Source organism: Salvelinus fontinalis, chromosome 32, assembly GCF_029448725.1.
Source record: "Salvelinus fontinalis isolate EN_2023a chromosome 32, ASM2944872v1, whole genome shotgun sequence".
NCBI lineage: Eukaryota > Metazoa > Chordata > Actinopteri > Salmoniformes > Salmonidae > Salvelinus > Salvelinus fontinalis.
The window spans coordinates 45,180,118-45,324,296 of NC_074696.1; the positions used below are offsets into that span (position 1 = coordinate 45,180,118).

Below are 144,179 nucleotides of genomic sequence, written 5' to 3' on the forward strand. Positions count from 1 at the left end.
GCGAAGTACGTCGACATTGGCTTCTGAAAAGCGTTCGGTATACACGGCGGATATCTCCGGCTCTGATTTTATTTGATACATGTGATAATAACATCATAAAGTAGTTTTTTTCAATCGAGTTTTATCAGTTTATTCAACGTTTATTGGGACTTTTGGAATTTTCCGTTCTTTGCGTCAAGAGAAGATGGGCATGTTCGCGCCACATGGCTAGCTAAGGTTGCTAATTCGACAGGAGAAAAGGACATTCTAAAACCAAACAACGATCTATTCTGGACCAAGGACTCCTTGTACACGATTCTGATGGAAGTTCAGCAAAAGTAAGAACAATTTAGAATGTTATTTCGTATTTCTGTGGAAAATGTTATTTCTATTCTCCGCCGTTTTGGCGGGCGCTGTCTCGCAATAACGCAAGCTGTTTGTTATGGTAAAGTTATTTTTAAAAATCTAACACGGCGGTTGCATTAAGAACCAGTGTATCTTTCATTTGCTGTACAACATGTATTTTTTAGTAAAGTTTATGATGAGTTCTTTGGTCAGATTAGGTGAGTGTCCAAAATAGCTCCTGACATTCTGGGGAAATGTTGCTACATTTTCACAATGTATAACCACGGTTTGCAGCTCTAAATATGCACATTTTCGAACAAAACATAAGTGTATTGTATAACCTGATGTTATAAGACTGTCATCTGATGAAGTTGTTCAAGGTTAGTGATTAATTTGATATCTTTTGCTGGTTTTTGCGAATGCTATCTATGCGGTGAATAAATGCGGTTGTGTGTTTGGATATTGTGTTTTCGCTATAAAACACTTAAAAAATCGGAAATATTGGCTGGATTCACAAGATGTTTATCTTTCATTTGCTGTACACCATGTATTTTTCATAAATGTTTTATGATGAGTATTTAGGTATTTCACGTTGCTCTCTGTAATTATTCTGGCTGCTTTGGTGATATTTTTGATGGTAGCTGCAATGTAAAACTATGATTTATACCTCAAATATGCACATTTTCGAACAAAACATAAATTTATTGTATAACATGTTATAAGACTGTCATCTGATGAAGTTGTTTCTTGGTTAGTGACTAATTATATCTCTATTTGGTCGGTTTTGTGATAGCTACCTATGCGGTAGAAACATGGTGAAAATATGCGGTTGAGTCTTTGGCTATTGTGGTTAGCTAATAGAAATACATATTGTGTTTTCGCTGTAAAACATTTAAAAAATCGGAAATGATGGCCTGATTCACAAGATGTTTATCTTTCATTTGCTGTATTGGACTTGTGATTTCATGATATTTATATGCTATTATTTACTTGTGGCGCTATGCTAGGCTATGCTAGTCAGCTTTTACTGATGAGGATGCTCCCGGATCCGGGATGGGTGTTAAGTAAAGGTTAAACTCCGTTTGACAATTCCTGACATTTTAATCCTAGTAAAAATCCCTGTTTTAGGTCAGTTAGGATCCCCACTTTATTTTAAGAATGTGAAATGTCCAAATAATAGCAGGGAGAAATCTTTATTTCCGCTTTTATTTCTTTAATCACATTCCCAGTGGGTCAGAAGTTTACATACACTCAATTAGTATTTGGTAGCATTGCCTTTAAATTGTTTAACTTGGGTCAAACGTTTCGAGTAGCCTCCCACAGGCTTCCCACAATAAGTTGTATGAATTTTGGCCCATTCCTCCTGACAGAGCTGGTGTAACTGAGTCAGGTTTGTAAGCCTCCTTGCTCGCACACGCTTTTTCAGTTCTGCACACAATTTTTTATATAGGATTGAGGTCAGGGTTTTGATGGCCACTCCAATACCTTGACTTTGTTGTCCTTATACAATACATTGTCCATTTGGAAGACCCATTTGCGACCAAGCTTTAACTTCCTGACTGATGTCTTGCTTCAATATATCCACATCATTTTCCTCCCTCATGATGTAATCTATTTTGTGAAGTGCACCAGTCCCTCCTGCAGCAAAGCACCCCCACAACATGATGCTGCCACCCCCGTGCTTCACGGTTGGGATGGTGTTCTTCGGCTAGCAAGCCTCCCCCTTTTTCCTCCAAACATAACAATGTTCATTATGGCCAAACAGCTCTATTTTTGTTTCATCAGACCAGAGGACATTTCTCCAAAAAGTACGATCTTTGTCCCCATGTGCAGTTGCAAACCGTAGTCTGGCTTTTTTATGGCGGATTTGGAGCAGTGGCTTCTGCCTTGCTGAGCGGCCTTTCAGCTTATGTTGATATAGGACTCGTTTTACTGTGAATATAGATATTTTTGTACTTGTTTCCTCCATCATATTCACAAGGTCCTTTGCTGTTGTTCTGGGATTGATTTGCACATTTCGCACCAAAGAATGTTCATCTCTAGGACACAGAACGCGTCTCCTTCCTGAGCGGTATGACGGCTGCGTGGTCCCATGGTGTTTATACTTGCGTATTATTATTTGTACAGATGAACGTGGTACCATCAGGCATTTGGAAATTGCTCCCAAGGATGAACCAGACTTGCGGAGGTCTACAATTTTTTGGGGGAGGTCTTGGCTGATTTCTTTTGATTAAATAAAAATATTTATTTTGATGAAATCACAAGTGAAATATACCAAAATACAGCTTAGCTTGTTGTTAATCCACCTATCGTGTCAGATTTTGAAAATATGCTTTACAGTGAAAGCAATCCAAGCGTTTGTGAGTTTATCGATCACTATACAAAACATTACGAACAGCTAGCAGCAATGTAGACTGGTCACGAAAGCCAGAAAAGCAATAAAATTAATCGCTTTCCTTTGATGATCTTCGGATGTTTGCACTCACGAGACTCCCAGTTACACAATAAATGTTCCTTTTGTTCGATAAATATTATTTTTATATCCAAAAACCTCCATTTGGTTGGTGCGTTATGTTCAGAAATCAACATGCTCGAGCAGTCATGAAGGGCAGACGAAAATTCCAAATAGTATCTGTAAAGTTCGTAGAAACATGTCAAACGATTTTTATAATCAATCCTCAGGTAGTTTTTAACGAAAATAATCAATAATATTTCAACCGAACGGTAAACTATTCAATAACAGAGATAAAGAAAATGTTGAGCTACAACTTTCACGCGCATGAACTAATGGAAGGACATCCATCTATCCACTGATGCGTTTTGATAAATCTCGCTCATTTTTCAGAATAAAAGCTTGAAACTATGTCTAAAGACTGTTCACACCCTGGGGAAGCCATGGAATCTGGTTGATATCCCTTTAAATGGAGGAAAGGCAGGCAATGGAACAGGGATTTTTCAAAATAAGACACTTCCGGGTTGGATTTCCTCAGGTTTTCGCCTGCAAAATCAGTTCTGTTATACTCACAGACAATATTGTGACATTTTTTTAAACTTTAGTGTTTTCTATCCTAATCTGTCAATTATATGCATATTCTAGCATCTGGGTCTGAGAAATAGGCAGCTTACATTGGGAACGTTATTTTTTCCAAACATAAAAATTCTGCCCCCTAGCTTCAAGAGGTTAACCCACTGCTCCTAGGCCGTCATTGTAAATAAGAATTTGTTCTTAACTGACTTACCTACTTAAATAAAATAAAAAACACTTCCTCAAATACTTTAATTGTGCTTATGTACTCCTTGTAAAAATGTCAGCGCCTAGCAATGTATTTGAGATGTGAGACAGGATTTGTGTTTTACTTTTCTTTATGCACCTCTATAGAACAACTTGTCAGATGCAGGTGCATTATAGACTGATGTATTTTTGTCTGACATTACATGTCATGATGAACCTTAAACTCAGACCTCAGAGCCCAACCCCCCCCCCCACCCCCCCCCCCCCCACCCCAGAAAACTATTTTCAAATGTGTATTATGTACTTGTTATTCTCTGAAAATAATCTAATGTTCTAACACTTCACACGGATTTTTCGCGCATTTCTGTGCAAATTATTTTTTGGGGGGCCCTCACCAGTTTGTATCCCTGAACAATGCAGAATTCACTTGAGATTGTTAGTTCATTTCTATTTTATTTGTTTTACATTTGTTTTTTCTCTGACTCTTTTAGAACAAATGAGTGTCGTTTCCAATTACCAAACCTTATCCTGACCTCTGTTAGCACGATGGCAGACATTTTAAGATTAAGATGGCCATAAGAAACATTATTTCTATTTGGAAGGATATTATTTCATTTAGAAAGATCTGAGAATAGTTAATAAGCATTAAGTGCCACAATTCAGAATACTGTTCCCTTTGTCTGTTTTAGCTAAGTGAGGTGAGCCCCCCCCCCCCCCCCATAAACTCTGCCACCGATGCGGAAAGAGATCATAGGGTTAACACTGAGCCATAATGCATGCATGACCACCTAAAAAAATGACTCAATGTGTCACGGCCGTGAAATGAAGAGGACCAAGGTGCAGCGTGGTGAGCGTACATTTTCTTTTATTAATAAAAATGACGCCGAACAAAACAATAAACACTACAAAAACAAACCGTGAAGCTAAAGGCTAAGTGCCCTAAACAAAGTCAACTTCCCACCAACACAGGTGGGGAAAAAGGGCAGCCTAAGTATGGTTCTCAATCAGAGACAACGATAGACAGCTGTCCCTGATTGAGAACCCTACCCGGCCAAAACATAGAACATAGAATACCCACCCCAACTCACGCCCTGACCAAACCAAAATAGAGACATAAAAAGGATCTCTAAGGTCAGGGTGTGACACAATGAGCACAAGTATGTGATTTATGTGCTGGTATAGAGGCTCTCACTCATTAACCGGTTGTTTGCCTCTAATACAAATCTCACTTCATTCTGCATTGTGAATTGATGGAACTCTAACACAGAACGAGATGATCTTCAAGCGGCTGCACCTGGGGACAGTGTCCTATGGGACGGACACCATGGACGAGATCCAGAGCCATATAGTGCAGTCATATGCACAGGTGATCATACTCGACTAGGGTCACATTCTTAGTATTGTCCTAAATGGTTCACTGAATTTGAGTAGCCTCAGTAAACATGTGCAAACATCACTTGTCAATTATATGAATTAGCAGGAGAAAGATTAGCTATTGATCTCTTTGCTTCATTAACTTTCCAAGATCAGGAGAGATCATGGCTCACGACTTCTCATAAAGAGTCATTGAGTTAAACCTCTCTCTCCGCTACTTCTCCTCTTGGCCTTTTTCATTGTTCATTCATGCTCAGTACTTAAGCGTTACACCGACATACTTTCAAAGCCAGCATTTCCTCTAGGTGGTTGAGGTTGATCTGTAGCTGAAGTCGTGAAAGAATTGTATTGTTCACATTCAGGCAGGCCCCCTAACAGCTGTGCTGAGGATGGAACCATCTGCCTGTACTCTGTTTTAGCCCGGCTAATGAAAGATGAATATTTTTAGCACACTACTCAACAGCAGCTAACGCTTCAGCCCCAATGATTTGTAGTGCTGGTGTGTTTCATGCTCCTTTTATTACAGAGATGACGGAGCGTGACAGAGATCGATTGTAAACGCTACATTAAAATCTATCATAACCTCATTATAGGTCCCTGTATGACATGGTTTGAGAGGAACAAAGGGCATATAGATGGATATCAATGTGTGAAATTGTAGGCATCTGTAAACATGATGTAATTCATAGGAATACATACATTTCAATATCACGTGCAGAGCTATGGTGATGCCATTGTTACGTTGAATGTACAGTATAGAGCGCACGTGTGTACAGATCTGCCAACTCAGGGGAAGTAATCTATTAAATGCAGAATTCAAGGTAGACATATAAGAATATATATAGAGGTTTAAACCTCAAAGGAGACCAAGCATTTACCCACCTCGGTGTAAGGGATTAAAACGGAGACATTGAGATAACGTAGCAGTGAAGGGTCGTCTGAAAGGAGGGTGAGATGAAGCATGAAGTTAAGGGCAGCTGGCAATAGGAGGAGCTCTCATAACTTGCCTGGCTACCACTCCCATTTTTCATAGTGAAGTGAGCGCTCTGTTGTAGGCTTGCTGAAGGGTTGTCATTTAGAATTTTTATAGGAGTCTCTCTCTCTTCAGCGCCAACAATGGTTAATAAGGCGATATCACCCGCTCCAGTGGAGCACATCAACCCTGTCAAACCTAGCTGGCACAGTGGACTGTCCGTGCGACGCCACTGAGCTGAATCAATGGGCGTTGTCAGGGCGGAGAAGATGCAAAAGCCCCCAAACCAGATATGACACAGTAAAGATGATGATACAGCGGTTCCCTGCCGCTCTGTCATTTAGTTTACAACCGTGTCAAGTGAATTGTGCAATGAGCCGAGTGAGGGTTTAATCACCTGGTAGCTACTTCACTGCTTAGTGGGGGAGGGAGACGGAGTGCTGGTGTTGTACTGTAACACCTCAGTTATGCCATTGTCAGGATTTTCTCAGGCTAGTGAGAGTTGGCAGGGTGATTGCAGCCTATGAAAGTCGCTGCAATACCTGTCCACTGTATCAATGGTCTTATTTCAAACATAGTCAGCAGGACACAACATTTTGGAACGTTCAGATGGGCATGTTTGTTCAACATAGCATATTTCGCTCGTCCGACGTAGAACAAGGACTCATGTCAACTCTAGTCATGGCATTTCCATCTACAATGTTCGAGAATGTTTGGCAACTGAATGTGGTCCAGTGCTATGTGGCATTCCCTACAGGGAATATCTGTTTTTCGTTTCATCATAGTCCACTCCCTGTATGCAGAATCATAAAGGCGGTTTACTTTTCTCCACACAGAGCACCCAGACCCAGCAGTCCAACGGCAGCAACAGTAGCACCAGCTCCACCCCGTCCAGGAAGTGAGCCGCAGCCCCCGCCCCCAAGGTCCGCAAGAGCGGCAGCAGCCATATCCACGGGGCAGTGAAGGCCGTCGCGCTGTGCCACAACGTCACACACGTCTATGAGTCCTGCGCCAGAGATTGAGTCCACTGCCGCCGAGGCCGACCAGGACTTCAGTGATGACAAGGTCAGCTCTGAACTCCACAGAGATGTATTCATAAGGCACACTGTAGCGAAAGGCTTTGCAAGTTCAGGTAGTCCCTCCCTGTTTCAGTCTGTTTTATTCAGTTTTGTGACTACTGAATTACGACCCTGGCTTCTCTCTGATGTTTCCGCCTTCGACACTAAATTACCTTTGTAGTTTGTCATAACCTGGGCCTCATGGAATGGCCATTAACTCAGAGATCATAAAGTTGTCTGAGGTTAAGCTATTTTAATCAGTGGCGTTTGTGTCCTTTGGAGTTTATAGCTTTAATTGTAGGAAGAATCTGGACTGATAACAACCCCAACGGCAGTCCCGTGGCATTACCTTCCTCTGCCTGTCTGTGTAATCCTAAAGTAGGACCATTTATGACTGTCAGGTGTTGCGTACCCCATTATTTACTGCCCGTTCTGATGGGAATACGGCCGCTGTCATTAGAGAATTCCAAGAAAGTCCTAGATGAATATCGAATACACACAGGGAACAAGGAGAGGCTGCTGGATGAGGAGGAGTCTTCGTCATATAACGTTGTCATAAATATTCAATACATATCAAAGGACCGCTAATACCCCTCATATAGTACAGTGTTCAGGGCCATTGGAGTGTTTTTCACCCATGGCACAATGATTTTGTGAAGCCTTTGTGGAACTTACCTTGGCTTGCACTAGGCTCGAGCCCAGCCCAGACTAGAAGTCAAAATTAAGATAAAAAGGTAACAAAAGATGTCAATCTCGGTTTCCCTTTTTGTTTGCTCTGGAATTGCCTGCCTGCTCGTCCATCCTGTCCCACCTTGATGTGTATATTTATTTCCCTTTACACTTGGAGCTATCTCCCTCTATTGTCTGGCACTGCTTGGATTGATCAATATTACATTTCTCTGAGAGACGATAAGAGGGGTATGTGGTTGTTCAGTCCCCCCACCACCCCTATCTGTCTCCCTCTCTCGTTTCTGCTCCATCTCTCCCTCACATGTCTCTCTCACTCTCTCTCTCATTCACTATTTGTCCTCCCCACTGTCTTTTATATCGGATAGCAAAAGTGGACCACAATGGGAGTACCAGGCGAAGGAAGAATTTGTTTGGCTCGTTGAGGATTATCACTTGCGCAAATAAGTCCCTGATTGACCCTTTTCAATAGGTGACCAAATAAAACTGCAAAGATGGACGTTTATCTATGGAGTCAGTCAGCATGTATGAATGTTTTACATGCATGCGTAGTTTTAATGTGATAATTACAATTTACTGCTACACGTTATCTTGAATGTTGACCACCCTAAATCAACAAGTGCTTTTAAAATCCTAGTTTTGATTGGTAATGACATAGTGGGAAGAATTGACCTATTACAGATCCATTTTCATCATGAAATGCTTAGCTGCTGTTCATTTCATTTTGATGTACATGATCACTAGAACGTTGGGAATGGTATTCAAATGATTGATTGGGTAGTTTACGTCTGCCATTGTCGTTGTTGGGATCGGCTAAACTTTCAACATTGAGATATTAAATAAATGATGAAGACAAAGCCTTGAATAGAAAGAGTTTGTAAAAAAGCCAGAGGGCTTTGGAATGTGTTTGATGGAGGAGAGGAGAGCGATGTGTTGATATAGGGAAGACGGATGGATATCTGTGGGTCAGGAGGTGAGGGGTGAGGTCAGTTCCCTTTAAGGGAGTAATCAAGGCTGTTATCTGGTTACCTTCTTTCCTGTGGAGCCATAAACTGTAAGGAAGAGGAGTGTCTTAAGTAGGATGCATATCAACTATTTTTAAATAAATTTACATTTGATGTCGTCTTATTCTGGAATGGGATTCTAGAATGGACGAAAGGGTAGAGGGGTCACGAGGAATTAGCGAGGAAGTAGCATTGTGGTACCAAACCTAAAATGAACTTTCATTTTTTATATATGGTATGATGTTATGGAGAATCATGGGGAAAAGGAGACCAGTGAATCGTTAGACTCGGTGGAGAGATACTATCGCCGTGTAGTGGGATTTATTGGAAGGAGTCTTTTCAATTCAGTTAAAATGGGTATGCAGGAGGATGAAATGTTTTGAAGAGGTATTTAAATGGTTTCCGAAGGACAGGGGAAAAAGGGCGAGGGAACATTTTAATCGTGACGATAGCCCTGAATATTAAAAATCCCTAATGAAGAATGATCAACTTCATTAGGAATTAAATAGAAGGGGGGTTTCAGCATAAAATTCATGAGAAACACCATTCTCTATCCAAATTGTACCATTACTTTAGGAGATTATTATTATTTCTGTAGGGAGTTATAAAGAGTTGTAATTCTAAATAGTTTATTTTTGATTTCACTTTCTTTCTTTTTTTTATCACGTGTTTGAAAGGGGTAAATTACCAGTTCCCTGAGGTACTGGTCGTTGGGGTACTTATACAGTGGTACTGTGTTCAGGCTGCATTTAGAATGGGAAATATGTTAATAACAGATAACAGTAACTTCAAATGGACTGTGAAATATGTATTGCTATCTTCATGATTTGGTAACCATCCTAGAGGTCATCAATAGAATAAGGGATGGACTCATTTAGAAAATTGTTTTTTTTAACAGTAACATTATGTTATGTTTTTTTGATATTTGTCTTAGAGTGTCACGATCGTGTGGAGGAGAGACAGACCAAGACGCAGCATGTGGAAAATAAGCCATCTTCTTTTATTATTGAAGAAGGCAAAACGAAACAAAACACTTACAAACTACCAAAACAATAAACGACCGTGAAGCTAATAAACGTAGTGCACACACACAGGCTACAAACGTTCAGACATAGACAATTCCCCACAACAAACTAAAGCCTATGGCTACCCTAAATATGGCTCCCAATCAGAGACAACAGAAACCAGCTGTCTCTAATTGGGAACCCATTCAGGCAACCATAGACTTTCCTAGACAACTACACACATAGATACTGCTAGACAACTATACTAAACATAAACCCAACTACTCTAAATAAACCCCCTAAACCTACAATCACCCTGGACACTACAAAACCCACATAAATACCCATGTCACACCCTGACCTAACTAAAATAATAAAGAAAACAAAGAATACTAAGGCCAGGGCGTGACATAGCCCCCCCCTTAAGGTGCGAACTCCGGGCGCACCAGCACAAAGTCTAGGGGAGGGTCTGGGTGGGCATCTGACCACGGTGGTGGCTCAGGCTCAGGGCGAGGTCCCCACCCCACCATAGTCAATCCCAGCTTATATCTCCCCCTACAAATGACCACCCTCATATTACCCCCACTTAATCTTTTGGGTAACATCGACACAAGGGGCAGCACCGGGATAGAGGAATAGCTCAGGATAGAGAGGTAGCTCAGGATAGAGGGGCAACTCCGGACTGAAAGGCAGCTCCGGACAGAGAGACAGCTCTGGACTGAGGGGCAGTTCTGAATAAATAGCCGCTCTGGGCTGAGGGACAGCTCATGACTGGCTGACGGCTCTGGACGCTCATGGCTGGCTGACGGCTCTGGACGCTCATGGCTGGCTGACGGCTCTGGACGCTCATGGCTGGCTGACGGCTCAGGACGCTCATGGCTGGCTGACGGCTCAGGACGCTCATGGCTGGCTGACGGCTCTGGCAGATCCTGGCTGGTTGGCGGCTCTGGCAGATCCTGTCTGGTTGGCGGCCCTGGCAGATCCTGTCTGGTTGGCGGCCCTGGCAGATCCTGTCTGGTTGGCGGCTCTGGCAGATCCTGTCTGGTTGGCGGCTCTGGCAGATCCTGACTGACAAATGGCTCTAGCGGCTCCTGACTGACTAACGGCTCTGACGGCTCGGGACAGACGGGCGGCTCTAATGGCTCGGGACAGACGGATGGCTCAGACGGCGCTGGGGAGACGGATGGCTCAGATGGCGCTGGGGAGACGGATGGCTCAGATGGCGCTGAGGAGACGGATGGCTCAGATGGCGCTGCGGAGACGGATGGCTCAGATGGCGCTGCGGAGACGGATGGCTCAGACTGATCCTGTCTGGCGGAAGGCTTTGGCTGCTCCTGTCTGGCGGAAGGCTCTGTAGGCTCATGGCAGACGGGCAGTTCATGCGGCGCTTGGCAGACGGACAGTTCAGGCGCCGTTGGGCAGATGGCAGACTCTGGCCGGCTGAGACGCACTGTAGGCCTGATGCGTGGTGCCGGAACTGGAGGTACCGGGCTAAGGACACGCACCTTCAGGCTAGTGCGGGGAACAACAACAGGGCACACTGAGTTCTCAAGGCGCACTATATGCCTGGTGCGTGGTACCGGACTGAGGGCACGCACCTCAGGACGAGTGCGGGGAGAAATAACAGTGTGTACAGGACTCAGGAGACGCACAGGTGGCTTAGTGCGTGGTGCCGGAACTGGAGGCACTGGGCTGGAGACACGCACCATAGGGAGAGTGCGTGGAGGAGGAACAGGGCTCTGAAAACGCACTGGAAGCCTGGTGCGTGGTGTAGGCACTGGTAGTACTAGGCTGGGGCGAGGAGGTGGCGCCGGAAATACCGGACCGTGCAGGCGTACTGGCTCTCTTGAGCACCGAGCCTGCCCAACCTTACCTGGTTGAATGCTCCCCGTCGCCCGACCAGTGCGGGGAGGTGGAATAACCCGCACCGGTCTATGTAGGCGAACCGGGGACACCATGCGTAAGGCTGGTGCCATGTAAGCCGGCCCAAGGAGACGTACTGGTGGCCAGATATGTAGGGCCGGCTTCATGACATTTGGCTCAATGCCCAATCTAGCCCTACCAGTGCGGGGAGGTGGAATAACCCGCACTGGGCTATGCACCCGTACAGGAGACACCGTGCGCTCTACTGCGTAACACGGCGTCTGCCCGTACTCCCGCTCTCCACGGTTAGCCTGGGAAGTGGGCGCAGGTCTCCTACCTGCCCTTGGCCCACTACCTCTTAGCCCCCCCAAGAAATTTTTGGGTAGTACTCACGGGCTTTTCAGGCTTCCAGCCACGTCTCCTTGCTGCCTCCTCATATCTCCGCCTCTCTGCCTTCGCTGCCTCCAGCTCAGCTTTAGGGCGGCGATATTCTCCTGGTTGAGCCCATGGTCCCTTTCCATCCAATATTTCCTCCCATGTCCATGAGTCCTGGTTACTTTGCCGCTGTTGTTGGTTCCGTTCATGCTGCTTGATCCAATGTTGGTGGGGAATACTGTCACGATCGTGTGGAGGAGAGACGGACCAAGACGCAGCATGTGGAAAATAAGCCATCTTCTTTTATTATTGAAGAAGGCAAAACGAAACAAAACACTTTCAAACTACCAAAACAATAAACGACCGTGAAGCTAATAAACGTAGTGCACACACACACAGGCTACAAACGTTCAGACATAGACAATTCCCCACAACAAACTAAAGCCTATGGCTACCCTAAATATGGCTCCCAATCAGAGACAACAGAAACCAGCTGTCTCTAATTGGGAACCCATTCAGGCAACCATAGACTTTCCTAGACAACTACACACAACATAGACACTGCTAGACAACTATACTAAACATAAACGAAACTACTCTAAATAAACCCCCTAAACCTACAATCACCCTGGACACTACAAAACCCACATAAATACCCATGTCACACCCTGACCTAACTAAAATAATAAAGAAAACAAAGAATACTAAGGCCAGGGCGTGACATAGAGATGGTATAAGAAAAGGTTAATGTCATAATTCGACATATAGTCAATGTTTGTCTAGTTTCCTGAAACAGAAATGTAATGAACTTAACTGTTGTTCTGATCTGTGTTTTTTTTTAGGTTATCATGGAAGGTGACGTCAGATCGTGTTTCAATGCATGGTAGAAATAATTTGACCATAGACCGTGTGTATCAACTTCAAAACCCTCTCTAACCGACTGAAGAAAAAGCGACAAAGGCGTGCTATGATAGACAATGACTTTTATCACTCCTATCTGAGTCCAAGCCATAAAACAGGGCCGGAGTGCTGAGTGAGCGTGGAGAGAGAGAGAGAACAAGTTCAGGTGAGAGAGTCGCGTACTTGGGGGAAACGGAAGTATCTAATTGGATATTCAAATCGGGACATTCTCAAGGGCCATGAAATGTGACAGGCAAAAGTTACATGAGCCGTTGGGAAAATAAACTGTAAACGATATCTGAAGAAAACACGCTAGAATGATAAGTGACGGGTGATGGAAGGGGGGGTGGGGGTGGAATACGCCCTGCTAACTATTTAAACCAAATGCTTTGAGATACTGATTTTTCTTTACCAGACCACTCATGGCAGGAAAACAGGGACAAAGGGGAGCTGTAATGAGAAGAGTTATGACTGGAGGATAGCTTGGGACTAATATGAACATTTTCTTTATTTTACCCTGTATTCAGAGTTTTTCTGTTAGATCGCAACAATGAGTGTTGCTGAGTTATTAAACATGTACTTTGTTTCTCTTTTCTTTTCAAGTCAATATATTTTTAGGTTTCGTGGAACATGAGGGTGTTCATTGTTCCAGAGGAGGGAATGATGTATATTGAATATTTGATTTCAGAAGGTGTTAATATGTTTGTAAATGTAGAAAATGCATTAGGGGTATCATTCCATTCCCAGAGACTGAATATTGTTGCAGGAGATGGCTCATAGGAGAGCAGCTAACTGTTCACAATATGGGGATTTAATTGTACGTTACACATATACAGATAATGGTGAAAGTAGAAGAAATAGCGTTGTCATTCCAGACACTATTGTCAACTTTCAGTAATGAGTTTGTCACAGAAGGCATAACACCTGAAAGAATAGCAACCGATCCCTGTATACAGGAGGCCACATCGCCAGAAGGGAAATTTTCTGTGATGATAGCATCACATCTCTGTAACGGGTGACGCTCTCCTCATCCTCAGATGAGGTGAGGAGAGAAGGATCCTCAGACCAAAACGCAGCTTCAGGGAAATAAGCCATCTTTATTTAACAACGATGAAGATGGCAACACGAAACGAAACAAACACTTGCAAAACTACAAAATAACAAAACGACGTTGACGAGACCTGAACATAAACTTACATAACTAAACATAAACTTACGTACAGGTAACAGACGACATCGAAACGAAAACGAAACAAACAAACGCTACAGTCCCATGTGGTACGAACATAACATACGGACACAGGAGACAATCACCCACAAACAAACAGTGAGAATGCCCTACCTAAATATGACTCTTAATTAGAGGCAAACGCAAACCACCTGCCTCTAATCAAGAGCCATACCAGGCAAACCAAAACCAACATAGAAACAGATAACATAGAATGCCCACCCAACCTCACGTCCTGACCAACTAACACACAAAAACTAACATAAATAGGTCAGGAACGTGACAGTACCCCCCCCACAAGGTGCGAACTCCGGACGCACCAGCGCAAAGTCTAGGGGAGGGTCTGGGTGGGCATCTAACCACGGTGGTGGTTCAGGCTCGGGGCGCGGTTCCCACCCCACCATAATCCATCCTAACTTCCTCCCTCCAAGAATGTCCACCCTCTTTTGACCCCCACAAAATTCCCTTAACAACATATCTAATAGGGACAACACCGGGACAGAGAGATAAATCAAGAAAGAGGGATAGATAAGAATATAGAGATAGATGAAGATAGAGAGGGAGATTAGGATAGAGGGGCAACTCCGGACTGAAAGGCAGCTCCGGACAGAGAGACAGCTCTGGACTGATGGGCAGTTCTGGGTATCCAGCCTTTTCAGGCTGAAGGACAGCTCATGGCTGACTGACGAATCTCGATGCTCATGGCTGGCTGACGGCTCTCGACGCTCATGGCAGGCTGACGGCTCTCGACGCTCATGGCAGGCTGACGGCTCTCGACGCTCATGGCAGACTGACGGCTCTCGACGCTCATGGCAGGCTGACGGCTCTCGACGCTCATGGCAGGCTGACGGCTCTCGACGCTCATGGCGCTCTGACGGCTCTGGCTGCTCATGGCGCTCTGACGGCTCTGGCTGCTCATGGCGCTCTGACGGCTCTGGCTGCTCATGGCGCTCTGACGGCTCTGGCTGCTCATGGCGCTCTGACGGCTCTGACTGCTCATGGCTCGCTGGCGGCTCTGGCAGATCCTGTCTGGTTGGCGGCTCTGGCAGATCCTGTCTGGTTGGCGGCTCTGGCAGATCCTGTCTGGTTGGCGGCTCTGGCAGATCCTGTCTGGTTGGCGGCTCTGGCAGATCCTGTCTGGTTGGCGGCTCTGGCAGATCCTGTCTGGTTGGCGGCTCTAGCGGCTCCTGTCTGGCTGATGGCTCTAGCGGCTCCTGTCTGGCTGACGGCTCTGTAGGCTCATGGCAGACGGGCGGCTTTGCAGGCTCATGGCAGACGGGCGGCTTTGCAGGCTCCTGGCAGACGGATGGCTCAGACGGCGCTGGGGAGACGGATGGCTCAGATGGCGCTGGGGAGACGGATGGCTCAGATGGCGCTGGGGAGACGGATGGCTCAGATGGCGCTGGGGAGACGGATGGCTCAGATGGCGCTGGGGAGACGGATGGCTCTGGCCGGATATGGCGCACTGTAGACCTGGTGCGTGGTGCCAGAACTGGAGGCACCGTGCTAATGACAAGCACCTTCCTACTAGTGCGGGGAGCAGGGACAGGGCACACTGTATTCTCAAAGCCTACTCTATCCCTGATGCGTGGTACCGGCACTGGTGACGCCGGGCTGAGGACAAGCACATCAGGATTAGTAGGGGGAGAATATACAGTGTGTACAGGGCTCTGGAGACGCACTGGTAGCTTAGTGCGTGGGGCCGGAACTGGAGGCACCGGGCTAGATACACGCACTACAGGGAGAGTGCGTGGAGGAGGAACAGGGCTCAGGATACGCACTGGTAGCCTAGTGCGTAGTGTAGACACTGTAGGTACTAGGCTGGGGCGGGGAGGTGGTGCCGGAAATACCGGACCGTGGAGGCGTACTGGCACTCTTGAGCATTGAGCTTGCCCAACCTTACCTGGTTGAATACTCCCGGTTGCCCGACCAGTGCGGGGAGGTGGAATAACCCGCACCGGGCTATGTAGGCGAACCGGGGAAACCATGCGTAAGGCAGGTGCCATGTATGCCGGCCCGAGGAGACGCACTGGAGACCAGACGCGTTGAGCCGGCCTCATGACACCTGGCTCAATACTCAATCTAGCCCTACCAGTGCGGGGAGGTGGAATAACCCGCACTGGGCTATGCACTCGTACAGGAGACACCGTGCGCTCTACTGCGTAACACGGCGCCTGCCCGTACTCCCGCTCTCCACGGTAAGCCTGGGAAGTGGGCGCAGGTCTCCTACCTGCCCTTGGCCCACTATCTCCTAGCCCCCCCCCAAGAAATTTTTGGGAATTACTTACGGGCTTTTTCGGCTTCCGTGCCAGACGCGTTCCCTCATAGCTCCGGTTCCTCTCCCCGGTAGCCTCTGCTCTCCTCAGTGCCTCCACCTGTTCCCATGGCTTTTCGGGCTTCCAGCCACGTCTCCTTGCTGCCTCCTCAAACCACCGTTCCTGGGCTTTAGCTGCCTCCCTCTCTTCCTGAGAACGGCGATTTTCTCCTGCCTTAGCCCAGGGACCTTCTCCATTCATTATCTGTTCCCATGTCCAGAAATCCTTGTTTTTCTCCTGTCCTTTTCTCCGTTTATTTTTCCCTTGCCGCTTGGTCTTAGCTTGGTGGGTGATTCTGTAACGGGTGACGCTCTCCTCATCCTCAGATGAGGTGAGGAGAGAAGGATCCTCAGACCAAAACGCAGCTTCAGGGAAATAAGCCATCTTTATTTAACAACGATGAAGATGGCAACACGAAACGAAACAAACACTTGCAAAACTACAAAATAACAAAACGACGTTGACGAGACCTGAACATAAACTTACATAACTAAACATAAACTTACGTACAGGTAACAGACGACATCGAAACGAAAACGAAACAAACAAACGCTACAGTCCCATGTGGTACGAACATAACATACGGACACAGGAGACAATCACCCACAAACAAACAGTGAGAATGCCCTACCTAAATATGACTCTTAATTAGAGGCAAACGCAAACCACCTGCCTCTAATCAAGAGCCATACCAGGCAAACCAGAACCAACATAGAAACAGATAACATAGAATGCCCACCCAACCTCACGTCCTGACCAACTAACACACAAAAACTAACATAAATAGGTCAGGAACGTGACAATCTCTTGCAGAGTGTGATTAAGAAACATGTGGCTCAGAGTTTTGGACGGTTGGATACTCTTCCAACGCCACTAATCTCTCCCCCATTTCTGACAGATAGTAAACACTTGACATACCTCCCAGTAGATTGGGACCAAACCACGGTAAATGGAAAGTGTCAGAAGGTGGCTGCTTGTCAACCTTTGGGGACCCAAAGTCTACACTGTAACAAAGGTGTTTACAAACGGGTGGGGGGGTAGATCGGCCTTGGGATGAGAGATGTGTACCTAACTTGAGCACAGGGATGTATGATCCTGACTCTAATGATCCTGACTGTGTGCGTGTGCACGTACACACGTTCTTGCCACACGTGCGCCAAATCGATTATGATTCACAGATGTGTATGAAGTAAATATAGCCAGCCTAGCACGGTCCTCAAAGCAATCCGTTCCTATTTGTAGGTCAGGAGTGTACAGTAATATCAACCTTTTGAGTGAGCAAATAAAAAATAAGGACGTGGAGAATTGAGTCGTGTAGCTGAACACTCACTTGGTGGGAGGGAAAAGACAAATAGAAATACACTCCTCTGTTTGTGTATGAACTGTGTCCAGACTCCAGAGATAAGGCACTTAGACCATTGTATACATAGTATTTGTAAGGCAACGAACTATCAATATTACGACAGTGGATGATGATTCAGGATTTTGGGTTATATCCAGTAAAGTGATGACAATAGTGTACTAAACACCCTTTTGAAGCTGCGGTTGAGTGTATGCCCTATTATTATTGGGGGGAAGGGACACGCACGGTAGCACACACACAGCCACAAAGATCCCCATTTCATTATGATAAACTTGTTAGTTCAGATATATGCAGAAATCGCTCCGCCATTTCCTAGTTGCAAAAATTATAATAGTTTGCCTAATTTCAGTTCATGTGACACAAAACAAGCAATGTATAGTGCAGAGAATCAATATACCATCTAAACTGCTGTGCAATATTGTTTCAATAACCAAAAATATTGTATTTTCAGCTGTTTTGAAGCTTGTGTACAAAACTGAAAGGGAAAAAAAAAACAAGATCGGGAAGCATAGAAATGGCACACATAGAACAGATCTACCACTTCTTAAACTAGCTTTCATTGAGAATGACCGATTCATAACGGGTCACTCAAAACATTACATATTGCAGCTTTAAGTAGAGGCCAGTTTTAGCGCATGCCTTTCTGTTTCAATTATTGACCATGCTTTTTGACCACAAGTGATACTTAGGGTCATTTTATATAGATTATTGGACAAACAAATCATCAAAATGTGCATATTTTTCTGCTTATCTAGCATCGTAATGATCCTGCATAACACATTTGACAAATTGCATTAGTGTACTTCCTGACATGAGTTTCGCCCTTGGAAACTGTCTATATATGTTATTGGTAGGTATATTATTTTAGATATATTACAGTAGGTATATTATATTGGTGTTGGTCCCTTCACCATATGTCGTAATCTAAAGCATAGCCTATGACTTCAGGATTATTCACCATTCTGCTCCTTCTATTGTGTAATAATTGGCCACTGAGTTATAGTTAGCCTCATAGTGACAGAAGGACTAACAACCTCTTTCTGTGTCTCATTGTATTCCCTCTCAGCTGTGAATGATACTTAACAATGAACCAGTTACTTTCATGTGTTTTGATTTGATTCAGGGCGATCAGGAAGTTGACCCTGTGAGCATACACAGAGCCCCTAACCTTGACCTGCGAATCCTCTATGTGGACCCATAGCCAGCCCCCAATGAGAGGAGCAGAGGGCTTGGGTCTGTGTAGTAGTGCGGGTGTGTTCCTGAGCTTACTGTGTGTGCGTTGCTCCTCTTTAGGTGGCACCGGTGCGGTGGACTGAGAGCGTAGGCCTGACTGTTGACTAGGGACCTGAACTCCCTGCTGCTGAAGACCCCAGCAGGACAGATCCTAACCTACTACATCCTGCAGACCTTCACCTCCGAGAGCAAGAGGATGGTCATCATCGTCAGGGTAGGGACTTAGTTTTGATGACCATGTGTTAGTCAGACCTGGGTTTAAATACTATTTGAAATATTAAAAAAATACTTAAGCTGTGCTTGATTGAGCTATCCTGTTGCAATGGAACCAATAAGTCAGAAAAGTGCAAACCCCATCTAGGCAAGTTAACACAAACATTCAACTCATTTGAAGGATTTAAAGTAGTATTTGAATTCAGGTCTGTTGTTAGCACTAAAAATGTTTTTTATATGGTTAAACATCTATAATTTTTTTCATACTTTGCTCTAGGAGGAGACCACAGGTGACATCACATTTTTATTAAGGGCACTGATGTTGCCATGACGAGTATCGTGCAGTACAATGAGTGGCTGGAGGAGGAGGTAAGGCTTCCATCCAGGCTGTATTATATGAAAAAATTAATCTAAAACATGCAGGCTGATTACCTCAATTGTTAACCAGGACATTCATTCAACACAAGATCAACAGGCACACCCATGACTGGGTGTACAGTTACTGTATGTTCATAATTGTATTGGCAGTATTGAGTCATTTATGACCAGAGGCTGTTTTCGATTTAATTAGTGACCTACATGAATTGCATTACAGTGTCTGCCTCCCAAATTGTGCCCTTTTTTTTAAATTTAATGTACTATTTCTGACCAAGGCTGTGGTTTAATATAAATCAGTTCACTATATAGGGAACAAGGTGCCATTTGGGACGCTTCCAGTATGTCATATTCCTAACAATAGTGTTAATGATGTTCCATTGACTGTAATATCCCGTAGACTGTCCAAGCAGTGGTGCTATATGGGTACCATGTCAATAAGCAATCAGCGTGTCAGTTTCAGCTCATTGGCGTTTCATATAAAAAAATAAACCGCCGTCTGTGGATTTTGTGTCCTCTGAATTTAGCCCCGCGGTGGCTTTATTCCCCATTGATTTCTGTTGGTCTTGGTCTTCTCACGAAACATGTCTGTAGCCTCCGAACGGTTTGGCCTATAAACTATCATGACCCCACTATGGAAAGGCGAGACTCATGTCGGTGGTTTTGCTCTACGACCCCCACAAGCGTCACGGGACTCGTATGAAGTCGTACTGCCGCTCTGCCAACTTCTGTCTGTTGCGTCCGAACTGTATGAGCTACGGACTAATATATTTTTGTATTTTTTATTTTACCAGGTAAGTTGTCTGAACATTCTCATTTACAGCAACAACCTGGGGAATAGTTACAGGGGAGATGATTAGGTGGCCATGATGGAATGAGGACCAGATTGGGAATTTAGCCAAGACACAGGAATAACACCCTCACTCGTCCAATAAGTGCCATGGCACCTTTAGTGACTACAGAGAGTCGGGACACCCGTTTAACGTCCCATCCGAAAGACGACACCCTACACAGGGAAATGTTCCCAAACACTGCCCTGGGGCATTGGGATATTGTTTTAGACCAGAAGAAAGAGTGCCTTCCATAGGGCGGCGCACAATTGGCCCAGCGTCGTCAGGGTTTGGCCGGGGTAGGCCGTCATTGTAAATAAGAATTTGTTCTTAACTGACTTGCCTAGTTAAATAAAGGTTCAATAAAATGTAAATAAATACTGTCCCTCCAAAACCACTTCCAGCAGCATCTGGTCACCCATCCAGGGACCGACCCTGCTTAGACAAGCCAGCAGTGGGATGCAGGGTGGTATGACTCCTTTATGTAAAGGTGAGTCTCTCACGAACATGCCGGTTGTTTTGCTCTAGGATGCCCACAAGCATCACAAGACTCGCCTGAAGGTAGCCCGGTACCCGTATTTGGTAGCATTGCCTTTAAATTGTTTAACTTGGGTCAAACGTTACCCAAGTTCCACAAGCTTCCCACAATACATTGGGTGAATTTTGGCATATTATTCCTGACAAAGCTGGTGTAACTGAGTCAGGTTTGTAGGCCTCCTTGCTCGCACACGCTTTTTCAGTTCTTCCCACACCATTTCTATAGGATTGAGATCAGGGCTTTGTGATGGCCACTCCAATGCCTTGACTTTGTGGGCAACAACCTAAAATGGCGGCGGAAGAAATGGCAGCAGTTTTACGGGCGCCCAACCAATTGTGCTATTATGTGTTTTTTTTGTACATAATGTTTCTGCAACAATATCTTACGGCAGGAAAGAGCTTCTGGATATCAGGACAGCGATCACTCACCTCGGATTAGACAAAGATTTTTTTCAACAACAAGCAAGACTCCCATGACATTCTCCAAACACCTGGCAGGGCAGACATCCCAGTTTTTTCGCAAGAGGAAGCGACGCAGGTACAGAGGACGAAGAGCCGGATGCCTCGCCAGGACCCGCAGAAGGCAAGTAGGAAAGCTGCCGTTACCGTCAATATTACTCGCCAACGTGCAATCATTGGACAATAAATTAGGTGAGGTACGATCATGAATATCCTACCAACGGGACATCAAACTGTAATATTTTATGTTTCACGGAATCGTGGCTGAATGACGACATGGATATTCAGCTAGCGGGATATACGCTGCACCGGCAGGATAGAACAGCACACTCCGGTAAGACGAGGGGAGGCGGTCTGTGCATATTTGTAAACAATAGCTGGCGCACGAAATCTAAGGAAGTCTCTAGATTTTGCTCGCCTGAAGTAGAGTATATTGTGATAAATTGTAGGCCACACTACTTGCCTAGAGAGTTCTCAGCTATACTTTTCGTGGCTGTTTATTTTACCACCACAAACAGATGCTGGCACTAAGACCGCACTCAGTCAGCTGTATAAGCAAACAGGAAACCACTCAACCAGAGGCAGCGCTACTAGTGGCCAGAGACTTTAATGCAGGGAAACTTAAGTCAGTTCTACCAAATCTCTATCAACATGTTAAATGTGCAACCAGAGGGGAAAAAAATATACATCACCTGTACTCCACACACAGAGACGCGTACCAAGCTCTCCCTCACCCTCCATTTGGTAAATCCGACTACAACTCTATCCTCCTGATTCCTGCTTACAAGCTCAAATTAAAGCAGGGAGCATCAGTGACTCGGTCAATAAAAAAGTGGTCAGATGAAGCAGATGCTAAACTACAGGACTGTTTTGCTATCACAGACTGGAACACGTTCCGGGATTCTTCCGATGACATTGAAGAATACACCACATCAGTCACTGGCTTTATCAATAAGTGCATCGAGGACGTCGTCCCCAAAGTGACTGTACGTACATGCCCCAACCAGAAGCCATGGATTACAGGCAACATTCGCACTGAGCTAAAGGGTAGAGCTGCCGCTTTCAAGGTGCGGGACTCGGAAGCTAACAAGAACTTCCGCTATGCCCTGCGACGAACCATCACAGGCATAGCGTCAGTACAGGGCTAAGATTGAAACATACTACACCGGCTCCGACGCTCGTCGGATGTGGCAGGTCTTGCAAACTATTACAGACTACAAAGGGAAGCACAGCCACGAGCTGCCCAGTGAGAGCCTACCAGACGAGCTAAATCACTTCTATGCTCGCTTTGAGGCAAGTAACACTGAGGCATGTATGAGAGTATTAGCTGTTCCGGACGACTGTGTGATCACGCTCTCCGTAGCCGACGTGAGCAAGACATTTAAACAGGTCAACATGCACAAGGCTGCGGGGCCAGACGGATTACCAGGACGTGTGCTCCGGGCATGTGAATACCAGCTGGCAGGTGTCTTCACTGACATTTTCAACCTCTCCCTGTCTGAGTCTGTAATACCAACATGTTTCAAGCTGACCTCCATAGTCCCTGTGCCCAAGAAAACAAAGGCAACCTGCCTAAATGACTACAGACCCGTAGCACTCACGTCCGTAGCCATGAAGTGCTTTGAAACGCTGGTAATGGCTCACATCAACACCATTATCCCATAAACCCTAGACCCATTCCAATTTGCATACCGCCCAAACAGATCCACAGATGATGCAATCTCTATTGCACTCCACACTGCCCTTTCCCACCTGGACAAAAGGAACACCTATGTGAGAATGCTATTCATTGACTACAGCTCAGCGTTCAACACCATAGTACCCTCAAAGCTCATCACTAAGCTAAGGACCCTGGGACTAAACACCTCCCTGCAACTGGATCCTGGACTTCCTGACGGGCCGCCCCCAGGTGGTGAGGGTCGGTAGCAACACATCTCCCACGCTGATCCTCAACACTGGAGCTCCCCAGGGGTGCGTGCTCAGTCCCCTGCTGTACTCCCTGTTCACCCACGACTGCATGGCCAGGCACGACTCCAACACCATTACGTTTGCAGAAGACACAACAGTGGTAGGCCTGATCACCGACAACGACGAGACAGCCTATAGGGAGGAGGTCAGAGACCTGGCCGGGTGGTGCCAGAATAACAACCTATCCCTCAACGTAACCAAGACTAAGGAGATGATTGTGGACTACAGGAAAAGGAGCACCGAGCATGCCCCCATTCTCATCGACGGGGCTGTAGTGGAACAGATTGAGAGCTTCAAGTTCCTTGGTGTTCAAATCAACAACAAACTAGAATGGTCCAAACACACCAAGACAGTCGTATAGAGGGCACGACAAAACCTATTCCCCCTCAGGAAACTAAAAAGATGTGGCATGGTTCCTGAGATCCTCAAAAGGTTCTACAGCTGCAACATCGAAAGCATCCTGGCCCGTTGCATCACTGCCTGGTATGGCAATTGCTTGGCCTCTGACCGCAAGGCACTTCAGAGGGTAGTGTGTACGGCCCAGTACATCACTGGGGCAAAGCTATCTGCCATCCAGGACCTCTACACCAGGCGGTGTCAGAGGAAGGCCCTAAAAATGTTCAAAGACCCCAGCCACCCCAGTCATAGACTGTTCTCTCAACTACCGCATGGCAAGCGGTACCGGAGGGCCAAGTCTAGGACAAAAAGGCTTCTCAACAGTTTTTACCCCCAAGCCATAAGACTCCTGAATAGGTAATCAAATGATTACCTGGACTATTTGCGTTGTGTGCTCCCCCAACCCCTCTTTTACGCTGCTGCTACTCTCTGTCTTATATGCATAGTCACTTTAACTATACATTCATGTACATACTTCCTCAATTGCCCTGACCAACCAGTGCTCCCGCACATTGGCTAACCGGGCTATCTGCATTGTGTCCCACCACCTGCCGACCCCTCTTTTTACGCTACTGCTATTCTATGTTCATCAAATATATATTAAGATGGTTTGGAATGAGTTGGACTGCAGAGTGAAGGAAAAGCAGCCAACAAGTGTTCAGCATATGTGGGAACTCCTAGACTGTTGGAAAAGCATTCCTCATAAAGCTGGTTGAGAGAATGCCAAGAGTGTGCAAAGCTGTTATCAAGGCAAAGGGTGGCTACTTTGAAGAATCTAAAATATATTTTGATTAGTTTAACCCTATTTTGGTTACTACATGATTCCATGTGTGTTTTTTCATAGTTTTAATGTAAGGTGAAAGAAAAAACATTGAATGAATAGGTCCAAACCTTTGACTGGTACTGTATATTATTTTGATGCCTAAAGGGCTCTTAAAATGCAAAGTCAAATATCTAAATGATCCTTTGTATGACCATCTTAAAACAATTCAATATGTTAGCGTAATAGAATCCCCACCCAGGCTTAGACTAGAGGATTAATGTCCTGCTGATTTCAAAATAACCTACAAACCCAATGCGCTGCCTACTTTCCCTCGTTCCACTTATTTCCTCTCCTCTCCTGCACTATACTCTCTCTTCCCATGGCTATTTATTTATCTCAGATTTCTTCCTTTGACTATCTATTTGTACCTCCCTACCTCTCTTGAATTATCACTTCCTTTCTCGTCTCTCCTCCCTCACTGATGGTCTCTCTTTCGCTCTCTGTGTTGGTGTAGAACGGGTACAACCAGGCCAAGCTGAGTATGCATGACCGGGCTCTGAAGGTGTCAGCGGTGGTAGAAAGTCTGGAGAGAGAGATGGAGCTTCTGCGTTTGACTGGGGTTGAGGACCAACTACAGGCCAATGTCCGGACAATCCTGGAGCTCCTCAGCAATGCTGGAATCAAGGTGTGAGACCACACTATCCTTCTGTGTTTTACTACAACCGTGAACGTACTGTTCATGTTGGCTGCATTTATATTGTGCTGTTGTTTCCATGTACAGTATAATGTTAGCTGTGAAAAAGAGGCACTCCATAGAATTTGACTGGTCCTTGTATAATATGAAATACTGCAAGATGGTCCTGTTAATGCCATTGCGGATACTCTGTCACTGATTCCATGTCATGGTTTTGTTTTCTGTTCAGATATGGATGCTTACTGGGGACAAGCTGGAGACAGCTACTTGTATCGCTAAAAGCTCCCATTTGGTGTCCAGAAGTGAAGATTGGTACGCTTCTCTTTCTTTTTAATGTTAAAATAATAATCTGTCACTTTATGAGTGTTTTAAAGGAATGAGGAAATGGTCTTGTATCTGTCCCATCCACTAATTGTGTTGCCGGGCTCTCGAGCAGGTCTCCAACGGTGGAGAGGCCCATCTGGAGCTCAATGCCTTCAGAAGGAAACACGACTGTGCTCTGGTCATCTCTAGAGACCCCTTGGCGGTACTACAACACAACACACTTCTCTCAAGATGGTACTGTAGATGCAGCCAAAAATATTCTGGTGTCAAAACTAAAACCTGTTGAGTCCAAAACCACAAAAAGAGCAACAAAGCACATCATCAATTATGATTTTATAAGCAAAACAAACTCCATTTTATCACCATTGATCTGAAGAGATGGTACAGTAAGTTATATGTGAATGTGCTTGTGGGTCCGGATGTGTTTGCTTTTTCCAAATCCATATGTTTCTCTTCCCACAGGTGTGTCTGCGGGACTATGAGCATGAGTTTGTGGAGCTGGCGTGTCAGTGTCCAGCGGAAGTCTGCTGTCGCTGCTCCAATTACTCAGAAAGCCCAGATCGTCCACCTGCTCAAGCAGCACACAGCCAACAGAACCTGTTCCATAGGTGAGCCCCTGTGCCATAGGTGGAAAGGGGCTCACCTATGGCCGAGGTTCTGTAACAACTAACCACTCTCATCCTTTGTATGAGATACGGAACTGCTACAATGATCTGTGTACAGTGAATGCCAAATTATAAAATAGATTGTAGAAAATGCCTACCAGTAATATACCTGTATCTCACTATTGACTACTTTGTTTTGAAAATGAAGAAACTAGAACCGGTAATAAGAAGGTACACCCCTATTATGTCCACAATCAAAGAGCGTCAAACCCTGTGTCTTCAGACTTACTGTAATCCTAATAGGTGGACTCTGTCTGGTGTGTCAATGAACATGCATTGAATAACAGACTTTCAGTGAGCATTGAAGGGGCAGCCGCCTGGCGGGTAGGGACGTTTGGCCAGTAACTGAAAGGTTGCTTGATCGAATCCCTGTGCTGACAATGTAAAAATATGTTGTTGTGCCCTAGAGCAAGGTAGTTAACCCACTGTTCCCTGGGCGCTGATGACGTGGATGTCGATTAAGGCAGCCTCCCGCACCTCTCTGATTCAGAGGGGTTGGGTTAAATGCGGATGGCACATTTCAGTTGAATGCATTCAGTTGTACAACTGACTAGGTATCCCTGTCACGCCCTGACCTTAGAGATCCTTTTTATGTCTGTATTTTGGGTTGGTCAGGGCGTGAGTTGGGATGGGTGTTCTATGTTGTGTATTTCTTTGTGTTTGGCCCAGGTGTGGTTCTCAATCAGAGGCAGCTGTCTATCGTTGTCTCTGATTGAGAACCATACTTAGGTATCCCTTTTTTCCACCTGTGTTGGTGGGAAGGTGACTTTGTTTAGGGCACATAGCCTTTGAGCTTCACGGTTTGCTTTTTTGTAGTGTTTATTGTTTTGTTCGGCGTCATTTTGATTAAAATAAAGAAAATGTACGCTCACCACGCTGCACCTTTGTCCTCATCTTTCAACAGCCGTGACAATCCCTCTTTCCCCATTGAGGATCAGAGTAACTTAAAATAAGTAAACCAAAACAAAGGCCTAATGTACATATTTCGTCCCCTAAAAGAATAAACCAATTCATTGTATTTTTAGGTCTTGTCATTATTAACTAGAAACAAATTGATTCTAGTTGATTACTAGAATACATTCTAGTTGATCAATTCTCTAGTTTCTTTCTCAAGCTGATTTAAACAGTTACTCAACCGCTACTATGTCACTGACACTTCTTTGAGGCGTCCCCAGGTGGCATCCTGATGTACGGTGCACTGCTGTTGTTTTGAGTCGGAGTTTGTGCACGTGGTGGCCATCTCCTTCACTGCGCTGATCCTCACCGAGCTGCTCATGGTGGCGCACAACATCTGTACCTGGCTCATGGTGCTAGCAGAGTTCCTCAGTCTGGGCTGCTACATAGCCTCACTCGCCTTCCTCAACGAGTACTTTGGTAAGCAAATATTCTTTACCTGAGGAGTAAAACAACTCAAATCAACTTTATTTATCCCCCCTTATTTTTTTTATTATGCTGTTTGCTATTGTGCTCAGAAGTATTGAGGGGAAATAATCATTTTTTCTTAAGTTGCTTTTTGTTATGTCGAAGGCTGGTTTTCCAAACACTTTACTCTTGTAGTAACAATATCACCCTTTGCACTACACTACACTACAGCTTTTGTGTTTTTTTAGTTTGATGCACTTATGTTTATGAGTTAACCCAATTAAACCTTGGAGGTCTGTGCTTTGCTTTGCTTGTGTCTGCCGTCTTCTGTCTCTCTCCCTCGCTCTCTTTTGTATCTCTCGCTCCCTGTTATTTTCTCTCTCTCATGCTGGCACTTCACCTTGTCTCTTTCTCTCTCGCTTTCTCTCTGCTACTTGTCCTCTCTTTTCCCATTGTATGTGGCCTTGGGACAGGCATAGGCAGGGTGTCCTTTGGAGCTTTTCTGGGTAGCTGTACAGCACTGTGGAAACGCTACCTGTCTTCTGTTCCACCTCCTTTTCAATCTTTCCTCTAATCACTGTTTTTGACCGTGCTGTGACTGCTCAGCCCTGTTCATGTTCCTTCTGTGACCAGACTCTGACCATGTCTTTTGCAGCCCTATTTGATGTGACACATCCACTACATGACCAAAAGTATGTGGACACCTGCTTGTCTAACATCTCATTCCAAAATCATTGGCATTAATATGGAGATGGTCCACCATTTGCTGCTATAACTGCCTCAACTCTTCTGGAAAGGCTTTCTACTAGATGTTGGAACATTGCTGCGGAGACTTCCATTCAGCCACATGAGCATTCGGGCAGGTAGTGTTCTCCTGGCTTCCGCCAAACCCAGATTCGTCCTTCGGCCTGCCAGATGGTGAAGTGTTATTCATCACTCCAGAGAACACATTTCCACTGCTCCAGAGTCCAATGGTGGTGAGCTTTACACCACTCCAGCCAACGCTTGGCATTGCACATTGTGATCTTAGGCTTGTGTGTGGCTGCTCGGTCATGGAAACCCATTTCATGAAGCTCCCGACGAACAGTTATTGTGCTAACATTGCTTCCAGAGGCAGTTTGGAACTCCGTAGTGAGTGTTGCAATTGAGGACAGACTATTTTTATGCGCTTCAGCACTTGGCGGTCCCGTTCTGTGAGCTTGTGTGGCCTACCACTTCACGGCTGAGCTGTTGTTTCTCCTAGACGTTTCCACTTCACAATAACAGCACAATAATAGCAGAAATTGTATGAACCTATTTGTTGGAAATGTGGCATCCTATGATGGTGCCACATTGAAAGTCGCTGAGCTCTTCAGTATTAAGGCCATTCTACCAGTGGTGTGAAGTACTTAAGTAAAAATACTTTAAACCACTACTTAAGTCGTTTTTTTGGGGGGTATCTTTACTATTTATATTTTTTTTACAACTTTCACTTTACTACATTCCTAAAGAAAATAATGTACTTTTTACTTCATACATTTTCCCTGACACACAAAAGTACTCGTTACATTTTTAAGGTAAAAAATGCTCCAATTCACTCACTTATCAAGAGAACATCCCTACTGCCTCTGATCTGGCGGACTCACTAAACACAAATGCTTAGTTTGTAAATGATGTCTGCGTGTTGAGACTGGAGTGCCCCTGGCTATCCGTAAACAATTTACAACAAGAAAATTGTGCCGTCTGGTTTGCTTAATACAAGCAATTTGAAATGACTTTTACTTTTGATACTTAAGTATATTTAAAACCAAATATTTTTAGATTTTTACTCAAGTAGTATTTTACTGTGTGACTTTTACTCAAGTATGACAATTGGCTACTTTTTCCACTTTGTTCTACTGCCAATGTTTGTCTATGGAGATTGCATGGCTGTGTGCTCGCTTTTATACACCTGTCAGCAACGGGTATGGCTGAAATAGCTGAGTCCGCTAATTTGAAGAGCACACCAGTCTCAACGTCAACAGTGAAGAGGCGACTCCGGGATGCTGGCCTTCTAGGCAGAGTTCCTCTGTCCAGTGTCTGTGTTCTTTTGCCCATCTTAATATTTTCTTTTTATTGGCCATTCTGAGATATGGTGCTTTCTTTGCAACTCTGCCTAGAAGGACAGCATCCCGGAGTCGCCTTTTCACGGTTGACGTTGAGACTGGTGTTTTGAGGGTACTATTTAATGAAGCTGCCAGTTGAAGACTTGTGAGGCGTCTGTTTCTCAAACTAGACACTCTAATGTACTTGTCCTCTTGCACAGTTGTGCACCGGGGCCTCCCACTCCTCTTTGTATTCTTGTTAGAGCCAGTTTGCTCTGTTCTGTGAAGGGAGTAGGTCACAGCGTTGTACGAGATCTTCAGTATCTTGACAATTTCTCGCATGGATAGCCTTAATTTCTCAGAATAAGAATAGACTGATGAGTTTTGTAAGAAAGTTCTTTGTTTCTGGCCATTTTGAGCTTGTAATCGAACCCACAAATGCTCATGCTCCAGATACTCAACTAGTCTAAAGAAGGCCAGTTTTATTGCTTCTTTAATCAGAACAACAATTTTCAGCTGTGCTAACATAATTGCAAAATGGTTTTCTAATGATCAATTAGCCTTTTAAATTGATAAACTTGGATTAGCTAACACAACATGCATTGGAACACAGGAGTGATTGTTGCTGATAATGGGCCTCTGTACGCCTATGTAGATATTCCATAAAGAACTCAGACGTTTCCAGCTACAACAGTCATTTACAACATTTAACAATGTCTACACTGTATTTCTGATCAATTTGCTGTTGTTTTAATGGACCCCAAAAATTTGCATTTCTTTCAATAACAAGGACATTTCTAAGTGACCCCAAACTTTTGAACGGTATTGTAGGTGATAGCAAAATAATGTATATCAACATGTTAGTGTCTGTCACATATTGAATGTGCTGATATCTGGACAGATTTCTAACCTGTGTAGTTTTTTCAGCCAGACCTGGCCTTCATCACAACGCCAGCCTTCCTGTGGAAGCTGTCAGTGATCCCCATCGTCAGCTGTCTTCCTCTCTATATCATCAAATATTTGAAGCGCAAGTTCTCACCACCCAGCTACTCCAAGCTGTCCTCATAGCCATTTTAACATTTTAAGCTCTCTCCTACTTACACGCTTCCTCAAATATTGTTCTTACTCTAAAGAGGTCAAGGAACCACTAGAAGCAAAAACATGATGAGAAAATGTTCTGAATTTGTCACTGGAATGTGGTAATACTTGAAAAGACTGTGTGAGCACAAAACCAAAAAGGGACTGAGGGAAGAGGTAAAAACTGAACACATTGCCCTTTGGTGCACTGGACAGGAACGTTTGGGTCAATTTGCCTTCTGTTTTAAAAATGTTTTAACTCTGACTATGCTTTCCGCATTTAACTTTTTTGTATGTTTTTTTTTTAAATTACTTTGAACGTTAATGAGTAGAGATACTAGTATGATGGTTTAATTTGGATTTTCTACTTTTGTGTTGTGATTCCCAAGCACTGTAAATACCAACTTAACATGTACAGCATTTTACTACTGTACCCTGACACTTAACTGTACTTACCTGGGGAAATGTACATGAACCAAAATTAGCTACGTTTCACAAATCATTTGTTCTGGGAACAACACCCAACTGGCTTAGGATGTTCTCTCTTTGTACAACAAGTCCTTTACATTAAGTAAAAGAAGTTGAATATCATATAAACTACCTCATAGTAGGAAACCAGCACTCCATAGTTACTTTGATTTCGGCAATTGTGTTCTGTGCATCCTGTTCTTAAGCGGTGTATTATGCCATAGGGCTTTTGTGCCTCATTGCTTTGATGGTTGCGTTTGGATATCGTCTCTCATAAATCCGGATGTCAATCAGAGGATTGACTGAGCCCCGTGTGGCTCAGTTGGTAGAGCATGGCGCTTGCAACGTCAGGGTTATGGGTTCGATTCCCACGGGGGGCCAGTACAAACCAAAAAAAAGTATGAATGTATGTACTTGTAAGTCGCTCTGGATAAGAGCGTCTGCTAAATGTAAATGTAAATGTAAAATGTAAATTAGCTAGACTAGCTAGTGTCTTCTGTCTCTTATTTGGAAGATCTCCTGGGCCAGCGGTTTGAGCACAGGGGATCTACCTTGCTGTAAGCACTCACTTCTGACAATGTTTTACAATGACAATACCGTTCTCTCTCAATCACACAAACAACCACAGAATATTAAGGCTGTAGTTTTGTAGTCCTCCTCTGACAATTACTAATATGACAGTTTCTTTATTAAGCTCTGATCATGTCTTCTGGGCTTGAGATGAAACTACCTATGGATGCAAAGACGAAACCTGACAGCGGTTTGTAGGAATAAGTTGTGTCATTCTTGCCATGTGAGTGTGTGCATTTAGATATAGGTTTCTAGTCCAAACACCAATTGAATAAATGTATCATGCTCACACATCTCTTTTCCTGATTGTTTTTGTCTGTACAGTAAGTTGAACTCGGGTAAATCATTCCTGAATAATCTGAATAGAAATGTGGCAACCATATGTACTGTACATGGCAATGCTGCATGAGGCAGACATGGCTGTTATGTTTATTTATGAAGGACGAATGGACATGGCTGTGTCACTTTAATAGAAGTTGGTAACTTGATCCCAATAGTCTGACAATGTGTTTTCTGTTGATATGTGTGCTCTGTTTGTATGGTGTTGTATGTGTTTCATCTGTCGAGGACTTGCTTTCCATGTCATAGACTGAATTTCTAAAAGTAAGACTATTTATGGTATTACCATTGATTCATGCAATAAACTGACATTTTAACAAATAATAGTCTCGTATGTTGTGATTGCTTGACAAGGATTCCCCAAAGGCATGCTCAAGGAACTAAGTAGGTGTTTCATAGCTCAGTAATCTCTTCTGGTTAAATTGTTTCTGATTTGAGTGGTAAATGTTATATCAGAGTTTAGAAAGTACAGTAGCTAGGTTGTCTTTGGTTATAATACTGGTAACCCTCAGTATTGTTTGTATTCATGCAGCGGGAGAATAATTTTTGACCACAAGATGGTGGCAAAGACCTGACACTGAATATTTTATTAAACCAGGTAATAGTTACAAGGGAGAGTAATGAGCCAATTGGAAGCTGGGGATGATGTGGACATCATGATCGGATTGTAAACTTCACCAGGACAGCGGGGTTAACAACCCTACTCTTACGATGAGTACCATGGGATCTTTAGTGACCACAGAGAGTTAGGACACCCGTTTAAAGACCCAGCTGAAGACTGCAACCTACACAGGGTAATCGCTGCCCTGGGGCATTGGGATATATACACTGCTCAAAAAAATAAAAGGAACACTAAAATAACACATCCTAGATCTGAATGAATGAACTATTCTTATTAAATACTTTTTTCTTTACATAGTTGAATGTGCTGTCAACAAAATCACACAAAAATGATCAATGGAAATCAAATTTATCAACCCATGGATGTCTGGATTTGGAGACACACTCAAAATTAAAGTGGAAAACCACACTACAGGCTGATCCAACTTTGATGTAATGTCCTTAAAACAAGTCAAAATGAGGCTCAGTAGTGTGTGTGGCCTCCACGTGCCTGTATGACCTCCCTACAATGCCTGAGCATGCTCCTGATGAGGTGGACGGATGGTCTCCTGAGGGATCTCCTCCCAGACCTGGACTAAAGCATCCGCCAACTCCTGGACAGTCTGTGGTGCAACGTGGCGTTGGTGGATGGAGCGAGACATGATGTCCCAGATGTGCTCAATTGGATTCAGGTCTGGGGAACGGGCGGGCCAGTCCATAGCATCAATGCCTTCCTCTTGCAGGAACTGCTGACACACTCCAGTCACTTGAGGTCTAGCATTGTCTTGCATTAGGAGGAACCCAGGGCCAACCGCACCAGCATATGGTCTCACAAGGGGTCTGAGGATCTCATCTCTGTACCTAATGGCAGTCAGGCTACCTCTGGCAAGCACATGGAGGGCTGTGCGGCCCCCCAAAGAAATGCCACCCCACACCATGACTGACCCACCGCCAAACCGGTCATGCTGGAGGATGTTGCAGGCAGCAGAACGTTCTCCACGGCGTCTCCAGACTCTGTCACGTCTGTCACATGTGCTCAGTGTGAACCTGCTTTCATCTATGAAGAGCACAGGGCGCCAGTGGCGAATTTGCCAATCTTGGTGTTCTCTGGCAAATGCCAAACGTCCTGCATGGTGTTGGGCTGTAAGCACAACCCCCACCTGTGGAGGTCGGGCCCTCATACCACCCTCATGGAGTCTGTTTCTGACCGTTTGAGCAGACACATGCACATTTGTGGCCTGCTGGAGGTCATTTTGCAGGGCTCTGGCAGTGCTCCTCCTGCTCCTCCTTGCACAAAGGCAGATGTAGCGGTCCTGCTGATGGGTTGTTGCCCTCCTACGGCCTCCTCCACGTCTCCTAATGTACTGGCCTGTCTCCTGGTAGCGCCTCCATGCCCTGGACACTACGCTGACAGACACAGCAAACCTTCTTGCCACAGCTCGCATTGATGTGCCATCCTGGATGAGCTGCACTACCTGAGCCACTTGTGTGGGTTGTAGACTCTGTCTCATGCTACCACTAGAGTGAAAGCACCGCCAGCATTCAAAAGAGACCAAAACATCAGCCAGGAAGCATAGGAACTGAGAAGTGGTCTGTGGTCACCACCTGCAAAACCACTCCTTTATTGGGGGTGTCTTGCTAATTGCCTATAATTTCCACCTGTTGTCTATTCCATTTGCACAACAGCATGTGAAATGTATTGTCAATCAGTGTTGCTTCCTAAGTGGACAGTTTGATTTCACAGAAGTGGGATTGACTTGGAGTTACATTGTGTTGTTTAAGTGTTCCCTTTATTTTTTTGAGCAGTGTATTTTTAGACCAGAGGAAAGAGTGCCTCCTACTGACCCTCCAAACCACATCCAGCAGCATTTGCTCTCCCATCCAGGGACCGAGCAGAATCCACCCTGCTTAGCTTCAGCCAGCAGTGGGATGCAGGGTGGTATGCTGAATCTAAGGTTGGTTAAGAATCAAGTCTTGTAGAGTATATTCGTTTGATTACACATTTGAAGTGTTTGCTTCATCCTGCAACGAGCCATTTTAAACAATGGCTTGTGGGATGAAGCAATTGAAAATGAAAATCAGTGGTGGAGGATAAGTTCTGCAACTATCTTTGTGGTATCCATCCCTCATGGGCCTATCAGGTTGCCTCATGCTAGTCTGTGGGCTCATCTATTCCTCCGTAGGCACCTCCAAATAATTGGACTAACCTAACCATTTAGTCAACTATTCCCAAGGCAGTAATTTATTCAGAATGTTAAGTAAATACAAAGGGATGACTTGATCAATACAAAACTCATCACTATGCTAAAGCAGTAGTAACACTGACTTCTGCTATTTTACCCTCAGAGAGGGGGATACTATATACTGTAAAATTGGTATTTGGGGTAACCTGAGCTGCTCAATAAGCAGAAGATAATGTGTTACCTCCCCTCCCAAGTGTACTAGGAAACACTTGATGGTGGCTGACCCAGTGATGAATGTGATAGTCCGACGGCTCAAACATGTGAGGAAAACTCCACTTTCATCTCCCCCTTGTTTTCACTCACAGCTTCACATTCACAAATAGGGAAATGGTACTATAAGTACAAAGAATAGATTTTTCTATGTGGTTATTTGCAAAATTACAATACTGCTGGTGTACTTGACAATGTATACTAAAGAGAGGATGCTGATAAAGGGTTTCAGACACTGATTCCACTTGTTTTTTTCTGTGCCTTTTTTGCTTAATTACAGAACTAGGAGATGTGTTCTCTGACTCCCTGGTTTTTATATTTTCTTTGTCAGTTTTCAGGTTTGACAGTCAAATCAGTCAAAAGCAGAACAATATGCAGTTGGCTGGGTTTTCCGTGCAGCTGCAGGACAGAACAGCTGTCTGGTAAAACGAGGGGTGGGGGTGTGTCTATTTGTCAATTTGCATAGCTGGTGCGCGATGTCTAATATTAAGGAGGTCTTGAGGTATTGCTCGCCTGAGGTAGAGTACCTCATGATAAACTGTAGACCACACTATTTACCACCACAAACCTATGCTGGCACTAAGACCGCACTCAACGCGTTGTATAAGGCCATAAGCAAACAAGAAAATGCTCATCCAGAAGCGGCGCTCCTAGTAGCCGGGGTCTTTAATGCAGGCAAACTTAAATCCATTTTACCTCATTTCTACCAGATGGTCACATGTGCAACCAGAGGGGGGGAAAAAACTCTAGACCACCTTTAGTCCACACACAGAGACACATTAAAAGCTCTCCCTCGTCCTCCATTTGGTAAATCTGACCATAATTATATCCTCCTGACTCCTGCTTACAAGCAAAAACTAAAGCAGAAAGCACCAGTGAGACGCTGAATATGGAAATGGTCAGATGACGCAGATGCTACGCTACAGGACTGTTTTGCTAGTAAAGACTAGAATATGTTCCGGGATTCATCCAATGGCATTGAAGAGTATACCACCTTAGTCACCGACTTCATCAATAAGTGCATCGATGATGCCGTCCATACAGTGACCGTATGTACATATCCCAACCAGCAGCCATGGATTACAGGCAACACTCGCACCGAGCTAAAGCCTAGAGCTGCCATTTTCAAGGAGCGGGACACGCATAGTCCCTTTAACCATACCTACATGTACATACTACCTCAATAAGCCTGACTAACCGGTGTCTGTATATAGCCTTGCTACTCTTATTTTCAAATGTCTTTTTACTGTTGTTTTATTTCTTTACTTACCTAAACACACACACACACCTTTTTTTCGCACTATTGGTTAGAGCCTGTAAGTAAGCATTTCACTGCAAGGTCTACACCTATTGTATTCGTTACACGTGACAAATAAACTTTGACTTGATTAACCTGGACGCTTATAAGAAATCCCGCTATGCCCTCACAATCCATCAAACAGTCAAAGCATCAATACAGGACTAAGATTGAGTCCTACTACACCGGTTCAGACGCTTGTCGGATGTGGCAGGGCTTGGAAACTATTACAGACCACAAAGGGAAACCCAGCCGCGAGCTTCCCAGTGACACGAGCATACCATACCAAACGAGCTAAATGCCATTTATGCTCGCTTCGAGGCAAGCAACACTGAAGCATGCATGAGAGCACCAGCTGTTCCGGACGACTGTGTGATCACGCTCTCCATAGCCAGACGATGTGAGCAAGACCTTAAAACAGGTCAACATTCACAAGGCCGCGGGACCAGACGGATTACCAGGATGTGTACTGGTCAACCTCTCCCTGACAAAGTCTGTAATACCTACATGTTTCAAGCAGACCACAGTAGTCCCTGTGCTCAATAAAGTGAAAGTAGACTGCCTAAATGACTACCTCCCCGTAGCACTCACGTCAGTAGCTATGAAGTGCTTTGAAAGGCTGGTCATCGCTCATTATCCTGGAAACCTTAGACCCACTCCAATTCGCATACCGCCCCAACAGATCCACTGATGACTCAAACTCAATCACACTCCACACTGACCTTTCCCGCCTGGACAAAAGGAACACGTATGTGAGAATGCTGCTCATTGATTACAGCTCAGCATTCAACACCATAGTGCCCACGAAGGTCACCACTATTTTTATTTGGGGATTTTTTATTTCACCTTTATTTTACCAGGTAAGCCAGTTGAGTACAAGTTCTCATTTACAACTGCTACCTGGCCAAGATAAAGCAAAGCAGTGCGACACAAACAACAACACAGAGTTACACATGGAAAAAAAAACATTCAGTCAATAACACAATAGGAAAAAATGTATATACAGTGTGTGCAAATGAGGTAAGATTAGGGAGGTAAGGCAATAAATAGACCGTACTGGCGAAGTAATTATAATTTTGCAATTAAACACAGGAGTGATAGATGTGCAGAAGATGAATGTGCAAGTATAGATACTGGGGAGCAAAGAAGCAAAAATTAAATATATAACAGTATGGGGATGAGATAGTTGGATGGGCTATTTACAGATGAGCTATGTACAGGTGCTGTGATCTGTGAGCTGCTCTGACAGCTGATGATTAAAGTTAGTTCGGGAGATATGAGTCTCCAGCTTCAGTGATTTTTGCAATTCGTTCCAGTCATTGGCTGCAGAGAACTGGAAGGAAAGGCAGCCAACTGAGGAATTGGCTTTGGGGGTGACCAGTGAAATATACCTGCTGGAGCGCATGCTACGGGTGGGTGCTGCTATGGTGACCAGTGAGCTGAGATAAGGCGGGGCTTTACCTAGCAAAGACTTATAGGTGACCTGGAGCCAGTGGGTTTGGCAACGAATATGAAGCGAGGGCCAGCCAACGAGAGCATATAGGTCGCAGTGGTGGGTAGTATATGGGGCTTTGGTGACAAAACGGATGGCACGGTGATAGACTGCATCCAATTTGCTGAGTAGAGTGTTGGAGGCTATTTTATAAATGACATCGCCGAAGTCAAGGATCGGTATGATAGTCAGTTTTACGAGGGTATGTTTGGCAGCATGAGTGAAGGATGCTTTGTTGCGAAATAGGAAGCCAATTCTAGATTTAATTTTGGATTGGATATGCTTAATTTAAGTCTGGAAGAAGAGTTTACAGTCTAACCAAGCACCTAGGTATTTGTAATTGTCCACATATTCTAAGTCAGAACCGCCCAGAGTAGTGATGCTGGACAGGCGGGGTGCTGGCAGCAATCGGTTGAAGAGCATGCATTTAGTTTTACTTTACTTCAAGAGCAGTTGGAGGCCACGGAATCAGAGTTGTATGGCATTGAAGCTCGTCTGGAGGTTAGTTAACACAGTTTCAAAAGAAGGGCCATAAGTATACAGAATAGTGTCATCTGGTTTGAGGTGGATCAGAGAATCACCAGCAGCAAGAGCAACATCATTGATGTATACAGAGAAAAGAGTCGGCCCGAGAATTGAACACTGTGGCACCCTCTTAAAGACTGCCAGAGTTCCGGACAACAGGCCCTTCGATTTGACCTACTGAACTCTATCTGAGAAGTAGTTGTTGAACCAGACGAGGCAGTCATTCGAGAAACCAAGGCGGTTGAGTCTGCCGATAAGAATGTGGTGATTGACAGAGTCGAAAGCCTTGGCCAGGTCGATGAATACGGCTGCACAGTACTGTCTTTTATCGATGGCGGTTATGATATTATTTAGGACCTTGAGCGTGGCTGAGGTGCACCCATGACCATCTCGGAAACCAGATTGCATAGCGGAGAAGGTACGTTGGGATTCGAAATGATCGATGATCTGTTTGTTAACTTGGCTTTCGAAGACCTTAGAAAGGCAGGGTAGGACAGACATAGGTCTGTAACAGTTTGGGTCTAGAGTGTCTACCCCTTTTGAAGAGGGGGATGACCGCGGCAGCTTTCCAATCTTTAGGGATCTCAGACAATATGAGAGGTTGAACAGGCTAGTAATAGGGGTTGCAACAATTGCGAAGGATCATTTTAGAAAGAGCGTCCAGATTGTCTAGCCCAGCTGATTTATAGGGGTCCAGATTTTGCAACTCTTTCAGAACATCAGCTATCTGGATTTGGGTGAAGGAGAAATGGAGGAGTTTTGGCCAAGTTGCTGTGGGGGGTGCAGGGCTGTTGACCGGGGTAGGGGTAGCCAGGTGGAAAGCATGGCCTGCCGTAGAAAAATGCTTATTGAAATTCTCAATTATCGTGGATTTATAGGTGGTGACAGTGTTTCCAAGCCTCAGTGCAGTGGGCAGCTGGGAGGAGGTGCTCTTATTCTCTATGGACTTTACTGTTTGAAAAAGCTAGCCTTTGCTTTCCTAACTGCCTGTGTATATTGGTTCCTAACTTTCCTGAAAAGTTTCATATCGCGGGGGCTATTCGATGCTAATGCAGTACGCCACAGGATGTTTTTGTGCTTGTCAAAGGCAATCAGGTCTGGAGTGAACCAAGGGCTATATCTGTTCCTGGTTCTAAAACTAATCTAAGGACCCTGGGACTAAACACCTCCCTCTGCAACTGGATCCTGGACTTCCTGATGGCCGCCCCAGGTGGTAAGGGTAGGCAACAACACATCTGCCACTCTGATCCTCAACACGGGGGCCCCTCAGGGGTGTGTGCTTAGTCCACTCCAGTACTCCCTTTTCACCCACAACTGCGTGGCCAAGCACGAATCCAACACCATCATTAAGTTTGCTGACGACACAACGACAACGATGAGACAGCCTATAGGGAGGAGGTCAGAGACCTGGCAGTGTGGTGCCAGGACAACAACCTCTCCCTCAACGTGATCAAGACAAAGAAGATAACCGTGGACTACAGAAAAGGGGGGCCGAACATGCCCCCATTCACATCGACGGGAATGTAGTCGAGTGGGTTGAGCGTTTCAAGTTCCTTGGTGTCCACGTTACCAACAAACTATCATGGTCTAGTCACACTAAGACAGTCGTGAAGAAGGCACGACAACACCTTTTCCCCATCAGGAGACTGAAAAAATTTGGCATGTGACCCCAAATCCTCAAAATGTTATACAGCCTCACCATCGAGAGCATCCTGACCGGTTGCATCACCGCCTGGTATGGCAACTGCTCGTCATCCGACCGTACGGCACTACAAAGGTTAGTGCGTACGGCCCAGTACATCACTGGGGCCAAGCTTCCTGACAAAAATGGTCAAAGACTCCAGTCATCCAAGTCGTAGACTGTTCTCTCTGCTATGACACGGCAAGCGGTACCGGAATGCCAAGTCTAGGTCCAAAATGCTCCTTAACAGCTTCTACCCCCAAGCTATAAGACTGCTGAACAATTAATCAAATGGCCACGCTGACTATTTACACTGCTACTACTCGGTGTACCCCTACCTCGACTAATGTACAAATTACCTCGACTAACCTGTACCCCCGCACATTGACTCGGTACCAGTACCCCCTGTATATAGCCTCGGTATTGTTATTTTATTGTGTTACTTTTTATTTTGTTTTTTAATTTAGTTTATTTAGTAAATATTTTCCTAACTCTATTTATTGAACTGCATTGTTGGTTAAGGGCTTTTAAATATGCATTTGACGGTAAGGTCTACACCTGTTGTATTTGGCGCATGTGACAAATAAAATGATTTGTGTTGTGGAAAATCTACACAGGTGAGTGACCTATGTCAAAGCTACTGTAAGCCCATTACACTCAATAATAGAGTTACCTTCATTGGAATGAAATAGAAGATCCTGCGGAGCATCAGTAATTGGTCAGCACAGACTAAGGGAGCATTGGAGCAATTTATCAAAGAGCTGTAATAAGTGTCAAAATTAGACTTGACAGTAAATTCATGTAATCAATATGTCAGGTCTATTTTCTGTTTGATGGTTGTGAATGAGATAATTTTAAATGCTGCAGGATGATGTATCTATTTGACATTTCTTGACAAAATTATGTTAGCAATCCCCTGGGTGGAACACTAAAACATTTATATCGCAGAAATGTTAGCTGTGTGGAGGAACATTTTGTCATTTGTATTTTCTACGACATTTTCAGCTTTTTATGTGCTGGAAAGACCTACCATTATGCTATTATGCTACTGTATCTTGTTACTAAATGGCCAAACGGCTTATCTAGCCTAATTACATTTGACCCGGGTTTGTTCTGGAATTCCAGTGCACCCTGTTTAAGTAGGAGTGACCAATGCAAATAAAATGACCAGCTATAATGGCCGGGCTTCTGGTTTAAAGATGTCTCCACAGTATTTCCACTATACTCTGTGCTCAAGGAAGATCTGCAAATACATAATAAAATGCTCACGCATGCTCTGTGTTTAGTGGAGATTGTGTTTGGTGCCACGTTAGGGAACTGTTGGTCAGTGTTGTGTCTGGGCTTCATGCTGGCTTTGGGGCCCATTAACCCTATAAGCTGAGCCCCACTCACTATGAGTGCTCTCTCAGCCTTGGGGGAATCGCTGCTTCAGAAAACTCCATCTCCACTGAAGGCTTGCCATCGTTACCTGGCAACTGCCACACACAACAGGAAACAGACTGAGGGACACAACGCCAGAGAAAAAAGGAGCACATTGATGATGGGAGACAGGAAGGCTGAGTGGTAGGGACGATGGAGGGTGGGTGGTGCAGGGCTGGCCCTTAAATGTACACAAAGAGCTAACATAAATGACATGCATATCATTCTCTCCTGGGTCAAAGTAGAGGAGAGATTGACATCATCACTACTTGTCTTTGTGATAGGCATTGACATGTTGAAAGCGACAAGCTGTCTGTTTAAATGACTAGCACACAGCTCAGACACCCATGCACAAGGCATGCCACCAGGGGTCTCTTCACAGTCCCCAAGTCCAGAACACATTTTGGGAAACACAGTACTGCAGTCATGGCCAAAAGTTTTGAGAATGACACAAATATACATTTTCACAAAGTCTGCTGCCTCAGTTTGTATGATGGCAATTTGCATATACTCCAGAATGTGACGAAGAGTGATCAGATGAATTGCAATTAATTGCAAAGTCCCTCTTTGCCATGCAAATGAACTGAATCGCAAAAAAACATTTCCACTGCATTTCAGCCCTGCCACAAAAGGACCAGCTGACATCATGTCAGTGATTCTCTCGTTAACACAGGTGTGAGTGTTGACGAGGACAAGGCTGGAGATCACTCTGTCATGCTGATTGAGTTCGAATAACAGACTGGAAGCTTCAAAAGGAGGGTGGTGCTTGGAATCATTGTTCTTCCTCGGCAAACCATGGTTACCTGCAAGGAAACACGTGCCATCAACATTGCATTGCACTAAAAGGGCTTCACAGGCAAGGATATTGCTGCCAGCAAGACTGCACCTAAATCAACCATTTATCGGATCACCAAGAACTTCAAGGAGGGCGGATCAATTGCTGTGAAGAAGGCTTCAGGGCACCCAAGAAAGTCCAGCAAGCGCCAGGACCGTCTCCTAAAGTTGATTCAGCTGCGGGATCGGGGCAACACCAGTACAAAACTTGCTCAGGAATGGCAGCAGGCAGGTGTGAGTGCATCTGCACGCACAGTGAGGCAAAGACTTTGGAGGATGGCCTGGTGTCAAGAAGGGCAGCAAAGAAGCCACTTCTCTCCAGGAAAAACATCAGGGACAGACTGATATTCTACTAAAGGTACAGGGATTGGACTGCTGAGGACTGGGTTAAAGTCATTTTCTCTGATGAATCCCCTTTCCGATTGTTGGGGCATCCGGCAAAAAGCTTGTCTGGAGAAGACAAGGTGAGGGCTACCATCAGTTCTGTGTCATGCCAACAGTAAAGCATCCTGAGACCATTCATGTGTGGGGTTGCTTCTCAGCCAAGGGAGTGGGCTCACTCACAATTTTGCCTAAGAACACAGCCATGAATAAAGAATGGTACCAACACGTCCTCCGAGAGCAACTTCTCCCAACCATCCAGGAACAGTTTGGTGACGAACAATGCATTTTCCAGCATGATGGAGCACCTTGCCATAAGGCAAAAGTGATAACTAAGTGGCTCGGGGAACAAAACATTGATATTTTGGGTCCATGGATAGGAAACTCCCCAGACCTTAATCCCATTGAGAACTTGTGGTCAATCCTCAAGAGGCCGGTGGACAAACAAAAACCTACAAATTCTGACAAACTCCAAGCATTGATTAAGCAACAATGGGCTGCCATCAGTCAGGATGTGGCCCAGAAATTAATTGACTGCATGCCAGGGCTGATTGCAGAGGTCTTGAAAAAGAAGGGTCAACACTGCAAATTTTGACTCTTTCAACTTCATGTAATTGTCAATGAAAGCCTTTGACACTTACGAAATGCTTGTAATTATACTTCAGTATTCCATAGTAACATCTGACAAAAATATCTAAAGACACTGAAGCAGCAAACTTTGTGGAAATTAATATTTGTGTCATTCTCAAAACTTTTGGCCACGACTGTACACAGAGCCATTACTACATGGAACTCTATTCCACATTAAGTAACTCAGGAAAGCAGTAAAATTAGATTATAATAATACTATACCTCATGGAACAATGCGGACTGTAAAGAGACACACACAGGCAGATATGTAGTGGTGCAAAGATGTTATACACTCTAAAAATTAGGGGTTCAACAAGGGTTCTTCTTAGACCCTCAAAGTTCTTCAAAGAACCTTTAGGGTTCTTGGCACTGATAATTGCCCACAAAACATTTTTCCAAGAATCCATAGGAGGTGGAGTTCATCGAGGAACCTCGTTAGTTGGCGTGGGTACTTGCAGGAACTTAAATTCCCTACTGAAACATTTGAATTTGAATTTGAAAGGACAGCAGGGGCAGGCACTTAACTGAACAATGGAAAGATCTCCTCAATTTAAGGTAAGGTTTGTCCCTTGTATGATCTACAATTATATTGTTTTCTGATGACACCATCTATCTTTTCATATTTGTGCAAAACTTTCTAAAACAGAAAATGGACACAATTCAATGGATATCATTCAACAAAGAGGTAAGCCTCCCGGGTGGCGCAGTGGTCTAGGGCACTGCATCGCAGTGCTAGCTGCGCCACCAGAGTCTCTGGGTTCGCGACCAGGCTGGGCTGGGTTCGTGCCCAGGCTCTGTCGCAGCCGGCCGCGACCGGGAGGTCCGTGGGGCGACGCACAATTGGCATAGCGTCGTCCGGGTTAGGGAGGGTTTGGCCGGTAGGGATATCCTTGTCTCAGTATGTAAAATGTATGCACTCTACTGTAAGTCGCTCTGGATAAGAGCGTCTGCTAAATGACTAAAATGTAAATGTAAGTATATGTTGAAGGCTAGCTATATCGGTGCAGATGACTGAACTGCTCACTTTTGTGTATGTGTCTTTAGGTATAAGGAGACATACAAATTGGCATTGGTATGTAATGCAGATCAGATTTACCATCCTCCTCCCTTACCTCTTCAATGAATTTACCCTCAAAAGTTTTATAACACCTACTCATTCAAGGGTTTTTCTTTATTTTACGATTTTCTACATTGTAGAATAATAGTGAAGACATCAAAACTATGAAATAACACATATGGAATCATGTATTAACCAAAAAAGGGTTAAACAAATCAAAATATATTTTATATTTGACGTTCTTCAAATAGCCAACCTTTGCCTTGGTGATAGATTTGCACACTCTTGGCATTCTCTCAACCAGCTTCACCTGGAATGCTTTTCCAGCAGTCTTGAAAGAGTTCCCACATATGCTGAGCACTTGTTGGCTGCTTTTCCTTCACTATGCGGCCCGACTCATCCCAAACTATCTCAATTTGGATGAGGTGGATCTTCCAATCCTGTGGCAGTCCTCATGAGCTCCAGTTTCATCATAGCGCTTGATGGTTTTTGTGACTGCACTTGAAAAAACTTTCAGAGTTCTTGAAATGTTCCGTATTGACTGAACCTCATGTCTTAAACTAATGATGAACAGTAGTTTCTCTTTGCTTATTTGAGCTGTTATTGACATAATATGGACTTGGTCTTTTGCCAAAGAGGGCTATCTTCTGTAAACCCCTCCTACCTTGTCACAACACAACTGATTTGCTCAAACACATTAGAAAGGAAATAAATTCCACAAATGAACTTTTAAGAAGGCTCACCTGTTAATTGAAATGCATTCCAGGTGACTACCTCATGAAGCTGGTTGAGAGAATGCCAAGAGTGTGCAAAGCTGTCATCTAGGCAAAGGGTGGCTATTTGAAGAATCTCAAATGTAAAATATATTTTAAAAAATGTAACCCTTTTTTGGTTACTACATTATTTTACAATGTAGAAAAAAGTAAAAGTAAAGAAAAACCCTTGAATGAGTAGGTGTTCTAAAACGTTTGACCAGTAGTGTATTTATTGCATTTTGTATTAAACCTTTATTTAACTAGGCAAGTCAGATAAGAACAAATTCTTATTTAAAATGATGGCCTACCCCGGCCAAACCCTAACCCGGACGACGCTGGGCCAATTGTGCACCGCCCTATGAGACTCCCAGTCACGGCCGGTTGTGATACAGCCTGGAATAGAACCAGGGTCTGTAGTGACACTTCTAACACTGAGATGCAGTGCCTTAAACTGCTGCTCATCCCATAGGCCTCTACATTATTCACATTTACACAAAAACCAAGGTATGAATACTGTTGTGTGCATGTTTTGTTGATCATCTGTGTAACTACTATTTTTTGGTTCACAGACTTCACCCTATCTACACCTCTTATGAATATAACAGGAAAGCTGTTTGATCACCATGCACCCAAAAAATCATTCTGGCTATGGCTAGGGAGAACATCAACACATTAACATCAACATGTCAGAGGATATACCCATTGGACATGGGGCTCTGCTGGGTGTTTACCTCATATTTTGTTTTTAATTCTGCTTTGCCACTAAAATCATAATAAACACTGAAAACTAAAATAGTGTGTTATTGTTATGCATATTATTATTCATAATAATAGGGGAGGGGGGAGTAGTAAAAATGTTCCCCAAAAGGTTCTTCAAAAGGTTATTTGAGGAGCTATTAAAAGGGGTTATTTGAAGAACATATAAGGGTTCCCCCACAGTTTCAATTTGAAGAACCCCTAAGGATACTCCAAGAAGCTTTTATTTTTAGATTATTATTTTTTGTAAATATTATTTTTTGATGCGCCTTAGTATGTTTAAACTCCAGGAAGAGTAGCTGCTGCTTGGCAGCAGTTAATGGGGATCCCAAAAAAATAGAAATAGAAATGGCATATCCATTATCTGATCTTCCTTCTCATGCTCTTTACATGTAAATATTGCATTTCATTTTCCACTAGCCTGCAGCGCTCTCTGAACAGCAACTGTCGCTGCCAGCCCAGCTAATCAACCACGTGTGGAAGTAGCTGAAAACCACAGTGAGTGGAGTGAATCTCAATTAAACGTATCTGCTGGTCAGACATGGAGATCAGCATCACTGGTCAAGGGGCGGTGCGCTTGCGCTGAAGGTGATCCCCGGGTTTATAATCGCCAAGGAGCTCTCTGCAACCAAGCAGTGCGTCACACATGCCCAGACCAGCTAGGATCCCCTTCCACACAATCAATCAGGTATTACAAATCAGTCGCTCAAATAATATTTACTCTCCATGGGAATCGTACATTGAATCCCGTCCCTGCGTTTTGATTTCTTTGCTTTATCCAATTGTATCCAAAAGTGTTTCACTCTGCAGATACGATTTGTATTTTTCTTCGAGTCGCTTTTAAAATAATCTACATTCATTTTTTCTTTCTCATTAAGCAGATTTGCCATAGTTTCGAAGTGTTGTTAGAATATAGCGAGAGCGCATCACCATCATCATTAGAGACCCAAAGCGAAGCTTTATGGCTATTGGATAACGCAGACCTGCGGCTGTCTTCAAAGTTCGATTTCGGACGTGCGGTTACCTTGTCTGTAGGAAAAAATGAAATCTGCTGAAGAGGGTGAGTAGACTCTTCCTGTTACTTTTGAATGTCAGACTGCGTTTAATAGTAATATTGCATTCATAAACGATAATTCCATCGACATCTGAACGGATGATTTTGCGTGTTGGATAGCTGCCTGTCTTGTCTAGTGGTGCACTTTCTCTTCAGGTGTCTGTGAATGGGTTTCTCCTCTGTTTCGATGGTCTACTATTATACAGGTATGACAATGTAGAAGCGTACTGAATACTGAGATGATTATAGGATATGCTAACAATAAGACGTAGCCTAATTTACATAAACAAAAATATAAACGCAACATACAACAATTTCAAAGATTTAACTGAGTTATAGTTTATATATTTATAAGTAAATCAGTCAATTGGAATAAATTAATTGGTCCTAATCTGTGCATATCAATACAGTCATGTGAATTGAAATTGAATAAAAAAATAGGAACAGCATGGATCAGAAAACAAGTCAGTATCTGGTGTGAACCCCATTTGCCTCACGCAGCGTGACGCATCTCTTTCACATTGAGTTGATAAGGCTGTTGATTGTGGCCTGTGGAATGTTCTCTCACTCCTCTTCAATGGCTGTGCAAAGTTGCTGGATCCTAGCTGGAACTGGAACACGCTGTCGTACATGTCGTTCCAGAGTATCACAAACATGTTCAATGGGTGACATGTCTGGTGAGAATGCAGGCCATGGAAGAACTGGGACATTTTCTTTCAGCTTCCAGGAGTTGTGTACAGATCCTTGCGGCATGGGGCCGTGCATTATCATGCTGAAACATGAGGTGATAGCGATGGATAAATGGCACAGCAATGGGCCTCAGGATCTCGTCACTCAGTATCTCAGTGCATTCAAATTGCCATCAATAAAATGCAATTGTGATTGTTGTCCGTAGCTCATGCCTGCCCATACCATAACCCCTCCGCCACCATTGGGCACTCTTGACAGCGTTGGCATCAGCAAACCGCTGGCCCACATGACCCCATACACGCTGTCTGCCATCTGCCCGGTACAGTTGAAACCGGGATTCATCCGTGAAGAGCACACTTCTCCAGCTTGCCAGTGGCCATTGAAGGTGAGCATTTGTCCACTGAAGTGGGTTAAGACACCGAACTTCAGTCAGGTAAAGACCCTGGTGAAGACAACGAGCATGCAGATGAGCTTCCCTGAGACGGTTTCTGACAGTTTGTGTGGGAATTCTTTGATTGGGCTAACCCACAGTTTCATCAGCTGCCTGGGTGGCTGGTCTAAGATGATCCCACAGGTGAAGAAGCTGGATGTGGAGGTCCTTGGCTGGCATGGTTACACTTGGTCTGCGGTTGTAAGGCCGGAAGGACGAACTGCCAAATTTTCTAAAATGATGTTGGAGGCGGCTTATGGTAGAGAAATTAACATAACATTATCTTGCAACAGCTCTGGTGGACATTCCTGCAGTCAGCATTACAATTGCGCACTCCGTCAACATCTGTGGCATTGTGTTGTGAGACAAAACTGCACATTTTAGAGTGGTGTTTTGTTGTCCCCAACACAAGGTGCTCCTGTGTAATGATCATGCTGTTTAATCAGCTTCTTGACAATCATCACCTGTCAGATGGATGGATTATCTTGGCAAAGGAGAAATGCTCACTAACAGGGATGTAAATACGTCTGTGCACAATTTGAGATAAGCAATATTTTTGTTAGTGAAAAAAATGCAGGGATCTTTTATTTCAACTCATGAAACATGGGACCAACACTTCACATGTTGCGTGTATATTTTTGTTCAGTATATATCCATGGTAGCTACTTACGTTATGAAATAAATATTTGGTTTCATCAAAAGGTTTATATATAGTACCCATTAAAATTGTATGTATTGAGGTGAAAAATGGTTTATACTGTACATATTGGGGATATGTTTATATTGCCTTAAGGAATGATGCACTTTGAAACACATGGGTCTTTATTATGAGAGCTACATTACATTATGAGGCACCCCTCCTATGAGTAGGGAGTGGTGGGTGTGGCAGCGGTGGCACAAAAGCTCTCATTCAGGATGGTTTACTCAAATTGGTTATCCAGGCCTCTCTACCTTTTCTTGCATAAGTAAACAGACCCCATTTGAAGAGAAATTGACCCAAAATGCACAGTGTTTCAGTGTGTAAGTCTAGATTTAATACAATTCAGTCAGAGAGAGCACACAACTACCAGTGGTTCTCGTTGGTAAAATGGCATCTTCTATGCAATCCATTTAGAATTGACATGGAGACATTGCAAAGCTGTGACACCACTGTGATGTTAAAGGTTATTACATTGTGATTATGTTGTGGGAGTCATGTGGTGGTGCACTGATGTCATGTCTTTATGGTTGCCTCAGTAGTCTCTTAATTCACAGCAGACAGGAGCTCTGGCGACTGCATGCTGTCTGAGACTGGACTGGTTTTAAGAGCTGACTAGTAAGATTACTCAGGTCCGTGTACCCTTAACCATCCCTTCCCCCATTCTCCTCTGTCTGTGCCACATGGGTAGTCAGTCTGTCTCTTATGCCCTCATACCCAGTGAGGGAGCTGGCATCTTGAACCTCCCCTGTTGGGCACAGATTGCACCTTTTAGTCATGTAAACAAACTAGCCATGTGGCACCCCATCATGAGCAACACCATCACAGCAGCTTTCTTTGTAATTAACTGGCAACTACAGTATGTCTTTCAGTGTGTGAGCCAATGAGAGTATGTATGGACCATAATTCTAACTCATTCTATGTATTTGCTTTTCAGATAAATACAGCCACACCCCCAACATCAGTCTCTCCCTGGGCAAATCCTGCCTGCCCTCCCAGTACCAAAGTCTCCAGTCTGGCCCCACCATCTCAGTGTCCATCAGCCAGCCTCCCAGCTACAGCGCCCAGAACGACATGAGGACAGTGGGTTACTACTCATCCCCTAGCATCCATCCAAACGAGGCCCCGGTCCTCGAGAGCCCTCGTATTGAGATCACAGCCTACGGGCAGTTTCCTGAGGAGGAGGTGGAAGAGAGCAACAACCTTCCTGTGCCTAAACAGGTCAACTCCATTGTGACCCTGACGTTGCCCAACGCAGATGGCTACCGTGACCCCAGCTGCCTCAGCCCGGCCAGCAGTGTGTCATCACGCAGCTGTCACTCCGAGGCCTCGTCCTACGAGTCGGGCTTCTCCTACAACTATGAAAACTCACCCCAGAACTCGCCCTGGCAGTCGCCCTGCGTCTCGCCCAAGGGCTCCTCCTCTCTCGCCCTGCCGGGTGAAGCTTGCACCCATGCGGGCTCCCCACATAACTCCCCCTCTACTTCCCCCCTCACCAGTGTCATGGATGACAGCTGGATGGGCCAGCGAGGCTCCAGGCCCAACTCCCCTTGTGGTGGCAAGAGAAAATACAGCTTCAACGGAACCGCAACCTACAAGTACCCCTACTCCCCCAACCATTCCCCTGGGCCGTCCCCTCACACCTCCCCACGCCTCAGTGTCACAGACGAGTCCTGGATGCCTAACAACACCAACCAGTACACCAACTCAGCCATAGTTGCAGCCATCAACGCTCTGACCACAGACGGTGTGGCAGACCTGGGGGAGGGCATTCCTCTGAAGGCCCGGAAGACCAGCCTGGAGCCTGGGGAAGTCTGCCTGAAGGTAGAGCCTGGAGGAGAGGAGCTCAGCCCTGGGGAGCTTTGCCAGGATGAGTACTCCTCCCGCCTGCCCTTAAAGAAGGAGAACTACTGTGGGAGGTTACTGGATGTGCCATCGCACCCATACTCATGGTCCAAGCCAAAGCAATATGTCAGGTAAGCTGATGCAAGACTTTGACTGACTGAAATAATATTCATTATAAGGTTGACAGCTCCAGACAACTAAACTTTATTGAGGTCAAATAAAGTCAATTCAGAAATATCCATTATGAGGAAACATCCCAGCAAAGCACTGACAATCTGCAGTTGTGTCTTGCTAGATGGCAAACGGTAAATATACCCTCTCCATCTTAGCCCATCTCTGCCAGCCCTTGACTGGCAGCTGCCATCCAGCTCCGGGCCGTACAGCTTGCAGATCGATGTGCAGCCCAAATCTCACCACCGCGCCCACTACGAGACCGAAGGGAGCAGAGGGGCAGTCAAGGCTCTGGCAGGAGGACACCCTGTGGTGCAGGTCTGCTATCCTCCTTATACTAACATACCGTACTGTTAAAATAGAGTAGTCTGCATGTAATACCATTAGCCCTATCACTCCTCTGCTTACCACTTTCTCCAACCTATTTCTACGATCACTTTCTCTCCAACTTATTTAAATCTCCGGCGCTGAAATAGGTTAGTGGTTATGTGTTTTTAACTTTTTCTTTTTATCATTACAAGTCTATAAAGTTATTCGAAAGACGTCATAGTTCTGAATGAAATACCATAGGTATGCTATTAGACAGACCAGTCCGCTCAGTCAGTTCCTGTCCAGACGAGGGTGACTCAAACTTTTCCATTACGTCTCAAGTGCAGGCAGACAGTTGCAAAGCGAGGTAATGTGACCAGTAAAGCTTAGTCATGAGATTAAACCACAGTAACTTTGGTGGTCGAATCAGAAGAAGTATTGAGAAATAGTAATTCTTGGACTACAAGGCCGGTCTTCCCAATCATTGCACCACATCACTGACTTGACTTCAACCTCTGAATAAACCACAGAGTCTACTGTGAGAAGGGAAAGTAAGTCATCAAAGGTGTCTGCAGGCAAAGTTAGAATGTGTTGAGTGGTATCTAGCCGGTTGAACATCTCACATATTCTTGTGCGGTGACACCCCAAAGTTTGCGACCACCCTGAGAATCCAACCAGTAGGCTACAGTGGGGCTGAATGGGAACCTGGGAACGTAGCTATCTAAGCATATTGAACAATCCCATGTGTCTAAACACCAGCATGCACATCTGTGCTGGGTAGTTTTTCTCTGTGATTAGGTGCTAATGATTTAATGACATGGGGTCTGGGTTACTCTCATGATGAAATGGAGAGGGTGCTCTTTTGAAAACCTCCACCTCCCTCCTCTTCCCTCCCTCCCCCAGCTTCTGACCAAACACACAGACTTCCCTTTGTTTAGGAAAGTTCCCGCCTGTAATGCTGACATCATCCACAGTGGCTTCCTATGGAGACAGCCTGACCAGGCCGGGCTCAAACCACACGTTTTTGGCAGTCTGACGGAGATGTTAGAGGAAACCTCAGAGAAGGCCGCTCAATCTCCCTACACTCTTAGAAAAAATGGTTCCAAAAGGGTTCTTCGGCTGTCCCCATAGGAGAACCCTTTTTGGTTGCAGGTAGAACCGTTTTGTGTTCCATGTAGAACCCACTGTGGAAAGGGTTTTTACTTGGAACCCTAAAGGGTTCTACCTGAAACCAAAAAAGGTTCTCCTATGGGGACAACCGAAGAACCCTTTTTAGGTTCTAAATATAACCTTTTTTTCTAAAAGTGTATCTTCCTGATTACATGGTACACTCTGTGGGCTGTGGACACTGGCTGACTGGTCCTTCTCGCTGGCTCTTCCTATGAGTCAAACCTTGACCAAACTGTGCAGAGTTTGTTCTGGAAGCTGCTTCAGTTCCCTCCTTGTCGAGTACAGCTTTCTGTTCTTTTCGAATGCCACGGCTGCTGCTGCAAGCCACATGCGCCATTTTGCAGATGGCAGACTGAGTAATGCTCTTTTATGGCGAAAATCATTAACTAATGTAAAATATAGTGAGTGAAAATATCTAAAACTGGCCAAAGATAATACTGTAAATGAGGATGTGTATTGTGTAACCATCCCTTGGAGCTGGAGGGGTGGAGAGAGAAATAGAGAGAGGGTTGCCCTCTCCCCTCCTTATTTTCCTCCCTCTCTGGTGCCATGAGCGGCCAGAGTCTTGACATTCCTCTAGTGGGTGATAATACGATCTAGGGAGGGGAGACTGCACTGCCAGTGCCAAAACGAGCTAACTCTAACTCCATCACACACTCCCTACATCCTAAATAAACAGCATTGCTAGGCAGCAACCTATTTCCTTACACAAATATACAGAGCGTTTGCAGGCTCTTAACCCTCAAAGGGATGACATGTTTTGCCTATTGCTTTCCCAACCTAAGCTTAGTTAGCGACCCTCTCCACATCTTCCAGTGATGGAGGTTTTAGGAAGCTCCATAGCTTCCTATAACATGTGGTGGTTGCGGAATCAAGGACCCCTGGAGCCCTGCTGTGATGGAGAAGCACCTGAATGCTCACACAGACAAGCCGGTTCTCATTTCCGGGCCTCTACCAACAATAGGTAATGGAACACATATTTTCCGACAAGATAGAACTGCCAAAGGGGGCGGAGTTGCAATCTACTGCAGAGTTCTGTCATACTATCCAGGTCTGTGCCCAAACAATTTAAGCTTCTACTTTTAAAAAGCCACCTTTCCAGAAACAAGTCTCTCACCCTTGCGGCTTGCTATAGACCACCCTCTGCCCCCAGCTGTGCCCTGGACACCATATGTGAATTGATTGCCCCCCCATCCATCTTCAGAGCTCATGCTGTTAGGTGACCTAAACTGGGACATGCTTAACACCCCGGCCATCCTACAATCTAAGCTTGATGCCCTCAATCTCACACAAATTATCAATGAACCGACCAGGTACAACCCCAAATCTGTAAACACAGGCACCCTCATAGATATCATCCTAACCAACCGGCCCTACAAATACACCTCTGCTGTCTTCAACCAGGATCTCAGCGATCACTGCCTCATTGCTTGCGTCCGTAATGGGTCTACGGTCAAACGACCACCCCTCATCACTGTCAAACGCTCCCTAAAACACTACAGCGAGAAGGCCTTTCTAATCGACCTGGCCCGGGTATCCTGGAAGGATATTGACATTATTCCGTCAGTGCCTGGTTATTCTTCAAAAGTGCTTTCCTCACAATCTTAAATAAGCATGCCCCATTTAAAAAAAATTGAACCAGGAACAGATACAGCCCGTGGTTCACTCCAGACCTGACTGCCCTTGACCCGCACAAAAACATCCTGTGGCGTACTGCATTAGCATTGAATAGCCCCTGCGATATGCAACTTTTCAGGGAAGTTAGGAACCAATATACACAGGCAGTTAGGAAAGCAAAGGCTAGCTTTTTCAAACAAAAGTTTGCATCTTGCAGCACGAACTCCAAAAAGTTCTGGGACACTAAAGTCCATGGAAAATAAGACACTTCTCCCAGCTGTTCACTGCACTGAGGCTAGGAAACACTGTCACCACCGATAAATCCACGATAATTGAGAATTTCAATAAGCATTTTTCTATGGAAGGCCATGCTTTCCACCTGGCCACCCCTTCCCTGGTCAACAGCCCTGCACCCCCCACAGCAACTTACCCAAGCCTCCCCATTTCTCCTTCTCCCCAATCCAAATAGCTGATGTTCTGAAAGAGCTGCAAAATCTGGACCCCTACAAATCAGCAGGGCTAGACAATCTGGACCCTTTTTCTAAAATGATCAGCCGAAATTGTTGCAAAACCTATTACTAGCCTGTTCAACCTCTGTTTTGCATCGTCTGAGATCCCCAAAGATTGGAAAGCTGCCGTGGTCATCCCCCTCTTCAAAGGGGGAGACACTCTAGACCCAAACTGCTACAGACCTATATCTATCCCACCCTTCCTTTCTAAGGTCTTCGAAAGCCAAGTTAACAAACAGATCACCGACCATTTTGAATCCCACCGTACCTTCTCTGTTATGCAATCTGGTTTCAGAGCTGGTCATGGGTGCACCTCAGCCACTCTCAAGGTCCGAAACGATATCATAACCTCCATTGACCATCGATAAGAGACAACGATGTGCAGATGTATTCATAGACCTGGCCAAGGCTTTCGACTCTGTCAATCAAAAGTAACAGTCAGTATCAGGTGTGGCCACCAGCTGTACTAAGTGCTGCAGTGCATCTCCTCCTCCTGGACATCACCGGATTTGCCAGTTCTTGCTGTGAGATGTTACCCCACTCTTCCACCAAGGCACCTGCAAGTTCCCAGACATTTCTGGGGGGAAGGGCCCTAGCCGTCACCCTCCGATCAAGCAGGTCCCAGACGTGCTCAATGGGATTGAGATCCGGGCTCTTTACTGGCCATGGCAGAACATTGACATTCCTGTCTTGCAGGAATCACGCACAGAACGAGCAGTATGGCTGGTGGGATTGTCATGCTGGAGGGTCATGTCAGGATCAGCCTGCAGGAAGGGTACCACATGAGGGAGGAGGATGTGTTCCCTGTAACGCACAGCGTTGATATTTTCTGCAATGACGACAAGCTCAGTCCGATGATGCTGTGACACACAGCCCCAGACCATGACGGACCCTCCATCTCCAAATCGATCCCGTTCCAGAGTACAGGCCTCAGTGTAATGCTCATTCCTTTGACAATAAACTCATCTGACATTCACCCCTGGTGAGACAAAACCATGACTCGTCAGAGAAGAGCACTTTTTGCCAGTCCTGTCTGGTCCAGCAACGGTGGGTTTGTGCCCATAGGCGACTTTGTGACCGTTGATGTCTGGTGAGGACCTGCCTTACCACAGGCCTACAAGCCCTCAGTAAAGCCTCTCAGCCTATTGCGGACAGTCTGAGCACTGATGGAGGGATTGTGCATTCCTGGTGTAACTCGGGCAGTGGTTGTTACCATCCTGTACTTGTCCCGCAGGTGTGATGTTCGGATGTACCGATCCTGTTCAGGTGTTGTAACACGTGGTCTGCCCTGCGAGGCCGATCGGCTGTCCGTCCTGTCTCCCTGTAATGCTGGCTTAAGCGTCTCACATTCCAATTTATTGCCCTGGCCACATCTGCAGTCCGTATGCCTCCTTGCAGAATTCCTAAGGCACGTTCCCGCAGATGAGCAGGGACCCAGGGCATCTTTTGATGTTTTTCAGAGTCAGTAGAAAGGCCTCTTTAGTGTCCTAAGTTTTCATAACTGTGACCTTAATTGCCCACCGTCTGTAAGCTGTTAGTGTCTTAACGACCGTTCCACAGGTGCATGTTCATTAATTGTTTATGGTTCATTGAACACGCATGGGAAACGGTGTTTAAACCCTTTACAATTAACATCTGAAGTTATTTGGATTTTTACGAATTATCTTTGAAGGTTATCTTTTTTAATTTTTTTTATGAGTTTATATAGCCACCATGGGGGGGGGGTTGTATATGTGAAATCAACTCTTGTGGCATCATGTTCCCTAAATATCACTTTCCCAATTTTTTTGTTGTTGTTGTGCTTTTGGTTATAAAGTACTTACAAAAAGTATTCATACCCCTTGACTTTGTTGTATTACAGCCTGAATTCAAAATTGATCTGTTTCACCTGTCTTTGTGCTTGTCTCCACCCACCTCTCGGTGTTGCCCATCTTCCTCATTATCCCCAGTGTATTATATACCTGTGTTTTCTGTCTGTTGCCAGTTCATTTTGTTCATCAAGGCTACCAGTAGTTTTCCCCTTGCTCCTGTCTTTGTTCTAGTTCCTGTTTTCAAGGTTTAGACAATTCTACCTTCCGTTTCTGTACTTGTCACACCACCCTGGATTATTGACCTCTGCCTGCCCTGACTCCGAGACTACCTGCCGTTCTGTACCTTTTGGACTCCCTTTTGGACTTTTGTCTGCCCCCTGTTCTAGTAATACACGTTTGTTACTTGACACTGTCTGCATCTGGTTCTTCCCTAATTCTTGATATAGACCCACTATCTCATAATGACAAAGTAAAGACATGTCTTTAGAAATCCGTGCCTATTTATTGAAAATGAAATGCAAAAATATCTCATTTACGTAAGTATTCACAACCCAAGAAACACCTTTGGCAGCAATTAGAGCTGTGAGTATTTCTGGTTAAGTCTCTAAGAGCTTTGCATAATATTTGCACGTTATTCTTTTAACAATTCTTCAAGCTTTGTGAAGTCGGTTATTGATCATTGCTAGACATCCATTTTCAAGGCTTGCCATAGATTTTCAAGCCGATTTAAGTCAGAACTGTAACTAGGCCACTCAGGAACATTCAAAGTCATCTTGGTAAGCAACTCCTCATATATATTTATATATGACATCAATGATCATGAGGAAGGTGAGGGATCCGCCCAGAACTACACGTCAGGACCCGGTCAATGACCTGAAGAGAGCTGGGACCACAGTCTCAAAGAAAACCATTAGTAACACACTACGCCGTCATGGATTAAAATCCTGCAGCGCATGCAAGGTCCCCCTGCTCAAGCCAGCGCATGTCCAGGCCCGTCTGAAGTTTGCCAATGACCATCTGGATGATCCAGAGGAGGAATGGGAGAAGGTCATGTGGTCTGATGAGACAAAAATCGAGCTTTTTGGTCTAAACTCCACTCGCCGTGTTTGGAGGAAGAAGAAGGATGAGTACAACCCCAAGAACACCATCCCAACCGTGAAGCATGGAGGTGGAAACATCATTCTTTGGGGATGCTTTTCTGCAAAGGGGACAGGACGACTGCACCGTATTGAGGGGAGGATGGATGGGGCCATGATCTTCCCTCAGTAAGAGCATTGAAGATGGGTCGTGGCTAGGTCTTCCAGCATGACAACGACCCGAAACACACAGCCAGGGCAACTAAGAAGTGGCTCCGTAAGAAGTATCTCAAGGTCCTGGAGTGGCCTAGCCAGTCTCCAGACCTGAACCCAATAGAAAATCTTTGGAGGAAGCTGAAAGTCCGTATTGCCCAGCGACAGCCCCAAAACCTGAAGGATCTGGAGAAGGTCTGTATGGAGGAGTGGGCCAAAATCCCTGCTGCAGTGTGTGCAAACCTGGTCAAGAACTACAGGAAACGTATGATCTCTGTAATTGCAAACAAAAGTTTGCAATTACTTTTTTGCCCCACTATATATATATATTTTTTTAGACTTGTGTTTTAGGTCATTGTCCTGCTGAAAGGTGAATTTTTCTCCCAGTGTCTTTTGGAATGCAGGGTGAACCAGTTTTTCCTCTAGGATTTTGCCTGTTCTTAGCTCTATTCCGTTTTTTTTTTAATCCTAAAAATCTCTGTAGTATTGGCCAATGTCAAGCAATACCCATAACATGATGCAGCCAACACCATCCTTGAAAATACAAAAAGTGCTACTCAGTAATGTGTTGTGTAGGATTTGTTCCAAACATAACGCTTTGTATTCAGGACATAAAGTTAATTTCTTCACCCCATTTGTTGCAGTATTACTTTAGTGCCTTATTGCAAACATGATATATGTTTTGGAATATTTTTATTCTGTACAGGCTTCCCTCTTTTCACTCTGTAATTTAGGTTAGTATTGTGGAGTAACTACAATGTTGTTGATCCATCCTCAGTTTTCTCCTATCACAGCCATTAAACTCTGGAACTGTTTCAGTCACCATTGGCCTCATGGTAAAATCTTTGAGCGGTTTCCTTCCTCTCCGGCAACTGTATTAGGAAGGACGCATATATGGCTGTGTAATGGCGTCGGAGAGGATGGCTGCTGTTGTTATTGGCTCTTAACCAACTGTGCTATTTTGTTAGTTTTCTTTGCATTGTTTGTAACTTACTTTGTACATAATGTTGCTGCTACCATCTCTTATGACTGAAAAGTGCTTCTGGACTTCAGAACAGTGGTTACTCACCTTGACTTGTACGAATACTTTTCTTTAATGAAAGGGATTTACTCCAGACACCCCAACAGGCCCTCATCCCCATCTTTCGCAGGAGAAAGAGACGGCGATTTTGCAGAAGGAGATCTGGGTGCAGTGTGAGGATCAGGCGACGAGTGGCTAATCTGCCTTTGCCATCTGTACTATTGGCCAATGTACAATCGATGGATAATACATTGGACAAACTAAAAGCACATATATCCTACCAACGGGACATTAAAAACTGTTATATCTTATGTTTCACCTAGTCTTGGTTGAACGAGGACATTTAATAACATACTGCTGGCCGGTTACACACTGTATCGGCAGAACAGCAGCCGCTGGTAAGACAAGTGGTAGTGTTCTATGAATATCGGTAAACAGCTGGTGCACGATATCTAAGGAAGTCTTGATGTTTTGCTTGTCTGAGATAGTGTGGTCTACAGCTTGTGAGATACTGTATCTACCTAGAGAGTTTTCATCTGTATTTTTCGTAGCTGTCTACATACCACCACAGACCAATGCTGGCACTAAGGCCGCACTCAATGAGCTGTATACCGCCATAAGCAAATAGGAAAACACTCATCCAGAGGTGGCGCTCCTAGTGGCTGGTGACTTTAATGCAGGGAAACATCTGTTTCAGCTAATTTCAATCGGAATGTTAAATGTGCAACCAGAGGGGGGAAAAAACTCTAGACCACCTTTACTCCACACACAGAGACGCCTACAAAGCTCTCCATTTGGCAAATCTAACCCTAATTCTATCCTGATTTCTGCTTACAAGCAAAAATTTAAACAGGAAGCACCAGTGACTCGGTCAATAAAAAAGTGGTCAGATGAAGCAGATGCTACGCTACAGGACTGTTTTGCTAGCACACACTGGAATATGTTCCGGGAATCTTCTGATGGCATTGAGGAGTACACTGGCTTCATCAATAATTGCATCGATGATGTTGTCCCCACAGTGACTGTACACACATTCCCCAACCAGAAGCCATGAGTTACAGGCTACATCCGCACTGAGCTAAAGGGTAGAACTGCCACTTTCAATAAGCGGGACTCTAACCCAGAAGCTTATAAGAAATTCCGCTATGCCCTCTGACGAACCATCAAAGAGACACAAAGTCAATACAGGACTAAGATTGAACATGTACTACACCAGCTCCGACCCTCGTCGGATGTGGCAGGGCTTGCAAACAATGACAGACTACAAAGGGAAGCACAGCCTCGAGCTGCCCAGTGACACAAGCCTACCAGACGAGCTACATTACTTCTATGCTCGCTTTGAGGCTAGTAACACAAACATGCATGAGAGCATCAGCTGTTCCGGACAACTGTGTGATCACGCTCTCCGCAGCCGATGTGAGTAAGACCTTTAAACAGGTCAACATTCACAAGGCCGCAGGGTCAGACAGATTTCTAGGACGTGTACTCCAAGCATGAGCTGACCAACTGGCAAGTGTCTTCACTGTCCTTTTCAACCTCTCCCTGTCTGAGTTATACCAACATATTTCAAGCAGACTACCATAGTCCATGTACCCAAGAACACTAAGGTAACCTGCCTAAATGACGACCGACCTATAGCACTCACGTCTGTAGCAATGAAGTGCTTTGAAAGGCTTGTCATGGCTCACATCAACAGCATCATCCCGGATACCCTAGAGCCACTACAATTTGCGTACCGCCCAAACCGATCCACAGATGATGCAATCTCTATTGCGCTCCACACTGCCCTTTCACACCTGGACAAAAGGAACACCTATGTGAGAATGCTATTCATTGACCACAGCTCAGCGTGCAACACCATAGTGCCCTCAAAGCTCATCACTAAGCTAAGGACCCTGGGACTAAACACCTCCCTCTGCAGCTGGATCCTGGACTTCCTGACGGGCCGCCCCCAGGGGGCAAGGGTAGGTAACAACACATCCGCCGCGCTGATCCTCAACCCGGGGCCCCCTCTGGTGCGTGCTCAGTCCCCTCCTGTACTCCCTGTTCACTCATGGCTGCATAGCCAGGCACGACTCCAACACCATCAAGTTTGCCGATGACACAACAGTGGTAGGCCTGATCACCGACAACGACGAGACAGCCTATAGGGAGGAGGGGACAACAGCCTCTCCCTCAACGTGATCAAGACAAAGGAGATGATTGTGCACAACAGGAAAAGGAGGACCGAGCACGCCCCCATTATCATTGACGGGGCTATAGGGAAGCAGGTTGAGAGCTTCAAGTTCTTTGGCGTCCACATCACCAACAAACTAACATGGTCCAAGTCGACCAAGACAGTCGCGAAGAGGGCACGACAAAACCTATTTCCCCTCAGGAGACCGAAAGGATTTGGCGTGGGTCCTCAGATCCTCAAAAGGTTCTACAGCTGCACCATCGAGCACATCCTGACGGGTTGCATCCCATCCTGGTACGGTAACTGCTCGGCCGTCCGACCGCAAGGCAGTACTGAGGGTAATGCGTACGGACCATTACATCTCCGGGGCCAAGCTTCCTGCCTTCCAGGACCTCTATACCAGACTGTGTCAGAGGAAGGACCTACAAATTGATTAAAGACTCCAAACACCCTAGTCATAGACTGTTCTCTCTACTACCGCAAGGCAAGCGGTACCGGAGCAGCAGTCTAGGACCAAGAGGCTTCTAAACAGCTTCTACCCCCAAGCCATAAGACTCCTGAACATCTAATAAAATGGCTACCCCAGACTATTTGAATTGTCCCCCCTCCCCCCCTTTATGCTGCTGCTACTCACCTCAATTACCTCAACTAACCAGTGCCCCCGCACTTTGACTCTGTACTTGTATCCCCTGTATATAGCCTCGCTATTGTTATTTTACTGCTGCCTATTATTTGTTACTTTTATTTCGTACTTTAAAAAAATGCATTGTTGGTTAAGGGCTTGTAAGTAAGCATTTCACTGTAAGGTCTACACTTGTTGTATTTGCCACATGTGACGAATAAAATGTGATTTGATTTTGATTAGTATCTTTGTAGTGACTGGCTGTATTGATACACCATTCAAAGTGTAATTTATAACTTCGCCATGCTCAAAAGGATGACTTTTGGGGGCTTATTGACTCATGCCATGTCAGCTTTTCATTTTTTATTATTTGTTAAAATTTCTTAAAACATAATTCCGCTTTGATATTATTGGGTATTGTGTGTAGGCCAGTGACACATGTCAATGTAATCAATTTTACATTCAGGCTGTAACAAAACTAAATGTGGAAAAAGTCCAGGGGTGTTTCTGAAAGCACCGAATGGGATTTTAATATAAATAGTTTTTCCCCTCTTAAATTGCTTGTAAATATTGTATGCTTTTATTGCGGTGTAATTGCAGGGCTCCTTTGAAAAACAGGCCTTGGTCTCCACGGGGTTCTCTGTTTTAAATGCATTTAAATAAAATAAAGTAAACAATGAAATTAATAAATAATTACATAAATAAAAGTAACCCTCTATTCCCTATATACAGTAGTGCGCTATTTTTTTATTTGATGTAACCTTTATTTACCTAGGCAAGTCAGTTAAGAACTAATTCTTATTCACAATGACTGCCTACCCTGGCCAAACCCGGACAACACTAGGCCAATTGTGCACCGCCCTACGGGACTCCCGATCACGGCCGGTTGTGATACAGCTCGGGATCGAAACAGGGCCTGTAGTGACGCCTCTAGCACTGAGATGCAATGCTTTAGACCACTGTGCCACTCGGGAGCCTAAAATGGCTCTGATCAAAATAAGTGCACTATGTAGGGAATAGGATTCCATTTGAGACGTAAGCGTAACCTTTAGTACACTGTGACCCAGGCTTAGTCCTGGGTTGTTTGTCTCAGCTGGTGGGACCCTGGGGATGGAGATACTTACTGTAGGATCCTTCTGTGCCTCAGCCCATCAATACAGACAGAAACTGATATTAATGGAGGAAATATGTGTATGGGCTGTTGGCCTTGGATAAAGATTCCTCCGAAAAATGTCAACTGTGTTTGAAAGGTATTTCTGGGGTTTTTAACGGGTTGTCAAGAGTTGTGTGTGTGTGTGATACTTTGTTTTTGATTAGACATAAGTACTGGAGGAACAAATTCCTATCAACCATTGTTGATTGGCGATCCATTTTTTGAAATGTAATTATATGTCTTCCTTCCAGCTCCACGGCTACATGGAGACCGAGCCCCTGGTCTTGCAGCTATTCATTGGCACGGCAGACGACCGTCTCCTGCGGCCCCATGCCTTCTACCAGGTCCACCGCATCACCGGCAAGACCGTCTCCACCCCCAGCCATGAGACCCTGCAGTCTAACACCAAGGTGCTGGAGATTCCACTGCTGCCCGAGAACAACATGCGCGCCATGTGAGTACTGTGTGTGTGTGTATTTCTTTAGAGCCTGTGTCTGTTTTTTTGTTGTGCCTATCAGTCAGTTAGACATTTAAGCTCCTCCTCCAGCAACTCAAATGATGAGTGAACATCTGTAGAGTTTTGTCCATGACGGCTGATCAGTCCCAGCTGGATAGTGTGTGTGCGTGTGTGTAAGGCACCAATGCTGACAACTTAATTTGACTCGATTAGAGATCCATTCAGCATGTGACAGCCCTCGTCCAATGTTTTTGTTACCAATGAGCGAATACACTCAAAAGCCAAACACTCTTTTTCTCCTGAGATTTGCATTGTGTTGATCCCTTGGCACAGCTGACAGACTTCATCTGTGTCCCAAATGGCATCCTAGTCCCTATATAGTGCACTACTTTTGACAAAAGCCTGGAGGGAGGGCTGACCAGCTGGGAATCCTTAGCCTCAACACCTGATTGCCTCACCAGCGACGCATCCCACAGTGTCTGACAAAGAAAGTTTGGGAGTGTTCAGTTAGTGAAGCAGTTTACATTAACTCCATTAGAAGGAATGCAGCGTCGAGGAGCACAGCCATGGAAAAACTTTGGTTGGAAAGGCTAATGCCGTAAAAGTCTGAAATGTTAGAAGTGAGTGCACAGCATAGATGGGAGGGGGGGAGAAATTAGATATTTATAACGTGTCTGATGAAGACTCCGTAAAAAGCATAGTTACACCCAAACAGGTTTCCTGTGTACTCAGCAACTACTGCTTTCAGGTCTAATCCCAACCATCCAGCAACTCAAATGCTGTGAATGTTATTAGTTTCATAAATAGCTTTTTAATGGACCGAAAGAGAACACCCATGGGATACAGGTCTAACCTTGATCCCTCTCCGGCTCTACCAGCCAACCTATTGGCTGGTAGAGCCGGAGAGGGATCAAGGTTAGACCTGTATCCCATGGGTGTTCTCTTTCGGTCCATTAAAAAGCTATTTATGAAACTAATAACATTCACAGCATTTGAGTTGCTGGATGGTTGGGATTAGACCTGAAAGCAGTAGTTGCTGAGTACACAGGAAACCTTTCATTGAGGATACGTGTGATAATCTTCTGCTGAAATACTGTTGTCTGATGTCTATCGAGTCATTCTATACTGAAATCCCTTTCTGGTGCCGGAGGGAACTTAATAAGCTGACTGTCTATGTATGTGGTAACTGTCACAGGGATAACGATTTGAGATCTCAATAACGATGGTGTCTATCGAATGTGTTTATCTATGAGCCTCTCTTAAAGGTCTAACTAAGTTTCTTTTCTATCTGTTTAATGTAGAATTGACTGCTCCGGCATCCTGAAACTTCGCAACTCGGACATCGAGCTGCGGAAGGGCGAGACAGACATCGGGCGTAAAAACACACGTGTGAGGATGGTGTTCCGGGTTCACATCAACCAGCCCACAGGAAGAACCTTGTCCCTGCAGGCTGCATCCAACCCCATGGAGTGCTGTGAGTACACCTTCACTATCAGGCCTGGGGGTGGGGGTGGTTTAACATGGCAGATCATTTTGACTTTGGTAGATAAGCACACGTTGCACCATTAAGCACCAAAGCGCTAGATAGAAATCTGAGCAGATCTGCTAATCTAATGGGTTTCTGGCTGGAATCACATCACAAAGATCAAGTGCTATGAGGTAAATGAGAAATGTGGTTAAACCATGATCTCACCTCTTAAGAATAGACCATTGTTGGTCGCTGATACACTGCCACAAAACTGTTATTGACCAAGCCTATTTTTTTCATTGTCAAGGGTAATTGTCGGACACATTCTTTGCCAGATCAATTTTTTATTTGTAAACATCTGAGTTTTATTAAAGAATATCACACACTTTCGGCGGTTGAAGATAACCAGGAGGTGATGGCCAAGTATGATATTTGTAAAAACAATAATTTGAGAAAATTATACAATAACAAATACTAAATGGATCCATTCCCTCACCGTTAGGTCAGAGGAATAATATCTCTCTAGAGCTAATGGCTCTTGGCATTGTTTGTGGTGAGGATTCTTTAAGAGTTGTCAAGCTTGTGAAAATGACTTTGTCTGGATACTCGGGGCTGAAGGGGGAGTGGGTTTGTAATGATTCTGTAGTGAAGACAGTGCTGTCCCCCTCCTGCAGCCCAGAGATCAGCCCAGGAGTTGCCCCTAGTGGATAAGCAGACCCTGCAGACGTGCCCTGCTGCTGGGGGAGAGAAGATGCTCCTCAGCGGACACAACTTCCAGCACGATTCCAAAGTGGTGTTCATGGAGAAAGCCCAAGGTAGGAGCTGAAGCTGGAGCTGGATGCAGATGTGTGTGGCTTAGTGTGCATATTTATGTGGGTATGTGTCTGTGTGTGTGTCTGTGTGTGTGTGTGTGTGTGTTTGGTTTTACTATCCTTGTGGGGCCCAGAAGTCCTCACAAGGATAGTAAAACAAGGAAAAATATTATTTTAGGCTTTGGGGTTAGATTTAGGTTTACAATTACAGTTAGAGCTAGAATTAGGATTTAGGTTAAGGTGTTAGGGAAAATAGTATTTTGAATCAATTGTTTTGATCCCCACAAGGATAGGAACACGAGTGTGTGTGTGTGTGTGTGTGTGTGTGTTTGTGCGTGCGCACGTGTGTGTGTGTGCTAGCACTCATGTGTGTGTTTGTGCTCTAACTTTCTCTCCCTCTTTCCCCCTCTGGGTTTGAGAAACCCCAGGGCTACTCCCTCTCTCTTCCCCCGTCATCAAAATATCCCCCATCCTGCCAGAGTGCCACATGTGGTGCACATTAATGCGCTGTATTTTTAACCCAGCAGATTTACATTTGCAGAAGTTTCCATTGCCTGTTCAGAATAGGGATGGATCACAAATGCACTATGTGCCATGTAGGCTGCTGTGCTGTCCCTCACAGTTCAGTATTTGTTTCCTCTCTTCTCTCTAAGCCCTCTGTTAGGAAGGAGGGAGGGAGGGACTGCTCCCAGATGTTGATGCTTAGGGTTTACTAACAGCAATTTCCTTGATTAGCTTTAGAAAGGCAACGTGAGGTATGGTTTGGGCCAAGGTTGTGCAATGTAAACACATCTGATCATATGGCTCATGAGTCACTCAGAGCAGAGGGGAACCTGTTGCCATTGTGTGAGGAGAGGAATTATAGGTTTGTTGGGTGGGGGCTCGAGCCCCATTATCATACAATAGTAGTGTGAGATTGTGTGAAAGCTTTGCTATATCTCTTTCTACATCTCTTGATTTCTCCTAATCTCTATTGCTATTAATTTAAGTATGTGAAATTCTAAATATTTCCAATATTTACCTTGCCCAGAATTCTAGATAACTCTCTTTTTGGTTTATAGTTTTGTGTGGCGCAGCGGTCTAAGACACTGCATCTCAGTCCAAGAGGTGTCACTGCAGTCCCTGGTTCGAATCCAGGCTGCATCAAATCTGTCCGTGTTTGGGAGTCCCATAGGGCGGCACACAACTTGGCCCATTGTCGTCCTGGTTTGTTCGGGGTAGGCCGTCATTATAAATAAGAATTTGTTCTTAACTGACGTGCCTAGTTAAATGTAAAAAAATATATATATTTTTTTAAATTTGTGTCAGTTTGAAGAAGATCAGTAGCCCCCTCAGATCTGTTGAAGCTAAGAAGACTGTCTTTAGGTCCTAGCACAGCCTCTGGGGTGGCGTTGATGCTCCCATGGAAACACCCTTAAGCCAGCCTTAACGACGGAACGACGGAGCAATTTCTGCCTAGTGCATCTTTAATTGGAACGTTTTTTTATTATTGTTTTGTCCATGCCAAGGCCGAGGTCTAAAAACGGTTTAACAATCCTTCTCATAAATCCTGAATAGGGGATTCTGTTGCCACAGAGTGTTTACCCATTTTACCAATGGAAAAGTTTCCTATGAATATTCCAAAAAACAACTCCCAGATTTTTGAGGCTCCTACTCTAGAGAATAACTAGCCTATATCGTATAGGTCGTGTGTGTATATAACTTTGTGTATGTCAGTACGCATGTGTGGTGCACACATCCGTGTGTGTGTGTGTACAGAGGGGTAAGAGAGTGTTGTACTCAGTGACTCATAGCCTCCAACACTCTACTCAGCAAACTGGATGTAGTCTATCACCGTGCCATCCGTTTTGTTACCAAAGCCCCATATACTACCCACCACTGCGACCTGTATGCTCACGTTGGCTGGCCCTCACTATATATTCGTCGCCAAACCGACGGGCTCCAGGTCATCTATAAGTCTTTGCTAGATAAAGCCCCGCCTTATCTCAGTTCACTGGTCACCATAGCCTCACCCCCCCCCCCAAAAAATATCTTCATACAGGAGGAATCCCTGTGTCCCTGTAGTGAGGTACACTGACATTCACCTGCTTCTCAGAACCAGTCCAGCCCCATAAGCAGCAGCTCATTATGACGACACAGTCCTGCCTCAGAGCTCCTGTCCAGTCTGTTGCAGCACAGTTAGAGGGAGCAGAGATAACATCAATGCAGTTGTCACCCGTGGTTACAGTGTAGAGCAGTGGTGTTCAATGTTGGCATTCGTGGGGGAACTGCTTGTGGGGTCGCCAATGAAATTATATATTTTTTATTTTGGGGGGAGAGGAAACAAAAAATGAGGAGTACCGATTATGGTATGGGACAATATACAAACGTTTTTCAGAAAGATAATTTGACAAATAACATTTTATTGAGTAAATGTGTATTCATTTGTCAATAAGAGATACAAATTACATGAATTTAAGGTTATTTGTTTGACTGATTTTAAGGTTGTGCCATTAGATTTGGGGTGGGGTGGGGTCACAATAAATTCTTAGGGAAAAAATGGGGTACCGCTGAAAAAGTTTGAATACCGCTTGTGTAGAGCATGGAGATCCTTATAGGAGATTACACTACAGCCCTTAGATCTCCCAGACATCAGCCTGTAATGTGAAACTGCCTCAATCTGACCTTGCTTTCCATTCTCTCCAGCCTCAGCCTGCCCAGAGATGTGCTCTTGGATAAACCTCAGTACCGCTTAGAGAAATTATGAATCGGTTAGCCGTCACTTTCTCAAGGTTTTGCCCCTGAATTTGTTTTCAAATTGATGTTGGCGGCTGAAGTTTGTTGACTCAAAGCACAACATTATGTAAAGGTATGAAAAATTGAGATTGCTTTTGTTTGGATTTGGATCTCCAGACCAAGATTGATAGGTTAAGGTTAGTCACCAGATTCATTTGCACTTCTGACATTTTAATGAGAACTATAAGTCATGCAGAATGTTACCCTTTTCAAAATGGTGAAACCTAATTTTTAAGCATGTAGAGTTGTGTGTCAAGTTGTGTGCTTGTGTTCACATTACTGTAAGAGTATCTGCATGGTGTGTGTCTGTGTCTGCACATAATTTCCCAGCCACCATGAGTTAAGGCTGAGAGAGAGTGAGAGCAAAGGAGCTTTGAGGGTATCCTCCTAGCAGGAAAGAGACGTGGAGAGAAAGTCCCTAATTAAAAGAGTGCTTTCACATCTGGGACTGGCTGGCTGCCTGGTCTACTGTAGGCAGGCTAGAAGTAACCATGGATAATTTGTCACTGTGTCAGAGTCAGAGACCCACAAGCCTCCAGTTTCACCAGTTTCCCCTGCATGAACCGACCAACTACTTTGTGACCCATGACCCAAAGCTCACTGTCTCCCTATGAGTCAGTCCAACCAGGTACTGTACAGACCTGCCCTGGAACGGCAACAAACCTACACAGGCCTGGGTGTTCTTGGCCAGAGGTGTCTATTATGTCTACAGTATGATTGAGAACATCCAAATAGAATTTTGTGAGAATGATCAAACTTCAAGAACCTTGCCAGGTGGTGGAATTACCCAAGAAAATTATAGATAACCATCCGTCTATAGAGGGGAAATCTGAAAGTGCCTGAGGAGGATGAAAGTGAAGTGAATAGTGGTTCTTTCGACAGAGATTATTTGTATTTTTTTTGGTTAGCGGTTCAGGGGTCTTTCTCCAAGTAACGGTTAGCTGTGGGAGGGGTGCTCTACTCTGTGTTACATGACTGGTCAGTGCTTCTGGATCCAATTCATTGCATTTACAAAATAATGACTTCCACTTTGAAACCGTTCAGCAGTTTGGCCGGCCTCGACACTTCAGAGAACTGTGGCTGGTTTCATAAACAAATCAATTACGCGCACATAAACAGGGAGTTTATGTTTTATAAATTACAGCGTACTGTTCATAAAAACATATTTGAGGAAAACCAGAGAACTGATGATGGCACAGAGTGTAAAGTGATATATTGTAATGTAAACTCAGCAAAAAAAGAAACTTCCCTTTTTCAAGACCCAGTTTTTCAAAGATAATTCGTAAAATTCAAATAACTTCACAGATCTTTATTGTAAAGGGTTTAAACACTGTTTCCCATTCTTGTTCAATGAACCATAAACAATTAATGAACATGCACATGTGGAATTGTCGGTCTTATGGCTTGGGGACGCTATTTTCACGTCCGGTTTTTATTTATTTTATTTTATTTAACCTTTATTTAACCAGGTAGGCAAATTGAGAACACGTTCTCATTTACAATTGCGACCTGGCCAAGATAAAGCAAAGCAGTTCGACACATACAACAACACATAGTTACACATGGAGTAAAAACAAACATATAGTCAATAATACAGTGAAAAAAATAAGTCTACAGTATATACAATGTGAGCAAGTGAGGTGAGATAAGGGGGGTGAAGGCAAACAGATATATGTATAAATAAATAAAAATATAAAAAGGCCATGGAGGCGAAGTGAGTACAACACAGCAAGTAAAATAAAAACTAAAAAAACACTGGAATGGTTGGTTTGCATTGGAAGAAAGTGCAAAGTAGAGACAGAAATAATGGGGTGCAAAGGAGCAAAATAAATTAATAAATAAATACAGTAGGTAAAGAGGTAGTTGTTTGGGCTAAATTGTAGATGGGTTATGTACAGGTGCAGTAATCTATGAGCTGCTCTGACAGCTGGTGCTTAAAGCTAGTGAGGGAGATAGGTGTTTCCAGTTTCAGAGATTTTTGTAGTTCGTTCCAGTCATTGGCAGCAGAGAACTGGAAGGAGAGGCGTCCAAAGGAAGAATTGGTTTTGGGGGTGACTAGAGAGATATACCTGCTGGAGCGCGTGCTACGGGTAGGTGCTGCTATGGTGACCAGCGAGCTGAGATAAGGGGGGACTTTACCTAGCAGGGTCTTGTAGATGACCTGGAACCAATGGGTTTGGCGACGAGTATGAAGCGAGGGCCAGCCAACGAGAGTGTACAGGTCGCAGTGGTGGGTAGTATATGGGGCTTTGGTGACAAAACGGATGGCACTGTGATAGACTGCATCCAATTTATTGAGTAGGGTTTTGGAGGCTATTTTGTAAATGACATCACCGAAGTCGAGGATTGGTAGGATGGTCAGTTTTACAAGGGTATGTTTGGCAGCATGAGTAAAGGATGCTTTGTTGCGGAATAGGAAGCCAATTCTAGATTTGACTTTGGATTGGAGATGTTTGATGTGGGTCTGGAAGGAGAGTTTACAGTCTAACCAGACACCTAGGTATTTGTAGTTGTCCACATATTCTAAGTCAGAGCCGTCCAAAGTAGTGATGTTGGACAGGCGGGCCGGAGCAGGCAGCGATCGGTTGAAGAGCATGCATTTGGTTTTACTTGTATTTAAGAGCAGTTGGAGGCCACGGAAGGAGAGTTGTATGGCATTGAAGCTCGCCTGGAGGGTTGTTAACACAGTGTCAAAAGAAAGGCCAGAAGTATACAGAATAGTGTCGTCTGCGTAGAGGTGGATCAGAGAATCACCAGCAGCAAGAGCGACATCATTGATGTAAACAGAGAAGAGAGTCGGTCCAAGAATTGAACCCTGTGGCACCCCCATAGAGACTGCCAGAGGCCCGGACAACAGACCCTCCGATTTGACACACTGAACTCTATCAGAGAAGTAGTTGGTGAACCAGGCGAGGCAATCATTAGAGAAACCAAGGCTGTCGAGTCTGCCAATGAGGATGTGGTGATTGACAGAGTCAAAAGCCTTGGCCAGGTCAATGAATACGGCTGCACAGTATTGTTTCCTATCGATGGCGGTTACGATATCGTTTATGACCTTGAGCGTGGCTGAGGTGCACCCATGACCAGCTCTGAAACCAGATTGCATAGCGGAGAAGGTGTGGTGTGATTCGAAATGGTCGGTAATCTGTTTGTTGACTTGGCTTTCGAAGACCTTAGAAAGGCAGGGTAGGATAGATATAGGTCTGTAGCAGTTAGGGTCAAGGGTGTCCCCCCCTTTGAAGAGGGGGATAACCGCAGCTGCTTTCCAATCTTTGGGTATCTCAGACGACACGAAAGAGAGGTTGAAGAGGCTAGTAATAGGGGTGCAACAATTTCAGCAGATAGTTTTAGAAAGAAAGGGTCCAGATTATCTAGCCCGGCTGATTTGTAAGGGTCCAGATTTTGCAGCTCATTAAGAACATCAGCTGACTGTATTTGGGAGAAAGAGAAATGGGGAAGGCTTGGGCGAGTAGCAGAGGGGAGGGCAGTGCTGTTGTCCCGGGTAGGGGTAGCCAGGTGGAAAGCATGGCCAGCCGTAGAAAAATGCTTATTGAAATTCTCAATTATAGTGGATTTGTCGGTGGTGACAGTGTTTCCTATCTTCAGGGCGGTTGGAAGCTGGGAGGAGGTGTTCTTATTCTCCATGGACTTTACGGTGTCCCAGAACTTTTTTGAATTTGTGTTGCAGGAAGCAAATTTCTGCTTGAAAAAGCTAGCCTTGGCTGTTCTAACTGCCTGTGTATATTGGTTTCTGGCTTCCCTGAAAAGTTGCATATCACGGGGGCTGTTCGATGCTAATGCAGAACGCCATAGGATGTTTTTCTGTTGGTTAAGGGCAGTCAGGTCAGGAGAGAACCAAGGGCTATATCTGTTCCTGGTTCTAAATTTCTTGAATGGGGCATGCTTATTCAAGATGGTGAGGAAGGCATTTTAAAAAAATGACCAGGCATCCTCTACTGACGGGATGAGATCAATATCCTTCCAGGATACCCCGGCCAGGTCAATTAGGAAGGCCTGCTCGCTGAAGTGTTTCAGGGAGCGTTTGACAGTGATGAGTGGAGGTCGTTTGACCGCTGACCCATTACGGATGCAGGCAATGAGGCAGTGATCGCTGAGATCTTGGTTAAAAACAGCAGAGGTGTATTTGGAGGGCAAGTTTGTTAGGATGATATCTATGAGGGTACCCGTGTTTACGGAATTAGGGTGGTACCTGGTAGGTTCATTAATAATTTGTGTGAGATTGAGGGCATCAAGCTTAGATTGTAGGGTGGCTGGGGTGTTGAGCATGTTCAAATTTAGGTCACCTAGCAGCACGAGCTCTGAAGATAGATGGGGGGCAATCAGTTCACATATAGTGTCCAGAGCACAGCTGGGGGCAGAGGGTGGTCTATAGCAGGCGGCAACGGTGAGAGACTTGTTTTTAGAGAGGTGGATTTTTAAAAGTAGAAGTTCAAATTGTTTGGGAACAGACCTGGATAGTATAACAGAACTCTGCAGGCAGTCTTTGCAGTAGATTGCAACACCGCCCCCTTTGGCCGTTCTATCTTGTCTGAAAATATTGTAATTGGGGATAAAAATGTCTGAATTTTTGGTGGTCTTTCTAAGCCAGGATTCAGACACGGCTAAAACATCCGGGTTGGTAGAGTGTGCTAAAGCAGTGAACAGAACAAACTTAGGGAGGAGGCTCCTAATGTTAACATGCATGAAGCCAAGGCTATTACGGTTACAGAAGTCATCAAAAGAGAGCGCCTGGGGAATAGGAGTGGAGCCAGGTACTGCAGGGCCTGGATTCACCTCTACATCACCAGAGGAACAGAGGAGAAGTAGGATAATGGTACGGCTAAAAGCTATGAGAATTGGTCGCCTAGAGCTACCAGAGCAGAGAGTAAAAGGAAGTTTCTGGGGGCGATAAAATAGTTTAAAGGAATAATGTACAGACAAAGGTATGGTAGGATGTGAATACAGTGGAGGTAAACCTAGGTATTGAGTGATGATGAGAGAGATCTTGTCTCTAGAAACATCATTGAAACCAGGTGATGTCATCGCATATGTGGGTGGTGGAACTGCAGGGTTGGATATGGTATAGAGAGCAGGGCTAGAATCTCTACAGTGAAATAAGCCAATAAACACTAACCAGAACAGCAATGGACAAGGCATATTTACATTAAGGAGAGGCAAGCTTAATCGAGTGATAAATAAGGGTCCAGTGAGTAGAGGTTGGTTGGGGTCGTGGCGATCCAGACAGCTGGCCGGGTATATGGCTATCGGTAGCAGCATAGGATGGAGGTCTGTTTGTAGATACCTCGTGCGTTTCCGTCGGTAGGTTCCGTGTAGTGGGGTTTTGTTCAGATAGCAGCCGATAAGACAGCTAACGATTAGCGGGCCTCAGATGAGCGTTCAGGTAACGCCGGGACGGAGGTGCCGGTTGGATAAATCCCTCGGGCAGATAACGTCGGCAGTCAGTCGTGAAGGCCCGGTGGGGTTCCGTATCTGCAGCAGCAACAAAGAAGCGGGTCCGGATGGTGATGGAACTCCTCAGCTGGCTAGCTCCAGCATGATTTGAGTTAGCTCCGGGGTCGACGTAAGCCAATAGTCACACGGTATGCAGCTAGCTAGCTGCGAAATCAAGGTGCAAGTGTCCAGAGGCTGCGGTTGGAATCCGGGGAAACTGAGAGAAAAAAAGTCCCGGAATGCTCCGGTCCGAGTCGCGTTGCACAAAAGTGCCGGTAGATTATCGAGCTAGAGGAATAGCTGATGACCGCAAAAACGTGGGCAGCTGAAACACCAACGCTAGCCAGCAAACCGGCTAATTTCGGGGCAGCTACAGATTAGCTTCTGGCTAGCTATCGGAGTAGCTTCGGTTGAAAAGTGTGCCCAAAGTAAACTGCCTGCTACTCAGGACTAGAAGCTAAGATATGCATATCATTAATAGATTTGGATGGAAAACACTCTGAAGTTTATAAAAATGTTTGAATGGTGTCTGTGAGTATAACATAACTCATATGGAAGGTGAAAACCTGAGAAAAATCCAACGAGGAAGTGGAAAATCTGAGGTTTGTAGTTTTTTGAGTGATTGCCTATCCAATATACAGTGTAAATTTGGTCCGATTGCACTTCCTAAGGCTTCCACTAGATGTCAACAGTCTTTAGAACTTTGTTTCAGGCTTCTACTGTGAAGGGGGAGCGAATAAGAGCTGTTTGAATCAGGGGTCTGGCAGAATGCCTTGAGTTTAGTCATGCGCGAGCTCCGTTCCTTTTCATTTCTAAAGACAAAGGAATTGTCCGGTTGGAATATCATTGAAGATTTATGATAAAAACATCCTAAAGATTGATTCTATACATCGTTTGACATGTTTCTACGAACTGTAATATAACTTTTTTGACTTTTCAATTGGACTTAGTGCTCGCGCCTTGTGCATTTGGATTACTGGACTAAATGCACGAACAAAAAGGAGGTATTTGGACATAAATGATGGACTTTATCGAACAAAACAAACATTTATTGTGGAATTGGGATTCCTGGGAGTGCATTCCGATGAAGATCATCAAAGGTAACTGAATATTTATAATGCTATTTCTGACTTTTGTTGACTCCACAACATGGCGGGTATCTGGCAAATCTGGTGCAGTCTATGAGGAGGAGATGCACTGCAGTACTTAATGCAGCTGGTGGTCACACCTGATACTGACTGTTATTTTTTATTTTGAACCCCCCCTTTGTTCATGGACACATTATTCAATTTCTGTTAATCACATGTCTGTGGAACTTGTTCAGTTTATGTCTCAGTTGTTGAATCTTGTTATGTTCATACAAATATTTTCACATGTTAAATTTGCTGAAAATAAACGCAGTTGACAGTGAGAGGACGTTTCTTTTTTTGCTGTGTTTAGAAGACAGACGGTGTGCTGTGCTGAGATGCAGATGTAGGATTCAAAACTGTGTTCTATTGAGTTGTGAACTTCACTTTAGCAAATACAGTGTCCCCCCATCAGCCATTGATTGATTCAGTTTGAATAGATGGCTTGCCTCAATTTCTGCCCTTCCCTGAGACAGTACGCTTGCATGCAATCCCCACAATCCATGTGTTCTGGGGGTAGCGGTAGGAGGAAGAACTTACAGTCATCAGACCAAGGACAAGGGCTCCCTTTCACCATTCCACATGGGCCTGGATAGCGCATGTGTGTATATTTACAGTACGTTATGAGGGCTTTGGGTATACGCCACCCCGCTGTTTGGCTTTGGACACTAGAGTTTTACTCCACCCCGCTCCAATTAAAGAGCACAAGGAGCTGTTTGATTCCCTTTATAAACTCTGCATAACAAATATCTGTATTGTATACTACTTTATTCTGACCCAACTCTGGCTGCCGTAACAGTGTAGTACACCACCAGTGCTGTGTCTATTGGCTACCCTGTGTTATGTCTGCCTTATGAAAGGTAATTACTCCTGTAGACCATAACTAGAGAGAGTGTTGTCGACTGGTCATCTAACTTTGGCAATGTTGGAATCAAGCCAAGAAAAAGGGTTGGGGGAGTTGTGAGAGGTTCTGGGTTTGTTGAGGAGAGGGAGTGGTCTGGTCTGGTTGGCACTGTTGCCAAGGGTTTTGATGGTGAGAGGAATTGTGCAGATGTTGTTAAGGCCCAATGGAATGGAACATTCTGTGGTTATCAGTTCCTCAGTACACTCTGCACAACACCTCTCGCCATCAAAGTAAAGGTACATGTGATGCTCTGTAGAAACATTTCCTGGCAGATGGGCAACAACAAATTGCTCAATTTAATGTTTTGACTCTGCATGAATGTGTGGCCAGTGAAAAAAAAATGAGAGAGTGAGTGAAAGAGAGAGCAAGTGAAGAAAAGAAAGAAATTAGAAAAGGGGAGACGAGGGGAGACGGGGAGTTCTGAAATTGTTTTTTTTTTTTCTCTGGTGGCAGGTTGACGTAGCCTTCTAAGGTTTCCATTTTGGAGTGGTTCCCAGAGAGAGATAGAACGAGTGAGTGGAGACGGAGCCGGAGAGGTTCCCTCCTGCCTCTAGTCTCCAGATAAAATGGGAGGCATTGGGCATCAGTGTCAGCTTCAGTCTCTTCCTCTGCCACATCACAGCCCTAGCAGACCCAGACCAAGGGTGCCTTGTCTGCAATGGGCTGTCTTCTTCCCAGCCTGTGTTTGTGTCTACCTCTCAGTCTCAGTCTCAATTCATAAGACCAGACTGCCTTCAAGATAACCTGTCGTAATATAGACCTAATCAAGAGTGCTTCTATATGTGATGTTAAAGAAAGCTGCAATCCTTAATGATGAAACTGCCACGTCTGTTTGCAATATTACAACAACAACAAAAGTTACAGCAAGCAACGAACACATTGCAAATGCAATAGAAGAGCACAATATGTTCAGTGGTTGTTCCACTGAAAGTTTTGCGATTATAAACCTAAATAGAACCTGATAATTGTGCACGACTTCAGTATTACTTACTAAAACTGTTGTTACACTAAGGTTTCTATTATTTTATTTTGTTAGGATTATTTTGCTCTTACTGTAGAGCTGTAGCCAACTCCCGACCGGTCATGTTGTACAGCACCTGAGTGGTTCAACGGTCTAATACACAGCATAGCAGTGCAAGCCGTGTTGCTACAGATGCCGGTTCAATACCCGTGCCGGCCTCGACTGGGAGACCCATGAGATGACTGTAGGTTTTTGGTTTATCTCCCTCTAAAAACAGAAATAAGTGATTCTAAATAACAAACCGGCTTTGTTTATAAATTAGTAACAATGTCTCACCCCATGTTCAAGAATGACCTTTTTCTCACTCATTTTACGTTATTTGAAAATTATATAATCTCAAAAATATTGTTATTTTTTAAACAAAGCTTTTTTAAATTATTGTTATTATTCATTTAGAACTATATAAAAGCCTGTTGGATATGGTCATATTATTAACAGGTCATATTGGTCATGGCTCCCGAGTGGCGCACAATGCAGTTCTCCAGCTGTATCCACTGAAAGCACACGAGGTTCAAGGCACAAGGGCAGGGGGCACGGGATGTGCCGCAGAGCCTCGCACAGAAGACAGACCTAGCCCATGGGGAAGGGAGGAGAAGGAAGGGGGGTGAACCCCCCCCCCCTTGGCGCTGACTAGGGAAACGTTCCCACTGTTCTTAGTGCCAGTCTGCACGTTCAAACTAAAACAATGTAACTAATAATGGCATCTTTATGCTTTCGTTAATAAAATAGTGATAAAAATACTCTTTCAAAATGCCAACGTTTATTTAGTTATTGATCCATAACTAATTACTATAGGAATAAATGTCACTGAATTACAGAAATATCCTCCAATCCTCTATATGTAATTATTGTCGGAGAGTCACATCATATTTTTCGATTTACTGTAGGCCTACCGTAGGCGACATGAGTCTCACTAGTGTTGAATGATGTGCTGTTAAAAGTAGTGTGGGGCCTCCTGGGTGGCACAGTGGTCTAGGGCACTGCATCGCAGCGCTAGCTGTGCCACCAGAGTCTTTGGGTTCGCGCCCAGGCTCTGTCGCAGCCGGCCGCGACCGGGAGGTCCATGGGGCGACGCACAATTGGCCTAGCGTCGTCCGAGTTAGGGAGGGTTTGGCCGGTAGGGATTTCCTTGTCTCATCGCGCTCCAGCGACTCCTGTGGCGGGCCGGGCGCAGTGCGCGCTAACCAAGGGGGGCGGGTGCACGGTGTTTCCTCCGACACATTGGTGCGGCTGGCTTCCGGGTTGGAGGCGCGCTGTGTTAAGAAGTGCGGCTTGGTTGGGTTGTGCTTCGGAGGACGCATGGCTTTCGACCTTCGTCTCTCCCAAGCCCGTACGGGAGTTGTAGCGATGAGACAAGATAGTAATTACTAGCGATTGGATACCACGAAAATTGGGGAGAAAAATGGGGTAAAATTTAGTGGTGTATGTCTTATTTATTTAAAGAGCAAATTGAAGTTAGAAGCAATAGGATTTGAAGCAATAGCCTACAACTATTTTAGCACTGTTTTGCACTGCTCTGAGACAAGCATAGGGACTGGTCTTGATAAATCAATGAGATTGTTATTTTCACTGAATCTCCGTTTGGGTATTGGTTAGACTACAATTAGGGTGTAGAAATGTTATGCTCTTAGTGTAAACTTTATTTAACTAGGCAAGTCAGTTTAGAACAAATTCTTATTTACAAGGACAGCCTACTCCTTCCTCCCCGTCGGTGAATTGAACCCCGGTCTCCTTCGTGCCCGTACGATACGGGGATACTTTAGCTAAATAGCCCAGTACTGTAGCCTACTCCCGACCGTCATGTTGTACAGCGCCATATTTTCCGTTCCATCCTAACGGAAACCCAGAGGGTTTTTATTTATATTTTTATAGAAACACTATAATATTAATCAAATTAATTAAGCAACATTTCTTAAAATCAATCCCATATACTATGTTCTTTAAAAAAAAGGTTTTAAATTCTGTAGTACAGCCACTATTGAAGGCTATCAAATGCTTCTCAAAAAGGGCCTCTGGTGGTCAAACTAGCACTAACTAGCATTAATGGTACCAGTGGTTGGCACTTAAATAACTTGCCATAGAATTCTGCGGCACCATGCAAGCAGTGCCGCAGTACGCTGCAGGTTTTAAATGACACTCCTCAACTCAGCAATAAAAACAATAACAATGGTGGTGGGGTGGCGGCCTGTGACGCTGTTTCACAGATCTCAGCTTTAAGAATGGTCAGAATTGTTAGCAAGGCACTTCGTAGAAAGTTTCATTCTCACCAAGGACATTTTTTATGTGATTTAATTTCTATTTCAGGCTTTGTTAACGAGTCATTGGTGTAAGAGAAAATAGTGCAGTGCTTACCCTTTTTCTTATAAACTGTGTGAAAATTACTTTTTGCTGATGTCTCATAGAAGAATAGCAAAATAGGATATTTTTTAGGACCATTGTTTTCAACAGCTGTGATGCCCTATTTTATTGCCTGATGGGTAGCCAGTTTGTTACGACAAGTTCAAAGTTAAAGTGTATTAACAGAATATGAAACAAATAAAACATTTAATAATACTTTAATGAGCATGACAAAAGGACCGATATTTAAAAATGAGCTATTTGAAAAGACTGACGGTGGCTTAGGGAGGGAGACTATGCCAAGGCTTCACTTTTCAGTTATTCACAGCCCACTGGTTATAGGAACCCCGGATTTTTAACTTCATTAACAAGCCCGCGAGTCACAATTGGTCATTCCGTTTGGGATTCCACAAAGGAATGAAGTCAGGGTTTCTCTCATCGACCAAAGACGTCACTCATCCCTTTGGTATGGCCTATGGATCGGGTCTCAGAGTTGCATCAGATCGGCCCCCTCGGCCCGAGTGGGTTACCCTAGACTGAGACTGAAGATATGAGCTCATCATCAGACTCAACTGATGTTGGTGATAACCTTGGTTCTGTTGGAGCTGTTTTATAGATTACTGATGTCAGACAGAGCTAATAATCACACTGTTAACAGCAGGGATCTCATTAGTCGAGCTATTTTTGGTGGTTACTCATTTGTGGAAGTCTGAATACTGGTACATTTCTCACAAATTATTTTCCCACATGATCACCCTTACTCTTCTCTACTCTCCCTTCTATAGATGGTCATCACCTATGGGAGACAGAGGCCAAGGTTGACAAGGACTCCTCCAAATCTGTAAGTCTTTATAAGCATGACATTCTGCATTTTTTTTATAGGTATTTTACAGCAATGTTTGAATTAGTTGGAAGACACTCTGTTGCGTCTCTCTCTCTCTCTGGACCGGGTGAGTCACCCAGAGACCTCTGTTCTTCAGGGAGACTGGGTCTGAGACTGGGGGATTAGAGCATATTTATATGTGAGGTAGTGCACCTGCTCCCCATGTTCTCCCCTGCACATACACAATCAGATGCGCACACACACAGATGTGCGCACACACACACACACAGTCCTACACACACAAATGTGCACACATACACAAATGTGCACACACACTCTCACTCTCTCTTTCTGACACACACACTCGTACACACAAAGATGCATACACACATACACTACCGTTCAAAAGTGTGTGGGTCACTTAGAAATGTCCTTGTTTTTGAAATAAAAGCACATTTTTGGTCCATTTAAATAACATCAAATTGATCAGAAATATGGTGTAGACATTGTTAATGTTGTATATGACTATTGTAGCTGGAAACGGCAGATTTTTAATGGAAGGGATATTTAATCTTTATATGTGTATGTACGAAACCTGTGCCGGTGGAAAAATATTTTGATGTTGGGTGCATTGGCATGTTTCTTGCTGTAATAGCTAGTGTAAATCGGACAGTTCAGTTAGACTAACAAGAATTTAAACTTTCAGCCGATATAAGACACTTACAGTTGAAGTCGGCAGTTTACATACACCTTAGCAAAGTACATTTAAACTCAGTTTTTCACAATTCCTGACATTTAATCCGAGTAACAATTCCCTGTCTTAGGTCAGTTAGAATCACCAATTTATTTTAAGAATATGAAAGGTCAGAATAACAGTAGAGAAAATGATTTATTTCAGCTTTTATTTCTTTCATCACATTCCCAGTGGGTCAGAAGTTTACATACACTCAATTAGTATTTGGCAGCATTGCCTTAAACAATTTAAACTTGGGTCAAATGTTTCAGGTAGCCTTCCACAAGCCTCCTCCTTCCTCCTGACAGAGCTGGTATAACTGACTCAGGTTTGTAGGCCTCCTTGCTCGCACACGCTTTTTCAGTTCTGCCCACAAATTTTCTATGGGATTGAGGTCAGGGCTTTGTGATGGCCACTCCAATACCTTGACTTTGTTGTCCTTAAGCCATTTTGCTACAACTTTGGAAGTATGCTTGGGGTCATTGTTCATTTGTAAGACCCATTTGCGACCAAACTTTAACTTCCTGACGGATGCCTTGAGATGTTGCTTCAATATATCCACATAATTTTCCTCCCTCATGATGCTATTTATTTTGTGGTGTGCTCCAGTCCCTCCTGCAGCAGAGCAACTCCACAACATGATGCTACCACCCCCGTGCTTCACGGTTGGGATGGTGTTCTTTGGCTTGCAAGCACCCCCCTTTTCTCCAAACATAACGATGGTCATTATGTCCAAACAGTTCTCTTTTTGTTTCATCAGACCAGAGGACATTTCTCCAAAAAGTACGATCTTTGTCCCCATGTGCAGTTGCAAACCGTAGTCTGGCTTTTTTTATGGCGGTTTTGGAGCAGTGGCGTCTTCCTTGCTAAGCGGCCTTTCAGGTTATGTCGATATAGGACTTGTTTTACTGTGGATATAGATACTTTTGTACCTGTTTCCTCCAGCATCTTCACAAGGTCCTTTGCTGTTGTTCTGGGATTGATTTGCACTTTTTGCACCAAATTACATTCATCTCTAGGAGACAGACCTCTCCTTCCTGAGCGGTATGACAGCTGCGTGGTCCCATGGTGTTTATACTTGCGTACTATTGTTTGTACAGATGAACGTGGCACCTTCAGGCGTTTGGAAATTGCTCCCAAGGATGAACCAGACTTGTGGAGGTCTACAATTTGTTTTCTGAGGTCTTTGCTAATATTTTTTTGATTTTCCCATGTCAAGCACAGAGGCACTGAGTTTGAAGGTAGGCCTTGAAATACATCCACAGATACACCTCCAATTGACTCAAATTATGTCAATTAGTCTATCAGAAGCTTCTAAAGCCGTGACATCATTTTCTGGAATTTTCCAAGCTGTTTAAAGGCACAGTCAACTTAGTGTATGTAAATCTCTGACCCACTGGAATTGTGATACAGTGAATTATAAGGGAAATCATCTGTCTGTAAACAATTGTTGGAAAAATGACTTGTGTCAAGCACAAAGTAATGTCCTAACAGACTTGCCAAAACTATAGTTTGTTAACAAGAAACTTGTGGAGTGGTTGAAAAACAAGTTTTAATGACTCCTACCTACGTGTATGTAAACTGTATGTGTACCTAAATGTTTAAAATCTAATATAAATATTAGAATTTATTTGAATTATGCGCTCTCCAATTTCACCGGAAGTTGTCCCGCTAGCGGGACCCCGATGTACTGTAGATATCCCATAACAAATCTGCCGTTTCCAGCTACAGTAGTCATTTACACATTAACAATATCTACACTGTATTTCTGATCAATTTGATGTTATTTTAATGGACCAAAAATGTGCTTTTCTTTCAAAAACAAGAACATTTCTAAGTGACCCCAAACATTTGAATGTTAGTGTACATTTCAAAACACAGTGATAATTTTACCGTATATTCAAAATATTGGGTAGAAAAATTTACCATTTATGCTACATTATCTGCACATGTACCCTAAAAGGAACTGAACAATACCATCTGAAGGTACCTTGTGTGCACCTTTGACCTTTATGTACCCTAGGGAACAACACTGTACCCTACTTTTGAGATTTTGTGGATATACTATATGTTCTTGGTAATAAAGATTACCTGGTGGCACTGCTGAAACATTCATGCACATCCACCCAAAAGCACTGCAATTTTTTATGTTGGTGTTGGTGTTGTCAGATAATTTGACAATTATTGACTTGATTCTGGGCAACTTTTAGCAGTGTAGAAATGTATTTTTACCATTAAATCTGTGGCCAATCTCTGTCATGCCCACAGAGCTGGTGGCGTAGGATGACATTCAGGACATTAACAACCAAGAGGTTGTGAATTCAAATCCTAGTGAGGTATAGTTTCAAGTAACCAGCATTCAGCAGCATACTGCCTTTTACAGAAATAACACCTGAATTCAGCTGTACAAATTCAGTATACCCTAAAAAGACAGGAATGTTTTAACAGAGTAGCATTTTATTGTATAAAAGGAAAACACAGAGGAGAGGGAAAGCACAGGATGGTTCTTCACAACCATCAAAGCAGTAAAGAACCTTTACTGAAATGCAAATAAAAAATTGTTACAAATATCACCCTCACCCCTGACCCTCACCCCTCAAGAACCTTTTATTTTTGTTAATTTTTTTGTATGCTGAGTGTATGCTTGTCCAGCATGGTCTGGTCAAACTGGTCTGCAAAACCACGTCCATTATTATCGTATTTCTCAGCATGCTCTATTGAAGTTTGATTTTTAGAATTGTTTGTGTCAATATCTATGTTTTGGCATGCACAGTAATTGACTCATTAATCAATTAATATATCTTATGCTACAAAAAGATAGATAACATACATTTTTCTAAACTAATCCAATCTGTTAGTTGCATCCGTTACTGAAATGGTTTTTCCAGTTTAGATGGTTTAGCTAGTCTCATTAATTTATCTGTCTAACCCTGGCAATCATTGTGATTGCGACTTGCCAGTGGTTTCTTTGAACGCGCTAGAGGAATTTGAGCGCAGTTGTTCTCGTCGGGAGAAAGATGGTGGAAGAGGATGATGAAGTAGATTCTGAATCTAATGGTGGTAGAATCAAGGTGAATTAGAATATTGTCTAAAAGAATGGAAAACAGAGAAAAGTAGTGTACAATATCCCTTCGTATCTTGTAGGAGTATTTTTTTTAATGAGGAGCAGCTGATCGGATTACCAATCCTAAAGAATCCATTTGAGCTATCCAAACTGGTGGAGAGAGTGCTGGGTAAAGTGAAGGCTGTGAGGATCACGAGAGGCGGGCTTGTTTAGATATTTTGTGCTTCTGCGGATCAGAAGGAACGTGTGTTGCGTCTCACTCGATTCGATACGTTTGAAGTGTTGTGTGTGTCTCTTTGAAACAGAGCACCCATCAAGGGAATTATATCTGGCATCTCGTGGGAAGTTGATGTTGAAGAAATTAAAAATATTCCTGGAGTGATTGATGCAAGTTGGATGAATCGTGTGGTGAATGAAGAAAAAGTGAATGTGGTGAATGAAGAAAAGTCTATCTGTTCTTTTGTTTTTTGATATGGAGTCTCTCCCTACTCAAGTGCAGTTGGGGTATATAAATTACAGATTCAGAGCATTTATCCTAAGACCAATACAGTGTGATCATTCTAAAGTTTTTGATCATGTTTCAAGTGTTTGCAGAAGGGAGAAGCCGAGACATTTTAAAGGTTAAGAAGGTGGACTTTGTGGCCTTTATAGCTATACTGATTAATGGCACTGCCAAGGTGGAGAGAAGGTCCAGGAAGATGGATATCATTGTGGATGGGGCGGAGCGGTTCCTGGGACTGAAAGATTTCTCAGCGGAGGAGTTACATGGAATATTGTCACAAGCCATACCACCTTCTCAGGCCCTAGAGCCTGAGAAGGGAGATATGGAGATTTGAAAGAAGGAAGAAGTGTGAGTTTAGGTTCGTTTTTTTTCAATGTACTATTTTTATTTGGGTGGATTAAGTTAGTTTCCCTATCACGTATGGGTTTTCTTTTTCCCTTGTTTTGTTTTTTCAACCCATCCAGTTGGTGGTGGCAATACACCTTTTTGGGTTGTAGTCCGCCATAAAACCCACAGAGGAAGAATAATCATTCTGATTGTAGATTGTCGGTGAATAAATGTTCCAATTGTTGAATATTTCCACTCAGGTTTGATTCAAATAGGAATTAGCCATCACTTTGCAAGCCAGTGTTGTGCTATATATTAGTTTGTTTTTGCACTATATCTGATTTAGATTTGATGTTATCTTGTGAATTGTATCGGGCAGGGCTCCCTTCTGAAAATGGTGACTCCGTTAAATAAAGGAAAGAATAATAATTATGTGACTTGATGCTGGTTTTGCAGGTGAAGGCTGGTCTCCAGCGAAAACATAATGAAGGCTGGTCACCAGAGAAAACACAGTGAAGTCTTGTCACCAGCCTATGCTGGTTTAGGCAGTTTTTTTCATTAGGGCACACGCTCACTGTTGCTGTTGGGACACATCTGTGTGAATCTCAAATAAACAAGGGTCTTTCTTTACAGGCCAGACTGCTGGATCAGTCCCATTCTAAACACCGACAGACCCTTGGCCAGGTTTAACCTCTGCCTATTGTGCTACAAAGCTACAAAACGGCACATTCAGCACTGAGGAATTTTAAACACGTCACCGCATCAGTCAATGTCCTGCCTTCCCCTAAGGGAATAAACCATAATTTAGACGTTTTACTTGTGAATAATTGTATGATCAGACCTATTTTAACTTCTCCATCTCGGCTATGTCACTGTTTAGTCTAGGGTTAGTCATATAGACAAATTTATTTTGTGACGGGAGTTACTCAAATTAGGTATACGGTGTGCAATTGAAGATGTCATTGCCGATTAACTCAAAAGTTTTTTGACAAACAGAAAAGTAGTGGTTGTAGCGCAATAGCAATCTGGTAGGAATGTGAACGAAAAAATTATGAATTAATGTGTATGTTTTTGTTTTTGTTTCTCTCAATAACTACCTCCCTGCTAACGTTCTTATTGTTTCCCCCCCTCACTATAAAATAAATGTTGCCCATGGTCCCTAGCTTCCCAGACACAGTTCACGACTGAAAGTATGATAGATTAAAACAGTAAACTCTATTTTGACCCTTTTTCATTAACTAGTCCTCTGATGTATTATCAGGGTGGACCAGGCTAGAGCGGAGTGAAGCCGGAGCATGCTACGCAACAGAAGTGCTTCATCTGGCTTCACTTTAGTTAACGGCTGTACTGATTTAATATCAAGTGTGTCAGGCCTCACCTGAACCTGTCAGGGCCAGCCTTCCTCCAAAGCCTAATGCCAAGAATAAATAACTTCCAGTCTGGCTACTGCTCAGCACCTCCATCAGTCTGCAATAGATTGAGTTAAACTCCAGACATGGATTCAAATTCTATTCAAATTCATTTCAAATACTTGAGCTGGGCTTGACTGAGCTTTCCTGGTGCAATGGATCCAATAAAATTGTCTCAAAACTGCACCAGCACCAGTCCCACCCATTAGGCACTCCAGGTAGGTTAAAGCAAACACTACAAGTATTTTAATGATTCCAAATAGTATTTGAACCCAGGTCTGTAAAACTCCATGCAGCGTAGCACTGTTGTCTCGTCACAGACTGAGCTGAACCCGATCACACACGTTCAGTTCTGGCCTGCATTCACTTCGTAGACAGCAGGGAGCAGTGCTGGGGGAAATGAAACATCTGGATACTCCCTGGATGAATTTATAGTTACTCACCATAAAAACAACCGTGGTTTACTGTCTAAGCTTACCTCACGTACGGGCTGCCACTGTATTCCCCATCTGGACTGGAGTATCACATGCACTCCATGAATGGGATATAAAATGACAGTACAGAATAAAAGGGCTGTTGTGCCAACACAATAAAAGCATGATTTAAAGACAGACACCTGATGGCTAACCTGCGACACATCTCAGATGTGTCCTTGGTTCGCAAAATCCATCTTTTAAAATATCTGATCATTTTTGTGTGTCTGAATGTATGTGTAACTAACAGTCTCTGTGTGCATCTCTGTGCCTGTATATGGGTCTCGGTTGTGTCTCACTATGGGTGGCATTGCCTTTGACTTTGCATTGCAGACATCTCTTCGCATTGAAATCCCTCCTTATCGGAACCAGAGGATATCCAGTCCTGTTCAGGTGAACTTCTATGTGTGCAATGGCAAGAGGAAAAGGAGCCAGCCCCAGGGATTCACCTATGTGCCTGCCAATGGTAAACTCTCTTTCATTCCCTCTGTCTCCGTCTCTCTCTCTCTGTGTCTCTCTACCATCACCCTATCCCCTACTCCTCTTTTTGTCTATCCTTGTCCTTTCATATCCCAGACCAATAATACAACTTTAAGCACCAATTTTTACATCTGAAGAAAAGAACACAAACATTCTGTATTCCCTCTTTGTCTGGTGGTGTTCAAGGGTGGAACAAAGTGATCGTTTGAGTTATTCCCATTGTAAAAAGGCACCTCAATAAAATCTATTCTTTTCCATACCTGTATCTATAAGAACACATGGAGTGAACTGCACCAGGGTGGAGAAGGGATATGGGAACGCTGTGTTATTTGACTAGCCAACCTGTTGCCAGACTAAATGAAAAAGCCACACCAGCTCCATTGTAAAAAAATAAAAATAAAACACTTCTAATTGTAGCCGGCTTGGAACTAGCTAGCATCCAGTGGGTGGTTCAAAGCTCTGATTTAACTGCGGTCCCAGCCCTGTATGTGGGCACTGATGTGGCTCAGTCTCTGTCCCCTCTGAAAGTGCAGCATTGTCCTCAGCCTCGGGTGAGAGTCAGAGAGGGGAGAGAGAGGTGACATTGGGCCTGGTCAGTATCTCTTAAAGGGTTAGACTCTAGAGTCTCTTCACGAAACAAGCAGTGTGGTCTGTCACATTTGAAGGAGCACAGCACTATGTAGTATATTGAGTAAAACCGTTTTTTGTGTGTTTTTGAGAGCGCAGTCATTTATTTCAAGTTGTAGATCTCAGTGAGGTACAGTATGAAGCTTCTGCAGCAGCAACATATTTCATAATGCACATTTGTGACTCGTTTCAGGATACTAGGTGTATGTCTTTTTTTTTTTTTTTAAATCTTTTGTTGGCAGAAATGTCAATTGGAACATGTGAACTTTCATGTGCCTTAATAACAAACGTGTATTCCATCTGTAAATATGAATGAAATTGTTGAATTACAAGCCTAGTTGGTTTAGCAAAAGAAAAAGCCAGCAACCCGATTGGCTGAGATAATGAGTGGGCTGGACATTCCAAGAGATGAGTTCAGATTGGTCTGCCGTGTAGCGGGCTTCTTTCTATTTGAGCTGGTCAGTATGTGTAGCTTTTTTTGAAAGATATCATGTAGTAGAACTGCATAAGTGTTGCTCTCCACTTTCTGGAGGACTGAGTTTATGAAATCAGTGGAATTAGAATATGATAGCTAAGGAGATGGAGAGTCTCCAGATTCTTTTCTCTATATATCAATGATGTCGCTCTTGCTGCGGGTGATTCCTTGATCCACCTCTACGCAGACGACACCTTTCTGTATACATCTGGCCCTTCTTTGGACACTGTGTTAACAAACCTCCAAACGAGCTTCAAAGCCATACAACACTCCTTCTGTGGCCTCCAACTGCTCTTAAACACTAGTAAAACTAAATGCGCGTTCTTCAACCGTTCGCTGCCCGCACCTACCTGACGAGCATCACTATTCTGAACGGTTCCGACTTGTGGACAACTACAAATACCTAGGTGTCTGGCTAGACTGTAAACTGTCATTCCAGACTCTCCTTCCAGACTCGCATCTCCAATCCAAAATTAAATCTAGAATCGGCTTCCTATTTCGCAACAAAGCCTCCTTCACTCACGCTGCCAAACATACCCTCGTAAAACTGACTATCCTATCGATCCTCAACTTCGGCGATGTCATTTACAAAATCGCCTCCAACACTCTACTCAGCAAACTGGATGCAGTCTATCACAGTGCCATCCGTTTTGTCACCAAAACCCCATATACCACCCATCACTGCGACCTGTATGCTCTCGTTGGCTGGCCCTCGCTACATATGCGTCGCCAGTCCCACTGGCTCCAGGTCATCTATAAGTCTTTGCTAGGTAAAGCTCTGCCTTATCTCAGCTCACTGGTCACCATAACAACACCCACCTGTAGCATGCGCTCCAGCAGGTATATCTCACTGGTCATCCCCAAAGGCAACATATCTTTGGCCGCCTTTCCTTCCAGTTTTCTGCTGCCAATGCCTAGAACGAATTGCAAAAATCGCTGAAGTTGGAGACATATCTCCCTCACTAACCTTAAGCATCAGCTATCTGAGCAGCTTACCAATCGCTGCAGCTGTACACAGCCCATCTGTAAATATCCCATCCATCTACCTGCCTCATCCCCGTATTGTTTTTATTTACTTGTTTGCACACCAGTATTTCTACTTGCACATCCTCATCTGCACATCTATCACTCCAGTGTTAATTTGCTAAATTGAAATTTCTTCGGTACTATTGGCCTATTTATTGCCTTACCTCCTTTCTCCATTTGCACACACTGTGTATAGATTTTTCTATTGTGTTATTGACTGTACTTTTGTTTATCCCATGTGTAACTCTGTGGTGTTGTTTTTGTCGCACTGCTTTGCTTTTTCTTGGACAGGTCGCAGTTGTTATTGGATAGAAAACACTATCTAGTTTCTATAGCCGTTTGAATTATGTCTCTGAGTGGAACAGAACTCTTTCTACAGCGAAATCCATGACAGGTTTTGCGAAGGTCTGAGAGCGAAGCTCTGATCTCAGTTCAGTTTAAAGGGGTGTGTATATCCTATGGAACGACACGAACTGCACCCGCCTTCCCCTGGATGTCAGTAACCAATGAGAAGTGGAATGGGCTTTCTGCGTAGCTCTCAGAGGTTATAAAACACCAAGGAGTGAGGTACGCCATCTTTTCGACGTTGAACTTTATGCAGAGAGAGACCCCGGGATGCCATTTTCGAACGCTTAGTAATGAACTTTAGATATATCAGTCTGTAATTTAATTTGATATAGGTGTTAGAAACATCATAACGAAGCTATTTGAAACCGAGTTATATCAGATTATGCGAGTATATTGCTATTTTTCGGAATGTCCTCAGTATTGCGTAATGAGGATTTGGACACGTTAGCTAATGTTAGCAATTGTTAGCTATAGTTAGCTGCTATATCAGAAGTTGAATGCAACGTTTTACAACCAAGCAATGATTCTTTTGGACAAAAGTACCACTTGGCCAAGATTCCGATGGAAGCTCGTCGAAAAGTAAGAGCTATTTATGATGTTATTCCATTTTTATGTGGAAAAATGTAAACTCAATAACGGTAAATAGTGACGCCGTTATTGCGGCACTAGTCTGTCTGTAACGCACACTGTATGTCTAGTAACGTTAATTTTAAAAATCTAACTTAGCGGTTGCATTAATAACTAATGCATCTTTCATTTCATGGCCAACCTGTATTTTTTTTGTCAAGTTTATGAATAGTTTTCGATAAAAATAGTTGTATTATCATGATGCTGCCGGGCAGATTGCTTGAGTAGTTGGACAGTATTTCCATTGTGTAAGCACGATTTGTGCCGCTAAATATGCACATTTTCGATCAAACTGTATATGTATGTTGTAATGTGATGTTACAGGAGTGTCATCTGAAGAATTCTGAGAAGGTTAGTGAAAAAATTTATATATTTTGGCGATGTTTACGTTATCGCTCTCTTTGGCTAGAATCAATGCTCTGGTAACGTTTGCATATGTGGTATGCTAATATAACGATTTATTGTGTTTTCGCCGTAAAACACTTAGAAAATCTGAAATGTTGTCTGAATTCACAAGATCTGTGTCTTTCCATTGCTATGTGCTGTGTATTTTTAAGAAATGTTTTATGATGAGTAAATTGGTAATACAAGTTGCTCTCTGTAGTAATTCTAGTCGCTTTGGTGAGATTTGTGATGGTGGCTGAAATGGCAAACTATGATTTATACCTGAAATATGCACATTTTTCTAACAAAACCTATCCTATACCATAAATATGTTATCAGACTGTCATCTGATGAGGTTTTTTCTTGGTTAGTGGCTATCAATATCTTAGTTTAGCCGAATTGGCGATAGCTACTGGTGGAGAGAAAAAATGGTGGACAAAGAAAAATGGTGTCTTTTGCTAACGTGTTTAGCTAATAGATTTACATATTGTGTCTTCCCTGTAAAACATTTAAAAAATCTGAAATGGGGGCTTTATTCACAAGATCTGTATCGTTCATTAGGTGTCTTGGACTTGTGATTTAATGATATTTAGATGCTACTATTTAATTGTGACGCTATGCTAGCGATGCTAATCAGTGTGTGTGTGTGGGGGGGGGTTGAGGCTCGTTTATTCAGCACTTTTGAAATGTACAGAGACAGAATTCAGAACATGGGCCGTTCTTACAGTGTTCTACCTGTACACCAAGTCAGAACCGCAGGATAAATAAAGGGGACATATAAGCAGACGATGGAAGCTCTTACAATACAAAATTATTACATTTCTCAAAAACATGTGCACCACCAAGTCAGAACAGTAGGCGAAATTAAGAGGTGAAAATAGACCAAATTATTAGGGTCAGCTACTAACAGCTTACTACACTTATTATTACTTTCTTAGCTACAGTATACATATCTACCTGGCATATTACATAATTTATGCAGCAGCATACAATACATTTTTGAACTTACCTTGTTGTGCTTTGTTCACTTAAAGTTGGCGCGGCGGTCCTTCGTGGGCAAACTTTGTCATCAAAGTCTGGCATTCTCTGGATTTATGGTGCTTTCAAGACAACTGAAAAAAGGTTGAATCATGATGATGTCAGTGATCTTCAGGTCGTAGCTCTAGAAAGAGGCAAGAGTTCCCAGTTGTCTTGAACTCACTAAAGTCAGATTTTGCAGTTCCGAGTTAACAGTTGTTTTGAGCGCGGCACAAATCATGCTCATTGACAGCATGGCCAATGTTGAATGCTAATAATTTTAAACTAGGAAAAGAGACCCTTAATCTTAGACTTGTGACCACACAGCCTCTCTACTGAATAGCATGTTAATAATTGCTTTGCAAAGCTTGCAGTTTGCCACTGATTCCTTCCAAATCAGTCATTGTTGAATTTGCGATTTCCAACTTGTGTAATGTTTTTGTATGAGCACCAATACGTTTTATCTATAATTTCTCTTCATTATGTCTCTTCATATGACAAGGATTAACAAGGATTTGCCAGTAGATTGTCAACTTGATTCATGATGACGACTGCTAGCTGAGATTTAGAAAGTATGAGCTACCGTAGATATAACGGTAGCTACTGTGATTTGACGTAATTTATCTGTGACCAATGACCTTGAGCCTTCTTGGATGGGCACTTCTATTGTATATCTATGGCAGCACCCAAGGGGTTTGAATTTTCAAGCTTTACCCTTAAACTTTGCAGTGATGTAGTGTCCCCATGAGTGACAGAACACTGAGCCAATCACACTGAGCCAATGCTATGTATTTTCTGCTGACTTGACCTACCACCACAGAAAGCACTGAGGTAGGCTGAAACACCTGTATTTTGGAACTGCCTTACTCAAAAAACAAAAGAGACAATGTTTGTATGCGGCTTTATTAACTCAGTGATGAAAATACATGTGTTATGCATGGAACTTTAGACAAACTTCTCCTTAATGCAACCACTGTGTCAGACTTCAAAAAAACTTTACCGAAAAAGCACACCATGCAATAATCTGAGTACAGCACTCAGAGCCCAGCAAGCCAAAGAGATATCCGCCATGTTGTGGAGTCAACAAAGTCAGAAATAGCATTATAAATATTCACTTACCTTTGATGATCTTCATCAGAATGCACTCCCAGGAATCCCAGTTCCACAATACATGTTTGATTTGTTCGATAAAGTCCATAATTTATGTCCAAGCACCTCCTTTTGTTCGCGCGTTTAGTACACAATCCAAACTGACGACGCACTGGCAGGTCCAGGCGAAAGTTCAGACGAAAAGTCATATTACAGTCTGTAGAAACATGTCAAACGAAGTATATAATCAATCTTTAGGATGTTTTTATCATACATCTTCAATAATGTTCCAACCGGAGAATTCCTTTGTCTTCAGAAATGCGATAGATCGCAAGCTACCTCTCATGTAAACGCGCATGGCCAGCTCGTGGCACTCTGCCAGACCTCTGACTCAATTCCCTTTCATTCCCCCCTCCTTTATAGTAGAAGCATCAAAAAAGGTTCTATAGACTGTTGACATCTAGTGGAAGCCTTAGGAAGTGCAACATGACCCCATTTCCACTGTATCTTGGATAGGCAAAGAGTTGAAACACTACAAACCTCAGATTTCCCACTTCCTGGTTGGATTTCTTCTCAGGTTTTTGCCTGCCATATCAGTTATGTTATGCTCACAGACATCATGCAAACAGTTTTAGAAACTTCAGAGTGTTTAATATCAAAATCTACTAATTATATGCATATTCTTTTAGGACAGAGTAGCAGGCAGTTTACTCTGGCCACCTTTTTATCCAAGCTACTCAATACTGCCCCCTTGTCCCAAAGAAGTTAATGCCAAAATAACATGCAAAACAGGCAAGCCCATTTTTTGGCAAAAATGTGGGGCTCAAAACAGTTGGGGCTCTGCCCCACCTGCCCGGAATGACGGGTCGCCACTGCCGTAGTGTAAACCAGCCTTTAGTCTTGAAATCTTTGGTTGTTTAGTATATGTCATCACATCTGAATCCTTAAAGAGATGGCCAGGGTTAAAGCTTAAGAGGGTTTGAATGATGCTGAATAGGTGTACCAAAATATTCATTGGCCATTTTTTCAAAATTGAGGTTACAAGTTTATTAACTTTCAAAGCAGAATTACTTCCCTATTGTTCCTCAACTGTAGTGTATGATATACAATGTTCTAGCTCTGACTATATTTTTATCCAATGTAAAAAAAAACACAATTTCAAACTTTGCTACATAATACCGAATCAAGCCGATCGGTCACATTTACAGGATACTAGTGCTTGGGTCAGATCCAAGGAAAATAGGCCTTTTTATTATAGAACCAGCTGGAAGTCTCTTGTGGTGATGATTCATCCCTTTTTTTCTTGTAAAAATATTTTCAGCAGGGTGGGAGCGCTTAGGCCCAGACACAGAGTCTCATTGATGAGAGTGTTTGTTTGTCTGTGGGTATCCTAGCCACAAACCCACTCACTCACTCACTCACTGACACTTGCTCACTCTCTCACCCGCTCACGCTCGACAGGAGATCGAACCGGATGTTTATACATTTTCTCTTTTTCCTCTCCTTTTTCTCATTTGTTCAGTTCCAATGATAAAAATGGAGCCGCATGATGACTGCGACCCCCCTCAGGTGTGTCCCAAGCATTGCCCTGGCCTGGCGCTACACCCCAAGCCCTACTACACTCCACAGGTGATGACCTCCATGATACCCACAGAACTCCGGCCGTGCATGGGGGGTGCCTACCCCGCTTGCCAACAGAGACTGGGAGGGAAGCCTTCCTCACTGTCCTCCTCATCCTCCCCCAGCACCAGTCCCAAACTGCATGACCTGTCACCCACCACGCCCTTCTCCAAGTGCCTGTCAGCAGGCCCATCCCAGTCTCCGATCCCACATGTCTCCATTATCCAGGAGACTCCTGGACGCTACCAGCCACAACCTGTCCTCTACCCACCCAGTAGTGCCTCATCCTCCCCAGGCTCGCAGCCCTCTACCCCTGGCACCAGCGGTCCAGAAGCCCCATTCTCCCCCACCCACTGCCTGACGCCGCCCCAGCCCATCAGTAGCTCTAGCCCAGTGACCGAACAGCTACCCAAAGTGCCAGAGAGAGGCGGCCGCTCGTCGAGCCCCACGCTGGCTATCAACATCAAACAGGAGCCACAGGAACTGGACCAGATGTACCTAGATGATGGTGAGTTATTAATCATACACCTCTCCAGATGATCCTATTGCATTGTGGATCACTGTGACAATCAAAGCCACTATTGAAACATACAGTAAGTCATATTCTTGTCATATGGTAAATTATTTATTGTAAAGCCAGGTGCTTAGAAGTTACCTAAATGCACACTTGATATACAATACTATGTTATTCTACTCTCTTTTACTATTTACAGCAATTGCCTTCTCGTGAACTTGGTGAGAAAGGCTTTTATGATTAACACCCTCTGGTCCTTGTCCTCCCACTGCTATCAGCTGACTAGAACAGGCATTTACAGTTAAATCATAGAACCCTGGTAGGTCTGTGATGGAAATATTGTACTTTGAACCCCATGAATAATGGCCAGGCCTTTTAAAAGCCCTGATAACATAAACATCTCTCCTCCTCTACCTCTTTTATTCCTCCCAAGTAGACTGCTAGCTGGGGATTTTTAGAAACCCAGAATTATGATCTCACTGGTCTAGGATTCCAGCATTCACCATCTCTAAGGGTTCTGGGCTGTGTGCTGCTGATTTGAAATACATGGAATACATTCTCTTCCCTGGGGTTAGCTAGACAACAGTGCTGCCTGTCCCAATATCAATCACTTGGAGGAAACCATCCTTCAGAGCTGGAGATGTGGAGTTGCTAACCAGCAGCTATCAGCAGCAGTGAAATTAGAGTTCTTTGACCAGACCCCACCCCCCACTGAACTGAGCTCAAATGTTGGGCTGGGGCTTCCTGGCCCTGGTGGATTGGTTATTATGCTGGCGCTACGGTCCAACCATTCTCATGGTCCCCTTCCTGCTAACAGTCTGGGTAAATAACACACTGACTGAAGCTCTGTTAGCCTGCTCTGTCTGTCTGGGGAAAATCGAGCAGCAGAGCTCATGCTGTGGTAGGTTATTTACATTGCTCATCTAATAATCATGTCATCACTAACCACATTTATCAGGACTTGTGCTTCTCTTGTATACTTAGTGAGCAATGGTGGATTTGGACCAGGAGTGGTATACTTGGACAGGATGTGAGAACAGGATGTGAGTTTCTGAGGAGAAAGGCCTCCCAATTACACAGTGTATTTTGGCAAATAGGATTTTTAGAAACACTAGGTGTTCCAATCAAATGTGGCTTCTCACTTCAGCAAATGTTTTTGGCACGGTTACATGTGGATTTGTATTTTATAGACTCACTCAGGTGTGTTGTTATGTTAATTCATTGTCGACCATACATGTTGAAGCCCACATAAACAAATAGAAAGGGTTTTATTTTGTGCAGAGAATCCTACTGTCCATGGGCTAGTAACTTATTTGATTCAGCACTAACAGGAAATTTGATTTGTGAAAATTGTCATTAGAGTTGGCTGCTGAAGTCATGCTTCCTGGATTTGTATTATTTTAAAATGGTGAGATACAGTAGATTAAAGCATGGGTTCTCAAATGTTTTACTTGGGCCCCCCATCCAGCATTGGGGAACATCTCACGCACACACGTCTATTTCTATGGGCACAAGCATCATTCATGACACAAACGGTTCACACCCCTTTTGTTGGTGGAGAGAATTTTGCAGGTTTAAAGTTTATTTCCTGTAATTATACACATTTTGTGATGGGGTTCAAAGAAAATCGTGCAGTTTTACAAAACATTTTCTGCCATTCTATACATTTAGCTATGTTTAATGTCTAATACAGCTAAATCTATGGGCTACATTTTATTAAAACATTTGATAAAAATAAAAGTTAGCTGATGTGGGGCTTGCTGATCTGGACATTTCTGACAGATTATAAAGAGCTCTCTAAGGTATGCAATGACTAACATGACAAGAGGAATTGATGATGCACTACCCAATTTCGAAATTGAACCTTGTGCGTTCCAACTATTACAACTTTCAAGAGTAAGTTTAATACCGGACTGCGTTCCTTTAGAAAAAAAAATATATATATACACTACCAGACAAAAGTTTTAGAACACCTACTCATTCAAGGGTTTTTCTTTATTTTTTATTTTCTTTACATTGTAGAATAATAGTGAAGACATCAACACTATGAAAAAACTCATACGGAATCATGTCGAAACCAAAAAAGTGTTAAACAAATCAAAATATATTTTATGTTTGAGATTCTTCAAATAGCAACCTTTTTGCCTTGATGACTGCTTTGCACACTCTTGGCATTCTCTGAACCAGCTTCATGAGGTAGTGGAATGCATTTCAATTAACAGGTGTGCCTTCTTAAAAGTTAATTTGTGGAACTTCTTTCATTCTTAATTCGTTTTGAGCCAATCAGTTATGTTTTGACAAGGTAGGGGTGGTATACAGAAGTTGGTCCTATTTGGTAAAATACCAAGTGTTATTATTAAGGCAAGAACAGCTCAAGTCCATCATTACTTTAAGACATGAAGGTCAGTCAATGCAGAAAATTTCAATATATTTGAAAGTTTCTTCAAGTGCAGTTGCAAAAACCATGATGAAACTGGCTCTCATGAGGACCGCCACAGGAAAGGAAGACCCAGACATACTTCTGCTGCAGAGGATAAGTTCATTAGAATTACCTGCCTCAGAAATTGCAGCCTAAATAAATGCTTCACAGAGTTCAAGTAACAGACACATCTCAACATCAACTGTTCAGAGGAGACTGTGTGAATCAGGCCTTCATGTTCGAATTGCTGCAAAGAAACCACTACTAAAGGACACCGATAAGAAGAGACTTGCTTGGGCCATGTAACATGAGCAAATTTGAGATTTTTGGTTCCAACCCCCATGTCTTTGTGAGACTCGTTGTGGTTGAACAGATCTCTGCTTGTGTATTTCCCACTGTAAAGCATGGAGGAAGAGGTGTGGGGGTGTTTTGCTGGTGACACTATCTGTGATTTATTTAGAATTCAAGGCACACCTAACTAGCATGGCTACCACAGCATTGTGCAGTGATACGCCATCCAATCTGGTTTGGGCTTAGTGGGACTATTCTTTGTTTTTCAACAGGACAGTGACCCAAAACACCTCCAGGCTGTGTAAGGTCTTTTTGACCCAGAAGGAGAGTGATGGAGTGCTGCATCAGATGACCTGGCCTCCACAATCCCCCGACCTCAACCAAATTGTGATGGATGGGGATGAGTCACACTGCAGAGTGAAGGAAAAGCAGCCAACAACTGCTCAGCATATGTGGAAACTCCTTCAAGACTTTTGGAAAAGCATTCCAGGTGAAGCTGGTTGAGAGAATGCCAAGAATGTGAAAAGCTGTCATCAAGGCAAAAAGGTGGCTATTTGAAGAATCTCAAATATAAAATATATTTGGATTTGCTTAACACTTTTTTTGGTTACCACATGATTCCATATGTGTTATTTCATAGTTTTGATGTCTTCACTATTATTCTACAATATAGAAAATAGTAAAAATAAAGAAAACCCTTGAATGAGTAGGTGTTCTAAAACATTTGACTGGTATTGTGTGTGTGTTTATACAGTGGAGAGAACAAGTATTTGATACACTGCCGATTTTGCAGGTTTTCCTACTTACAAAGCATGTAGAGGTCTCTACGGAATCTAAAACAAAAATCCAGAAAATCACATTGTATGATTTTTAAGTAATTCATTTGCATTTTATTGCATGACAGAAGTATTTGATACATAAGAAAAGCAGAACTTAACATTTGGTACAGAAAACTTTGTTTGCAATTACAGAGATCATACGTAGTCCCGTGTAGCTCAGTTGGTAGAGCATGGCGCTTGCAACGCCAGGGTTGTGGGTTCGTTTCCCACGGGGGGCCAGTACAAAAAAACGTATGAATGTATGCACTTGTAAGTCGCTCTGGATAAGAGCGTCTGCTAAATGACTTAAATGTAAATGTAATACGTTTCCTGTCGTTCTTGACCAGGTTTGCACATACTGCAGCAGGGATTTTGGCCCACTCCTCCATACAGACCTTCTCCAGATCCTTCAGGTTTCGGGGCTGTCGCTGGGAAATATGGACTTTCAGCTCCCTCCAAAGAGTTTCTATGGGGTTCAGGTCTGGAGACTGGCTAGGCCACTCCAGGATCTTGAGATTCTTCTTACGGAGCCACTCCTTAGTTGCCCTGGCTGTGTGTTTCGGGTCGTTGTCATGCTGGAAGACCCAGCCACGACCCATCTGCAATGCTCTTACTGAGGGAAGGAGGTTGTTGGCCAAGATCTCGCGATACATGACCCCATCCATCCTCCCCTCAATACAGTGCAGTCGTCCTGTTCCCATTGCAGAAAAGCATCCCCAAAGAATGATGTTTCCGCCTCCATGCTTCACTGTTGGGATGGTGTTCTTGGGGTTGTATTCATCCTTCTTCTTCCTCCAAACACGGCGAGTGGAGTTTAGACCAAAAAGCTCGATTTTTGTCTCGTCAGACCACATGACCTTCTCCCATTCCTCCTCTGGATCATCCAGATGGTTATTGGCAAACTTCAGACGGGCCTGGACGTGCGCTGGCTTGAGCAGGGGGACCTTGCGTGTGCTGCAGGATTTTAATCCATGACGGCGTAGTGTGTTACTAATGGTTTTCTTTGAGACTGTGGTCCCGGCTCTCTTCAGGTCATTGACCAGGTCCTGCCGTGTAGTTCTGGGCTGATCCCTCACCTTCCTCATGATCATTGATGCCCCACGAGGTGAGATCTTGCATGGAGTCCCAGACCGAGGGTGATTGACCGTCATCTTGAACTTCTTCCATTTGCTAATAATTGCGCCAACAGTTGTTGCCTTCTCACCAAGCTGCTTGCCTATTGTCCTGTAGCCCATCCCAGCTTTGTGCAGGTCTACAATTTTACCCCTGATGTCCTTACACAGCTCTCTGGTCTTGGCCATTGTGGAGAGGTTGGAGTCTGTTTGATTGAGTGTGTGTACAGGTGTCTTTTATACAGGTAACGAGTTCAAACAGGTGCAGTTAATACAGGTAATGAGTGGAGAACAGGAGGGCTTCTTAAAGAAAAACTAACAGGTCTGTGAGAGCCGGAATTCTTACTGGTTGGTAGGTGATCAAATACTTGTCATGCAATAAAATGCAAATTAATTACTTAAAAATCATACAATGTGATTTTCTGCATTTTTTTTTTAGATTCAGTCTCTCACAGTTGAAGTGTACCTATGATGAAAATTACAGACCTCTGCATGCTTTGTAAGTAGGAAAACCTGCAAAATCGTCGGTTTATCAAATACTTGTTCTCCCCACTGTATATATATATATACAGTTGAAGTTGGAAGTTTACATAAACCTTAGCCAAATACATTTAAACTCCGTTTTTAACAATTCCTGACAAATAAACCTAGTAAAAATTCCCTGTCTTAGGTCAGTTAGGCTCACCACTTTATTTAAAGAATTTGAAAAGTCTGAATAATATTAGAGAGAGTGACTCATTAATGCCTTTTTTTCTTTCATCACATTCCCAGTGCGTCAGAAGTATACATACACTCACTTAGTATTTGGTAGCATTGCCACAATAAGTTGGGTGAATTTGTGCCCATTCCTCCTGACAGAGCATGTGTAACTGAATCAGGTTTGTAGGCCTCCTTGCTCCCACACGCTTTTTCAGTTCTGCCCACCAATATTCGATAGGATTGAGGTCAGGGCTTTGTGATGGCCACTCCAATACCTTTGACTATTTTGTCCTTAAGCCATTTTGCCACAACTTTGTAAGTATGCTTGGTGTCATTGTCCATTTGGAAGACCCATTTGCGACCAAGCTTTAACTTCCTGAATTATGTCTTGAGATGTTGCTTCAATGTATCCGCATAATTTTCATTCTCATGATGATATCTATTTTGTGAAGTACACCAGTCCCTCCTGCAGCAAAGCACCCCCACAACCTGATGCTGCTACCCCCGTGCCTCACGGTTGGGATGGTGTTCTTTGGCTTGCAAGCATCCCCCTTTTTCCTCCAAACATAACGATGGTCATTATGGCCAAACAGTTCTATTTTTGTTTGATCAGACCAGAGGACATTACTCCAAAAAGTACGATCTTTGTCCCCATGTGCAGTTGCAAACCGTAGTCTGGCTTTTTTTATGGCGGTTTTGGAGGAGTGGCTTCTTCCTTGCTGAGTGGCCTTTCAGGTTATGTCGGTTATTACAAAAGTATCTATATCCACAGTAAAATGAGTCCTATATCGATAGGACTCATTTTACTGTGGATATAGATACTTTTGTACCTGTTTCCTCCAGCATCTTCACAAGGTCCTTTGCTGCTGTTCTGGGATTGATTTGCACTTTTCGCACCAAGTACGTTCATCTCTAGGAGACGGAACGCGCCTCTTTCCTGAGCGGTATGACGACTGCGTCATGGTTTTATACTTGCGTACTATTGTTTGTACAGATGGACATGGTATCTTCAGGCGTTTAGAAATTGCTCCCAATGATGAACCAGACTTGTGGTGGTCTGCAATTTTTTTTTTGAGGTCTTTGCTGATTTATTTTGATTTTCCCATGATGTCAATCAGAGGCACTGAGTGTGAAGGTCGGCCTTGAAATACATCCACAGGTACACCTCCAATTGACTCAAATGTTGTCAGTTAGCCTATCAGAAGCTTCGAATGACTTGACATCATTTTCTGGAATTTTCAAGCTGTTTAAAGGCACAGTCAACTTACTGTATGTAAACTTCTGACCCACTGGATTTGTGATACATGATGATGATCTGTCTGTTAAAAATTATTGGAAAAATGACTTGTGTCATGCACAAAGGAGATGTCCTAACCGACTTGCCAAAACTATAGTTTGTTAACAAGACATTTGTGGAGTGGTTGAACAACGAGTTTCCAACCTAAGTGTATGTCACGCACTGACCATAGAGAGCCTTTTTATTCTCTTTTGGTTAGGTCGGGGTGTGACTAGGGTGGTGTTCCTATCTAGGTGTTTTATCTCTGTTGGCCTGGTATGGTTCCCAATCAGAGGCAGCTGTTTATCGTTGTCTCTGATTGGGGATCATATTTAGGCAGCCATTTACCCACTGTGTTTTTGTGGGATCTTGTTTTGAGTTAGTGAAAGGGGATTCATCAGAGAATATTACTTTACCCCAGTCCTCAGCAGTCCAATCCCTGTACCTTTTGCAGAATATCAGTCTGTCCCTGATGTTTTTCCTGGAGAGAAATGGCTTCTTTGCTGCCCTTCTTGACACCAGGCCATTCTCCAAAAGTCTTTGCATCACTGTGCATCACCACACGGCCAGGTCTCTGACCTCCTCCCTATAGTCTGTCTCATCGTTGTTGGCTGTACCTAGTATAAGTCCGACACCTTTGTTCATTCATAACACATACATAAAGGCTTAATGATGTAAACACAAATGTATTAACACTTAAGGAATGATCACTAACAGCTAAAACAAATAAACATTAAAGATATGTTTAAACCATACATTTCCTTTTGTTTTAACATTTTTTAAACAATACACATACAAATTCAATTGAAAAAAGTACAGTAATGCAATTACATTGTACAGTAGTTTGTCCCTGAGCTGGCGGATCAATGATAGATCAGCATAGAAAGTTAGCAGATCTGTTAGGAAATACCTTTGTCATACAATCTGGATAAGGCCATTCCTGTGCTGTGTCAGTGTCAGGCCCTGACCTTAGAGAGATGTTTTATTTCTCTATTTGGTTAGGTCAGGGTGTGATTTGGGTGGGCATTCTATGTTTTCTATTTCTTTGTTTTTGGTCGAGTGTGGTTCCCAATCAGAGGCAGCTGTCTATCGTTGTCTCTGATTGGGAATCATACTTAGGCAGCCTTTTTCCCACCACATTTTGTGGGTAAGTATTTATTTTCTGTGTGTGTTTGTGTGCGCCACGGTTGCGGTTTGTTTCTGTTTACCTGTTCTTTTTGTGAAGGTTTCGCTATGATTAAAAGAAATGTGGAATTACATGCACGCTGCGCCTTGGCTCATCTATGACAGGGAGTTTGAAGACAGTGAACGTGACAGAATTACCCACCACAAAAAGACCAAGCAGCGTGCGCCAACTTGGAGGACGAGCTGGACCGGGGAGGAGATATTTGGCAGGGGACAAGACCCGGTCACGGAAGCCCGAGAGGCAGCTCCCCCCAAAACATTTTTTTTGGGGGGGGCACACGGGGTGATTGGTGGAGTCAGGGTTTAAACCTGAGCCAACTCCCCGTGCTTACCGTGGGGAGCATGTGACCGGTCAGGCACCGTGTTATGCGGTGACTCCAGTGAGCATTCACAGGCCGGTGCGCCCTGTGACAGCGCCCCACATTTGCCGGGCGGAAGTGGGCATCCAGCCAGGACGGGTTATGCCAGCTCTACACTCGAGACCTCCAGTGCACCTCCACGGCCCAGTGTATCTGGTTCCACATGCCAGGCCCCCAGTATGTCTCCCCAGCCTGGTAAGCCCTGTGGCAGCTCCACGCACCAGGCTTTCAGTACGTCTCCTCAGTCCGGTGAGACCTGTTCCGGCTCCACGTACGAAGCCTCTAGTGATGATCCATGGCATGAAACCTCCAGTGATGATCCATGGCCCGGAGCCTGTTGTGATGATCCATGGCACGAAGCCTCCAGTGATGATCCATGGCCCGGAGCCTGTAGTGATGATCCATGGCACGAAGCCTCCAGTGATGATCCATGGCCCGGAGCCTGTAGTGATGATCCATGGCAAGAAGCCTCCAGTGATGATCCATGGCCCGGAGCCTGTAGTGATGATCCATGGCACGAAGCCTCCAGTGATGATCCATGGCCCGGAGCCTGTAGTGATGATCCATGGCACGAAGCCTCCAGTGATGATCCATGGCCCGGAGCCTACAGTGAAATATCCATGGCCCGGAGCCTACAGTGAAATATCCAGGGCACGGAGTCTCCAGCGCCGGTCCCCAGTCTGGAGCCTCCAGCGACGGTCCCCAGTCCGGAGCCTCCAGCAACGGTCCCCAGTCGAAACGACAATAATGCTGACACTGGGATCAAACAGAGGAAACAGAAAGATATAGGGAAAGCAATCAAAACGTGAATGAGTCCAGGTGAGTACAATGAGCGCTGATGCGCATAATGATGGCGACAGGTGTGCGTAATGAAAGGCAGCCTGGTGCCCTCGAGCCCCAAGGAGGGAGAGCGGGAACAGGCGTGACAGTACCCCCCCCCCCCCCCCCCAGGGGCGCCTGGGCGAGCCTGATGGGCTGGCCAAGGCATGGACGCTGGACAAGCCGGCTGGGGCGTAGAAGCCCGACAAGCTGGCTGGGGCGTGGGAGTCTGGCGATCTGACTGAGGCATGGGAGCCTGACGATACCGCTGAGGCGTGAAAGCCTGACGATCCCGTTGAGGCGTGGGAGCTCGACTGAGGCGTAGTAGCCTGACGAGCCGGCTAAGGCATGACGGGGGATGGGAGCCTGCCGACCCAACCGGGTAAAGGAAACCTCTCGAGCCAGCTAAGGCGTGAGAGCCTGGTGAGCCAGCTAAGGCACCATTTGCGGCAGCAGCACGGACCCGATGTCACCAACAAAACAAAAACCTCCCTGATGCTTCGTATAGTAGTGTCAGCATTCTGTAAGGATTGACGCTGGAGACGAGAAGCAGGTACAGGGAGTGAACATTTAAAAACCAAAGTAATCCAAACGTGAAGGAGTCCAGTTGAGTCCAATGATCGCTGATGCGCGTAATGATGGTGACAGCCGTGCGTAATGAAAGGCAGCCTGGCGCACCCTCGAGCTCCAGAGAGGGAGAGCGGGAGCAGGTGTGACAAATTGTGAATAGAGTGACTGACTTAGTTTCTCTAGCCATGCAGAGTCATTGTTTTCCACCATTCCTTCAATAACCGTCCTTGCCATTCACACAAATTCCCATCTGGGGTGTTTGGACAACACATCGTTTTTCTAAATGTCTCTATCACCAGATTCTGTATTCAACATCATCAAAGTAAGCAGATCCACATGCTACTGATGTTTGGTACGGGAGGCAATTTTTTGTGTTATGCTGAGGGCAGGGAGCCTGAGTCATCCGTAAACATACACAGATCAACGGCTAGAGTTTTTTAATTAGATCCCTCACATGAAATGTAGCAACAGAATGAAATGTAGTCCATGGCAACGTAAGTATACAGACAACAATATGGGCTCAGTGGGGGTAAACCATGTTTTCTGCTTGTAGTCAGTAGGTCAGCCTGCTTTTGCAGAGTCAGAACAGCACTGATTCAGAGAAGGGGACATTGTACTTGCTACAGCACTGTAGAGTCTTCCACCAATATAGTTGGTGTTAAACTCAACACTTAATCTTAAATAATCAAATCTACATTTTGATTCATGTAAACTTCTGTCAATGTGTTTTTACAGATTTAATCAACTTTCTTTCTACACTGAACAAAAATATAAATGCAACAAGTAATGTGTTGGTCCCATTTTTCATGAGCTGAAATACAAAATCCAAGACATTTTCCATGCGCCCAAAAAGCTTATTTCTCCCAAATGTTGTGAACAAATTTGTTTACATCCGTGTAAGTGAGCATTTCTCCTTTGCCAAGATAATCCATCCACCTGATAGGTGTGGCATATCATTAAACAGCATGATCATCACACAGGTGCACCTTGTTCTGGGGACACCTTTCTTGCTGACAAAGACTAAGAAACTTAATGTGGTGCTCTCAATGTAAGATTATGCTGAAAGTAAACTATGCACTTTGTATGTATCAGAAAATGTCATGATGCATATTGTACCGATACCTCAATATAGCTAAAGATGTCCTAATATAGTACATTTTCCACACTGTTGAAAGAGACCTTGGACTATTCCCAATCAATAAGATTGAAGATCTGTGCTTCAGATGGCAAGTCTGCTCTTCACAAAAGCCCCAGCTCTCATAGCACATACCTTATTCATATCTGAAAGATGGGCTTGGAAAACCGTCTGTTGGTGATGTTTTACGCAGATTAAACTGTAGCACTGAGGTGAACCATTGGAAACTGAATAGTCATCCATTTTTTCTAAATACCATATAATGACAGATCAAGAAAAGGTGATTTAATGCACCTGAATATAAATGTTTTAACTCTACTGACAAGTATCTGCTCTTGCCAAGTTACTCATGAAGTCGTAGCACATTGAAATACACCCCTGTCCTCAACGACACATTATAGGTTCAGTGTGTCTGTGTTTTTATGTTTCTATGACACAAGCGTGTGAGAACTCTACTCCTTCATTTAGCCAACACTCCGATCCTATTTCTTTATTAATAGCAGTCAATCAGCTGACCAAACACATTAACTTTGTCTCGACAACTTAATGGCTCAGATTCAGAGGGAAGTTTTGTACTGTACTCTGTAGCTAAAATAAAATAACTTCACTATTTTCAAAATTCTAGTGATTTGCCTTCGAGATCCCTGTACATGTTATGGAATACCTCTTTAGTTATTTAGTTTAGTTTATTGGTTGCTTATGTGGTTTTAATGTTTCACATTCAGCTGTCAAATTAGTTGGACCTGCACATGATTTGGACCACAAAGACTTCCATGTTAACACCTCCGGGGTTTGTCCTCTGAGACCAGCCAAACACTGCAAGGCACACCCAGCCACTCTTCTTGTGGAGGGAAGTGAAGGAAAAACGCTGAGAGGAAGTGGCTGTGTCAGTGCTGGGTCACACAGGGAACAGCTGCACCGCACAACTTTAAATGAACAAGCACCACTCCATTGTTTGGAGGGAATCTCACATTTCCAGGTTGCTTTTCCAGGCCCCAGCTCCTGGCTGCGGCGGGAGCGAGCTAACGCCTCAGAGCCAGTGTTCGGTCAGAGGGAATTCCTCTGTAAGCTTGTGCGCTTGGCTTCCGCTGCCAGGCTCCAGGGGTCTTCCTCTCACCCATTTCCTATATGGCTGCTCTCTGCTGGAGCAGTGAGACATCCTGGGCCTGTTGCTAGATCTGAGTCCAGGAGGACCTGCTGCTGAGGCAGTTAGAGGCTCAGTACCAAATAACACCCTATTCCCAATATAGTGCAATACTTTTGACCAAGGCCCCAAAAAAGAAATAAAGAATATATCAGGCATTTTAGAGCTCCTCAATCAGGCATCTGTGTAAATGTAAAAAAGTGCCTTGTACCATTGACCCATTATCCTATCATCGTCATAGGAAAATAATGTATTGTTTTTATACAGACACTGAAGCAACTATAACACAGCTGAAGGGATGTGGTCTTATAAGTAATAAAGTGGCATAGCTTATTCTAATACAAAGGAGACCCTTTCTTACTACAAACTCTTGGTTTTTCAGGTGTTACCAGATTGTGAAATATTTCCAGACTCCTCTATAGAGCTGATAAGGCTTGCCAGAAAATCAGCACTGTAAGGGAGAGCAAGGTCCTCCTGGTGAGCGGTTCATGGTGGACTCCTCAATCAAGATGGCTGCCATTGCCATCTTCTTCTTGATCAGAAGGCCCACACTGGCACATTTATTGTTTGTTTATCTCCAGTTGGTCCCTTTGGTGTTTGGTCACTTCCTCCCATCAGCCAAAGAACACAGCTGATTAAAGGGGACAGGGCTCTTCAAGTGTGGGAACACTGAAAGAGTGGCAGTAGGCTGGAAAAGAGGAGAGACAAGTGCATTTGGATCTTTTGTAGAGGGCAAGAAGCTGCCTCCTCTCCAAACCAAACCGTCTGAGACTGCTGTTCATCTGTGTTTACATGGCTCCATTTAATTTGCGCTGTTTGAACAAATGACTATATTTTTCACACTGAACGCATTGAACGTATTTTTATTTATTTTTATCCCCTTTTCTCCCCAATTTTCGTGGTATCCAATCACTAGTAATTACTATCTTGTCTCATCGCTACAACTCCCGTACGGGCTCGGGAGAGACGAATGTCGAAAGCCATGCGTCCTCCGAAGCACAACCCAACCAAGCCGCACTGCTTCTTTAACACAGCGCGCCTCCAACCCGGAAGCCAGCCGCACCAATGTGTCGGAGGAAACACCGTGCACCTGGCCCCCTTGGTTAGCACGCACTGCGCCCGGCCCGCCACAGGAGTCGCTGGAGCGCGATGAGACAAGGATATCCCTACCGGCCAAACCCACCCTAACCCGGACGACGCTAGCCCAATTGTGCGTCGCCCCACGGACCTCCCGGTCGCGGCCGGCTGCGACAGAGCCTGGGCGCGAACCCAGAGACTCTGGTGGCGCAGTTAGCACTGCGATGCAGTGCCCTAGACCACTGCGCCACCTGGGAGGCCCGCATTGAACGTATTTTGACGTATTACCTGCTAAAACACCTATAGCTCTCAAATACTATGAACTCTACCGGAGATGCTTTGATGTAGATTGTGAGATATTGACATCTTTCTTCTCCTTTCTTCACAGTTAATGAGATCATCAGGAACGACCTCTCAAGCATCTCCGTCCAAAGTCATGCGTAGCACCACTTTCATTATGGACACAGAAGGACTGAGGGGGAAGAAAGAGGAAAATACCATACCAATAATTTTTACATCATCTGCATGCTTGGACTATAGTCTGCCCAAAAACCAACTATGTGGAACAAACAAGAGATTCAGCATCCTGAAGATCAGAATCCAATGTGTGCCTTTCAGAAGGTTCCGTTTCAGAGGATTTTCCAGTGTACAGAAATTGAAAATGTAATTAAATGGCTGACCTCTTAGAAAAAAATGTATGTAGCACCGCCCCCTTCCAGGCTCAATCCCAAGAAGTATGCTTTTCAGTTGACCAAGGAGTGTTTTTTAACTTCTGTCTGCAGATATTGTAAATTATTGAATGCCTAAGTGTGTGTTTTGTGTACAGAGCTTCAAATTGCATTCTTGGCTTTACAATGAGATAATTTCAGCCAAAAGAAGTGCCTTTGACTGGAAGTAAATGAGTATAGGGAAACTAACCAAATTTGAGGTCACATTTTTTCATTCATGGTGAGAATTAAGCACTTGTTCACACTCACCACTGATAGCTTTACTTGCATGTTACATTTGACTGTTGATCTGTTTTGTACAGCTTTGTATGTTTGTGGCTTGAGTCATCTCTTCAAGTGGCCTAAGGACTTAGAAATGGCATCTACATTGAGTCCTTGAGTATAGCGAATTAAAAGCACATGCCTTGAAAAAGACAGAGACCTCAATCTGTTCAGGTGTATATTTATTTTAAGGAAATAAAACTATGGCAATGCGTTGCTAAGAGGATTTTGAAGATATTCAACCAAGCTAGTGCCTTTTGCAAGTACCAGTGCTGCCTCTGTCCTGTTAGAACAATGGAATGTTTGCATTTCATATTCTTGATTAGCTAATAGTCAGTTTGTGATCGTAACACTGTTGCTTACTGGCTAATGCTTGATTTGCATATGCTTCATATGGTTGCCATATGCTAATTTAAATGTATTGCCTTTACATAGTTGTTACATAGTTGTGTAGTTCTTGTCTACAAGATACTAAGGGAAAGAATTATGCTTGAAAACTAAGTGAATGGGAAAGAGCAACTGATGCAGGTTTTCTCCACGCTAATTATGCCATCCCTGAAACTCAGTTTTGTTAGGTTTGTTTTGCTGGTACAGACAGTGGGGGAAGCTGATAATACGTACATTAGCAATACTTATTTCACTGATATGAACGGAAAGGAATCATCACACTTTGGTTAAAATTGTAAATTCTAAAATAATACCTTGATACCTATGCAGTATGCAGGTATAGCCTTTGTCTCTCAAAGAATGTATGCATTTAAGATTGTAATAGGAAAAGGTTTGTCTCTTCTGCACAACTATTTAATCCGAAGAATAGGTAACAATTGTGAAAAGCAATACATTCTCAAAAACCTCAGAGATGAACGTATGTATTTATTCTTATAGCATGTATTCTGTTTATTCAAGTGTTTCATGTTGCTCCTCATATTACCAAATGGTTAACTGTATAATACACTGCAATACCAATATTCCGTTTGTAGAATGCACTATAGCTAGACTGAATACGTGAAACATTTTTTTTTTGCTTTATACTTCCAGCTTTGATTGTATCTTTAGCTAGCACAAGTTCCCTTATTAGAACTGCATATGTTTATGTGTATTTATATTAAGTCTTAATCCACAAACTTAAAAGCCATAGAGCCATGTTTACTGAAAAATAACAATTATATTGTTCAGATATGTAGATTAATTGTTCAAAGTTTTTTTGTGGGCTCCAATTCTGCTTCATGCACTGTCAATAAATACTATTTTTTGAATTATAGTCTCAATTATTTGCATCAAATAATGTGCATACGTGTAGTTTAGCTTTTACAAAGTTATCTTTAGTTAAATAATTATACACTCATTGTCATATTTAGTATACAGTACCAGTCAAAAGTTTGGACACACCTACTCATTCAAGGGTTGTTCTTTATTTTTACTATTTTCTACATTGTAGAATAATAAGGAAGACATCAAAACTATGCAATAACACATATGGAATCATGTAGTAACCAAAAAAGTGTTAAATATTGGCAGCTTCATTAAATTGTACCTGCAAAACACCAGTCTCAACGTCAACAGTGAAGAGGCGACTCCGGGATGCTGGCCTTCTAGGCAGAGTTCCTCTGTCCAGTGTCTGTGGTCTTTTGCCCATCTTAATCTTTTATTTTCATTGGCCAGTCTGAGATATGGCTTTTTCTTCACAACCCTACCTAGAAGGCCAGCATCCCGTAGTCGCCTCTTCACTGTTGACGTTGAGACTGGTGTTTTGCGGGTACTATTTAATGAAGCTGCCAGTTGAGGAATTTTGAGGATGGTTGAGGTCGTCTGTTTCTCAAACTAAACACTCTAATATACTTGTCTTCTTGCTCAATTGTGCACCGGGGCCTCCCACTCCTCTTTCTATACTGGTTAGAGACTGTTTGCACTGTTCTATGAAGGGAGTAGTACGAGATCTTCAGATTCTTGCATGGTTCTTGCATGCAATATATTGCATGGAATAGCCTTCATTTCTCAGAACAAGAATAGAATGATGATTTTCAGAAGAAATATATTTGTTTCTGACCATTTTGAGCCTGTAATTGAACCCACAAATGCTGATGCTCCAGATACTCAACTAGATAAAAAAGAATGCCAGTTTTATTGCTTCTTTAATTAATCAGAACAACAGTTTTCAGCTGTTTTAACATAATTGCAAAACGGTTTTCTAATGATTAATTAGCCTTTTAAAATTATAAACTTTGATTGGCTAACACAACATGAAATTGGAACACGGGAGTAATGGTTGCTGATAATGGACATCTGTACGCCTTTGTACAGTAGATATCCCATAAAAATCTGACGTTTCCAGCTACAATAGTAATTTACAACATTAACAATGTCTACACTGTATTTCTGATAAATTGGCTGTTATTTTAATGGACACATTTTTTAGCTTTTCTTTAAAAAATAAGGACATTTCTAAGTGATCCCAAACTTTTGAACGTTAGTGTATATATACACAGTACCATTCAAAAGTTTGGACATCCGTTGCCTTGATGACAGCTTTGCAGACTCTTGGAATTCTCTCAGCCAGCTTAATGAGGAATGCTTTTCCAATAGTCTTGAAGGAGTTCCCACATATGCTATGTATATGTATATGCACATATGCTGAGCACTTGTTGGCTGCTTTTCCTTCACTCTGTGGTCCAAGTCATCCAACTGTACATCCCACTGGCTACAGGTTATCTACACGTCTCTGCTAGGTAAAGACCCGCCTTATCTCAGCTCACTGGTCACCATAGCAGCACCCACTCGTAGCACGCGCTCCAGCAGGTATATCTCACTGGTCATCCCCTAAAGTCAATTCCTCCTTTGGTCATCTTTCCTTCCAGTTCTCTACTGAAAATGACTGGAACGAACTGCAAAAATCTCTGAAGCTGGAAACATTTATCTCCCTCACTAGCTTTAAGCACCAGCTGTCAGAGCAGCTCACATATTACTGCACCTGTACATAGCATATCTATAATTTAGCCCAAAAACTACCTCTTCCCCGACTGTATTTATTCATTTATTTTGCTCCTTTGCACCCCATTATTTATATTTCTACTTTGCACATTTTTCCACTGCAAATCTACCATTCCAGTGTTTTACTTGCTATATTGTATTTACCTCACCACCATGGCCTTTTTTTGCCTTTACCTCCCTTATCTCACCTCATTTGCTCACATTGTATATAGACTTATTTTTCTACTGTATTATTGACTGTATGTTTTGTTTATTCCATGTGTAACTCTGTGTTGTTGTATGTGTCGAATTGCTATGCTTTATCTTGGCCAGGTCGCAGTTGCAAATGAGAACTTGTTCTCAACTAGCTTACCTGGGTAAATAAAGGTGAAATAAAAATTAAATAAAAATCCCAAACCATCTCAATTGGGTTGAGGTTGGGTGATTGTGGAGGCCAGGTCATCTCATCCAGCACTCAACTCTCCTTGGTCAAATAGCCCTTACACACGCTGGAGGTGTGTTTTGGTTCATTGTCCTGTTGAAAAACAAACCAACTAAGTGCAAACCAGATGGGATGGCGTATCGCTGCAGAATGCTGTGGTAGCCATGCTGTGCCTTGAATTCAAAATAAATCACTTACAGTGTCACCAACAAGGCACCCCCACACTTTCACACCTCCTCCTCCATGCTTCATGGTGGGAACCACACATGCAGAGATCATCTGTTCACCTACTCTGCGTCTCACAAAGACACGGCCGTTGGATCCAAAAATCTCAAATTCAGGCTCCAAAGGACAGATTTCCACCGGTCTAATGTCCATTGCTCATGTTTCTTGGCCCAAGTAAGTCTCTTCTTATTATTGGTTCCCTTTAGTAGTGGTTTATTTGCAGCAACTCGACCATGAAGGCCTGATTCACGCAGTCTCCTCGGAACAGATAATGTTGAGACGTGTCTGTTACTTGAACTCTGTGAAACATTTATTTGGACAGCAATTTCTGAGGCAGGTAACTCTTATGAACTTATCCTCTGCAGCAGAGGTAACTCTGGGTCTTTCTTTCCTGTGGTGGTCCTCATAAGAGTTGGTTTCATCATAGCACTTGATGTTTTTTGCCACTGCACTTGAAGAAACTTTAAAAGCTCTTGAATTGTTCCGTATTGACTGACCTTCGTGTCTTAAAGTAATGATGGGCTGTCGTTTCTTTTTGCTTATTTGAGCTGTTCTTGCCATAATATGGACTTAGCCATATTTGGTAAAAGACAATCTTCTGTGTACCACCCAGGGGTGTAAAGTACTTAAGTAAAAGTACTTTAAGGTAATATGTCACGCCTTGACCATAGTTTGCTTTGTATGTTTCTATGTTTTGTTTGGTCAGGGTGTGATCTGAGTGTTTTTAGTTTTTTTTAGAGACACTAGATTTCTAATGGACTTGCTTGCAGTTCCTACCGCTTCCACTGGATGTCACCAGTCCTTGGATATCGGTTGAGGTTATTCCTTTGTGTAGTGAAGAAGTAGGGCTATCGTAAATGAGGGTCACATGAAGTACATTTTTTGAGAGAGTCACGTTACGAAAAAAGTTGTGTCAGTTTGTTTTCTTTTTGTATTGAAAACAGATCATCCCGTCTTCAAATTGATCGATTATAAACGTTTAAAAATACCTAACGTTGTATTACCAAAGTAGTTTGAAATGTTTTGGTAAAGTTTACATGTAACGTTTGATACATTTTGTAGTGAAGTGGCGAAAGTTGGAAGCTGTGTTTTTCTGGATGAAACGGTCCAAATAAATGGACATTTTGGATATATATCGACGGAATTAATCAAACAAAAGGACCATTTGTGATGTTTATGGGACATATTGGAGTACCAACAAAAGAATTTCGTCAAAGGTAAGGCATGATTTATATTTTATTTCTGCGTTTTGTGTCGTGCTTGCAGTGTTGAATTATGCTACTCCCTTTGTTTACTGTTGTGCTATCATCAGATAATAGCATCTTATGCTTTCGCCAAAAAGCTTTTTTGAAATCTGACATGTTGGCTGGATTCACAACGAGTGTAGCTTTAAATTGGTATCTAACATGTGTGATTTAATGAAAGTTAGATTTTTATATCATGTTATTTGAATATGGCGCACTGTATTTTCCGTGGCTATTGGCCGGTGGGACCCACCTGCCCCAGAGAAGTTAAGTAGTTTTTTTGCGGCAGCTCTACTTTACTATTTATATATTTTTATTTTACTCCGCTACATTCCTGAAGAAAATAATGTACTTTTTACTCCATACATTTTCACTGACACCCAAAGGTACTCATTACATTTCGAATGCTTATTAGGACAGGAAAATAGTCCAATTCACACACTTATCAAGAGAGCACCCCTGTTCATCCCTACTGGCTCTGATCTGGCGGACTCACTAAACACAAATGCTTCGTTTGTAAATTATGTCAGTGTTGTAATGTGTCCCTGGCTATCTGTACATTTAAAAAACAAGAAAATCGTTACATCTGGATTGCATATAGGGAATGAGAAAGTGTTTATATTTGTACATTTACTATTTCGTATTGACTGACCTTCATGTCTTAAAGTAATGGACTGTCGTGTCTCTTTGCTCATTTGAGCTGTTCTTGACAGAATTTGGACTTGGTCTTTTACCAAATAGGGCTAATTTTTGTACCCCACCCCTAGCTTGTCACAACACAACATATTGGCTCGAAAGCTTTAAGGAGGAAAGAAATTCCACATATTAACATAGGACACCTTGAAATGCATTCCTAGTGACTACCTCATGAATCTGTTTGAGAGGATTTCAAGAGTGTGCAAAGCTGTTAAGGCAGTTTAACACTTTTTTGGTTACTAGGTGATGTGTTATTTCATAGTTTTGATGTATTCACTACTATTTTACAATGTAGAAAGTAGTAAAAATATATAAAAACCCTTGTGTCCAAAGTTGACTGGTACTGCATAAAATATATAGGCTATATTATCATGACACAAGGCGAGACCCAGATGCAGACACAAGGAGGCAGATGGTTGGAGTCTTACAATATTTATTAATCCAAAAGGGTAAGGCAAGAGAATGGTCTTAGACAGGCAAAAGGGTCAAAACCAGTTCAGGTCCAAAAGGTACGGAAGGGCATGCAGAATCAAGGTCAGAGTAGGCAGGATGATCTGGTGATTATTCTGACATTTCACATTCAGAAAATAAAGTGGTGATCCTAACTGACCTAAGACAGGGAATTTTTACTCGGATTAAATGTCAGGAATTGTGAAAAACTGAGTTTAAATATATTTGGCTAAGGTGTATGTAAACCTCCGACTTCAACATTATATATTTACAAAAAAATATATGGGGGATTGGAAATGATGCAGACAATTACATTGATGGAAGCTACAATCTATCTTCAGTATTAAGCTTATCTACCCCCCAACCACCCCCAAAATATATATACATATTACATTTCATGGAATATATGCAAATTGACCCACAACAACATAGGCTTAGGACTATACATTGTTTAAGCAGGGTTCTCATACACACATTAGTAAGTCAAATTCATTGACGTTTCAAGCTCTTTTCAAGCAATTTAAGGACCTCAATGTTAAACCATTGTATAATTTATATAACTGTACATATAGAGCCAAATATAGAACACTCCCCAAGAAAAAAAATAATTGCATGCGAAATGTGTCAAAAAAGTTGTCCATTACCACTTTTAGAATAATGCATTTTTTAGGCCTTGCCAATGCATTGATATTCAAATTATTGTTGCATTCTAAAATATGTGAGAATAATATGAGCACAGCCTGACTAAATAGATTGGTTATTTGTCTAGCCGACACAGGCACACATAAAGTTATGAAAAGCGGTAGCAATAATCTCACAAGATTTAAATCTCACCATTGCCGTTTTTTTATAATGAGAAAGTGACCAAAATCCAGCTTCCTTTTTTAAAGGAAGGATTTGTATGGAAAGCCAAGTTGAACCAACATTAGATGTCATCCTAATAATAACCATACATGGTTTTACCACAACAGAGTAGTGCAACAACCTTTAATTGAAGCGGCAGGAAACAGACAAAAGTTGCCCCATATCTCACAAAAACTGATCAAAAATGAAATCACAGATAATTCTAAGGGAGCAAGGGAACTTATAAATTGGCTACAATAATTACAAGGACTTTTCAAGTACCAAATTCAGGAAATGTCGGATTTTCAAGGTAGGCCTATTCCATTAGTCTACTTGAATTTCTGAGCTCCAAATTCAAGTAGGCTGCTTCAAGCCCCTTGTATTGTTTAACATTGCAAGTGTTACATGGAAAACAAAATGTATTTGTCATTTCATTACCAGATTATATTATGAATAAACCCACTAGGCTATGTCATTTGTTGTCATATCCAGAATAATTAATAGGAATAGCTTTGGGAAGTGGGCAATAGTCTATCCTACACAATTGCGCACAGTATACTGTGTCTAATCCGAGGCACAAAAACATGAACACATTACCTTGATGTTTTCTCTTTTAAATCTAACTAGACCCTGATGTAAATCAAGCATAAAAAACCAGATGATCAACATCAATTCGCTAAGGATATTAGAGGATATTAGATCCAATGTGCTATCTGTTCCTTCCTAGATCAGATGATGTGTGAAAATATCATGGTGTAGGCCTAACTAATCAGCTGGACACCAAATTACATCCACCAAGTATTATGCATAATTACTGAAGAACCACGTTAATGACAGTATCAATTTAGGTTTTATGAATGAAGGTAAGGTGACTCTTTCGATTAGAAGCATTCGATTCTGCAATTGCATTTATTCTTATGGATTTGTGTGCACATGAACATAAGACACGGAATGTTACGTAGTTACATTAGTGTCTACTACACGTGGTGTCTACTTGTAACGGCGGTCCTCTCTCTCTTCATAAGAAGAGGAGGTGTATTGAGGGAGCCAAGGCGCAGCAGGTTGTGAATACATAATGGATTTAATGACAAGACGAAAAACGAACAAGAACTACACTTGAAATGATACAAAATAACAAACGACGTAGACTGACCTAAACATGAGAACTTACATAGACACGAAGAACGCACGAATAGGAAACAGACTACATAAACCGAACAAACCGTATACAGTTTCGTATGGTGCAAACATAACACAAACACGGAAGACAATCACCCACAAACAAACAGTGAGAACGCCCTACCTAAATATGACTCTTAATTAGAGGAAAACGCAAACCACCTGCCTCTAATCAAGAGCCATACCAGGCAACCCAAAACCAACATAGAAACAGATAACATAGACTGCCCACCCAAAACTAACGCCCTGACCAATTACACATACAAAAACAACATAAAACTGGTCAGGACCGTTACATAACCCCCCCCTCAAGGTGCGAACTCCGGGCGCACCAGCACAAAGTCCAGGGGAGGGTCTGGGTGGGCAGGTGACCACGGTGGTGGCTCCGGCTCTGGACGCTGTCCCCACACCACCATAGTCACTCCCCGTTTTTGTCTTCCCCTCCCAATGCCCACCCTAAAACTCACATCCCCTAAATAAACATCCAGCACCAGGAGAAGGGGCAGCACCGGGACAAAGGGCAGCACCGGGACAAGGGGCAGCACCGGGACAATGGGCAGTACCGGGACAATGGGCAGCACCGGGACAAGGGGCAGCACCGGGATAAGGGGCAGCACCGGGATAAGGGGCAGCACCGGGATAAGGGGCAGCACCGGGACAAGGGGCAGCACCGGGACAAGGGGCAGCACCGGGACAAGGGGCAGCACCGGGACAAGGGGCAACACCGGGACAAGGGGCAACACCGGGACAAGGGGCAGGTCCCGGCTGATAAACTCTGGCAGATCCTGGCTGAGGGACTCTGGCAGGTCTATGCAGGCTGACGGCTCTCGACGCTCATGGCAGGCTGACGGCTCTCGACGCTCATGGCAGGCTGACGGCTCTCGACGCTCATGGCAGGCTGACGGCTCTCGACGCTCATGGCAGGCTGACGGCTCTCGACGCTCATGGCAGGCTGACGGCTCTCGACGCTCATGGCGCTCTGACGGCTCTGGCTGCTCATGGCTCTCTGACGGCTCTGGCTGCTCATGGCGCTCTGACGGCTCTCGACGCTCATGGCGCTCTGACGGCTCTGGCTGCTCATGGCTCTCTGACGGCTCTGGCTGCTCATGGCTCTCTGACGGCTCTGGCTGCTCATGGCTCTCTGATGGCTCTGGCTGCTCATGGCTCTCTGACGGCTCTGGCTGCCTGACGGCTCTGGCAGATCCTGTCTGGTTGGCGGCTCTGGCAGATCCTGTCTGGTTGGCGGCTCTGGCAGATCCTGTCTGGTTGGCGGCTCTGGCAGATCCTGTCTGGCGGGCGGCTCTGGCAGATCCTGTCTGGCGGGCGGCTCTGGCAGATCCTGTCTGGCAGACGGCTCTAGCGGCTCCTGTCTGGCAGGTGGCTCTGTAGGCTCATGGCAGACGGGCGGCTTTGCAGGCTCATGGCAGACGGGCGGCTTTGCAGGCTCCTGGCAGACGGATGACTCAGACGGCGCTGGGGAGACGGATGGCTCAGATGGCGCTGGGGGGACGGATGGCTCAGATGGCGCTGGGGAGACGGATGGCTCAGATGGCGCTGGTGAGACGGATGGCTCTGGCCGGATACGGCACACTGTAGACCTGGTGCGTGGTGCCGGAACTGGAGGCACCGTGCTAATGATAAGCACCTTCCTACTAGTGCGGGGAGCAAGGACAGGGCACACTGCATTCTCAAAGCCCACTCTATACCTGATGCGAGGTACCGGCACTGGTGACACCGGGCTGAGGACAAGCACATCAGGATTAGTAGGGGGAGAAGATACAGTGTGTTCAGGGCTCTGGAGACGCACAGGTGGCTTAGTGCGTGGTGCCGGAACTGGAGGCACCGGGCTAGATACACGCACTACAGGGCGAGTGCGTGGAGGAGGAACAGGGCTCAGGATACGCACTGGTAGCCTAGTGCGTAGTGTAGACACTGTAGGTACTAGGCTGGGGCGGGGAGGTGGCGCCGGAAATACCGGACCGTGGAGGCGTACTGGCACTCTTGAGCATTGAGCCTGCCCAACCTTACCTGGTTGAATGCTCCCGGTTGCCCGACCAGTGCGGGGAGGTGGAATAACCCGCACCGGGCTATGTAGGCGAACCGGGGAAACCATGCGTAAGGCAGGTGCCATGTATGCCGGCCCGAGGAGACGCACTGGAGACCAGACGCGTTGAGCCGGCCTCATGACACCTGGCTCAATACCCAATCTAGCCCTGCCAGTGCGGGGAGGTGGAATAACCCGCACTGGGCTATGCACTCGTACAGGAGACACCGTGCGCTCTACTGCGTAACACGGCGCCTGCCCGTACTCCCGCTCTCCACGGTAAGCCTGGGAAGTGGGCGCAGGTCTCCTACCTGCCCTTGGCCCACTACCTCCTAGCCCCCCCCCAAGAAATTTTTGGGAGTTACTTACGGGCTTTTTTGGCTTCCGTGCCAGACGCGTTCCCTCATAGCTCCGGTTCCTCTCCCCGGTAGCCTCTGCTCTCCTCAGTGCCTCCAGCTGTTCCCATGGGAGGCGATCCCTACCAGCCAGGATCTCCTCCCAAGTGTAGCAACCTTTCCCGTCCAATATATCGTCCCATGTCCATTGCTCCTTCTTTTCCTGTCCCTTTCTCCGTTGACTCCGCTGCTTGGCTCTGGTATGGTGGGTGATTCTGTAACGGCGGTCCTCTCTCTCTTCATAAGAAGAGGAGGTGTATTGAGGGAGCCAAGGCGCAGCAGGTTGTGAATACATAATGGATTTAATGACAAGACGAAAAACGAACACGAACTACACTTGAAATGATACAAAATAACAAACGACGTAGACTGACCTAAACATGAGAACTTACATAGACACGAAGAACGCACGAATAGGAAACAGACTACATAAACCGAACAAACCGTAAACAGTTCCGTATGGTGCAAACATAACACAAACACGGAAGACAATCACCCACAAACAAACAGTGAGAACGCCCTACCTAAATATGACTCTTAATTAGAGGAAAACGCAAACCACCTGCCTCTAATCAAGAGCCATACCAGGCAACCCAAAACCAACATAGAAACAGATAACATAGACTGCCCACCCAAAACTAACGCCCTGACCAATTACACATACAAAAACAACATAAAACTGGTCAGGACCGTTACACTACTACAAAAAGCTAGAATTTGACCCCCCTGAGAGCTGAATGTTCTTTATTTTTACCTGATATGTGCTTACTCTTTACCTGGTATTATTTGCATGCACTGACAACAGTCCCTAATTGTACTATCCACAAGCTGCTAGTGAGTGAAAATAGACTCCCATGGTAGCTGATCAAATAGCACCAATGTTACATGACAAGATATTTGGAGGTTGTTGTACAAACAGTAAATCACCCTGAACCGTATATATACTTACTGTACTGTACTATGACAATTTGGTTGAATTCAGCTCACTGGTTAGTTGTTCAACTGCATTTTACTAATATCAATCAATCAATCAATTTTATTTTATATAGCCCTTCGTACATCAGATAATATCTCGAAGTGCTGTACAGAAACCCAGCCTAAAACCCCAAACAGCTAGAATGCAGGTGTAGAAGCACGGTGGCTAGGAAAAACTCCCTAGAAAGGCCAAAACCTAGGAAGAAACCTAGAGAGGAACCAGGCTATGAGGGGTGGCCAGTCCTCTTCTGGCTGTGCCGGGTGGAGATTATAACAGAACTATGCCAAGATGTACAAAAATGTTCATAAGTGACAAGCATGGTCAAATAATAATCATGAATAATTTTCAGTTGGCTTTTCATAGCTGATCATTAAGAGTTGAAAAACAACAGGTCTGGGACAGGTGGCGGTTCCATAACCGCAGGCAGAACAGCTGAAACTGGAATAGCAGCAAGGCCAGGCGGACTGGGGACAGCAAGGAGTCACCACGGGCGGCAGTCCCGACGCATGGTCCAGGGCCCAGGTCCTCCGAGAGAAAGAAAGAGAGAAGGAGAAAATTAGAGAGAGCCAAGATTTTCAAAATGTTCATAAATGACAAGCATGGTCAAATAATAATCAGGAATAAATCTCAGTTGGCTTTTCATAGCCGATCATTAAGAGTTGAAAACAGCAGGTCTGGGACAGGTAGGGGTTTCGTAACCGCAGGCAGAAACGTTGAAACTGGAATAGCAGCAAGGCCGGGCGGACTGGGGACAGCAAGGTGTCAGCATGCCCGGTAGTCCTGACGTATGGTCCTAGGGCTCAGGTTCTCAGAGAGAAAGAGAGAACGAGAGAATTAGAGAGAGCATACTTAAATTCACACAGGACACTGGATAAGACAGGAGAAGTATTCCAGGTATAACCAACTGACCCTAGCCCCCCGACACATAAACTACTGCAGCATAAATACTGGAGGCTGAGACAGGAGCGGTCAGGAGACACTGTGGCCCCATCCGAAGAAACCCCCGGACAGGGCCAAACAGGAAGGATATAACCCCACCCACTCTGCCAAAGCACAGCCCCCACACCACTAGGGGATATCCTCAACCACCAACTTACAATCCTGAGACAAGGCCGAGTATAGCCCACAAAGGTCTCCACCACAGCACAACCAGGGGGGGGCGCCAACCCAGACAGGAAGTTCACGTCAGTAACTCAACCCACTCAAGTGACGCACCCCTCCTAGGGACGGCATGAAAGAGCACCAGCAAGCCAGTGACTCAGCCCCAGTAACAGGGTTAGAGGCAGAGAATCCCAGTGGAGAGAGGGGAACCGGCCCTGGAGAGACAGCAAGGGCGGTTCGTTGCTCCAGAGCCTTTCCGTTCACCTTCACACTCCTGGGCCAGACTACACTCAATCATATGACCTACTGAAGAGATAAGTCTTCAGTAAAGACTTAAAGGTTGAGACTGAGTCTGCGTCTCTCACATGGGTAGGCAGACTGTTCCATAAAAATGGAGATCTATAGGAGAAAGCCCTGCCTCCAGCTGTTTGCTTAGAAATTTTAGGGACAATTAGGAGGCCTGCGTCTTGTGACCGTAGCGTACGTGTAGGTATGTACGGCAGGACCAACTCGGAAAGATAGGTAGGAGCAAGCCCATGTAACGCTTTAAAGGTTAACAGTAAAACCTTGAAATCAGCCCTAGCCTTAACGGGAAGCCAGTGTAGGGAAGCTAGCACTGGAGTAATATGATCAAATTTCTTGGTTCTAGTCAGGATTCTAGCAGCCGTATTTAGCACTAACTGAAGTTTATTTAGTGCTTTATCCGGGTAGCCGGAAAGTAGAGCATTGCAGTAGTCTAACCTAGAAGTAACAAATGCATGGATTAATTTTTCTGCATCATTTTTGGACAGAAAATTTCTGATTTTTGCAATGTTACGTAGATGGAAAAAAGCTGTCCTTGAAACAGTCTTGATATGTTCGTCAAAAGAGAGATCAGGGTCAAGAGTAACGCCGAGGTCCTTCACAGTTTTATTTGAGACGACTTTACAAACATCAAGATGAATTGTCAGATTTAACAGAAGATCTCTTTGTTTCTTGGGACCTAGAACAAGCATCTCTGTTTTGTCCGAGTTTAAAAGTAGAAAGTTTTCAGCCATCCACTTCCTTATGTCTGAAACACAGGCTTCTAGCGAGGGCAATTTTGGGGCTTCACCATGTTTCATTGAAATGTACAGCTGTGTGTCATCCGCATAGCAGTGAAAGTTAACATTATGTTTTCGAATAACATCCCCAAGAGGTAAAATATATAGTGAAAACAATAGTGGTCCTAAAACGGAACCTTGAGGAACACCGAAATGTACAGTTGATTTGTCAGAGGACAGACCATTCACAGAGACAAACTGATATCTTTCCGACAGGTAAGATCTAAACCAGGCCAGAACTTGTCCGTGTAGACCAATTTGGGTTTCCAGTCTCTCCAAAAGAATGTGGTGATCGATGGTGTCAAAGGCAGCACTAAGGTCTAGTAGCACGAGGACAGATGCAGAGCCTCGGTCTGACGCCATTAAAAGGTCATTTACCACCTTCACAAGTGCAGTCTCAGTGCTATGATGGGGTCTAAAACCAGACTGAAGCATTTCGTATACATTGTTTGTCTTCAGAAAAGCAGTGAGTTGCTGCGCAACAGCTTTTTCTAAAATTTTTGAGAGGAATGGAAGATTCGATATAGGCCGATAGTTTTTTATATTTTCCGGGTCAAGGTTTGGCTTTTTCAAGAGAGGCTTTATCACTGCCACTTTTAGTGAGTTTGGTACACATCCGGTGGATAGAGAGCTGTTTATTATGTTCAACATAGGAGGGCCAAGCACAGGAAGCAGCTCCTTCAGCAGTTTAGTAGGAATAGGATCCAGTATGCAGCTTGAAGGTTTAGAGGCCATGATTATTTTCATCATTGTGTCAAGAGATATAGTACTAAAACACTTAAGTGTCTCTCCCGATCCCAGGCCCTCGCAGAGCTGTGCAGATCCAGGACAGCTAAGCCCTGGAGGAATACGCAGATTCAAAGAGGAGTCCGTAATTTGCTTTCTAATGGTCATGATCTTTTCCTCAAAGAAGTTCATGAATTTATTACTGCTGAAGTGAAAGCCATCCTCTCTTGGGGAATGCTGCTTTTTAGTTAGCTTTGCAACAGTATCAAAAAGAAATTTTGGATTGTTCTTATTTTCCTCGATTAAGTTGGAAAAGTAGGATGATCGAGCAGCAGTGAGGGCTCTTCGGTACTGCACGGTACTGTCTTTCCAAGCTAGTCGGAAGACTTCCAGTTTTGTGTGGCGCCATTTCCGTTCCAATTTCCTGGAAGCTTGCTTCAAAGCTCGGGTATTTTCTGTATACCAGGGAGCTAGTTTCTTATGACAAATGTTTTTCGTTTTTAGGGGTGCAACTGCATCTAGGGTATTGCGCAAGGTTAAATTGAGTTCCTCAGTTAAGTGGTTAACTGATTTTTGTCCTCTGACGTCCTTGGGTAGGCAGAAGGAGTCTGGAAGGGCATCAAGGAATTTTTGTGTTGTCTGAGAATTTATAGCACGACTTTTGATGCTCCTTGGTTGGGGTCTGAGCAGATTATTTGTTGCGATTGCAAACGTAATAAAATGGTGGTCCGATAGTCCAGGATTATGTGGAAAAACATTAAGATCTACAACATTTATTCCATGGGACAAAACTAGGTCCAGAGTATGACTGTGGCAGTGAGTAGGTCCAGAGACATGTTGGACAAAACCCACTGAGTCGATGATGGCTCCGAAAGACTTTTGGAGTGGGTCTGTGGACTTCTCCATGTGAATATTAAAATCACCAAAAATTAGAATATGATCTGCTATGACTACAAGGTCTGATAGGAATTCAGGAAACTCAGAGAGGAACGCTGTATATGGCCCAGGAGGCCTGTAAACAGTAGCTATAAAAAGTGATTGAGTAGGCTGCATAGATTTCATGACTAGAAGCTCAAAAGACGAAAACGCCATTTTTTTTTTTGTAAATTGAAATTTGCTATCGTAGATGTTAGCAACACCTCCGCCTTTGCGGGATGCACGGGGGATATGGTCACTAGTGTAACCAGGAGGTGAGGCCTCATTTAACACAGTAAATTCATCAGGCTTAAGCCATGTTTCAGTCAGGCCAATCACATCAAGATTATGATCAGTGATTAGTTCATTGACTATGACTGCCTTTGAAGTGAGGGATCTAACATTAAGTAACCCTATTTTGAGATGTGAGGTATCACGATCTCTTTCAATAATGGCAGGAATGGAGGAGGTCTTTATCCTAATAAGATTGCTAAGGCGAACACCGCCATGTTTAGTTTTGCCCAACCTAGGTCGAGGCACATACACAGTCTCAATGGGTATGGCTGAGCTGACTACACTGACTGTGCTATTGGCAGACTCCACTAAGCTGGCAGGTTGGCTAACAGCCTGCTGCCTGGCCTGCACCCTATTTCATTGTGGGGCTAAAGGAGTTAGAGCCCTATCTATGTTGGTAGATAAGATGAGAGCACCCCTCCAGGTAGGATGGAGTCCGTCACTCCTTAGCAGGTCAGGCTTGGTCCTGTTTGTGGGTGAGTCCCAGAAAGAGGGCCAATTATCTACAAATTCTATCTTTTGGGATGGGCAGAAAACAGTTTTCAACCAGCGATTGAGTGCTGAGACTCTGCTGTAGAGTCTCAGCACTCAATCGCTGGTTGAAAACTGTTTTCGCTGCCTTTTATTTTAATAGAGTAGACATGCTTTGGACAGTTCAGAAGAATTCATTAAATGTGTTTTCCTCAGAATATGCCTGGTTGTTTGTTGAGCACCCTTCATCCTTATTTGTTGAGCATCATTCAAGGGCACTTTGTGTTACATGGGTCTCCTGACAAAAATAAACTATACACACTGACTAAGGGAAACATGGTGACGGCACCCATCAAGGAGCCCAACTACACCTCTGCTCCCCACCACACGACCGCGCTGTGGCCTTCATCACAGAGGATAACGCCAATGATCACCTTCACATCCAGGAGCACACCTGAGATTAGAGACAAGTATAAAATGTACTTATTCAATCCATTGTAATGTTCACTATATATCGTATGTGTAATATAATTATTTACATGAGATGTGGAGTCCTCTATTTCAGGGGTCAACAACAGCCAGCCCGCAGACCAAAACCGTTCCGGTTTCTGACAGTTTGTGCGCAAATTCTTCGGTTGTCCACAATTTCATCACCTGTCCGAGTGGCTGGTCTCAGACAATCCCCCAGGTGAAGAAGCCGGATGTGGAGGTCGTGGGCTGACATGACTACACATAGTCTGCTGTTGTGAGGCCGGTTGGACGTACTGCCAAATTCTCTAAAATGACGTTGGAGGCGGCTTGTGTTAGAGAAATTAACATTCAATTCTCTGGCAACAGCTCTGATGGACATTCTTGCAGTAAGAATGCCAACTGAACGCTCCCTCAAAACTTGAGAAATCTGTGGCATTGTGTTGTGTGACAAAACTGCACATTTTAGAGCGGCCTTTTATTTTCCCCAGCACAAGAGGCAACTTTATAATGATCACTAACAGGGATGTAAACAAATATGTGCACAACATTTTAGAGAAATAAGCTTTTGTGCGTATGGAACATTTCTGGGATCTTTTATTTCAAGTCATGAAACATTGGTCCAATGCTTAACATGATGGGTTTATATTTTAGTTTAGTTAATATTAGGATTTTAGTTTTTGGTCAAAAAGACAAATCAACAGGAAATCAGCTAAAAATGGGTTTCGTTGAGGAAATCTGTTCACCAACTATTCTCACAATCAAAAAACAGACATGATCATGTCTCAATGATATCAAGGTATGAAATCATTGTTATTTTCAAATACAATCTCCTTTTGTGCTTAGTTGTGGTCAATTTGCAGTGTACACATTATTATAAATGTTCTATTATAATCACCATCCGCTCCGACAACAATCGTCCCTCAGCTGAATCTAGTTGCCTACCCCTGCTCTATGTTATGCTTTCATCTATGAACATATGTTGTGAAACTTACAATGAGGGAAGTTCCTGTAGTTACATTGACTAGCAGAGAACACGGACTCAGCACGGCCATGCCCATGATGTAGGCTCCAACCACACTGCCAACTGGCAGGTGTCTTCACTGACATTTTCAACATGTGTAACGGCTCTCGTTGGTGTTAGAATGCAGAGTGGACCAAAGCGTGGTAGGCGTACATTGTCTTTTTATTGATGACACCAAAACAAAATAACAAAGACAAAAAACAAAAGCGAACAGTTCTGTCAGGCACAGACACTAAACAGAAAACAAGATCCCACAAAACCCAAAAGGAAAATGACAACTTATATATGATCCCCAATCAGAGACAACGATAGACAGCTGCCTCTGATTGGGAACCATCCTCGGCCAAAAACAAAGAAATAGAAAACATAGACTTTCCCACCCGAGTCACACCCTGACCTAACCAAACATAGAGAATAATAAGGATCTCTAAGGTCAGGGCATGACAACATGTCCCTGATTGAGTCTGTAATACCAACATGTTTCAAGCAGACCACCATAGTCCCTGTGCCCAAGAACACTAAGGTAACCTGCCTAAATGACTACTCACATTAGCACCATTATCCCAGAAACCCTAGACTCACTCCAATTTGCATATCCCAAAAACAGATCCAATCTCTATTGCACTCCACACTGCCCTTTCCCACCTGGACAAAAGAAACACCTACATGAGAATGCTATTCATTGACATTGTGTTCAACACCATAGTGCTCTCAAAGCTCATCACTAAGCTAAGGATCCTGGGACTAAACACCTCCCTCTGCAACTGGATCCTGCACTACCTGACGGGCCGCCCCCAGGTGGTGAGGGTAGGTAGCAACACATCCACGCTGATCCTCAACACTGGAGCCCCTCAGGGGTGCGTGCTCAGTCCCCTCCTGTACTCCCTGTTCACACATGACTGCGTGGCCAGGCACTACTCCAACACCATCATTAAGTTTGCAGAGGAGGACCGAGCATCCCCCCATTCTCATCGACGGGGCTGTAGTGGAGCAGGTTGAGAGCTTCAAGTTCCTTGGTGTCCACATCACCAACATACTAGAATGGTCCAAACACACCAAGAGAGTCGTGAATAGGGCGCGACAAAGCCTATTCCCACTCTGTAAACTAAAAAGATTTGGCATGGATCCTCAGATCCTCAAAAGGTTCTACAGCTGCAACATCGAGAGCACCCTGACTGGTTGCATCACTGCCTTGTACGGCAACTGCTCGGCATACAATCGCAAGGCACTACAGAGTAGTGCTTACGGCCCAGTACATCACTGGGGCCAAGCTTCCTGCCATCCAGGACCTATATACTAGTTGTGTCAGAGGAAGGTCCTAAAAATTGTCAAAGACCCCAGCCACCACAGTCATAGACTGTTTTCTCTGGTACCGCATGGCAAGCAGTACTGGAGCACCAAGTCTAGGACCAAAAAGCTTCTCAACAGCTTTTATCCCCAAGCCATAAGACTCCTGACCATGTAATCAAATGGCTACCCAGACTACTTGTATTGTGTCCCGCCACCCCCCACCCCTCTTTTAAGCTGTTGCTACTCTCTGTGTATCATCTACGCATAGTCACTTTAACGATACACTAATGTACATATTACAGTGGCTGGCTAAAGTATTCACCCCCTTGACATTTTTCCTATTTTGTTGCCTTACAACCTGGAATTAAAATACATTTTTGGGGGGGTTGTAGCATTTGATTTACACAACATGCCTACCACTTTGAAGATGCAAAATATTTTTTTGTCTGTGAAACAAACAAGAAATAAGACAAAAAAAAATGAAAACTTGAGCATGCATGCCTATTCACCCCTCCAAAGTCAATACTTTGCAGAGCCACCTTTTGCAGCAATTACAGCTGCAAGTCTCTTTGGGTATGTTTCTATAATCTTGGCACATCTAGCCACTGAGATTTCTGGCAATTCTTCAAGGCAAAAATGCTCCAGCTCCTTCAAGTTGGATGGGTTCCGCTGGTATTCAGCATTCTTTAAGTCATACCACAATTGGATTGAGGTATGTGCTTTGACTAGGCCATTCCAAGACATGTAAATGTTTCCCCTTAAACCACTGGAGTGTTGCTATAGCAGTATGCTTAGGGTCATTGTCCTGCTGGAAGGGGAACCTCTGTCCCAGTCTCAAATGTCTGGAAGACTGAAACAGGTTTCCCTCAAGAATTTATCTGTATTTAGCGCCATCCATCATTCCTTCAATTCTGACTAGTTTCCTAGTCCCTGCCGATGAAAAACATCCCACAGCATGATGGCCATCACCATGCTTCACTGTGGGGATGATGTTCTCTTTTATTTATTTATTTATTTAATTACATTTTTTACCCCTTTTTTCTCCTCAATTTCGTAGTATCCAATTTGTAGTAGTTACAGTCTTGTCTCATCGCTGCAACTCTCGTACGGACTCGGGAGAGGCGAAGGTCGAGAGCCATGCATCCTCCGAAACACAACCCAACCAAGCCACACTGCTTCTTGACTCAATGCACATCCAACCCGGAAGCCAGCCGCACCAATGTGTCAGAGGAAACACCGTACACCTGGCGACCTGGTCAGCGTGCACTGCGCCCGGCCGCCACAGGAGTCACTAGTGCGCAACGAGACAAGGATATCCCTGCCGGCCAAACACTCCCTAATCCGGGACGACGCTGTTAAATGTAAGATAAGAGGGAAGCAAGACATTGAAACAGATATCCCAGACTATTATGTCAGCAAAAATAAAATTATCAGTTAAAAATAGTAAATTCTACTCAAAAGTACAAAAAAAACACATCACGCATATCATATATGAAAAAGGACTTGACCATATGCATATATCATAATCAAAAATAACTATATGTATTTCAAAATATATTCCATCTCTTTTAATTATATTTCACACTGTTGCATTGTGCTCAAAATAAACCACAAGAAAATAGATTGTACACTTATTTTTTTAAGAAGAAGAGTAAGTAAGAAGAGGATAGCATGCATCTGTGCACATAGATGCATGCTGTGCACATAGACAGCAGGGAGTTCAGTCAGAGGTTCAGCAGAGCAGAGAAGCCAAAGTCCTATGTATGAATCTTGCGGTGAGGGATTACTCTGAGGGAACCTGGGCATTATAGCCCCATTCCTTGATGGGTGTGCAATTGATAACCAACCAAGGCACATATTTCATCCACAGTGAATATGCACATTTGAGGACATCACATGTAATTATTCACAAGAATCACACCACCAATTTCAATGTTTCGTTTCAACTTGTTATAGCTCAGTCAACACATTATTTTATGTAAACATCTCTGTAATTCTATCTAAGGAGCTAAAGGGGATTAGCTAAACTGGAAGATGGACAATTTGTTTTGTTTTTCCATATACACAAACAAATTTCATTCATTTCTCCAGAGCTCAAATTCGTTTTTTAAATGGTTTGATCTTTAACTTTTATTGAGGTAATACTTAATTACTTCACTCATTTCACTTTCTCTTTGGTTCACAAACTGCTTTGCAGAGGAAGTTCAATTGGTGATGGATCTTGAAATGTAATTCATAAACACATGTGAAAAATGTACCAAAGCAATAAAGCAAGCCAGGCAGTGCTTTTACTTTATCTATATAGCGCTATCTCCTGGAATGTTGACCAAACTACACAAAGGACTAGGCAAAACTTTCCTGAATGTAGTAACAAAAGATCTAGAAAAATAATTCTTAGGAAAACATTATACATAAGGAATGACTCAAAGAAATATCATTAAGGCCAAAATACCATCCTGCATAAATTGCACGATGGCAAAATTTTATTCATATGAATCTTGATAACAACTCTAGCCTGAAGAAGTTTCAATTAAGCCCTGGGTGTTGCGAGAGTGTGCTTGTAGACTAGGTCTGAGTCAGACCTATACTAGATAAAGAGAAGTAACCACTGTCTGGTTTTGACATTTTGATCTTGTGTGACAGTGGACAATGCTAATATGTTCAGAGAAGCTACTGTACTAGGTTGCCTTATAAGGTAACCTCAGCTTACTGATACACACATACATTGACGTAGGTGATCATGCCACTAGGGAGTGATCACATGTATAAAATCAGCTGCGCCCTTAGGTGGGGTGCAGAACTTACTCTGAAACATACACGCTATGTTTACATTGTCAACTTCTGTCTGCAATTGCATTAAATAAAGATTTGATTGATTTAGTTAAAGAAAATATTGTCTGACTGCTGATTTCATCAATAAGCCAATGATTGACAAGAAACAAGGAACGCAAATCCCACCATCACCCCTGGTGAGGCAAAACCGCGACTTGTTATTGAAGAGCACTTTTTGTCAGTCCTGTCTTGTTGCCGGTGATGTCTGGTGAGGACCTGCCTTACAACAGGCCTACAAGCCCTCAGCCTCTCTCAGCCTATTGCGGACAGTCTGAGCACTGATGGAGGGATTGTGCATTCCTGGTGTAACTCGAGCAGTTGTTGTTGCCATCCCGTACCTGTCCCACAGGTGTGATGCTCGGATGTACCGATCCTGTGCAGGTATTGTTACAGGTGGTCTGCCACTGCGAGGACAATAAGCTGTCCGTCCTGTCTCCCTGTAGCGCTGTCTTAGGCGTCTCACAGTACAGACATTGCAATTTATTGCCCTGTCCACATCTGCAGTCCTAAGGCCTCCTTGCCTAAGGCATGTTCACACAGATGAGCTGGGACCCTGGGCATCTTTCTTTTGGTGTTTTTCAGAGTCAGTAGAAAGGCCTCTTTAGTGTCCTATGTTTTCGAAACTGTGACCTTTTAATTGCCTACCGTCTGTAAGCTGTTAGTGTCTTAACGACCGTTCCACAGGTGCATGTTCATGAATTGTTTATGGTTCATTGCACATGCATGGGAAACAGTGTTTAACCTTTTCTCAATAGGGGGTGCTGTTTTCACTTTGTAAAAATTTCGTTCCCAAATTAAACTGCCTCGTACTCAATTCTTGCTCATACAATATGCATATTATTATTACTATTGGATAGAAAACACTCTCTAGTTTCTAAAACCGTTTGAATTATATCTGTGAGTAAAACAGAACTCAAGTTGGAGCAAACTTCCTATGAGGAAGTGAGAAATCTGAAATCAGGCAGGCTGTTCTGGGGTCAGTTTATTAATTTGCATGTCTTCTATTGGTCGAGATGCACTGCATACGCCTTCCCCTAGATGTCAGCAAATAGTGAGAATTGGAATGGAGTTGCTAGGCAGATCTGAGGCCATATAAAGGGTCTTGGAACGTGGGGTGCAGTCTTTTCAACATTCGCCATGACGCAAGACAGACCTCAGGATGGCGTTCTGGAAAGCTCCCGTTATAGGCCTTAGATATTTCCGGCTCTGATTTTATTCGATATAGGTGTTAAAGACATCATAATGTTGTTATTTTAAACCGAGTTATATCAGTTTATATCAGTATATTGCGATTTTCGGATATTTCTTTGTGCTGCGTTATAGTGAGTTGGGCACGTCTGGGCCACATGGCTAATGTTTACTGCTAATTCCAAAGTTGAAGGCGACAATCTACAACCAGAGCAACGATTCTTCTGGACAAAGGACAACTTGCCCAAGATTCTGATGGAAGCACATCAAAAAGTAAGAAGTATTTATGATGTTAATTCGTTGTTCTGTTGAAAAATGTGAAACTACTATTCCGCCATTAATTTCGGTGCGGTCTCGCTTTAACGCACGCTGTATGTCGTAGTAACGTTAATTTTAAAAATCTAACACAGCGGTTGCATTAAGAACTAATGTATCTTTCATTTGCTGTCCAACCTGTATTTCTTAGTCAAGTTTATGATTAGTTACTGATTAGATTAGGTGCCTCTCCCAAGATTTCTCCCGACATTTTGTTGGCAGCTTGGCTACTATTCTCACTGTATAACCACGATTTGTGCCGCTAAATATGCACATTTTCGAACAAACTATATGTATTGTGTAATATGATGTTATAGGACTGTCATCTGAAGAAGTTTGAGAAGGTTAGTGAAAAAATGTATATCTTTTGCTGGTTTATTCGTTATCGCTATTGTTGGCTTGAATCAATGCTGTTGTGTGGTTGGCTATTGTAGTAAGCTAATATAATGCTATATTGTGTTTTCGCTGTAAAACACTTAAAAAATCTGAAATATTGTCTGGATTCACAAGATCTTTGTCTTTCATTTGCTGTACGCTGTGTATTTTTCATAAATGTTTTATGATGAGTATTTAGGTAATTCACGTTGGTCTCTGTAGTTATTCTAGTTGCTTTGGTGAGAGTTGTGATGGTGGCTGCAATGTAAAACTATGATTTATACCTGAAATATGCACATTTTTCTAACAAAACATATGCTATACAATAAATATGTTATCAGACTGTCATCTGATGAAGTTGTTTCTTGGTTAGTGACTATTTATATCTTTATTTTGTCGAAATTGTGATAGCTACCTATGCAGGAAAAAAATGGTGGGGAAAAAAGTTGTGTCTTTTGCTATCGTGGTTAGCTAATAGAAATACATATTGTGTCTTCCCTGTAAAACATTTAAAAAATCAGAAATGATGGCTGGATTCACAAGATGTGTATCTTTCATCTGGTGTCTTGGACTTGTGATTTAATGATATTTAGATGCTAGTATTTACTTGTGACGCTATGCTAGGCTATGCTAGTCAGCTTTTTTACTGATGGGGGTGCTCCCGGATCCGGGATTGTGATGAAGTCGAAGTTAAAACCTTTATAATGAAGATCTGTGAAGTTATTTGGATTTGTACGAATTATCTTTGAAAGACAGGGCCCTGACAAAGGGAGGTTTCTTTTTTTCCTGAGTTTAGCTGCTGACAGCCATACAATATGGAATTGATGTTGATAATACAAGAGAAGCAACATTTTATAACATATAGGCTAGAATAATATAATATACCTTTAATGTTTCCAGTGGGCATCTCAGAAGTCACGGGCTCATCAAGCAGGGATGGCAGATCTTGCACTAAAATATAAGTAAAAATGCATGCTGTTGTTTAAACTTTCTACATTTACGATTTCAAGATCAATATCTTGATGGCTAAAGAAACCTGATTCTGATTCTCTGTCTTGGCCAGCTTCTTCCTCGCTGGCACTTGGACATAATTAAGACATACTTTGCATGCTTTTGAAACTGGCACAGCACAAAAAGTGAAGGGATGTCAGTCAGGAGCTCAGTGGAAAGGTTAATGAATCCCAACAAATAAATCCTAAGAATAATTTTTTAACTAATGCTTTTAGTTTGATGGCAAATAAATACAGATATTTACAAGCAATGCATCACACTTGTGTTTTACCCCAGAAGAATATGGTGATTTCATTACTGTTGTCAGTACAAGTTTCACCCATGCAAGTATTTGGAAAGTTCGAACATTATGCACCAAGTAGTAATAAGACTTTAAATAACCTAATATGTAAAAATGTGATGATAATTGTATTCTATTGAGTTGCTTTGACAGGTTTGTAAAGCTATAATACTTCATACAATTTAATTGTTTACCCTAACAAATTACAACTGGATACGTACTGTCACTCTGTCTTGAGGTGGCACATGGCCTCTAGTCATTTGGATCTGCAACTTCAGAGAATATCACAGATATCAAACCGTTACCACATTTACAGTACACGCTTAAAACTTCTTGTCAATAGGGGGGCGCTGTTTTCACTTTGGAAAAAATCGTGCCCAATTTAAACGGCCTCGTACTCTATTCTAGATCATACAATATGCATATTATTATTACTATTGGATAGAAAACACTCTCAAGTTTCTAAAACTGTTTGAATTATATCTGTGAGTAAAACAGAACTCATTTTGCAGCAAACTTCCATACAGGAAGTGAAAAATCTGAAAACGATGCTCTGTTCCAGGGCCTGCCTATTCAATTGCCTTATATTTATCGATATGCATGCACTTCATACGCCTTCCACTAGATGTCAACAGGCAGTTGAAGGTAGAATGGGGTGTCTAGCTTGATCTGAGGTCGAACAAGAGCTTTTGGAGTGGCAGATCAGGAATTTCCTTTCTCTACCTAGGCGCACGAAGGACCTCCATATTGTCTTCTGATAAGCGTTCGGTATACACGGCTAATATCTCCGGCTCTGATTTTATTTGATACATGTGATAATAACATCGTAAAGTATGTTTTTTCAACCGAGTTTTATCAGATTATTCAACGTTAATTGGGACTTTTGGAGTTTTCCGTTCTTTGCGTCGAGAGAAATTGGGAACCTCATCAACATTGGCTAGCATTGTGGCGCGAATTCGACAGGAGAAAAGGACATTCTAAAACCAAACAACGATTGTTCTGGACAAAGGACCCCTTGTACAAGATTCTGATGGAATCTCAGCAAAAGTAGGAACCATTTATGATGTTATTTCGTATTTCTGTGGAAAATGTTTAGTACTATTTTCCGCCCTCATTGCAGGCGCTGTCTCGCTATAACGTAAGCTGTATGTCGTACTAAAGTTATTTTTAGAATTCTAACACGGCGATTGCATTAAGAACTAGTGTATCTTTCATTTGCTGTACAACATGTATTTTTTAGTAAAGTTTATGATGAGTTATTTGGTCAGATTAGGTGAGTGTCAGAAATATATCCGGAGATTCTGGGAAAAAGTTGCTACGTTTTCACAATGTATAACCACGGATTTCAGCTCTAAATATGCACATTTTCGAACAAAAGATAAGTGTATTGTATAACCTGATGTTATAGGACTGTCATCTGATGAAGTTTGTCAAGGTTAGTGAAAAATTATATATCTTTTGCTGTTTTTTTGCGATCGCTAACTTTTGCTGCTCATAAATGGGTTGTGTTTTTGGCTATTGTGGTAAGCTAATATAATGCTATATTGTGTTTTCGCTGTAAAACACTTAAAAAATCTGAAATATTGGCTGGATTCACAAGATGTTTATCTTTCATTTGCTGTACACCATGAATTTTTCAGAAATGTTTTATGATGAGTATTTAGGTATTTGACGTTGGTGTCTGTAATTGACATTACTGTGCAGCCGTCTTCATCAACCTGGCCAAGGCTTTCGACTCTGTCAATCACCATATTCTTATCGGCAGACTCAATAGCCTCGGTTTTTCTAATGACTGCCTTGCCTGGTTCACCAACTACTTTGCAGACAGAGTTCAGTGTGTCAAATCAGAGGGCATGTTGTCCGGTCCTCTGGCAGTCTCTATGGGGGTACCACAGGGTTCAATTCTCGGGCCGACTCTTTTCTCTGTATACATCAATGATGTTGCTCTTGCTGCGGGCGATTCCCCGATCCACCTCTACGCAGACGACACCATTCTGTATACTTCCGGCCCTTCCTTGGACACTGTGCTATCTAACCTCCAAACGAGCTTCAATGCCATACAACACTCCTTGCGTGGCCTCCAACTGCTCTTAAACGCTAGTAAAACCAAATGCATGCTTTTCAACCGTTCGCTGCCTGCACCCGCACGCCCGACTAGCATCACCACCCTGGACGGTTCCGACCTAGAATATGTGGACATCTATAAGTACCTAGGTGTCTGGATAGACTGCAAACTCTCCTTCCAGACTCATATCAAACATCTTCAATCCAAAATCAAATCTAGAGTCGGCTTTCTATTCCGCAACAAAGCCTCCTTCACTCACACCGCCAAACTTACCCTAGTAAAACTGACTATCCTACCGATCCTCGACTTCGGCGATGTCATCTACAAAATAGCTTCCAATACTCTACTCAGCAAACTGGATGCAGTTTATCACAGTGCCATCCGTTTTGTTACTAAAGCCCCATATACGACCCACCACTGCGACCTGTATGCCCTAGTCGGCTGGCCCTCGCTACATGTTCGTCGTCAGACCCACTGGCTCCAGGTCATCTACAAGGCTATGCTAGGTAAAGTGACGCCTTATCTCAGTTCACTGGTCACGATGGCTACACCCACCCGTAGCACGCGCTCCAGCAGGTGTATCTCACTGATCATCCCTAAAGCCAAAACCTCATTTGGACGCCTTTCCTTCCAGTTCTCTGCTGCCTGCGACTGGAACGAATTGCAAAAATCTCTGGAGTTGGAGACTTTTATCTCCCTCAACAACTTTAAAAATCTGCTATCCGATCAGCTAACCGATCGCTGCAGCTGTACATAGTCCATCTTTAAACTACCCACCCAATTTACCTACCTCACCCCCCATACTGCTTTTATTTATTTACTTTTCTGCTCTTTTGCACACCAGTATCTCTTCTTGCACATGATCATCTGATGATTTATCACTCCAGTGTTAATCTGCTAAATTGTAATTATTCGATTTATTGCCTACCTCATGCCTTTTGCACACATTGTATATAGATTCTCTTTTTTTCTACCATGTTATTGACTTGTTTATTGTTTTTCTCCATGTGTAACTCTGTGTTGTTGTCTGTTCACACTGCTATGCTTTATCTTGGCCAGGTTGCAGTTGCAAATGAGAACTTGTTCTCAACTAGCCTACCTGGTTAAATAAAGGTGAAATAAAAAATAAATAAAAAAAATTACTCTGGCTGCTTCGGTCCTATTTGTGACGGTAGCTGTGATGGTAGCTGCAATGTAAAACTGATTTTAACCTCAAATATGCAAATTTTTCAAACAAAACATAGATTTATTGTATAACATGTTATCTGATGAAGTTGTTTCTTGGTTAGTTTGGTTGGTTCTTGGTTAGTTAGGTTGGCTTTGTGCATGCTACCTGTGCTGTGAAAGAAATGTCTGTGCTTTTTTGTATTTGGTGGTGAGCTAACATAAATATACGTGGTGTTTTCGCTGTAAAACATTTTAAAAATCGGACATGTTGACTGGATTCACAAGATGTTTATCTTTCATTTGCTGTATTGGACTTGTTAATGTGTGAAAGTTAAATATTAAAAAAATAAATTTTTTGAATTTCGCGCGCTGCCTTTTCAGTGGAATGTGGGGGGGGGGTTCGCGGAACCCGGGGGCTAGACAGGTTAAAGCAAGTGAGGGAGATAAGTGTTTCCAGTTTCAGAGATTTTTGTGATTCGTTCCAGTCGTTGAAAGCGGAGAACGTGAAGGAGAGGCGGCCAAAGGAAGAATTGGTTTTGGGGGTGACCAGAGAGATATACCTGCTGGAGTGCGTAATACAGGTGGGTGCTGCTATGGTGACCAGCGAGCTGAGATAAGGGGGGACTTTACCTAGCAGGGCCTTGTAGATGACCTGGAGCCAGCGGGTTTGGCGACGAGTATGTAGCGAGGGGCAGCCAACGAGAGCGTACAGGTCGCAGTGGTGGGTAGTATATGGGGCTTTGGTGACAAAACGGATGGCACTGTGATAGACTGCATCCAATTTATTGAGTAGGGTATTGGAGGCTATTTTGTAAATGACATCGCCGAAGTCGAGGATCGGTAGGATGGTCAGTTTTACAAGGGTATGTTTGGCAGCATGAGTGAAGGATGCTTTGTTGCGAAATAGGAAGCCAATTCTAGATTTAACTTTGGATTGGAGATGTTTGATGTGATTCTGGAAGGAGAGTTTACAGTCTAACCAGACACCTAGGTATTTGTAGTTGTCCACATATTCTAATTCAGAACCGTCCAGAGTAATGATGCTGGACGAGCCTGCAGGTGCAGGCAGCGATCGGTTGAAGAGCATGATTTAGTTTTACTTGTATTTAAGAGCAATTGGAGGCCACGGAAGGAGAGTTGTATGGCATTGAAGCTCGTCTGGAGGGTTGCTAACACAGTGTCCAAAGAAGGGCCAGAAGTATACAGAATGGGAATCTCAGACGACACAAAATAGAGGTTGAACAGGCTAGTAATGAGGGTTGCAACAATTTCGGCAGATAATTTTAGAAAGAAAGGGTCCAGATTGTCTAGCCTTGCTGATTTGTAGGGGTCCAGATTTTGCAGCTCTTTCAGAACATCAGCTGACTGGATTTGGGAGAAGGAGAAATGGGGAAGGCTTGGGCGAGTTGCTGTGGGGTGTGCAGTGCTGTTGACCGGTGTAGGGGTGGCCAGGTGGAAAGCATGGCCAGCCGTAGAAAAATGCTAATTGAAATTCTCAATTATAGTGGATTTATCGGTGGTGACAGTGTTTCCTATCCTCAGTGCAGTGGGCAGCTGAGAGGAGGTGTTCTTATTCTCCATGGACTTTACAGTGTCCCAGAACTTTTTTGAGTTTGTGTTGCAGGAACCAAATTTCTGCTAGCCTTGGCTTTTCTAACTGCCTGTGTGTATTGGTTTCTAGCTTCCCTGAAAAATTGCATATCACGGGGGCTGTTTGATGCTAATGCAGAACGCCATAGGATGTTTTTGTGTTGGTTAAGGGCAGTCAGGTCTGGAGAGAGCCAAGGGCTATATCTGTTCCTGGTTCTAAATTTATTGAATGGGGCATGCTTATTTAAGATGGTGAGGAAGGAATTTAAAAAAATAACCAGGCATCCTCTACTGACGGGATGAGATCAATATCCTTCCAGGATACCCCGGACAGGTCGATTAGAAAGGCCTGCTCGCTGAAGTGTTTCAGGGAGCGTTTGACAGTGAGGAGTGGAGGTCGTTTGACCGCTGACTCATTACGGATGCAGGCAATGAGGCAGTGATCACTGAGATCTTGGTTGAAAACAGCAGAGGTGTATTTAGAGGGCAAGTTGGTTAGGATGATATCTATGAGGGTGTCCGTGTTTACAGATTTGGGGTTGTACCTGGTAGGTTCATTGATAATTTGTGTGAGATTGAGGGCATCAAGCTTAGATTGTAGAATGGCCGGGGTGTTTAGCATGTTCCAGTTTAGGTCGCCTAGCAGCACGAGCTCTGAAGATAGATGGGGGGCAATCAGTTCACATATGGTGTCCAGAGCACAGCTGGGGGAAAAGGGTGGTCTATAGCAGGCGGCAACGGTGAGAGACTTGTTTTTAGAGAGGTGGATTTTTAAAAGTAGAAGTTCAAATTGTTTGGGTACAGATAGTAGGACAGAACTCTGCAGGCTACCTTTGCAGTAGATTGCAACTCCGCCCCCTTTGGCAGTTCTGTCTTGTCTGAAAATGTTGTAGTTAGGGATGGAGATTTCAGAATTTTTGTGGTCTTCCTAAGCCAGGATTCAGACACGGCTAGAACATCCGGGTTGACAGAGTGTGCTAAAGCAGTGAATAAAACAAACTTAGGGAGGAGGCTTCTAATGTTAACATGCATGAAACCAAGGCTAATACGGTTACAGAAGTCATCAAAAGAGAGCACCTGGGGAACAGGAGTGGAGCTAGGCACTGCAGGGCCTGGATTCACCTCTACATCACAAGAGGAACAGAGGAGGAGTAGGATAAGGGTACGGCTAAAAGCTATGAGAATTGGTCGTCTAGAACGTCTGGAACAGAGAGTTAAAGGAGGTTTCTGGGGGCGATAAAATAGCTTAAAGATATGATGTACAGACAAAGGTATGGTAGGAAGTGAAAACAGTGGAGGTAAACCTAGGTATTGAGTGATGAGGAGAGAGATATTGTCTCTAGAAACATTATTGAAAACAGGTGATGTCATCGCATGTGTGGGTGGTGGAACTGAAAGGTTGGATAAGTTATAATGAGCAGGGCTAGAGGCTCTACAGTGAAATAAGCCAATAAACACTAACCAGAACAGCAATGGACAAGGCATTTTGACATTAAGGAGAGGCATGCTTAGTCGAGTGATCATAAGGGTCCAGTGAATAGTGAGGTTGGTTGGGGTCACGGCGATTCAGACAGCTAGCAGGGCCATCGGTAGCAAGCTAGCATAGGATGGAGGTCTGTTTTTAGCCAACTTGTGCGTTTCCGTCGGTAGATTAGTGGGGTTCCGTGTGGTAGAGGGGATCAATCCAATTGGCAAAATAGACATAGTTATAGTGACCCAAGAAAAATTGTCCGATAGACCTATTCAGATAGTAGCCGATAAGGCAGCTAACGATTAGCGAGCCGCAGATGGGTGTTCAGGTAACGTCGCGACGGAGGGGCCAGTTGGATAACTCTCTCGGGCAGATAACGTCGGTAGTCCAGTCGTGAAGGCCCGGTGGGGCTCCGCATTAGCAGTAAAACGGGTCCGGATAGGTGATTGTAGCCCAGGAGTGGCTGAAGGAACTCTTCAGCTGGCTAGCTCCGGAATAATTGATGTTTGCTTCGGGATCGACGTAAGCCAATAGTCACACGGATAGCAGCTAGCCTACTGTGAGATCCAGGTGTAAATGTCCAGAGCTTGCGGTTGAAATCTGGGGATATGGAGAGAAAAATAGGTCCGGTATGTTCTGGTTTGAGTCGCGTTGTACAAAACTGGCAATAGCTTTTCGAGCTAAAGGATAGCTGATGACCACAAACCGTGGTTAGCTGAATACTAACGTTAGCCAGTAAACTGGCTATCTTCTGGCTAGCTTCTGGTTAGCTTCTGGGTAGCTTCTGGTTAGCTTCTGGGTAGCTTCTGGTTAGCTTCTGGCTAGCTTCTGGTTAGCTTCTGGCTAGCTTCTGGCTAGCTTTTATTGTGGATTCCAGATTTGAGGTAAATAATACATTTTTTTTAAATTGGTGAGGCGGGTTGCAGGAGAGTGTTTTGAAGTTGAGTTTTTGGAAATTAAATATATAAAGAAATGCGAAGAAAGATGTAAATATATATATACACGGGACACGACAAGACGAGGACAAAGGACGTCTGACTGCAATGCCATCTTTGATTGATGAAAAATGAATAGGAATAGAAAGGAATAGGTTTCCAAAGTTTATAACTAGCGCACTGTCATATGTTAATGCTGATGCTCCAGAAACTCAACTAGTCTAAAGAAGGCCAGTTTTATTGTTTCTTTAATCACACACAGTTTTCATCTGTGCTAACATAATTGCAAAAGGCTTTTCTAATGATCAATTAGCCTTTTAAAATGATAAACTTAGATTAGCTAACACAGTGTGCCATTGGAACACAGGAGTGATGGTTGCTGATAATGGGCCTCTGTACGCCTATGTAGATATTCCTTTAAAAAAGAATCAGTTTCCAGCAACAAAATTCTTTTACAACATTAACAATGTCTACACTGTATTTCTGATCAATTTGATGTTATTTGAATGAACAAAACATTTAGCTTTTCTTTCAAAAACAAGAACATTTCTAAGTTACCCCAAACTTATGAACAGTAGTGTATATACAGTTGAAGTCGGAAGTTTACATACACCTTAGCCAAATACATTTAAACTCAGTTTTTCACAATTCCTGACATTTAATCCTCTTAATAATTCCCTGTTTAAGGTCAGTTGGGATCACCACTTTATTTTAAGAATGTGAAATGTCAGAATAATAATAGAGAGAATGATTTATTTCAGCTTTTATTTCTTTCATCACATTCCAAGTGGGTCAGAAGTTTACATACACTTAATTAGTACTTGGTAGCATTGTCTTTAAATTGTTTAACTTGGGTCAGACGTTTCAGGTAGCCTTCCACAAGCTTCCCACAATAAGTTGGGTGAATTTTGGCCCATTCCTCCTGACAGAGCTGGGATAACTGAGTCAGGCTTGTAGGCCTCCTTGCTGGCACACGCTTTTGCATACCTGCCCACAAATTGTCTATGGGATTGATTGGAGCAGTGGCTATTGGAGCAGTGGCTTCTTCCTTGCTGAGCGGCCTTTCAGCTTATGTCGATATAGGACTCGTTTTACTGTGGATATAGATACTTTTGTACCTGTTTCCTCCAGCTTCTTCACAAGGTCCTTTGCTGTTGTTCTGGGATTGATTTGCACTTTTCGCACCAAAGTACGTTCATCTCTAGGAGACAGAACGCGTCTCCTACTTGAGCGGTATGAAGGCTGCGTGGTCCCATGGTGTCTATACTTGTGGGCTATTGTTTGTACAGATGAACGTGGTACCTTCAGGTGTTTGGAAATTGCTCCCAAGGATGAACCAGACTTGTGGAGGTCTTCTTTTCAATTTCCCATGATGTCAAGCACAGAGCCACTGAGTTTGAAGGTAGGCCTTGAAATACATCCACAGATACACCTCCAATTGACTCAAATGTTGTCAATTATCCTATCAGAAGCTTCTAAAGCCATGACATCATTTTCTGGAATTTTCCAAGCTGTTTAAAGGCACAGTCAACTTAGTGTATGTAAACTTCTGACCCACTGGAATTATGATACAGTGAATTATAAGTGAAATAATCTGTCTGTTTACAATTGTTGGAAAAATTACTTGTGACATGCTTTAAGTAGATGTCCTAACCGACTTGCCAAACTATAGTTTGTTAACAAGACATTTGTGGAGTGGTTGAAAAATGAGTTTTAATGACTCCAACCTAAGTGTATGTAAACTTCCGACTTCAACTGTATATTTATTTTATTATTATTATTTCTAATTGTATATCACTTACAATTTTTTTTATGAAATGTATAAAATGCATATTCATCATTACCATGTATTCAATGCAGATATTTTTATATTGTAATGTGTTTTACAATAAATTTACAACGATTATTGAGAGTGGTGTACATTATTTTGGGTTCATTATTGTTTGGAAAGATACTGAAAATATGAACGGCGGACCGACCATGGACCGCCAACAAATACTTATTATGAACCAGCGGCCCAGTAGTTGACCTCTGTCGGAAAAGTGCTGGCTGGCGCTGGTGGTCCGCTGGAAAAACGATGAACAAAAAGCCGACAAACCGCAGGCGGTGCCCACTGGTGGGCCGCTAACTTTGCCACCGGTGGACCGCTACTGGCCCGCCGGCAATATGTTTGCTGGGTGGGAAACTCTGTATGTAGGCCTACTAAGTAACATGTGGATTGGATAGGCTAGTTCTGGGGTTTCACAGACACTGATTAAGCCTTATCATGGACTAAAAGGCACTTTCAGTCCATGGCTTAATTTGTGTCCAGGAAATCGACAGACCCATAGAGTAAATGTATTCTAGGCCCTACAACAATTTAGTAAATGAAAAGGGAACATTAACTGATTACTAACTATGCCTGTATAAATAAGTAACAACGGTCCATTTCTGTTATTTTGTTTTGATTATTCTCCCAACTAAGAAACTTCTCTTAATCACTGGAAAAATAATGTTGACCATGTTATAGAGATAAGATCTAATCTACAGAATACAAATGTGACATGAGTGTTTATTTTGCCATTTACTGCCACCATTAGCCTAATGTTGTTGCCTCATACCTGTTCAACATTTTTTGGGGATCCGTGCACTTTACTAATGTTGAATGTAGACTAAGACTAGTTTGACATACTTTTCCATTCAATCACTGTTAATCGTTTGATATTAAATTCACACTGTGAAAGTCAGTATGACATTAGCAGAAGTTATTATTTCCTGTTGAAGTCTGATTGCATGTCAGGTTCTCATTATCATTATTAACATCCCACTGTAAACCTAACAGATTGTGCCCCAGTCCTGCCCTCATCACCGCTCACCCAAGCTGTCATACTGTACAGGCGTGACGGAGAAGGCCTTTCAGAGCCTTAGTGGCAGCTGTCGGTAACCGGATAGTAATAACGTCCACTACTCTTAGGTAGGCCAAAGAGCATGTCAATAGAAATAATGATGGTTCACTCACACTATAGCACACAAAGGTCCAAATACTGCACTGTAGGCCAGATGATGATTACTGTGTGTAGATAGTTGCAAATTCTCAATTTAATCTATATTAAATTCAGGCTGGAACACAACAAAATGTGTAAAAATTCAACGACAAATAAATTCAATTCTTGAATTTTTCCACATTTTGTTATGTTACAGCTTGAATTTAATATAGATTAAAATGAGATTTTGTGACACACAATACCCCATCATGTCAAAGTGCAATTTGGTTTTTAGAAATGCGTACAAATTAATACAAAATTAAAAGCCGAAATGTCTGGAATCAATAACAATTCACAACAATACACACAAATCTAAAAGTCAAAGAATAGATTTAAGAAATATATAAATATTAGGACGAGCAATGTCGGAGTCCGGAGTATAAATATTAATATATATCTATCTGTGATGGGATGTATATACATTATGGACAGTATGTGGATAGAATATTTATTATATCTGTAGAATACGTAAGATAGAATAGCATATATACAGCAATAGTTGAATAGGATGGCATTGACAAGAATACAGAATACAGTGCCTTCAGAATGTAGTCAGACCCCTTGACTTTCTCAACATTTTGTTACATTACAGCCTTATTCTAACACTGATTAAATCATTTTTGGGGGGCAACAATCTACATACAATACCCCATAATGACAAAGCAAAAAAAAAAAAAAAATACCTTATTTACATAAGTATTCAGACCCTTTGCTAGAGACTCGAAATTGAGCTCAGATTCATCCTGTTTTCATTAATGATCCTTGAGATGTTTCTACAACTTGATTGGAGTCCACATGTGGTATATTCAATTGATTGGACATGATTTGGAAA

The 144,179-nt window shown here is 43.5% G+C and overlaps 2 protein-coding genes and 1 pseudogene across 2 annotated transcripts; all 3 read left to right on the plus strand.

Moving 5' to 3' along the window:
• Nucleotides 1–6,902: 6,902 nt before the first annotated feature.
• On the plus strand, nucleotides 6,903–21,479 carry LOC129830610 (probable phospholipid-transporting ATPase IIB; annotated as a pseudogene).
• A 3,359-nt stretch (nucleotides 21,480–24,838) lies between these two features.
• Nucleotides 24,839–25,907, plus strand: LOC129831465 (probable phospholipid-transporting ATPase IIB). The gene is made up of 3 exons (XM_055894870.1): nucleotides 24,839–25,159; nucleotides 25,398–25,480; nucleotides 25,605–25,907. The coding sequence occupies exons 1-3, from the start codon at nucleotides 25,016–25,018 to the stop codon at nucleotides 25,864–25,866; spliced, it is 489 nt and encodes a 162-aa protein (XP_055750845.1). The 5' UTR covers nucleotides 24,839–25,015; the 3' UTR covers nucleotides 25,867–25,907.
• A 20,633-nt stretch (nucleotides 25,908–46,540) lies between these two features.
• On the plus strand, nucleotides 46,541–109,491 carry LOC129831466 (nuclear factor of activated T-cells, cytoplasmic 1-like). The gene is made up of 10 exons (XM_055894872.1): nucleotides 46,541–46,976; nucleotides 49,725–50,763; nucleotides 50,962–51,121; nucleotides 62,732–62,934; nucleotides 64,239–64,411; nucleotides 65,080–65,220; nucleotides 79,618–79,673; nucleotides 86,497–86,629; nucleotides 93,759–94,364; nucleotides 107,663–109,491. The coding sequence occupies exons 1-10, from the start codon at nucleotides 46,958–46,960 to the stop codon at nucleotides 107,716–107,718; spliced, it is 2,586 nt and encodes an 861-aa protein (XP_055750847.1). The 5' UTR covers nucleotides 46,541–46,957; the 3' UTR covers nucleotides 107,719–109,491.
• Nucleotides 109,492–144,179: the final 34,688 nt, after the last annotated feature.

Coding starts and splice junctions, on each gene's coding strand:
- LOC129831465 (XM_055894870.1), top strand. CDS start 25,016: ATGCATGACCGGGCTCTGAAGGTGTCAGCGGTGGTAGAAAGTCTGGAG. Junction 25,160..25,397: donor TCAGCAATGCTGGAATCAAG/GTGTGAGACCAC, acceptor TTTTCTGTTCAG/ATATGGATGCTTACTGGGGA. Junction 25,481..25,604: donor GTGTCCAGAAGTGAAGATTG/GTACGCTTCTCT, acceptor GCTCTCGAGCAG/GTCTCCAACGGTGGAGAGGC.
- LOC129831466 (XM_055894872.1), top strand. Junction 62,935..64,238: donor GAGAACAACATGCGCGCCAT/GTGAGTACTGTG, acceptor TGTTTAATGTAG/AATTGACTGCTCCGGCATCC. Junction 64,412..65,079: donor ATCCAACCCCATGGAGTGCT/GTGAGTACACCT, acceptor CCCCTCCTGCAG/CCCAGAGATCAGCCCAGGAG.